At 42.0% G+C, this 126,412-nt stretch overlaps 3 protein-coding genes and 1 long non-coding RNA gene across 15 annotated transcripts; all 4 read right to left on the bottom strand.

The window, feature by feature from the left end:
• Positions 1–4,919: 4,919 nt before the first annotated feature.
• On the bottom strand, positions 4,920–70,652 carry LOC126404574 (uncharacterized). 12 transcript variants are annotated; one of them, XM_050067911.1, is made up of 38 exons: positions 69,835–70,652; positions 40,848–43,092; positions 38,822–38,883; positions 38,023–38,061; positions 37,182–37,376; positions 36,376–36,944; positions 34,575–34,819; positions 34,136–34,270; positions 32,650–32,748; positions 32,485–32,522; positions 31,548–32,157; positions 31,287–31,373; positions 31,026–31,199; positions 30,146–30,851; positions 28,472–28,597; positions 28,338–28,372; positions 27,825–27,977; positions 25,985–26,113; positions 25,417–25,455; positions 24,369–24,494; positions 24,136–24,262; positions 22,151–22,321; positions 21,972–22,006; positions 21,306–21,473; positions 21,054–21,188; positions 19,687–19,725; positions 16,818–16,958; positions 15,493–15,575; positions 15,291–15,314; positions 13,631–14,207; positions 13,192–13,254; positions 9,414–12,941; positions 9,184–9,292; positions 8,494–8,619; positions 7,995–8,318; positions 6,473–6,589; positions 6,212–6,333; positions 4,920–6,126 (listed from the first exon to the last, which is right to left on the bottom strand). In XM_050067911.1, exons 1-38 carry the CDS (start codon positions 69,975–69,977, stop codon positions 6,052–6,054), a joined length of 11,919 nt encoding a protein of 3,972 aa, XP_049923868.1. In that variant the 5' UTR covers positions 69,978–70,652; the 3' UTR covers positions 4,920–6,051. The 12 variants fall into 12 exon arrangements, with proteins under 12 accessions (XP_049923868.1, XP_049923863.1, XP_049923860.1 ...); XM_050067906.1 differs by having other exon boundaries at positions 31,287–31,460; positions 69,835–70,651; XM_050067903.1 differs by having other exon boundaries at positions 31,026–31,373; positions 31,461–32,157.
• On the bottom strand, positions 43,112–49,397 carry LOC126404599 (uncharacterized). Its single transcript, XR_007571499.1, has 3 exons — positions 49,320–49,397; positions 45,496–45,670; positions 43,112–43,251 (listed from the first exon to the last, which is right to left on the bottom strand). It is a non-coding gene; the product is annotated as an uncharacterized LOC126404599 (long non-coding RNA).
• A 5,217-nt stretch (positions 70,653–75,869) lies between the features above and the next one.
• LOC126404592 (type I phosphatidylinositol 4,5-bisphosphate 4-phosphatase-A-like) lies at positions 75,870–89,735 on the bottom strand. The gene is made up of 7 exons (XM_050067943.1): positions 89,446–89,735; positions 86,010–86,191; positions 85,453–85,559; positions 82,940–83,051; positions 82,767–82,819; positions 82,594–82,684; positions 75,870–80,609 (listed from the first exon to the last, which is right to left on the bottom strand). The coding sequence occupies exons 1-7, from the start codon at positions 89,546–89,548 to the stop codon at positions 80,466–80,468; spliced, it is 792 nt and encodes a 263-aa protein (XP_049923900.1). The 5' UTR covers positions 89,549–89,735; the 3' UTR covers positions 75,870–80,465.
• An 18,178-nt stretch (positions 89,736–107,913) lies between these two features.
• On the bottom strand, positions 107,914–125,368 carry zgc:77880 (zf-DHHC domain-containing protein). The gene is made up of 9 exons (XM_050067940.1): positions 125,221–125,368; positions 123,778–123,866; positions 121,810–121,883; positions 119,795–119,907; positions 119,608–119,669; positions 119,324–119,444; positions 119,113–119,185; positions 118,686–118,866; positions 107,914–118,577 (listed from the first exon to the last, which is right to left on the bottom strand). The coding sequence occupies exons 1-9, from the start codon at positions 125,343–125,345 to the stop codon at positions 118,486–118,488; spliced, it is 930 nt and encodes a 309-aa protein (XP_049923897.1). The 5' UTR covers positions 125,346–125,368; the 3' UTR covers positions 107,914–118,485.
• Between the last annotated feature and the right edge of the window lie 1,044 nt (positions 125,369–126,412).

Here is a 126,412-nt window from a genome sequence, read left to right as displayed (position 1 = left end):
AGTGTTAGATTTTGAGGTGGAGGGCATTAGCATACCTGGGCGGGGAGTTGTTGTTGTGAAGGATGAACACTGCGTACACCCACTCATTATAGGTATGAATGTTGTGACTGCCTGTTGGAATACCCTGTTCAAATGGCCCGGAGAGTCTGTTTCCTCCCCATCACAGTTGCAGAAGCAGAGAGTATGGCGGGAAGCCTTTGCAACCTGCCGACACGTTGAAGTCACTACGGCGGAGGATGGGTTGCTCGGATATGTGCGGCCAGCTTGCCAGAGCAACATAAGGGTCCCTCCAGAGAGCGAGGTAATAGTGTGGGGCCGGGCTCGGATGGGCCCACGAGGAGCAGACTACTGCGCCCTGGTGGAAGCACTACCAGATGCCAGTAATGTAGGCGTGGCCAGGACGTTAACAGTGGTAAGGAATGGCAGAGTCCCTGTGCGAATCTGTAACCCCCACCCCTACAGTCTGTCTATAGGTCGGTACGAGAAACTGGGGAAGCTGTACCACATAGATGAGACTGATGTGCATGGACCTCGTGACCTGAGCTTGTCCCTGGAGGAGGACGGAGCTGTTAAAGTGGCCTTGGTGGATGCAACCGTGAATCCTGGACAGAGGGAGCTCCCACAGGAGGTGAGCGATTTAACAAACAGACCAGATCTGTCTGAAAACCAACACGAGGAGTTGCGTGCCCTGCTGCTCAAGTGGGAAAAAGTTTTTGCCAAGCATGATGAGGACTTTGGCCGGACAGACGTTGTGCAGCACCAGATCCACACTGGCGATGCAGCGCCCATCAGGGAGAGGTATCGACCCCTTCCCCCCCGATGTATAAAGAGGTGAAGTCCCTGTTGTCAGGTATGCTTGAGAAAGGAGTGATTAGAGAGAGCTGTAGCCCTTGGGCTGCACCCATAGTCTTGGTAAAGAAAAAGGACGGTAGTTGGAGGTTCTGTGTTGATTACAGAAAATTGAATGCAGTGACCCATAAAGATGCCTTTCCCTTGCCTAGGATAGAAGAAACACTGACCAACTTGAACAGAGCAGAATGGTTTTCTACCCTTGACCTGGCCAGCGGCTACTGGCAGGTCGAAATGGACCCCCAGGACAGGGAGAAAACCGCTTTCACCACTCCACTTGGCCTGTTTGAGTTTGAATGCATGCCGTTTGGATTGTGTAATGCCCCAGCCACCTTCCAACGGCTCATGCAACAGTGTTTAAGTGGTCAGGTGGCAGAGTCGCTGCTGGTGTATTTGGACGACATCATAATCTACTCACCTGATTTCCCCTCTCACCTACAGCACCTGGACGAGGTGTTTCAAAGGCTGTGGCGGCATGGACTGAAGCTGCGGCTGGATAAGTGTAAGCTCCTGCAACGTGAGGTGAAGTTTTTGGGCCACGTGGTAGACCAGCGAGGGGTAGGACCTGACCCAGATAAAGTCTCCGCAGTGCAGGACTGGTCGATCCCCTCTACTGTGAAACAGGTGCGAGCCTTTTTAGGACTAGCTGGCTACTATAGACGTTTTGTAGCTGGGTTTGCAAAAATCGCACGTCCCCTGAATGCACTGTTGGCAGGCGCCCCNCCCTCTACTGTGAAACAGGTGCGAGCCTTTTTAGGACTAGCTGGCTACTACAGACGTTTGGTAGCTGGGTTCGCAAAAATCGCACGTCCCCTGAATGCACTGTTTGCAGGCGCCCCTACTGACAAACGGACAGAGACTCGGTCAGTACAGTGGTCCCAAGAGTGCCAAGCATCCTTCGACGCACCAAAGGCAGCACTCACACAGGCTCCTGTTTTAGCGTATGCTGACTACTCCCTCCCGTTTATTCTGTACACGGATGCCAGTAATCAGGGGCTGGGAGCAGTGTTAGCCCAAGTCCAAGGGGGGCAGGAACGTGTAATAGCCTATGCGAGCCGCGGCCTACATCCAACCGAATGGAATGACGCCAACTACAGCTCTTTCAAGTTAGAGCTTTTGGCGCTGAAGTGGGCGGTAACTGAAAAGTTCAAAGATTACCTGACTGGTGTGCAATTTATAGTATATACTGATAATAACCCTGTTGCTCATTTGCAGACAGCATGCCTTGGCGCAGTAGAACAGCGCCGGGTTGCTCAGCTCGCTTCCTTCAACTACAATGTCAAGTATCGTTCAGGTAAAAGCAATGTTAATGCGGATGCCTTGTCTAGGTTCCCAGTGGAGACCCCAGATGCTGAACCCACCGATGCAGAGGCTGCATTCTCAGCAGCTGTGGAATTAACCCTTAGGGGAGAGAGTGAGGAGTGGGCTGATGGAGAATGGGAGGCGGCTCAAGCCAGCGACCCCGATATCCAAGTGGTTAAGGGGTACGTGGACAGACGAGTAAAACCCTCAGGATCTGAACGACATGCTATGTCCCACAGTGCCCAGAAAATACTACAACAGTGGAAGAAGCTCCAGAGCAAGGGTAATTTACTGTGTCGGAGGGTGATTGACCCACGTTCTAATGAAGAATATTTCCAGATTGTGTGTCCCAGTTCTAGATGCCAAGAAGTCTGGAGAAAGACCCATGAGGCGGCTGCCCACGCTGGTGTGGACTGGACCTTGTCTCGGATCCGGCGAAGATTCTACTGGCCGGACCTGGAGGGGGAGGTACGTCGTTTCCACCAGGGTTGTGTCGCCTGCAGCCTGCAAAGGGAGAAGGTAGAGCCCAGGGCCCCAATAAACCCTATTACTGTGTCCTGTCCTCTGGAAGTAATAGGTTTAGATTTTCTGTCTCTCAGTCGGCCCACAGATACTTACCAAAACATCCTAGTTGCTACAGACCTGTTCACTCGTTTTGCCTGGGCCATTCCCACACGTGACCAGACAGCTCAGACAACAGTGAGAGCACCATGGACACATGTAATCCAGCCTTTTGGCTGTCCGGCTCGGTTTCACTCTGACTGTGGCCCTAACTTTGAGTTAGCCTTGATGAAGCAGCTCTGTGACACCTATGGTATAGCCAAAAGCCGCACAACACCATACCATCCAGCAGGGAATGGCAGTGCAGAGCGTTTTAACCAGACTTTGTTGAACATGCTTCGCTCACTGGAAACAGTTAAGCAGAACCGTTGGCCTGAGCACATTCCTGAGCTAGTACACGCTTATAACAACAAAACACATAGCTCAACAGGCTATGCTCCCTCTTTTCTTATGTTTGGCAGACACCTGCAGCTCCCTGTAGACATAGAACTAGGGGTGGGCCCCCAGCAATCTCGTCATGAGCTAGGTGGGTGAAAGATCACCAACAGAGACTTTCCTTAGCCTACAGTATAGCGAGGCAGAGGATGGATGAGACAGCTGCTCAGCATAAACAGCAGTATGACAAAAAGGCCAAAGCCGTGCCACTGCTACCAGGAGAGCAGGTGTGGGTACGGGAGAGAAACAGGCAAGGCAGAGGGAAATTATGTACATGGTGGAGCGCTAAGCCATATGTGATTTTGGTTATGTACATGGTGGAGCGCTAAGCCATATGTGATTTTGGACTAGGTGGGGGACACAGGGGTGGTGTACAGGGTACAACCAGAGAGAGGTGGCCGCGAGCAGACTGTACATAGGAATGCATTAAAGTTGTGTACAGCACCCCCTGCAGATGTTTTACCGCCATCCAGTGGACACAAAACGGACTCCCAGAGACTTGTAGAGACCCAAAGGTTGCCAGCACCATTGTTTTATGGGTTCCTACCTGCAGCCATGCCCATGCCTCCTCAGAATGGAGAGCTGGAAGCAGCACCACGACTCTCCGCTCGGCCTAATTTTGGCCATCCACCAGAAAGATACAGAGACTGAATTGATTTTTACGTTGCAGGGACTGTCAACGTCAAACAGTGGGGGGATGTCACATGTGTAAGGTCATCTTTTTATTGTGTGTATTTTAAACTCCCAGTGTTTTTAACTTAAGGTAGGTTAAGGTAGGAGGGATGGGGTGGATCAAACCATTTTTGAGACAAGGGGGGGTGCTGCTGTATTTTTGTTGTTAAAATATTACGTTGCAACCAAGTACTGTCTGGTTTTGACACTTTTCTAGCTTGTTAAAAAAGGACATACAGTAATAAAAAAAAAAAAAACTGGGATTCAGCACCCCCAAAAATGGGCTAGAAATGCCTATGTAGTCAGACACAGTTTATTCAGCCTGTGTAGTTGAGGGGACAGGTCAAACTGATATGATGCTGATTTACAGGAGAATTCATATAAATGGAGGTTNCACACCACTGACTTTATACTTTCACTTTCGCTGTTCCTCTCTGTTGGCACCTCCCCCCCTTTGACTCATGGGAAATTATTTATTGAGAGTAACACAGGAGACTTGCGACTCTGCTGAGAGTCGAGCTTTGGGACTAGGAGACTTGCGACTCTGCTGAGAGTCGAGCTTTGGGACTCAACAGTCTCTGTTATTAGGATTATTATTATTTTGGTGCATTAACATCAGAAATTAAAACAAGACAATTAAAANAAATTATTTATTGAGAGTAACACAGGAGACTTGCGACTCTGCTGAGAGTCGAGCTTTGGGACTCCTCAACAGTTTCTGTTATTAGGATTATTATTATTTTGGTGCATTAACATCAGAAATTAAAACAAGACAATTAAAAAGAAATGACGCAATGTTGCTTTGACTTTATTTCATCTCACATCTGTCAGCGCTACATCACAGGAATGATTCAGACTTTTGAAGCCTAATTTTTATGCGAGTAATATTCATACTGGTTTAAATAAACAGATTGTATTTCCCATCTTTGCTCAGCAACAGTTTTGTGTGAAAGGAATTAAAGGCCTGTCCCAAATATAGGCCTGTTGATGTCAGTGATCAAGTTTTACATTAACTGACTTCATGTGTACTTACATGTCAGGATGATGTAACGTTCTCACAACAACACAAATATTTTACGTAATAAACACATTTGTCAGGGTTTACTAGATATACAGTTTATTACAGAGTAAAAATATCATTTTACACCAGAAAGTTGCCAAAACTGGGAGCAGGTGCTGTTTCAGATACATTTTCGTCAGGACAGACAAATCTGAAACATCCCCGAAGCTCAGCTCTGTGATTTGTATTGACCGTGACCATTAAATAATTCACGTTTTCCAAAACTACAAACAACAAAACTGTCTTTACATTGTCTCTGAAAGACAAAATAATAATTCTTATCATTATTAATCTTTCTCACGTTTGTCAAACCAACACATTCACATCATTTTGTCGTCCAAGGTGCCCTGGGTGCGTTGGTTGTTGACGTTCTGGGACGGCGTGTCAAGTTCTGCCTGTTACATGCATTGTCTTCTTTCAAGATACACTTCTGTTTCACAAGAAATTTAACGTATACATACAGGCTCTTTCTTAAACTATAATGGCAACCGGTCACGTATCATGCCGACGTTAAAGGACGGCTTTTTTCGTCGGTTTGTGACGCCAGAAGTCACTGCCCGAGCACCAGATTTCGACGACTTACTATCTAACCGTGACAAGGATTTTCAGCTGCATGGTTACCGAAGCTGAAGTGGTTGTTTATCTGAGTTTTATACATTGTGCTCAGGATGAAATTCGAAGCTTCATTTATTCAACTTTAAAAACAAGTTAACAGGCTCACAGACAGTTCCTTCAAAAGGTGCTACATGTTGCATCCAAAATGTCAAAATGTTGACAGGTTTTAAACCCAATTCCAGAAAATCAGACAAATGTAAATGCCGTGTTCGCAAAAAAAAAATACTGTAGTAATTATGTATCGATGAGTAAAAGAGGTCATGTAGCATCGTTTAAAGTTCCAAACCTTCGAAAATGTAACCGTCACTGACTTTATGTTTCACTCAGCTCATGATTCCTGGTTTTTCTACAACTGTGCAACTGTTCACAGAGCAAGGCACCAAAAGTGTAGAGCTGGAGGGGGTTTAAAACCCACTGAGGCGATACATGCTAAAATATTTAGTAAGTACTGTGGTAGATAATGTACACATTTATATGAAAAAAATAATAAAATAAAATTATGATCCACATGGCATATTGTACACCCAGTACAGTTCCGCCAGTAGCTGAAGTCGCTATCAATCAGAAACGGAGCCTTGAGAACTTTGTGCGCAACTTCTTGATGTTTTCTGTTTCAGCTTCTGGTAATGTTTCTGGAAAACAACAAACAAACACAAACAGAGTAAGACCAAGTGTGTGTTTTAGTGTGGCTCCTTTTGTGTGTTTGTCTGTGTGTACCTGCAAGTTGTCGAAGTGTCTCTGGCTGCTGCAGTGGAGATCCTTGGCGGTGCTCTCGTTCAGGTAGAAAACAGAGCAGAGATTACAGAAGTACCCTGATTTGGGGACGACAAACTCCTGACCTGAAGGATGAGACAGTGACACGGGTGTGTGTGACAAAACATCCATCGTTGTCAAATAAAGTGGGAGTGAGTGTGTGTGTGTGTGTGTGTGTGTGTGTGTGTGTGTGTGTGTGTGTGTGTGTGTGTGTGTGTGTCTCACCGAGGGGATTGTTGGGTTTAAATACAGGCAGTTTGACGTCGGCAGCGACACATGGAGACTGAGAACGAGATCGCTTTGCTTCAGGTCCGACAGGCTCCTTCCTCCGTTTACTCACAGCTTAACAACAGAGGGGAAAATCTATGAATCACTTAAGCCCCGACAATCATACATTAATATTTGGAAAAAGATGTTTTCTATATGCGCGCTGCAATGTACATAGAACCAAAATGATTGACTGCTTGGTCAATCAACAGAAATTATTCATCTGCAACAACTTTGCTTCATTGTTTCGGCTCATATTTCGATCAGAAATGCCAAAAATTCACGTTCACCCACAGTCTGGTCCAGACCTAGAGTTTTAAGGCACAGTTTGGTTAATACCTCCTTTTTATAAAGGGGAATGGGGTGGGTGCACTTCAACAACTGTACAGAACACTGAGGTAGACTGACTTTTAAGCTAGAAAAGGCAAATTCTAAAAAAGCTGTGGTGTGAACGCTGATTTTTATTTTATTTTTTTCTTTTGTTTTTTAATTCTAACAAAACTTGAGTTGGAAAAAAGAGAATGGATTTAAAAAGTGTGAATGTGGCTGAAAAGTTGAATCATACCTATAATGTATGAAACTTGATAAAAACGCCTGAAGATATCCAAGCCCTGTGTGTGTGTGTGTGTGTGTGTTTACATTTCTTTTATTCAGTAAGGGACAGGCCAACCTGATGAACACTGAAATTTGTGTGTGTGGTGTCAAAATGTGAGCATGGCAGCAGGTTACACAGCTGGCACTGTCTTCTTCTCCTCCAGAGATTTCTGGTCTCAGTTAACATTGAATTCTTTGTAGCAGTTGCTCGTTGTTCCTGTCACTTTCAGGCTCACATGGTCAAATGTGTTAATCCATCTGCTTCAGCAGCTAGATTGTATGAATGAATGTATGTATGAATGAATGAATGAAGGCAATTTGACCTAAAATAATGTATGAAAAATGTATGAAAATTGTGGTAATGGGACCAAGTTAAAAAAAAAATTCTCAGGAGATTTTAGAGCAACCCTCTATGATGTGGTGTGATGTCACCAACTCGAGGTGTGAACTTTCTGTCCAATATACACACTGTTGTAATGTAAGCATTTCAGAACATTTTTACTGAGCCATAAAGAAAGTTGAATATTTTACGAATGGGATTTTTAGGGTGGCTACACATATCAAACACTTAGACCTAATGCTTTTGAAGACCTTTTCAAGATCAGGTTTTAACCAGATTTAAGACTGATTTTTGGACAAATAATCTTTTTGTTATTCAAGAATTGCAGGTAAGTATTACAGGTAGGTAGAGGTAGGCCAGTGAAGTGTTTCTGATAAACAAGCAAATTCAAGTATTTCCTCCATTTTTGAGAGAATTTTCAGAAAGATGAACATTCAGTGGTCCAAAATACCAGCTCAGTGGGAACGATATCCTCAAACTGAAGAATAGAATTTCACTGTTGGTGTGGAAATGGCTTTTGTCCATCATTCTTTCAGCTCTCTGTACCTTTTATGCCCGCCCTGCTCCATCCTTCTTTCTCCTCCTCTCCTTGCTCCACACATATCTCCAGTGTCTGGTTCTCAGGGTGCTCCGATGGCGACTCCTGCTCAGCAGAAGCAGCAGTGATGTCTGCTTGGCTTGCCGATTCCACCTTTGCCTCTGTCTTCTGGATCTCAGTCTGGCCGTCATTTGAAAACGTAGACGGATCTTTGTCCAGTGACGAGGAGCCATCGAGTGAAGTGGGAGGCAGTACATCAGTGTCAGCTGGTTCATTTTCTTCTTCTCTCTCGTCTTTTGCAGCCACCGTTTTCCCTCTGGTAGATTTTCTCACTGTGGTAAAAGTCAATGAATTGGTTGTGCAAACAAATGAAAGGGAAACTTGAAAATTATATTCTTAAATAACTACGTTTATGTAAAATTTTTCATTTTTGAGTCTGCAGAGATTAGATTTCGGGTAACAACATGACTGTATAAAAGAATGTGTATAAATGTGTGTTTGTGTTACCAGGGGTCTGTCTGGTTCTCTTCTTGGCTCGTCCTCTCGGTCTGGCTTTTACCATTTCCTTTTCCTCCTCTTCTTCCACCTCTCCCACTTCGTCCACCGTCACAAAGTTCATACTTTCCTCTAAAACTGGAGAGAAAGACGAGTATTAAGCCCCTCTGTAAAAGCACGGAGCCTCCATGTTAATCATGTTCACTTCAACTGATTCCAGCTGTTGGTTGTACTTTACAACACCCAAGTTAGCTGTTCGCTGCCTTCCAAAGTTAGTTAGCACAACTGAAAGCATAGCTTTTAAGGGTGAATATTCGCTACTGTGAAATACTTCAAGAAAATTCTCCAGTGGCTGTATTCGTGCGACAAACCCAAGGCAAAAAACTGCTTTGCATTCCTTGTGAACGCAGAAGAACTACAATCATTCCAAGTTATTTAAGTACGGAGACAACAAAAATGAGGGTACTTAGAACTAGTTTGTCAGAATGATGATGGAGTTCCTTTTGTCTGAAAATGCTGATGTCTTGCTGGGACAGTTAACGGCATCGAGCTGTTGTTTCTGATCATGTTTACTCCTGCTTTTTTCCCTGCGAGACTGCTGTGAAAAGGGTCCACTGGTTTGGACATAATGAAAATCAATAGTTCTGCTGTCGCTGTAATTCAAATATGCCTGTGCAAGTATTCTGACAGAATAACACATACCTGTGTCATCATCGTGTTTGCGTTTGGCAGATCTTGAGGTTTTCTCTGTTTGCTCTTCGTCTGGCTTCTCTTCCTCATCATCGCCAGCTTCATCTAAAGTCACTAAAGTCTAAAAAACAAACACAAAAGATCTCTAGCATCTTTTTAAATGTTCGTTTCACAGTGCTTTACCGCTTTTTTTACGCTTTTAAGAAAATTAAACTTGTTTGTGTTTAAGTCTTGACCTTTACCTCTGGGTTTAAGAAGTCCACTGATTCATCCTCCTGACTGGGTGGACAGGTCTCCAGCGTGCTTTGCTCCGGCTTCCCATCCTCCTCTTCTTCTATAAACTCATCCAGAGTGACGAGTGCCTGCAACTCTCCCTCTGTGATCTCCCCATCCCACTCTCGGCTCTCAGATGCTCTTTCCTCTCCGACCTCATCTGCTCCCACCTCATCCAGAGTCACCAGCTCCTTGGCATCCACCTCCACCGTCTCCTCCTTTCCCCTCCCCTTCTCCCTCTTCGTCCCTCCCCCGCCGCCTCCTCCTCCTCTGCTGCTGTTTGAACTCTTTCTTTCCCTGTCTTCTCTCTCTCTAGTCCTCCTCTCCTCTTTCTCCCTGGTCCTCCTGGATTCCCGCTCTTTGTTGAACTGCTTCTTTTTTGCAGCGGCCTGTCGCTTCCTCAGTTGTTCCTCCTCTGCTGCGTCATCAGGGTAATCCTCCTCCTCCTCACTCACTTCATCCAGGTTCACCAGAGTGCTCTTTGTGTTTTTCTCAGGTGATTTTTGTTTGTTCTCCTCTTCAAGTACGGTGGCATCACTGTGGAGTTTTGTTGTTAATTTGTCCATTTTTTGAATCTCTGTTTTGGGTGTATTTTCTTCATTCACCATAGAAGACATTTCTGCAGCAGATGGATCATCATTTGCCTCCTCTAAATTATCAATTATCTGATACAAAGTCTCCTCCTCGACAACCTCTTTTTCGGATGCTTCCACAACTATGGTACCACAAGTTGATGTGTCATCTTTTTCAACTGGTGCCTTCTCTTTTGTACAAGTTTCATCTTTTGTCTTGTCCTCTGTCGCAGTCAGCTCTTCTTGAGTTTGATCGTCTTCTAGGGAATCTATGATCTGATACACAGGCTCTTCCTCTTCCTCCTCATTTTTGGGTGATCCTGCAGGGGAGATACTTTTCTTTGTTTGCTGTTCATCGTTTTTGGAATCTCTCTCTTTTGACTGTTCTGTGAGGTGCTGATCGTCAACACTCTCGTCCTCCACAGAATCAAGAATCTGATATGTTGCCTCTTCTTCATCCGCCACTATTTCAGATGTGTCTTTGTCACTCTTCTTTAATGTTGTGCTACCTCTTTTAGTTATTTTAACATCTTTCTTTGGTCTTCCCCTTTGTCCTGTTCTTGTAGCAGGCCGATCATCGTTAACAACCTCTTCCTCCACAGTGTCGCATACCTTACAGGTAACATCCTCCTCACTTACCTCTCTTACAACACTGTCACTCTTCTTTGATGGTGTGCTCTCCTTTGGAGACATTTTCTCCTCCTTTTTTGGTGTTTCCCTGTTTCGCTCTCTGGCAGAGGTGTGCCTCCTTCTTGTTGGAGTGTCCTCATTTTTTGTTTTTTCATTTAAAGCATCTTTCTTAGCTGTTCTTTCCCTTTTTCCTCTGGTAGATCTTGCCGAGATAGTTGGTACATCACTGGGAGTTTCGTCCTCCACAGAGTCTAAAATCTCGTATGTAGCCTCCTCTGGTTTTTCAGGCACTTCTGTGAGAACCAATGCCATTTTATCCTGTTTCTTTCCTCTTGCACTCCTCCTTCTACCAGACAGTTCTGTGGTGGCAGTATCTTGAACCGGTTCATCTTCAACAGAATCTACTATCTGGTACATCATCTCCTCATTGATTTCTTTGTCTTTTTCAGAAACTCCTGCAGAGGTGTCCACTCTTGTCCGTGTGTCATATTTTTTGACTGTCCTGTCCTGTTTCTTTGGTGATTTCTCCTTCTCTTCACTTCTGGATGCTGTAGTTGTGGGGCTGCTTTTCTTTGATCGCCTATCATCTTTTATAGCTGTCACCTCCCTTCTTGTGTTTCTTTTCCCCTTGTTGTCAGGCTCCATCTTCATCTCTATAGTCGATGGCTGATCTTCCACAGAATCAATAACCTGATATGTGTCATCGTCTTCCTCCATGGGCCTCATGTCATTTTTAGATGTCTGGTCACTGGGAGTTTCAAGGTTTTGGTTGTCATCTTCTGTTCCGGTCTGATCATCAATTGAATCCAGTACCTCAAAGGTTTCTTGTTCAGTTACATCATTGTCAGTGTCTTTGAAAGTATCTTTGTTGTCAGAGTCTTGAAGAGGCTGGTCTTCATTTGGGATTCGGCTATCAGGATTTTCAACAGCTTTCAAGACTTTGCAGGACTCTGCTGAAAGCATTTTGCCTTTGACCTCTTCCTCTGTTCTCCTCTTTTCATCTCCCTTGTTCCTTTCAGACTGTTTACTACCTGTATCTAACACATGGAAATCATCTACATTATTTGCCTCTTGATCTTTACCTAACAAATCAGATTTGACATCTGCTGAAATCGCATCTTCCTCAGACAGTTGTTTTACTGTGGAACCACCATCTTGGACCAGGCGACTGTCCTCTTGACCTGTAGATGCTTGGTCTTCGGTGACACTATCTAGCACATGGAAAGAACTATCCATTTCCATTTCACTGGATTCCTGTGGGTGGGTTTTGCCTTCATCGTCAACACTGTCCAAGTCCTGAAAGCTTTCCTTGTGCAAAGCCTGGCCTCCCTCAGGTCCAGTTGGATGGGCTTCAGAGTTGACCTCTTGGTCCACATCATCCATCTGTTGATCTGTTTGATCATCAAGTGAATCAAGGATTTGATATTTCTCACCGTTGTCCTCCTCCACCTCTGTATGTTTGTTATTATCCTCCTCTTTCCCTTCCTCTTTGTTTTTCTGCTGGTCTTTCATTGGGATGGCATTAGAATCAATCTCCAGACTTTGAGCTTGGCTCAACTCTACCCCATGTCCCTGTAAAGGTGGATGCATCTCTGATGATGTTTCTGTTTTTGTCTCTGACTCAACAGTTTTTGCATCAAGGCTCTCTGCTGACACTTTGTGGTCAGACTTTGTTACTACGCTCTCTGTGTCTTTTACTTTTTCTTCAAGCAGCTCAGGATGTGTCTTCACTGATGCCTTGGCACTTGCTGCTGATGTTATCTTTTCCGTATCACATGCAGCTGAGGATGAGCGGGTACGACAACTGGAAGATGCAGTATTAGATGCTTCGGCTGGAGGTTTTGTCTTGCTTAGTTGTGTTTTCTGACGAGGGGAAGAAGAGGTTTCAGTAGACACTGAAGAAGAGGCTTTACTGACACTGGTAGAGGCCAAGGGTTTGGTAGGGGATTTAGTGGACACAGATGAGTCCTTGGGCTTTTTTGGTGACACAGAGCTTGAAGAGCTTGAACCTTTTGCTGAACTGGATGAGGAGGATGAGGAAGAAGCTGAGTTTTTAGAGTCTCTTGAAGACCTTGTTGAGGTCTGTTTGCCAGTGGACCACACATCTGAGCTGTGTCTCTCTCTTCTAGATCTGGAGGACTGCTTAGATGAGGAGGAGGTATGAGGTTCAGGGATTGCGTCTCCCACATCATCACCAACTTCATCAACAGTGACAAAGTCATCAATGTTGAAATTTTGCGTATCGAAAGGACAGGCGTCTGAAGAAACAATGTCATCTGTAAAATTGTCCTGAGCCTGGATGGAGAACAAAGAAGGAATCAATCATTGAAACATGCATCAGTTATCAAACAAGACCCATTTGTTTATGTATAAGATTGATAAATACCAAGAACTAGTGAAAAGGACTTGGGAGAATTGTAACAGGCAAAATTTGAAAAAATCAGATCAGGGGTGAAATGGCTCATCCGCTATGTATATGAAAGGTTTTACGAAGACACAGAGGAGGACAGGGAGGTTTATGAGAATAAATAAAACAGTTGTTTACCGTTCTTTGTGGTGTGTCTTCAACCGTTGCAGTTTTAGGCCTTATGTTGCATTTGCTGTGGCTCTAAAGAAAATATATATATAAAAAAAATATTAATGACATGACATGAAAGAAATGGCAAGACATTCATAAGCCAGGGTAGAGGAGCAAGGCATGGACATTCACAAATAAAGTTATTTTTTTTAAAAGTTTAAAGCAAAATTCAAAAACCTCGGGTATCAAAGTCACAATTTTGTTGGAAATCAATGTTTCCCCAATGTTAAATCTCCAAAAAGTCTATTCAGGATAACAATGTTGTATTTGCCGTTTGGTCTCATTCTGCATCACTGATTCTTTGAAAGAACAAAGATTTATATAGCAATTAAAAGACTGACAACAATTTGGCACTGAGAAAATATGCTATTGCCAAATGTAAATGATGTGCAAAGCCTGGCCTCACCATCTTGTCCTCACTCTGGGACCTGCTCTCCCGGCTGAGTTTGTGTTTGCGAACTGCTGCCACAAGGGCCAGGAAATTTTCTGTGCTAATCTTAGGAATTTCTGCAAAGTTTCCTTCAGAGATGACTGCTGTGGCTGATGGGGTCGTATTGGAAGCAGCTGAGACTGTGTTTCCGCTGCTGACTGCAGGGGTAGAGGTCGAATCAGCAGTAGAGACTGGAGTTGTTGGTGACTCCTCTTCCACCTTTACGTCTGCTTTTCCTACATCTTCATTTGCCTCAGGACCAACAGCGGAGTCCATGACGATCTCAGTTCCTGATTTTTCACCGTCCTCCTTCATTGCTACGTCACTTGCTGGGGTAACATTTGGTTCAGGTGTAATGGGCTCAGATACGATGGATCCAGCAGGGTCACTGGTTTGCAGAGCAGGTTGTGACCCATTATCCAACTGTTCAGAAGGAGGAGGCTGGGTTTCACATTTCACAGCTGGGGGCTTGGCTTTGACATCGATAGCATCTGGTTCAAAGTTTATCGTGATCTCACTAGAATCTTGTAGACGCTGTTTAAGGCTCTTCATACTAAAATTACAAATAAAAGGATTGTCAGTCACAGATAAAAGCAGGGTTGTTCTCACAAAATGGTCGACCTTAGTACTTAAGAAGATACAAAAAAACACAATGTTCAAGTTCTTATCAAGTGTCCCTGAATTATTTGTTCAGTCATCTCTTGCTTTGTGCTAAATGCTTTTTCTTTTTTCTTATAATCATTCTTTTCTCTTCCTGCAAGACATTTAGGTGCCACAACAATCAGGGCTTGACATTAGAAGCTACCCACCCACCAAATACCGGTAGAATTTGGCAGCGGCATGTAACACAGTCACTCATAATAGCCAATTTGGCAGGTGGCACATATATATTCTGCAAATAAGCATGCAGCCACACACAGATGCACGAAATGAGGAGTGCATTAGTGGGATGTGCCGATACCCCACCTCACAACCCACGGAATTTAAAGAATACGCCACCAATGCACTGGCGCCAGACACCACAAAATAACCCTGGAGGTCCTGTGTCCATGCCTCAACAGGTCAGAGCCAAGTCTATCTATCTATCTATCTATCTTATCATGGCTGCGTATTTGCTGACTGAAGTGTCATACATTTTTATGTAGTCTTGGCTTGGGCTTTTACAATGGTCATTTACATCTAAAAGGGTTAGAAATCTTGTTCTTCAAGTAACTTTCAGCAAACCATAGTCAACTTTGATCAAATAAAACATAATTTCCAAACAAAACAATTGTGGCTAGTGAAAATGCTGAGTGGCTGCTTTGGAAAACCACTAACTTCTGTAGCTGGAGAGTCAAAGTCAAGCCCTGCTAATTATTTTCATTATCAATTAATTTGCAGAACATTTCGCTAAATAAATAAATAAATAAATAAATAAATATGTATTTCGTAAATAAAACGTCAGAAAATAGTGTACTTAAGTCCTTGTTGGTAGTTTTTTTGTTGTCCAACCAAGAGTCCAAAAACCAAGAACCTATTGCACCCATGGGTCATAACAGTCATCAAATTCGTTGATCAGTGTCATGCACTGGCAAATAAAGCATGTTTTGTCTGTCTTTTAACCGGAAAGGAGTCAGTAACAAAGTGATATACTCACGATTCAAAACGGTGAACTTTACACCTGCAGAGAGAAAAGGGAGTTGGTCAGTTTTGGTCCTAGGATGGTGGACTAAAATATAAAAATACATGAACACATACACAGGCAACCTAAAGACTGTGTGGAGAAAAGACATACAATTCTACAAAACTAATTTGACCCTATTTCATACCCCTTTTATTTTAAAAGTACACATGCATACCAAACTCTGCCAGTCTTCAAAGAGTTGTTGTAGTTCTCCACCACCTTGGTTACATCACTGGAGTCAGCCATCTCAATGCATATCTGAGGTAAATTGACAGTCATGGACAAAGAGTAAAAAGACAGAGAGCAGGGAGAGATGATGGAAATGATGAGACCAAAGAGAGACAGGCTACAAGCCAAAATAATCCATTGCAAGAAAAGTTGCTGTAAACAGTTGTACTTAAAGGCCAGACAAGGTTAAACAAGTTGCTCAAGTATGACATAAAATTCTGGCAGAGCTTGTGAGTCTCCGAGCGTCCATGACACTGTAATTAGCAGTAGCAACACTATTTTGAGTAATGTTTTAAAAAGTGTTTTTGTAGAACATTGTGATGTCACGGTGATGATGACCTTTGACCTTTTGGATATGAAACATTAACCCTTCATCAATTTATCCTATCAGACATTTGTGTGAAGTTTTGTCATTAGCATGTGAATTCTCTTCAAGTTATGGCCCAAAACATGATTTGTGAGGTCACAGTGACTTTGACCTTTGCCCATCAAATTCTAATCAGTTCATTGTTGAGTCCAAGTGGACATTTGTGCCTTCTGGAGATATTGCTTCATGACAATGAGATGGATGCAAAGTCACAGTGACCTTGACCTTTGCCCACCAAAAATCTTATCATCATGGAGTCCAAATTAATGTTTGTGCCAAATTTGAAAAAAATCCCTCAAGGTGTGCTTGAGATATTGCATTCACAAGAATGAGACAGACAAGGTCACAGTGGTCTTGACCTTTGTCCTAAGAGCACCGAAATCTAGCCAATTCATCGTGTAGCCCAAGTGGACTTTTGGCGCCAAATCTGAAGAAATTCCCTCCAGGTTTTCTTGAGAAATCACGTTCACAAAAACAGGATGAACAGAAGTACATATGTACATATGGACAGGCGTACATAAGAAAAACCTGAAAACATAATTCCTATTTATCTCCTGCACGGATTCATAATAAGCCCCACTTTAAGTGTATAGATATAGAAATAAATAAATCTACTGACAACCTGCAACCACATACAAAAAAGTTATAACTAATGTTACTGTCTACGGAAGGAAAGAAAACATATTTACAACCTTTCTAAATTATAATGTAAGACTTTCTGAGGCCTGTTTTGGAGGGAATTTTAAATTCAAATTCAATACTTTTACAGACTTTTCAAGACCTGTAGATTCTGGAATTTCATTGTACTGAATGATGACAATAAAAAGCTCAAACTATTAAAAAAAAGACAACTTGACATGGCAGTTCTCTCAACACTGAAATGTAAAATGTTTGTGCTCTTGTACCCTGTTGGCGAGTGGCAGAAAGCCGACAAAGGTTGCGATGGAGGCCACCGCTTTCAAGACCGTCCTGATGACATCCAGAGCTGCCTCAGAAATCTCCACACACAGCAACTTCTCCTCCAGAGAATCGGGCTCTGGAACTCCCTGCAGAGCAAGAGATAGTTGGTGTTAGTTGGTGATCGTGTTATTTTTTGTTATTTATTTTTTCATATTGACAATATGCCAGTATTTGAGTGTTTTTGCTGTGACAGTAAAAATTATAGCCAATGAACCACTGTTGAATGTTCTAATTTTTCAAAATAAATGAAAAAAAAAAAAACAACCCCAAAACTATTATTTTCAGCAGTTCTTTTTTGTTTGTTTGCTCTGTCGTAACGAAAATGTACCAAATTTTGATGCCAAAACTGAGGAACATGCAGAACCATCAATTTTTTTCTGTTGCTGCACCCCAAATAAGACCCTTATCATCAGCCCCTGTCAAAACATACTTGCCACCTGGCACTACCAAGTTTTCTGCAGGAAACCCTGCATTACAAAACAATACAGCACTTATATCTCACTTGACACCTTGCAGCCTATGTTTTTCAGACCTGCCAACCTTGAAGAAAGGTTATGAGTACCACCTTACCAGACACTCGTGCGTGGTCATGAACATATGTGGACACGGCAGCACTTTTTTTTTTTTTTTTTTTTTACCATTAATGTCAATATGCACATGTGGCAAACAGAAGAAACGAGCGTACGTTTACATATTCATATCTATAGGCCTAAGCCCCACATACGTCCATAGACGCCCAATATTTGTTTTATGGCGCAGATCAAGGTCAATTTCATCAATCTGATGGTAGTATTGATCATCTGCTTAAAAAATACAGTAATATGTCCTGTTGTGACAAAAAGAAAGATTGCAAGTGGGATTCGGGGGGTTCTCCCCCGAGAAAATTTTGAAACATCACATGGCGAAATCCTATTTTCATGCAGTTTCAAGCCTCTTTCACACAGAGCACGATTTTCGCGGCGCCCACCGCGGGGTAGGGCGCAGAGCAAGCGGAGAGCAAGGCGCGCAAGACAGGAGTTGGGGGAGTACAGGCTCGTTCAGGAGCTACAGCTCCATGGTGACCGCTTCCGGGTCTATTTCAGACTCTTCTCTGCTACTGGACGCGCCGAGGTGTCGTCACAGCGCGTTGCGGTGAAATTAAAAAATGTTCAATTTGAGCGTAGGCTGGCGGGGCGCAGACGCCGCGGTATGCGCCCTCTCGCGCGCCGCTCAGCTCGGCGGCAGAGCGGTGCGCTCTTGCGCTGCGGTAGCACATACACAATGAATGGGTTCGTCGGCGGAGGTCTGCGCTTTGCGCGCTCTGTGTGAAAAGGGCTTCATACAGAAATAGATAATAGATCATAGACAAGTGCATTACATTAGCATTCCTCATCATGTTCTTGTGTAGTACAACACCTATTAGAACTACTCTCTTCTTATTGCCTTGTTTTTTTCTTATAGAAATTCAGCAGACTCATAAAACAAAAAGTCTTTTTCTCATAAGTGTGTTATAGTTATTCAGGCAGGGCACATGGTTTTATAACACAGTTGAATGTAAATTTGTCTGCAATTTGCTTACCTTGGTACAATTCTCACCAGCAATGTATGGACGACAGGCGACTTTGACACTATTTACTTCAGTGTTTGCCCTACCATTTTATTAGGGGGGCACCCCGCCCCGCCCCCCCTTGAAGGTCAAGTTAATTTTATTTAATTTTATTTTCTATATAGTGCCAGATCACAAAGAAGTCACTTAAGGTAACCTTTCCTATAGAACAGGTCTATACCTTGTCCTTTTATTAAACAAACTAAATAGCCTTATGTTATTTATCTTATTTACAGACCGCGTGTCATTTCTGTCTCTACATGGTCGCTCGTTTACAATCCTCCCCCGCTCTCTGTATCGCGCACGGCGGAGTTTGGCCCCGTTGGGCGCACACACACGTGCCCGCACACACACACACACACACACACACACACACACACACACACACACACACACACACTAGTGAACACACTAGAGGGCGTAAAAAAATAAATAAAAAAGGACTCGGCGGTGGAGTGAGATTTCTTAAACGGGCGTGAGAAGGTGATACCGTCTACCGGACTGAACACACGGTAACTCCGGTCTGAGCTGACGGTGAGGAGCTAATAAGAGCTAACTGCTAACAGACAGAAGCTAACTGCTATGAGACTGTAGTTAACTGCTTACAGACAGAAGCTCTCAAAGCTCTCAATTTTTGCATTTCTTACGTCATTTTACCTGTCAGCGTTGTTTGAATTGATAGTCATCACTGAGGACTACCCAGAGGTGTGGGCGAAGAGGGTTTATCTATCTTGACGGTGAGGGCGACAGTGCACTGTCTCTAACTGGATGGAACTGAATCAAGCGCATCTTTCTTAGTCAGCCGTGGATGGGAGGGCGGGGCAATATGCAGCAATCTGATTGGCCGAAATCTTTTCGTTCCGCCTACGCGCCTATATTCACCGGGTATCAACTTGAGTGACATCTTGCATAGACAAATACACTGAAACCGGCGAAATGCGCGATCGAGTGATATGCGTACTTTTAGAGCATCAAATCGTACCAGCGTACTTTGATGTCAAAATGCGTGCCTGGTACGCAAAATGCGTACAGGTTGGCAGGTCTGGTTTTTAAATAAGTTTCAAAGTGTATATGACAGTTGTTAAGGCATAAAACCTACAATCTGTTGATTTTTTTTTTTTAAATGACTCAAATTTTTGGTAAAATGAAAACTGAATTTAATCATGACCTGAAAATCAAAAATCGAATCGTAGATTTAGAGAGTCTCAACACCCCTGGTGATGACTTACAGCATTGCTCCACTTCATCAGAGTTGTGTACATCATCTCCTGGAAAAAAAATACAAGTCAAAGATTGTCACAGTCGTCAAAACACACTTTAAATTATATCTGCATTTTAAACATTTTGTATTTCACACCAACATTTTTTTCTCAAAATGGCTCAAAGTATTTGCATATGTTTGTATTTCTTTACTTGTCTGTAGAGATCTTCTCTAACAACAACACTAGTACATCTGTTTCATTCTGATTTCATTCTGAAATCTCTGCAGACAAAGGCAAATATTTGCAGTATACACTGTTAATAAACTGATGACAAATATGGTAAATGGACCTGCACTTCTATAGCGTCTTTCTCATCTTCCGACCGCTCAAAGCGCTTTTTACAGTATGAGTCACATTCACCCATTCACACACACTGATGGCTGGCCGAGGCTACCATACCCCTTTATTCCTTTCTACTTCTTAAAATTGATTTTTCTTTCAGATCCTGATCCTGACAGTGGGTGCGGTTACATGATGGCTTCTCATTCAGAATGAAATAAATCTGAATGAAATCATTCGGAATTAAAGTGTTTCCAGGTAGTTTACATGAGAAATATTCATTCCAAATGAGGGTTTACACGGGAGATCAGTTTAATCGCCTTTATTCGGGTCCGCACAAGGTTTGGGGCAGGGAAGGTTTCTGATTGGATAGGGGGCGGGGCGGATATTANATTCCAAATGAGGGTTTACACGGGAGATCAGTTTAATCGCCTTTATTCGGGTCCGCACAAGGTTTGGGGCAGGGAAGGTTTCTGATTGGATAGGGGGCGGGGCGGATATTACGTGTTTACGTTTACCGGAAGAAAACACTGTAGTCCTCGCTCCGGATAACAAGATGCTTGATGACACCGTTCTTAGTGCCTTTTTCGGGCTCGTTTTGCTTATATTCTTGAAGCAGCAGTACGACAGCAACCTTGTTCTGCTAATGCTTCATCTGTTGAGGAGGAGAAGGGAGGTAGAAGGTCGAAGGCGAATGGAAACCGGTGAGTGCAACAAGTCCAACTGCTCTATCTCAGCCTGTTGCTATGCGCGCTATATACATCATTGCACCAGAAGGGCAAGGAAACGAGCATGCGCAGAAAGACCGGCATGAACGTAAAGAGGAATGCGAGAAATTCTTTCATTCGGAATTAGAAACGAAATATTCCAGCCCCTTTCATCGGATTGAATTTTCAATCGCATTGGCCATTTTCATTCCGAATTAGGTGTTTACAAGATCACTTTTAATAGGAATGAACTTTCATTCCCAATGAAAAGGGAATTAAACTGTGCATGTAAACCCACTCAGTGTTAGAGCCCATAGGGTGCCCTGTAGTGTTTTTCAGTGTCCATACCTCACTGGATTCGGGTTTCATGTGTTCCAAGACGAAGTGAACACAGAGCTTGCAGCCTTTGACAGAAACTGGATTTGTGAGGTGATCTCGGACAAAATCGCAGCACGTAGTCCAATCAGAGAAAAACACAAAGGCCTGGAGGTGAAAACAGGAAAGAAAGGAAAGGAAAAAAACAACTTAATTCAAACAACACAGCTCTATTTAACTAACAGAATTTATGTTCTGTACCAGTCTGCAGTGTCTACTCCTTACCCTCCTCTGCAGCGGTAAGACCACCACGTTGTAGTACAGGGAGTGAAGGTTCTGTTTGGGGAAATACCGCCAGACCAGCTTGGCCACGTCTAAATGCTTGTAGTGGCCGATTCCCGGCAAACCGGTCAACATGATCGTAGGGCACATGGAACCGCGACCACTGGCCTTCTGGAAAACACGATCAAAGCCCAAAGTTTAATTCACGTGTTGACACTTATTCAACTTTATGGTGCATTTTGATGTCAGGTGACACTGGCTTTTCAGATGAGCAAAACATTTTGTAAGAACAAATAGGAACAAGAACTATGCGATTCTTAGGTAGATAATGACGGTTTTGTATTTCTCTGTAATGTAGCACAGTGTTAACAATGTTACTGATACTATTCTTTCTCACACCTTCAATTTACACCATTGTGTTGCCCCGCCCAAAATATATCATTTAGTGATTAAATTAATATCGTAAACATGTGGGCAACTAGTCGACTAATGGCCCTAAATGACGACTATTGGTCGACTAGGAAAATTCTTAGTCAAGGGCAGCCCTATAAATATGTATCTGACATACTAAAAGTGCGGTCTACAAAATTTGGCACACCTCATTTTTCCCAAACTACTGGATCCAAATACTGAAGGTCCCAGTTCAAAACTATAAAGTTGAAGTTTTACCTCAATGTCCTCCTGTCCTTCAGCTGTCAGGTGACCTTGGAGTTAAAAATGAACATATACAAGCACAGTTAATTTACTGAATATGTCAAAACGGTAAATTTGGCACTTTAATGTTACATATAATTTAGACCCAAATACTTTGTCATAACGATAATGTAGGAAGACACTGTCTGTCTAACCTGGGATGATGAACCAAGGAGACACAGTAGAGAACAGGAAGGGATGAGTTCTCAACATGACCCAAAATGGTCCAATGCTGGCCTGTGGAACGGCATTTTCTATCAGCGGGATAGTTGCCCCGGCAACAACGTCCTTGCTGTCTGGCAGAGCATTCTCAGGAAGTTTTGGTGCTGCACAAAAAAACAAACAAAACAAACAAAGAAAACTAAGTGTTACATTTGAATAGATTTCAAAAATGACAAAACAGCGGCGCGTAGTAGTTGTGTTTCTAATCGTTATTATTACTATTTTGTCATTTTTATTAATTTCTAAGTAATTCCCTGAAAAGCTTCTGATCTCTGGGTTTGTACAATTCAGGGAGTACGCTGCAGCTGCCAATGATGTCAGTTGTGGAGGAGTACATGACGGCTTAAGTCCAGTTTGCCGTGATGCTGTTAGACAGGCAGATATCAGCATCCGGACAAGACGAAAGTGGACAACAAGCGATCCACAGAGAGAGGTAACGGAGTGGCTTCAGCATGCTAAGCCCCGTTTCCACCAGACCCTTTCAGTATGATACCTTTGGAACCAACAGTAACCCTTCAGACATGGTACCTAGACCCTAGTGTTGCCACTGCAAACAGTACTCTTAAATGTGGGCAGGGCTGTTGTCACTCACTGCTCCGTCCAGCACTCACTGTATTTCCTCCTTTATTAGTCTGCACCTGGTTTATCGTCCACAGAACGAGGCTGAACAAAATAAAACAGGCTGCAGTGAGAGTCTCTCTACATGGGGTAATTAAAAATAGCAGCTTTGTGCATTTAGTCCTTCTCAGGCAAGCTCAGGGGTTTAGTGTTGCAGGAGCCCTTATGGACCGCGGGTTTTTGGTTTTGCAATTAATTTTGCATTGATGCTTTAAAGGCCAGTGTGTGTGTGTGTGTGTGTGTGTGTGTGCCCGTCCACAGGCCAAGTCAGCCTGCTGCACAAAAGCCCTCCCCGCGAGTTAATGTCCAATCACTGTTGTGGCTCCACCCACTCACTCCCTCACACTGTTGTAACTGGAGCCAGGGAAGGTGACGCTCACCTCACACAGAAAAGAAGTGGAAAAAACAAACAACAAAGAGCCATGGCAAGCGCAAGCAGAGGAGTTGAGAGACAGAAGTTTGAAGAAGCACTGGCTTCATACAAATCTCCGGTGTGGGATCAACAGCGCACGTTTACAATCCTCCTCTGCTCTCTGTATCACGCAAGGCGGAGTTCGGCGCACACGCACGCGAAACGGGGCTTTATTATCCTGGTCTAAACCTGGTCTAAATCAGAATGGCGCAGTATTTTCTTGCTATTTAAAGGGCACATTATTCAGATAGTAAGCTGCACCTACATACATGAGTTCATAATGAGTTACATACACACACAGGGACGAGCAAATGGGTTGCGGGTGGGAGAAATAATACATCATTAATGAGGAAAATATTCATTATATTCTCTAAAATGTGAACATAGCAGAGATCAGAGCAGAGCTGCAGAGCTGCTGTCAGACTCCCCATTAAGAGAGACGCTGTGAACTTTTAATAAAGAGGAGCAGCGTAATTTCATTATTTCAGAAGCTAAAAGTCTGGTTCCGTTTCCTCTGTCAAGTATATAACTAGAGTTTTTAGTTTTGCTGCTTAAATGTCCCACCATATTTCCTGCAGTGACGTCATTGCTCTTGCTGCATCACTCTCAGAAAACCACTCGCTGCTCCCATTTGCCAAACCCGCCATGTAAATAGCAGTGCGCCAGGTACAGGCACTCCAGGCTTAAAAAAGAAATGGAAGCTGACACTCAGATTGGTGGAATTCACAATGCACCTTACTCTGCGCCCAGATTATCCACCCTTTAACTAGAAAAAGTGGTTGGACAAACCCCAAATGCACCTGCGCCATGCACTTTATACCATGCTATAGATAGCTTAAATAGGACCCTTTATCCTATGTGTACATCTTTTTTTACACAGAGACTTACGTAGTGTTGTACAGGGTCTGTTTGGTATTTTCAGCCTGTAGACTTTGTGGCCAGGAGCTTGTTTCAGGAGACTGTACCAAACTCCGAGCCGATCAGCATCACCAATGGACTCAAATTCTATAAATACCTGGAACACACAAACACACACACACACACATAAATGACAGGTGATAACAGGAAGTCTTTTATTAAAGCCACTTAAAACAAAAGTACTTGTATGTGTTTTTTCATACCTTGTTGAGGAGAGGCAGGTAATTCTGGACAGAGCCGATTTTTTTCAAAGCTTCCCTGAGTTCCCTGCTCTCACTCCATGAAATGTTCTTGATGCAGATTGTTTTCGCTCCATCGTCAGCCACATGCTGCATCAACAACAGGAAGTGAACATCCAAACCAAAAAGTCAGAGGACAGAGGTGCACACACAGCATATCTATACAAAATCCATGTACTGAATGCAGTTCCTCAAAATAAAAGACAATATCTTAGAGTTTCATGTGCTCCCTCACTGTTCGACATCACTGCTGACCGTTTCCAGCTTTTGTCAAGTTAAATATATGAACGCAGGAAATAAGATGACCCCTAAAAGATGAACTGAGACAAAAGTAAGTGTTACGCCTTTGCAATGTATCTGAACCAGGTGTGCGATATAGCCCTCCAAAAGTCAAAACATGTGTATCCGCCTGGTGGCTGGCTGCACTACAGGTGCTAGTGATCAGGTAAGATGAATGTATGAATGGGCTGCACAATTGATCACATTTTAATCACGATTTTGGCTTCCCACGATTAAATGAACATGACCGGCTGTGATATTGATGTTTAAGATGTGTGCTCCTCTCATAGAAAACTCCACTGCATATCAAATGAGGCGCTTCCTAAACTAACAGCAAGCCTCCACTTTCAAAGAGCTGACATGCAACTGACGTGCACCCTGCAGACGGCTGAACAAAAATCGTCTGTCATTAACTATCGTCATCAGTTGTTCGAAGGTATTTTGGATTTGGAGAGAACAAATCACATGCAAAGACATGCGCCTCAAAGCAACACGACTAACTTGTTAAAACACCTGTACAACACCAAAGTCTGCAGTATGATGAATGCATAAAGGCTGAGAGTAGTTTCGATACTGAACCATTAGCATTAGTCGAGCTTGTCACCATACCATGCAAATAGATACAAAACTTTTTTTAAAGGCTTTTTTTCAAAGTTCAATTGAAATGGCTGCCGACAAAATTGAAAGAAGTTTATAAATAAGGAAGAATTAAGTGTGTGTATGTGTTACTTACTGAACCCATCAACTTCATCAGCGACCGATAAATCCCAAGCTGAAACAGAAACATCACAAATACCTGACGCAAATACACTCCAGACTCAGACTGTCTAAACATTTGTTAACATATCACTATAGATGTTTTGTTTCTGGGTTTTTATCATTTTTAATTTTCTAAAATCTAAATTAATCATCATTTATCTTAAATATTAAAATCTGGTGAAAATCACATTACAACAATAAATAGACACACAGATCAAACACTCTGTATTTTAACTATTTCTCTCCAAAAGTTCAGTCCAGTTTCCACGGCATATTTTTTATTTTACTGTCCTCATCGCCAGAGAACGTCTATTGCGTTAAAATACAGAGATCAGTGTCTTTTCGCAGCAAAAAAACAACAACATTTAACTACGGCAGTCGGACATACAACTCAGGTGAAAATCAGTTTCAATCAATCTGCTTCTTCTATCAAAAATACATTTTTCTGAGGAAAAATTAAAGTTGTCTATGTTTTGGGGTCTTGAAAATACTGGGCATCTATAAAAATCAGTCAATAAAAACAGTGATGTGTGCGTGCTTACCGGTGACATTGTGATACCGCCAGCTAGCACGTGGAAACCAATTTTAGACCCTTTGAAAGTAATGCCCTTCCTTACGGACACTCTCATGATCTCAAGCACATCCTCCACTTTCGGCATCATGACGAAGGCCTGAGAGGAAAACCAGAGACAAAAATGTATTACTACTCTTATGTACTTGTTCAAGGCACTTGGATCTTCCAGTGTAGTAAAAGTCAATCCAATGAGATTCATATAGGAACCACTAGTGTATACATGCAACCCCAATTCCAAAAAAGACGCTGTGTAAAATGTCAATAAAAACAGAATGCAATGATTTGCAAATGGTAAATGGACCTGCATTTGTATAGCACCTTTCTAGTCATCCGACCCCTCAAAGTGCTTCTTACACTACAAGTCACATTCACCCATTCACACACACATTCATACACTGGTGGCCGAGGCTATCATACATGGTGCCACCTGCTACTCAGTTTTAACACACTCACTGGATGGAACAGCTATGGGGAGCAATTTTGGGTTCAGTATCTTGCTCAAGGATACTTCGACATGCAGACTGGAGGAGCCGGGGATTGAACCGCTGATCTTTCGATTGGTGGACGACGTCTGAGCCACAGCCGTCATCTTATCTTTTAACACCCAGTAAGCGTTTGGGAAGTGAGGACACTATCTTCTGAAGTTTGAAAATGAAATTCTCTCCCATTCTCGCTTAATAACAGACCATAATTTTTTCCCTACACTATTTTACTACAAAGCCACGCTGTTGTAACACGTGCACCTTTCAGCATTTATAGAGCCTTCACAAATGTGTAAGTTACCCATAATGCCATGGGCACTAACACATCTCCATACCATCACAGATGCTGGCTTTGAGCTTTGAACTGGTAACAATCTGGACGGTCCGTTTCCTCTAAAGATCAGAGGACATGACGTCCATGATGGACTCGTCAGACCACAGCACACTTTTCCACTTTGTGTCAGCCCATCTCAAATGAGCTCAGACGCAGAGAAGTCAGCGTTGTTGATATCTGGCTCTCACTCTGCTTGGTAGAGTCTGAACTTGCATTTGTAGATGTGGCGACAAACTGTTCGCGACAGTGGTTTTCCAAAGTGTTTCCTTGCCCATGTAGTAATGTCCTTTCTACCAGTGGTTCCTGACTGGTCCAGCCACAGGGTCAAGATTTCTCCTTCGACACCAGTTCAAGGTCCACTCAGTTTAATATGCTCAATGTCATACTTGCGTTTGGCCATGTGGCCAAGCTAGTTTACTGTCTCTGTTAAGTGGCTATCTGTTATTTACTCCTTTAAGAGCAGGAAATGGCACTTCAAAATAAAAGCTCTGTACTGGAAATTCACTGTACTTCGAAGTTTAGTTTGTTTTTTTACAAACTTGACACACTTGTGGTCCATTCATAATGAACCCGCAACCCACTTTCAGACCATGACCCCTGCAACCCCTGTGTTGCAGGCATCAAATTCAGATTAACTTTATATTTAACAGAACAATAAAGTTTAACTGTGCTGTTTTTATTTACATTTTTCAAAGCATCCCAACTTTTTTGGAATTGCGGTTGTATATATAACAATAAGTATGCAACATCTCACGATAAATAATCTAGAGTTAGTTCAACTGCAAGTTCGAGTTAGGTGTGATGTCACAAATTAACTTACAAAATGTAAATGTTGCAAAGCTAGTCTTGAAAATAGAAAAAGAAAAAATGTTATTGTGCAACGTAAATACACAGACCATTCGTCTCGGGATCTGCTCAAAGACTAAAAAGCAACAGCACATACACAAGATTAACAAAACCAAACCAAAGCAGATTTATAATCTGGTACCTACCATAAGTGTCTGAGGAACAACATGGATCTTGTCATCTTCATATTGAAATCCAAATGGCATGAGCAGTTTGGCGAGGTCTTCCTCTGTGTAGCAGCCATCATGATACACCGGCAGGTCGGTTATGAGCAACTGCTTCTTATTAAGTGAATTAAACTGGGAAAATGAAGCAAAATAAATAGAGAAGAGAGAGAGGACAAAATGAGGGTCAGATTACAGATTAAGACAAGCGCACTTAAGCACACCCGCAACCCGGCCCTGGATAAGACAATAAAAATGGATGGCTGGACAACAGCATTTAGAGGAGGAGGGTGATACTATGCGAAACAAATCTAGTCTCAGGATATTTTAAGCAACAATATAGGCTACATTAATTATTTTACCTAAAGTGTGTCAGTGGGGTTGTTTATGGTGAATAAAGACAGTCTACAAAAACACTCCTCTCATCAAATTTATCACTTGAAAAATATGTGTGAATAAAACAGTACTTTATAAATCCAATTTGAGGAGACCTACTTTAGGTGAGAAGCAGATGTTCATCTTTAGGCACGCTGTGAAAGAGAGACAAAGAAAAATGTAAAACAAAATAAGGACAAAGGCAGTTATGACCACATGCAGACACTTGTGACAGAATTTCTTGGATTCCTTACGTATTTGGGATTGATGCAGGCGCTTTTCTACCATCTCCCCAATAGTCAGACAGGTATCTTCATTGTGTCTGGAGGCGTCCTTGGCTGATGTTGCATCCGCTCCTGTCTTCACTTCCGTCACAGGATCTTCAAAAAATCAAATTTAAGTCAGCTGAATGTCTGTGTTTTGCAAGATCATCATCATCTCCCCTCCCTCCTTCTGTTGGGTCCAGAGACAACTTCCGACACATCTCCTGAACTAAAAATAATTGAGACCAAGAGACACACTGGTTAACTAGCAATGCATGAAGGTATGAACACATAGTTGGTTTTGGCCTTTTCATGGGATGATTTGACAGTAATTAAATACTATAACAAAACAATATAAATATTAAAAGCCTTTTCACACGAGGATGAAATGAAAAAGAACAAAGTAAGAAATATCTGTTGACTATTACTTGGATGACTCCGTTTCCCCACAATCCTCTGTTTTTCACACCTATGTGTGAAACCCTTCTCAAGAGCCCCGTTTCCACCAAACACTTTCAATATGGTACCTTTGGAACCAACAGTAACCCTTCAGACATGGTACCTAGACCCTAGTGTTTCCACCACAGACAGTACCCTTAAATTTGAGCAGGGTTGTTGTCACTCACTACTCCGTCCAGCACTCACTGTATTTCCTCATTACCGGTGATACAGATGGAAGTCTGCACCTCGTTTATCGTCCATAGAACGAGGCTGCACGCCACCATTTTCATAACAAAATGATGGGATATTAAAAGATAACAGCTTTGTGCATTTAGTCCTTCTCAGGCAAGCTCAGGGGTTTAGTGTTGCTGTAGCCCACAGGAATGACAATCCACAATGCTTTTTTTTCTCCAAGAGAGGATTAGAATATATGCAGATCACAGAACCCAGACGAAAATAATATGCTTGAAGATCCACTCATTACTAACAGTGTATGTCATAAAAACTAAAATAATGGTCAGAGTTGTCACAGTGAAATTTAAGGTATGTTGACTGATTCACGTCGTCAACTCGTGAATTGAGTAACATTACAAGTTAACGTTCCACCTTCAAAGTTACCAGCAGTCGGCCCAGTGAATTCAGTTGTTTTTTTTCTCAGACTCCAGCTGCTGTGAGAGGCAGCAAAACATCCTTTCATCTTATAGTTACATTTTACTAATAAAACTCTCCACAGTATGAACAGTGGTTACGTGAGACCTGTCCTACCAAGAAAACATCCTTGACTTTGACAAGCACTGCATGCCTATGAAGCCAGTCTTCGATCACTATTGGTCACTGTGGCATGCAACCAACGACATCATGAGGCAAACAAAACCCCAGCTTCCACTGTTGGCCTCCCACTTTTTTATCCCTCCCTGGACTCTCCACAAAGGAGGTTAACTGCTGCAAGAGGACTTGACTGCCCCTCCTCCACTTGTGCCTCACCTCCCTGCTCCATGAAGCAGCAAGTACCAGCTGTCCTCTACCACTGTCTGCTCAAGGCGAAAAACTAATGTTTTGGATTCAGTGGATGGGCTACAATTTTTTAACTGACGTGCAATTAATTTTCACAAAACTTTTGCATTCAGTCTAAAAAGACCTTTATCCTTTAAACAGTTTCTACAAATACCACGCCACATTTTAATATATTTTGCTATCCAATCATCAAGAAGTTCTTCAACAAACCTTTTTCAATTGTCTTTGTCTCCACCCCTTGACATGCCGGCTTTGCCTCCACAGCGGCCTCAGTCGGACTTCCCACAGCCTGCTGTTCCAGATGTGAAGCCTCCATCTTGGTCCCTGGTCCTTGTGTAGAGGATTCTGGTTCTGACACGGTGCTTAGCTGGACATGTGGTAAAGCTTTGACAGAGGTGTCTGTTGTCTGGGTCTCAACTGTACTGTCTGGTGGTTGACTCTCACTGGATTTGTCTGCTGAATTTTCTGGTACAGCCTCAGTAGTTGTCAATTTTTCTCCATGGCCCTCAGTACAACTTCCATCTTCCATGGGCTCTGCCACTTCAACTCCCTTTTCCCTAATCTCCATTGGTTCAGTGTCTTCAGTGTCACTGGCTTTGCCAAGTTCTGCCTGAAGCTTAGGTTCAACAACTGTCATATTTGAATCTTCAACAACCTTGGCAGTGTCTTTCAGTACAGCTTCATGAACATTTATTTCAGATTCTTTAGGTTCAACAATTGTCATTTTTGCATTTCTAACAACCTTTGCGGTGCCTTTCTGCACAGCTTCTTGAAGCTTGGGTTCAGATTCTTTAGGTTCAACAACTGTCGTATTTGTATTTTTGGGAACCTTGGCTGTGTCTTTCGGCACAACTTCTTGAACTTTGGTTTCAGATTGTTTAGGTTCAACAACTGTCTTATTTGCATTTCCAACAACCTTGGCGGTATCTTTCTGCGCAGCTTCTTGAGGCTTGGTTTCAGACTCTTTAAGTTCAACAACCTTCACGTTTGCATTTTCAACAACCTTGGCTGTGTCTTTCGGCACAACTTCTTGAACTTTGGTTTCAGATTGTTCAGGTTCAACAACTGTCTTATTTGCATTTTCAACAACCATGGCGGTATCTTTCGGCGCAGCTTCTTGAGGCTCGGTTTCAGATCGTTTAGGTTCAACAACTGTCTTATTTGCATTTTCAACAACCATGGCGGTATCTTTCGGCGCAGCTTCTTGGGGCTCGGTTTCAGATCGTTTAGGTTCAACAACTGTCGTATTTGCATTTTCAACAACCTTCGCGGTATCTTTCGGCACAGCTTCTTGAGGCTCGGTTTCAGATCGTTTAGATTCAACAACTGTCGTATTTGCATTTTTAACAGCCTTGGCGGTATCTTTCGGCGCAGCTTCTTGAGGCTCGGTTTCAGATCGTTTAGATTCAACAACTGTCGTATTTGCATTTTTAACAGCCTTGGCGGTATCTTTCGGCGCAGCTTCTTGAGGCTCGGTTTCAGATCGTTTAGGTTCAACAACTGTCGTATTTGCATTTTTAACAACCTTGGCGGTATCTTTCGGCACAGCTTCTTGAGGCTTGGTTTCAGATCGTTTAGGTTCAACAACTGTCGTATTTGCATTTTTAGCAACCTTGGCGGTATCTTTCGGCGCAGCTTCTTGAGGCTTGGTTTCAGATCGTTTAGGTTCAACAACTGTCGTATTTGCATTTTTAACAACCTTGGCTGGGTCTTTCAGCGCAGCCTCTTGAATCCTGGGTTCAGATTCTTTAGGTTCAACAAGTGTCGTTTTTGTATTTTCAGGAACTGTGGCGGTGTCTTTTGGCACAGTTTCTTGAACCTTGGTTTCAGATTCTGTAGGCTTCGAGTTTTCTACATCAGACTGATTTTCTGTAGCTGTGGACTTGGCTCCTGAAGAACTTTTTTGCTTTACCATGGCCTTTTTCACATCTCCTTTTGCAGGCAACTTTCCTGTTTTTACCATTTTGTTAATCTGCTTGGTTGAGACACTTTTCGCTTTGGAAACCAAAACCTTTGCTTTGGTGGTAGTTTTTAGGCCTTTAACTGAGCCTTTAACTGCACTTTTCTGATTAGCATGTTTGCCTGTTGTACTTTTGTTGGCTTCAGAAGGTAAAGACGAAGGCTTTTTGGGCCCTGTAAGCGGAGGCGCACTAGGTGTAGGGAGAAGAGCCTTCCTTGTAGTAGTGGTTTGACGTGTGGAGACACTGGTTGTGGCAGGTTTTCTGTGAAGCAAAGTAAGTTTCATGGGTCAAGCAGAAAACAATAATAAGAAGGGAAATCAAGGTCATGGTTTTAATGTTTTCATATGTTCTTTGCAATAATATAGTTTGACTTTCCTTCACAGGTTAAATACAGAGGATAACTTCTATTCCATCCCCTGTGCACACAAACGTTCACTAATTTTTTTGTCATTAGGTAAATTCCCCAAAAGTAACAATTTTTTTTCCAGTGAGGACACAAATTTAGGCAGTGAATGATTATTTATTGTAATACATTGACAAAAACAGATCATCTCTGTTTAAAAGGGGTCTGTATGAAATATATCTTACTTCTGTGAAGGCTTCTTTTGTTCCTCAGAAACAGCATCCTGTGAACAAACAAATTGAGATTTGTTATGGATGAATCTGATAACTGACAGTGTAGCCACACTAAAGCAGACAAATGTAAATATGTATATTCCCCAGTAACAAATAAATAGAAAAAAAGAATAATACCTGCTCCTTGACAACAGTGATTGGCATTCCTTTCACATCGATGCTCTTCAAGCTCTTTAATTTCTTTGCGCTTTCCTCTTTCTCAAAATACACGAGTGCCTGGATATGTCAATACACAAAGGCACATTTGTGCATTACTACATCCATCAGGACCATCCACTCACTACATTCACACAAGAAACATTGACAGCTCACAACTACATTTACATTTATTTACTTAAGTTGTATTCCTTTAGCCAAGATCTTACAATAAACTATTAAAAAACAACACAGGACAATTATTTGTATCTTTCCAGTTCTGTTTTGGTAGATATACCTGTAACAAACAGCTTAGCAGTGGACTGGTGCTTGATGTTCAACCATAATAGTGCCTTCAGTAGTTGGAAAAGACTATTGACGCACCATGTTCTCAGTCAACAAAGACACATGTCTCAAGACCTGGATTTAGATTTGTGGGCCTGATGGTTACGAGGTTTAAATCTTGTTTTGTTAAAGAAATACTTTGGATATAAGCATCATATCAAACAGCAAAATAAAAGCAACAGATTTTAAAATGAAAACTAACAATTCATGTATTCAGGTAGAGCTGTCTCGGTACAGGAGTCACAGTCCGGTTCATGCAGCCCCATGCAGGATAAATGGTAGCTGTGCACCGTTAGCATTATTTGCTGAGGTCAGCACGGATGATTGGCATGTGAGTCACTTTTATAACCTGTTATGACCTACTGCCTTTTGAGAAAGTGTTTTTTTCTGTGTTTGTACAAAGCAATACAGAAGTTTTACAATATTTCTTATTTCTATGGACCATTTCATTGCTATTCTGTTGCTAGGACAACAACTTTGGTCCCTGTTTACTTGCTTCTACATTAACATACATTCAAACAGGAAATACAAAGGGAACCATTTAGAATGTTTATGTTGTCCAGTTTGAAACAGCCTATAATGAAAACAGTTTACCAAAGGTGACAGAGGGTTAATGCGGGATTTATACATCTGCGTCGAATCGATGCCAGAAATGTAACTTCATGTTGCGGCAATGCAGACCACCTGTTTTTTTTTGTAAGCTGAAACCATCGTCCTCAGTGGAAACGAAGCTTTTATTTACTTTAATTTCACAGATAAGAAACAATAAATTGTGAAGACAATAAAGCCTCCACAAAAATAGCATTTTAAGTCTTGTGTGTGACATATACACCATAGGGTCTGCCGCACAAGTATAAATCCCCCTTAAATGCTACCTCATTTACACTCTTGCACTACTGTCTTTTCAATATAAATGATAAGAGGTTTATCCGTATGCATTTGGGGGTTTTTCTGCTGTGCTGAACCAGCACCGCGACTTTTGAACCAGGGTATGAACCAAACCGTGACTTCTGTGTATCATTATACCCTAAGCTAATGGCACTGTATTGTCTTTGTTATGAGAAGGTAAAGCGTTTGCACATATGTCTGGTTATTCAAAACACATCGCTCTATTGCCACATACCTCCTGTTTTTTCCGATACAGTACAACTGACTTGGTTTTTCCGAATTGCTCCACAGCAGCTATCACGTCACCATGAGAGACCGAATTATATAACTGACGTAGCTTCACCAGGGTTGAAGGCAAAGATTTAGCAGACTGAGCAAAGAAAGAGAAACAGTGTTCGTCATCATACATGTTTAAAAACGGTTAGAAAGAGGAAAATGCTTTTGTGTTTAAAGTGTACAATCTAGCCTTTATGTCATCTGTCAAAAGGGTTTTTTGCTTCATATGTTGCAATAAAGTACAATTTTCTGTTAATGTCTTTGATGTTGTTTGGATAAGATTTCAATGAAAGGAATGAGTTAGAGACATGAGAGGGGAAGGAGAAAGATACTGTTTTCCAGATGATAGGCTGTTTGTTGCCAAATTTCCCAGGAAATTTACATACACACAAACCAACCTTAAACTTTGAGGAAGAACTTGCCTCGCTCTTCGGCAGGCTGGACTTTGCTTTAGAGGGCTTTTTAGTCAACTCCTTCTTCTTTGCTGTAGAGGAGGAGGATGAGGAACAGGCAGCAGAAGATGAGGAGGGCTTCCCTCTTGTGGAGGTGGATGACGATGACGATGACTTCATCTTGGCTAGCCCAGCTAGTAAGGTTTTAACCACGGCCTCCAGGTCAGACTCTTTTGACAGAGACTGGACAGCTTGAGGGACACAGACAAAGAGAGTGTCAGACAAAGCTGCATTTGCTGGTTGCAAACTCTTGTACTGAGGTTCTATTGTAAGAGGAATTAAATATCATATTAAAGTCAAGTGATCACAGATTTCGTGCTTGTTACTTCATACGTTGATGGGGAATGTTTTCTACTTAGCTTACTAGTCAACATCAGCCTCTGTACCCATGGACAGCGCAGTTAAAATGACATGCAATATACATACTTGGGTAGCACTGCATTGTCCTAATAATCAGGCAAAAAGTAAATAAAGTAAAGCTGCAAGCTGCAATGACAGGCCCTCGCATCCTCAGGCACTTCAAGAGTACTGGCAGGATGGAGGTCGATGTGGCTGTGAGTTCCTGTGAAACACGGACACTGTGCCCAGAGGTTATATGGTATTTGGCGCTGGGACCTACCTTTTGCAAATTTTGTATTACTTCCTATGTGCACTAGGTGGTGGTAGAAAACATAAGACTAATAATACGTCACGTTGCTGTACATCATGTGTAAACCACACCATGTAAATTTCATGTACATTAGACGACCTTTGTCACATAAGGCTGACTTCCTTTTGTCAGTAGGTCACGCTATGACTATGACTCAATGCAGGTGTGTAAATGTCTTCAGGCAAGGACTCCTTTCCAGGATACAAAATTTGGAGCAGACTGGACAATGTAAAGTCAAGTTAAAACAGCTTCCTGTGTCATGGCGTAATATGCAAATTACCAGCCTCACCACAGGCACATCATTTCATGAAAATATAGAAGCTTCCCAATTTGGGATCGTGGAGGTCTTGAGGTAGATGTCAGAGGGCTATACCACCCAAATCTGGAACTCACTGGATAAACGCTCTACAAGGAGTTTGAGAAAGAGTTTGCTTGAAGTACATGAGAAATGCACAAAATTCTAAATGGCCGACATCCAGGTGGGTGGAGGTAATAAGACCAATGACAAATGTGTGTAATGAGAGCAAAGTGTGTACCAAATTTCGTAATCAGAGCAACTTTGTCCCAACTAAGGCCTTCCACACCTCAGGGGGTGCTGTGGAGCGCACTAAACATGCATGTATTCAATCACTGTATTTTCTCACTATGTTCACAGGTTTTTGATGTGCCTGACAAGTTTTGTGTATTTGAGTATGCCAACGTCATTAAAACTGAAGTCAAACTCTAAAAGAAATTGGGGAGCGCTCTAGGTTCAACGTGCCTTGCCCAAGCCCAACCACACCTTCCAACATGGGTATAAAGTTAAGTATATATTATATATAAAACCAAAAGAAATGGGGCGTTGGTAGCATAGTGGGTAGCGCCGGCGCCCCATGTACAGAGGCACTGCCTTGCTGCAGCGGTTGCAGGTTCGAGTCCCGCCTGCAACCCTTTGCTTCCCCGCTCTCTCTCTCTCTCTGTCTCCCCATTTCACACACTGTCCTATCCATTAAAGGCAAAAAGCCCACAAAAATAGTCTTTAAAAAAAGAAATAACAGTTTATAGTAGCGGCACGCACTTGCACATAGCGCTTCTATGGACACAAATCATTTTTCAAACCTGATGTTTCTAGTAGTTTCTTAGCCAGCCTCTCTGCACTGCTTGACTTCTTCTGTTGAGGGGATCGTCTCTGATCACTCCGTCTTGGCGGTGATCTTCTCTGATCACTCCTCTTTGGTAGAGGTTGTCTCTCATCAGTCCTTCTTGGTGGTGAACCTCTTTTGTTACTCCTCCATGGTGGTGATCGTCTGTCATCAGTCCTCCTTGCTGGTGACTGCCACTCATCACCCCTCATTAATGGAGATCTTGTCTCATCACTCTTCCTTGGTGGCGATCTTCTCTGATCACTCCTCCTTGGTGGCGATCGTCTCTCATTACTCCTCCATGGTGGTGATCGCCACTCATCACTCCTCCTTGATGGTGATCGTGATTCATTACTCTTCCTTGGAGATGATCCTCTCTCATGGCTCCTCTTTGGAGATGGTCGTCTATCGCCTCTCTTCCTTGATGAGGATAGTTTCTCGTCTCTCCACCTTGGCGACAATCCTCTCTCAGGGCTCCTGGAACGTGACCAAGAGTGGGAGGAGGAAGGATGGTCATACCGTGGGGAACGAGAACGAGACCGAGACCTGGTGAAAATACAGATGAAACCCTATGTTAATCTATGAAATAATGCTTAACTTTTCAAAGCAAATCTATATTCCTCAAGGGGCAACTGGCAAATTCTAAGAGGCTAGCACACCGGCGTTGATGCAGGTATTTCAAATGTTCTGCAGGAACACACTTGCTAATTTCACAATCTGGTGGTGAGAATCTTCTCTGTTCATCCATGTAATTGCTCATGTAAAAATGTATGTGTCACAGACCTGCGAGTGTATCTGGAGCTGAGTGGCGAATGTGATCGACTACTGCGGCTCTCCCTTCTACCCTCTGGCCCACAGTGGCGACGGGGGCTGGGCGAGTGGGAACAGGAGCGGATTCCATGCCTGACTTTCTGGTGATGATGCTGGGAAGTCTTTACAGAGGTTGAGGGCAAGGGCTTGGCATCTTTGCCTGCAGCACTGAAGAGAGCAACAGACAAGAAAAGTGTAATGAATGATAACCAGGACATCATGCCAAAATCAGCAGGGTACTGGTTAACTACAGAGCATGGTTGCAACCGGGTTGAACACGAAAGCCTGAAAGCCACTATACCAATGAATTTGGGCGCATCGAATCAAGCCAAATTTCTGACTTATCAGTTGTTGTTTGGGGTGCAGTTTAAGGGGGGGTCATGATGCCTGACTGATCACCTTAATGATCAATGATCTTGCTCTTGGACAAGCAAATGGATTTCTGGCATGTCAGAAATGTTCCAGTCAGATTTCCCACGTGGCTGCAGTCAAAAAATTTGTTATAAACTGTAGCACACTTTTTAAATATCATTAGAATAATATTTTAATCTTCAATCTGTTGCTATATAAAACTGAACCTTGGTGCAGGACAGACAGACCAAAGTCTGAATCTTCCAGATATCTGTGGTTCCATAATCATCTGTTTTTCTTCTTACTTTTGATGATAATAGAATTGCACAGCGTAACAATGTGTTTATTTCATTAAGGACGCAACCCACTTTATTGGAGTTGTCTGGATGTGCAATTATTCATTGTGGCCATAAAGAAAGACCAAAAAAAATTGCACAGCGTCTTCCAAGCCTTTTAAATTTACCTTGGCTTGAGTGCTATCTCACCATCCCACTCTGGATATCTGTGGAAAAAGAACAATTCAAACAAACTTATTAAAACAGTAAAAAGGCTACATTCTGAAATCAAAAGCCACAGTGAGGCAGGCGGTCATGAAGCAGTTGTACTTGGGTGATGTTTCTGTAGTCACATCTTAAGTTATCGCGGATTTGTACAAGTTCTGAAGACTATAACAACAGAACCAGAAGGGGTACCTTGGAAAACCAATTATGAACCCTGACAGAGGTTCCACTCGCCTAGGATTCAAGAAAGACCCTTCAATAGGGCTGCAACTAACGATTATTTTCATTGTCAACTACTCTGTCGATTATTTCTTCGATTAGTCGACTAATCATTTTATCGAAAAATGTGTTAAAATGTTGAAAAATGTCGGTCTCTCTCTCCCAAACCCCAAAATTATGTCATCTCATGGCTTGTTTTGTATTCACGCCAAAGGGTTTTAGTTCACCGTCATGGGAGAATGTGTAAAGCTGCCAATATTTGAACGTATGACGCTGCAGTAAGAGTATTTTGGGGTACTTTATAGTACTTTTCTATGGAAAAAATGACTCAAACCGATTAGTCGACTACTAAAATAGTCACCGATTATTTTAATAGTTGATTAGTTATAGGGTAGTCGACTAATCGTTGCAGCCCTAATACAGTAATTTGGCACTTTCCTTGGTGGGAATTTCCCGAAAATGTTTTGGAAAAAAAAAAAGGAAATGATTTTAATAAAAAAAAATCTAACAAGATCTTTGAAGGGAAAAGATAAAAAGACTGACTGTGTTCGGAGGACTCTGCAGCTCTCAAGGTGAAGGCTGGTGTTCTGGTGGGAGAGCCAATCCTAGTAGTCAGAACAACAAACACAGCATTTAGATAGGCCGCATTATTATTACAACTGTTTCAACTACAACAGCTTCAATATCTCAACTGTCATTTTTGTGATCATCTGACAACAGATATTTTATTCAACATCACAGCACAGTTGAAGAAACAGTTCCTGAGAACTCTTGTCCTTTTCTTCAAACGGTTTGTTCATCTTTATTGGTCTGTTGAGTCTGCCAAGTCCAAGTGTCCAACTCCATTTCTCTGCTCTTGTGTATGAGTCAGTTTGTGTTGACAAGTGTTAATATCGAAAGGTCAAACCTTAAAATTTTTTTAAAAATTCCAATTATTTTTAATCTTCATCCAACAGTGGTCAACCAAATAACGGGAACAACCGTGAGCCCAAGTGAGGAGCTGACACATTAGCCAACAGTAGGCTAAATAAAAATTTCAAAGTGTTTGAATCATGGCTTCGATAAAAGTCAAAGAGTAGTGAGAAATACATGTGAAAACAGTATCATGTGGACAAAATTATTCAGGACATAAAATCCTTCTAATTTTGACAACTCTTGCCTTAAACTTGAATTCAAGGGCAACAGTTCTTAATCATGAAATACAACAAATACAGGAGTGCCAACAACAAACAACCACAGTGAAGATTTCTTCATGAGTTCATGGTATTGAAATGTCTCTTGTTCTTCGGTCTTGAGTGACATCAGAAAGTTTCCTGAGGTTTATTGAGGGTCATCTCAGAAGAGGCCACTATCAGGATGGATCAGGACAAAAAACCTCAAGTGGGGACATCTGGAGTCGGCGGGAAGATGTGGAAACTGGAGAGAGGAGTCGTCTGATTTGTCCGTTATTTAATTTAGCCAAAACATAAAATGCAGTGTCCCCAAGGCCAATGATCAAAAAAATAAAAAATCTTGATGATTTGTAAAGTATGATACTAGTGACTTTTGGTTTATGATATTTGTGGTGGTAATTGGAATTCCTCTGTGGGTCACAAAAATGCTTAAAAATACAATAAAAAGGGAGTTTGGCTCCATAATAACAGCAAGCACAACAAAAAAAACAACAAATATCTACTGTTATATATGAAATGAATTAAGGTAGCAAACGGTGTCACTGACAGCTCCAACAGTAAGAAAAAGATACAAATCTTATATTCAATGGCAACTGTTCAAAAAATTCAAACTGAATAAAAAATACAAATAAAAAAACAAAAGAGAAAACAGGGAAACAGCCATCTTCAATCACCCTTTGATGCACAGTTCTTCAGATTAGCAGTTTCTTCCTCATCAAGTCTTCTAAGTCCTTGGTTCATTTTCAACAATTGTCTCAGAAGTTGGTGAAATCTCACCATTTTACATTAAATCAGGCAACACTCATTAGTCACTGTAAATCAGGCAATGGCCATTACATACCAATGACTCTGATCTTCATGCATCTAAACTAGACAATGATGCTCTAACAATAGTCTTGAATCAATCCAATGAAATGAAAAACAGACATTGTAACCCTAAATTATGAATAACAATAAATAGTAAGATGTGACTGACATCTTTAAAGCAATTTTGGAGCAAAATATTTACTTAGTATTAACATTTCGTCAGTTGTTCATCTGTTAACATTAAAAAACCCTCCCGCAGTTTGAAATCCAAGATGTTTTTTTGCAAAATGGTACACAGGGTGTATGTGGTGGCAGGCTTATCACTACATTTCATAGTTATTACTCATCACTTCAAATTCAAACAATATTTTACATAACCCTTTCAAGTAGGCTTGAAGGTATCACCCTTAAAAGATTTTTTTCCAAAATCAAACCCTTCAGTACTTCTCCAAAAATAAAAAATAAAAAATAAAAATTTAGATTGGCATTTCACCATGAAAAAAAAAACAAAAAAACACATTATAGATTCTGAAATAAACAACCCAAAATTTACTTATAGGAGGGAAAACAGAGGGCAGACTTCCACTCACCTTCATACGAGTACATTCTCTGTTACACAAAGAGCAGGTGTGTGGAAAGATTTTTGGCGTGGTTGCCGCATAGTCATGCATCATGGCTGCCGTTGGAAGACCCTTGGTCACAGCCATCTTTGCCGGAGGCTGCCATTTTGAAGGCGGCTGCGTCTGAGGAATGATGTTCATTAGGCTTGGGATTGGCTGTGGCAGAGCTGGAGGGCCAACGATGGGGCGGGGACCACCAGGGACAAACACTGGACGTTGCATGGCATCTGTGATGTTTGGGGTGCGAGAGGCAGGGGGAACAGATTTTGCAGCAGAAATAACTGGAGGCCACACAGCTTGTCCCGCCTGCGATACTGGCTGCTTTGGTGTCTGCTGCTTCTGGTGCTGCTGCATCGGCTGCTTCTGCAACTGCTGCTGAGTCTGCTGCTTTTTCATCTGCTCAGCAACTGTTGACCCTTGTCCTTGAGTTTTACTCAGATCCTTAGTGCCTCTGGCGTTATTACTGTTGATGAGCACAAGGCCAGGTCGGCAGGGATGCACACCATGGTACAGAGTGGAGAGTGGCTGGGTTTTCGATGTTGATTGACGATCATCCTCTGGTTCTTTTAAAGGAGCAGGTTTGGGGACTTCAGACTTGAGAACTCTGATGTCTGTGTCTTTCTTTGGCAGAGAGAAAGAGCTGAGGATTGTTTGGGAAGTCTGGTTTGGTTGGCTCTGCAATCGTTTGGTCTGATCATTGCTTGGTGGAGCCACAGAGCTCAGTATTGAACCGTATGAAGAGCTGAGACTGGAAACAGAACTCGCCTGGTCACGTGAAGAACTAAAGGCACTGCTTTTCACCTCTGTTGTATGTTTTTGGGGTGCTTCTCGATTGTGTCTGCTGCCATCATAAGTGTTCATTAGCAACATACTTTCATTCCCACCGCTGTTAGCTCTGCTGCTACTGGTCCTTCCAATCTCATCCCCAACCCCTCCAGTATATTTGCCAGTATGTCCATAGTCAATCACTTTACTGGGCTGGAGAATAGCCGATGAAATTTCCTCCTGGCGCAGCAATGCCCCTCCAGAACTACTCAAACTGTGACTTTCAATTCCTCTCAGACTTCCAGTGGGTTGGGGTTCAGGTTTTGACTGAACTGCAGCTGTAGCTTTCTTGGTCTTCTCAACGCGGATTTGCCGCAAGATGTACGGCAGGTTAGCAGGAGTGATCTGGTCTTCAGGAAAGGAGATGAGATGTTGCAAGTCCTCTTTTTCAAGTCCAAAGTGCAGAAGGATGTTCGAAGCTGATTCAGAGGTGTACTTGGGTCGACTTGACTCTGCGGGCGCAGCAGGTTTGTCTGGCACTGGACAGTCAAAATCACCTAACCCTGGAATGGACTGCATATCATGTTTTCTTTCACCGAAGACATTCAACCTACCATCACCACCACCAGCATAGTTGGATGAAGCAGATGATGAATAAAATTCAGAGGGGTCATCAGCAGTGGGCCTTTTGTAGTTTGATGACCACTCCGAAGAGCTACGGCCACTTTCAAAGCCCGACTGTCTATGTCCTAGAGAGGAAGAGGTTGAGGACATTGGGTAGGCGGTCATCCCTGTGCTGGTAAAGCGAGCTCCCTCGTCTATGGGCTGATGCATCGGTTTGCCAAGAAGCCTCACCTCCTCTCTCGCTCTGCTAATATGCATGTCTATAGACCTCTCTAGGTTTTTGTCTATTGTGGCCCTTCTCTGTTCAGGCCTGTAGTTCATTGACTGAGGCAGCAGCAATGGGAGTGTCCCCCCGGAGTTGGCGGGAGTCGCAGAAGCTCCAGAAGAGCTGACGCTGGGCCCAGCTCCAGGGCCAGAGGATGCCCTTTGAGGGTCCCTTGCTACCTGTATACTGGAGAGTCCATACTGTCCCTGGGTGGAACTTTGGTTCCCAGAGGCATAGGGGTTATACAGGGGATGGGACATGGTATTAACAATCTTCAGAAGATTAAGAAGATTGATGGCCGCAGCAGTTGGGGAGGGGGCTGTTGTTGGTATGTACGGAGCAGGTGTGTTGGCGTTGGCTGTCAAAGTCGTGGCTCGGTTGCCAACAGTGAGAGCACTGTTTATCTGTGTCAGCGCTAGCTGGGCCTTAAGTTGAGCCAGCCGCAAGGAGGCAGCCTGCTGTCCAATCAGGAGCGATCTACCTGGTAGCCCTCCAAGTAGGGGGCTTGTTAGGGGCCCTGAAGCAGTAGAGGGGGCACAACGCTCCGATAGCAATGCAAAGCTGAAAAGTTAAAAAACAAAGCAAGGGATTATTGAATGGGACTGGACTTCAGCTTCTTGGATGGGTAAAATCCATCATCTGGAAGATCTCGTCCTGTGTTGTCCAATCTGGTGCTGTCAGATACACATTCATTTCATCTATTTCACTTCCAGGTCTTCACTAGCAAGAAAGAACAAAGAAGGAAAAGGCAACAAGGCATGGATAACAAGAGAAAACAAGGTCACTGCTGTTAACAAGAAACATACAGAACTGACACAATCTCATTTATTTCTTTTCCATGCTCATCTCAGGTGAAAACGGTTGACACTGGCACCAGCAGACAGACGAAGCACACACAAAACGGCAATTTTCATTTCAGAATGTCACACCAGATCATACTGAAAGATTCAGATGAGCGTGAAAGACACTGTGCTGAATGTTGGTAGTAAAGGCCAGTCTAAGTAGGATTCAACTTCCAGAGCGACTCTGAATCTCAATTATTTGGGTAAGAGGTTAGGTAATGTCACAAAATGGAATCATGCAGATTGTATCACCATCAGGGTTTGCACTATTTACAATACATTGGCCTTAAAATGATCAATGGCAATTTTAAAAAAAGAAATTGTTTTGCAATATCTTAAACTGCAGATGCAGGAGAAAGTCCAAAACTTCTTTACAACTTAAAAAGGTCCAAGAATCACAGAAAAAAAACTTGAAAATGAATATCCGCACTCTGCATTCCCAAACTTTCCAGGGACTTCTACTCCCGCCCCTCCACTTACACAGAGAAACCAATTTCTTGCAGTTTTTTTCATTCAGAATTTCGATCACAGAGCACAATGTCTATTAGGTAACAAAACTGAGGTCACTGTCTGGCACAACTGGTGCAAAGCAGCAACTCTCCGACAGTGCAGAATCGTAAAAACTTTGTGTTCTTGCACTGTTGTTTCATAAGCCCATTTCACACATGCACTGCAAACCTGAAATTATCTAGACCAGTGGTTCCCAACCATTCCAGCCACAGGGTCCAGATTTCTCCTTAGTCATTAGTTCAAGGTCCACACAGTTCAATACATTCAGCGTCATACTTGCGTGTGGTCATGTCATCGAGCTAGTCTGCTGTCTCTATCAAACACCTGTTGGTTAGTCAGTCACTCTACGGCAGGAAACTGCCCTTAAAAACAAAAGCTCTGAACCAGAAATTCATTGTACAAAAAAATTAATATTAGATTTTTACAAACTTGACACTTTGCAAGTCACTTGTGGTCCATTCAGAACCATCCTGCAACCAGCTTTTGGACTAAGACCCACCAGTTGGGAATCACTGATCTAGACTATCTACTCAGAGGAGCTGAATGTGCCCGAATCAGTTGGATTGGACATTAAACTGTCTGATTGAGCCCATGTGTCAACAGTGCAGGCGCTTGTCCAAAGAATTCACAGCGAGTAAGTGGGCATGTTGATGACGCTTCTTTTCAGAAACCGCAAGATTACAAACATCTAAGAGTGAAGAAGAAGGGTCACTTAACAAGGATGGCAAAGAAATTGTCTAACTAGAGAAATGACAAGATTCGGGAACTAAAGGCAAATGTCGAAATCGTCAGCCCAATTCAAGGAACAGCAAGAAACTCTGTTGTTTGTGATCAAATTACAAAATGGCCACGGGACTTCGGTGTGATCCCCGTCACGTCCTGCCTCCTGCAAATGCTACCCAGGCGTCACCCCATGCCTAAACCAGAGTATTTCCAGTGATAAGGCTTCTGACACAGACAGTCTCCTATTGTGTGCTACAAGTGTGAAAGGGAATCTCTGGACAATGCCCGGACCTGATTCTCTCAACACTGTCCAGAGTTCTTATGAAAATGAAAACTGCTACTGACAACTTTTTAACTCTGAACCAACTCTGACAGCAACACGTTGATAGTCACTGTTAGAACAAACTAGATTCAGGCAACATTTAGACTGTCTTTGACTGTGGCTGAAAAAATGCAGCTGGTGATGCAGTGGGTGTGCTAATAACGCAAGACTGTCCTGCAAAAAAAACAAGTGGATTCTGGCTCAACAATTGCCAGACCACGTTTACAACATGCAGCAAAGGGCAGCCGTACCTATCAAATATGTTCAAATGCACTCTGATGAGGAGAAACTGCAGGAGCTGATATTTTGGTAGTTGAAGAAGACCGCAGGAGATTGGATTACACACAATAGTAAAGGCTCAATCAAGAAGATTCACAGATGAACATACAAAGTGTAACACAGTGTATGTCGTCCAGAGATTCAGAGGGTGTACTTGTCTAAACTTTGTATTTAACCGAAAAAGTTTTCTCTGGAGAATCACTACATGTTCCCAGAATGGACCTGCGATCCGTTCCAATCTGTACATTAAGTTTCTATTGGTGACTTAAAACAACCGAGTATGCTTACCTTGCTTGCTCTTAATCAGTAGTCCTCAACTGGTGTAGCCATGGGGTCCAGATTTCTCCTTAGCCATTAGTTCAAGGTCCCACAGTTTAATACATGCAGCGTCATACTTGCTTTTGGCCATGTCGCTGAGCTTGTTTGCTGTCTCTGTCAAGTAGCTGTCGGTTAGTCACGCACTCTACAGCAGGAAAAAAAAATACTATACTAAAATTAAGTTGTTGTTTTTTTTTTTTACAAACTTGACACATTCACAAGTCACTTGTGGGCCATTCAGAATGGGCCCATGACCCACTTCTGGACCCTGGCCCACCAGTTGGGAACCACTGCTCTAAATCACCTTGCCTGTCTTACCTGCCATGCACAACGCATATCTAGGAAGAGACAGTAAGTCTGCTGAATCTGGAGCACAGGGCAACCTTTCTTTCTCTGACCATGTTGTTCTCATAACAGAGCAAGCTTGGACACGGTCTTCACATCCTCAGCGGAGAACATGCCCAAGCTGCCCATCTATGCGGATGGTGTTTCCTATAATTTTTTTTTTTTTTTTTAAAGTCAAGATCAGGAACTATCATCAAGATATTTTATTATTTCACTACAAAAACCTAAATAAGGTTATGAAAGATTGCCAGGGAGCATAAAGTGTTTGGTGAGCTAATAAAATATCTTGATGATAATTCCTGATCTTGACTTCATGAATCAGCCATTCCTTGTCCAATGTGGTGCTTTCAAAGTGAGCAACAGGAAGTACAAATACATCAGCCAACAAAGTTCAACTCGCAACACCAGCACTTGCAGCGTGTCGCATGCAGTTTTTCAGGACACCTCTCATGTCAGCTTCAAATCCAAAATGTTTTCTCACCACGTCTCCTCGTTACCCCAAAACACATGAACTTTGTAATTAACAAATACATTGAGCGCTGCTCAGTCCCTCCCATCTCCTGAAAAATGATCTCCATCATGTTGCCAACACCGGCCTTGGCTCACAGCTGGTCAACCACTAGTGGCTACATTAGTCCGGTAATAGACATACCATTACGTTGATCATGTTGTCAAATTGCTAATTAATTAATGCAATGCATGTTGGATTTCGCGCCATGATGCTGTCAGAACAGGTTGCCATTTAATGCTACTTTATAATTTGCCGGAAATGTTATAGCAACTAATGTCGGATAAGCCCGTTTGTATAAAATCAAAACGGTTTACACTTGTGCGCCGGACCAGGGCAGCAACACTAGAAATTGGCCAGACTGTACTGAGCACATGGACCCCACATACAAATGTTGGCTGGGTACTGTTATTACGTAACATAAAATGTTGAAATATCACATACATCCAATGATACAACTTCATGTCACTAAAAACCTCCCAACTTTAACCAGCAAGACAAAAAAAAAAAACCTCCTTTGAGGTGTACGTTAAGTGTAGCCTTCTTTTTTCAGACACTTACGACAATGTTTAAGACATTTATTCTGATACACTCTGAACGTTAATGACTTAACTGACCAGAGTAAATTAATATCATTGATGTCAGGTTTGAAGTTCTAAATCAGTGATACTCAACTTGCGGCCCACAGGCCAAATTTGGATAGGGTGCCAGGTGACACTCCCAACCATTTTCTAAACTACATGAAAATAAACTAATTAAATCACAGTGGAAATTGTTTTTGTACTTTTAGTTAAGTGTCAGAGTGCATAAAAAACATCAAAATAGAGCTTGTTTATCAAAGCAATGCCAGTGGAGGATCCCCCGCATATCCGACAGAGGTCCTAGAAAAGTACCTGATGTCTTCAAATCCTAGAAACTTCCCTGGCTCACTCAATAGAGCTCAAAAGGGCATGTGACTTCGCAATGCATTGTGTGTAACCAACGCCATTTTTACAGGCAAATTGTTTTGTTTACATTGCATTGTGCCGGGAGAGAGACATGAAGCGAGAGATTTAAATGGACCGGGCAAAGGAAAAGTGTGTCGGATGGTACCAAGACAAGCTGGACCCTGTTCCAAAGGCTCGGTACCTGGACCTGTACCGGTAACTGGACTCGGGATTTAAAAGCCCTGCCGCCGTTGACTGAAGCTGAGCTTGTCCTCTATCTCATCAACGGTATAAGCTATTATACCGGCGACAAATTTAGGAATGCCAAATCTTTAAGGGCTCATGGGCATGCAAACTTTGGGTGGGTGCAGGACCTCCGAATTTTACGCCTTAAAGAGAAGACCGTCATCATTTCAGAGGTATGTAAACTTTACAAGCCTCACTGTGTCCCACCTCCGTGTGGTGCTGCCTGTTTGCTTGCTCAGGTTTTGACTAACATATCTTGGTGTCTGCTGGACCAATTTATTTCAAACAAAAAATATTTTGAAGCCTGAAATCCACTCTGCATTTATGTGGTAAATATGTATGGGCTTCTCGGTTATTTATTTCAGAATTAGGGCATTTTCCCTTCCCATAAATCTCTAACTCTCCATTGTCATACATGGGTGGGCACAACATGGAGTTTATCTTTATTTTTAACGTTCACTTCTTAACCACAATTTAGGACAAGTTTACTCCTGTGGAGACAACTGAGAAACGACGTTTTTAGTGATATCAAGATGTGTACTTTTTTTTTTCTTTTTTTAAAAACGGGATTAAAAGTACTGACTGCACAGCTGTGTTAGATTTGTCCCTAGTTCTATTTCAGTTTTTGCTATCAAAATATATCACATTATATAGCCCATCGATCTTCTTCCCGTAGCGATTGTGAGAACGGTTGTGGCAGTTAATGACACAGCAAGTCTGCACCATTTTCAAACGATACAGTTACTTTTAAAATGCTAAACCAACAACAACAGAACACAAGCGTAGTGTCGTGAAATGTAAACAACTTTCCAATTGCCCGCAAAGCCCACAATGCATCACGGTTTTTCCACTTCCGCTAAGTCACCCTTTTGAGCCCTATAGACCTCTGAACAATTTGTCCCCCTCACTTCTGAAATGATGGCTATGCCCCTGGTTGTGAGAGCATGTGAAGGCATTTGGAGAGCTTACTTGCATAGTCTAAAAATATATCATGAAATGCTCTTTAGACTACAATAAAACACAAAATATATTATTATTCCCAAAATAATATTTTAGTTAGATCTTAATCAAAAAAAAAATTTTTTTTGTTTTAAATCCAAAATGGGTCTTGTGTCTATAAAGTAATAGGCTATATGCCACCTAGGGAAGTCCTAATTTCTGGCTATAACTAGTTCAGTCACTCTGAGCTGGATGCAGGTTCACTTGTGAAGGCCCTGCAAGTCAAGGTGGCTTTGATTGAAAGTAGGTATTGACCATCTCCAGAATGCTACCCCTAAACCCAGCAGAATGCAGGAAACCACATCTAAAATCCGTTAGGATACGGAGGATCAGGATCGCATCCACCAAATCAGTTGACAAACAAAAATTTTAAGTGTCGGCCTAAATAACGAACTTGTGGTCGCCCCCGCTGAATCTCACTCCAAGGTTTTTCTAAAAGTTGACAGCCCTGTGGTCTAATGGTGGAGTAGCTAACATGCTACCTGAGTCCACGCGTTACCGATACTTAAGTTAGCTCTGTGCAGGTTTTACGGTAACAGGCAAAACGGGCAAAACTGTCCAAATGTTGTCAAACGGCTGCTTTTCTCGTCCACCGTTAAACACCAGCTGAAATAGCTAAACTAGCCTGACGTACTACTGCTAGCAAGCAAGCGCTAACGGTCGTCTTCGGGAGGGCCCGGTATACAAACACAGTTTCCGGTTGACAAACATAAAGAGTCGCAGTTTAAGCACGCAGTTTTCCGCGTAACAACGGGTTTTTGTTTGCATACCTGCCGTTATTAGTGTGAATCTCGCATCTGTGGTGTGTTCAGAGTCATCTTCGGGCTGTTAGCAGGCAGGAAAGCTAGCTACTGTAACCTTAACTTCCGGTTATGGTTGCCGGCCTTCAAAATAAAAGCCTGAACCTTTGAGGACGAGCTTAGATTGAGGTTACAGTCTGCTGTCATCCAGTAAAGTCATGTAAATAAGTAACACTGCTTTGTTATAGTATTCAAATATTTTATTTTTTATTTTATTTTTTTTTGGGGGGGGGGTACCTGTACTTTACAAGAGTTCTTATGTTTCTGTCAATTTTAATATTTACAAAAAAAGTACATTTTCACTCCAATACATTTCCCTGAAGCAATTTTTTTTTAACTGAACTTTTGGAGGACGTACGAAAGCATAAACATACAACATCTGTACAAATACAGAGCAAAACTAATAGTCAACCTTGGTGAAGACTAGGAAAAATAAATACACAAAATAAAATAGACCAGGGGAAGATGAATAAATAGGAATCATATTTGAAAAAAAAAAAAAAAAGTTATTAATTCAAAACACCAGGCATACAAAATGTGACAACCTGGAGCAAAAACACTGAAATCCAAACCAAGAACCATAACAGTAACACTAAGTACAGTAACCACAATATTAATGATTCACAACCAGCGCAGGCCGGCACGGCAATGCAGTGGTTAGCATTGTGGCCTAAATTGTGGTAGGAACATTTTTAATTCCACGATTATTTGAGATTAATTGATCACAAAAGCAATTGATAATTGTAGTTGTTTTTGACCATTTTTTTTAGTGATGTAGTATTTCACTGTTGTGCATTTGGGTACTTTTACTTTGAAGAAACGCACCGGAATTGCTGTTCCCGTAAATAATTTTGTGATGTCAGGTCATATGAAGTAGGTTTGTATTTATGAGAATATGTTGGGCTTAAAAAGGTAATTTAATTTGATTTGAAAAACCTTCACGGGGAACCTATTTGTCACCGTTCACACGTGGGAATTCTAAGTGTGTGACACATCACATTATATTATTTATTATTATATTATATTTTTTTATTTATTTATTATTTCTGTTTAAATGGATGCGTTACTGGTGCTTTGATGTAATTTTAAAAACTTTAAAACAATTTCTTGAATAATTTTGTTGTTTATTATTCAATATTAGTAAATAAAGACAAACATTTATGTTATTATTGTGCGCAGATATAAATACAGGTATGCCTTGAGAAAACCACTGCTGTATCGTACGGATGTTTGCTTTTTGTTAAGTGACTGAATGCACGTTACTGGCCTGTTCATTTAGCACTCTGTTTCATTTTTTTCCCAATGACTCTTTTGTTGTCATTATTTTTCCACACAGTGGCGCTATTCTCACAGAAATCCCTTAAATGCATTTCATGTAGGGCCCACAATGGCAACATAAGTTACAGACAGACAACATAGAGCAAAAATGTACAGCTCTAAAACAAGCAGTATAAAAAACTCAATAAGATTACTACAAAGAAAAGCCAAAAAGTATGTTAATATAACTTAATATAAACTTTATCTGTTTGAACTTAGGGCAGCAATGTGAGGCAGTGGTTAGCATTGTAGCCTCACAGCATGAGCATTACTGGTTTGAACTCAGGGTAAAGGAGCTCCTCTGCGCAGAGTTTGCACGTTGCGTGTCAGCGTAGGTTTTCTCCAGGACTTCTGCTTTCCTCCCAGTCACCTGCAGGTTAATTGGTGACTCTAAATTGTCCATAGGTGTGAATGGTTGTCTGTCTCTATGTGTCAGCCCTGTGATAGTCTGGTGACCTGTCCGGGGTGTACCCCGCCTCTCGCCAAATGTCAGCTGGGATAGGCTCCAGCCCCCCCACGACCCCCAACAGGATAAGCGGTTATGGAAAAGGAATGAGTTTGAACATTTGTACTGTATTAAATTAAATACAGGTTTACTTACATTTCAAACAGCGTCACAACTTTTTTGGAATTAAGGTTTTACACATATTTCATTTACTAATTTCATTTATTTTTAAATTATGGGCTGCCATGTGTTATTTTAACTTTAGTACACAGTGCACTGGTGTACTTGTGTCTGATTCTACTGATTCTGAATTCATCTCTGACGGAGGTACATGAGCTCTAAAAAAAGGCGATAAAGCCTCCCTCTGCAATTAAAAACATGAATCAGCGAGGATTTCGTTGAGCCAACCAAAACACTTCCGGATTCCCCAGTTGGATTTAGCGACACACCACCAGACACATCCCGTACTCTGAGCCAGCGTGTGAGCCCTAAGTCTTTGATAATAAACAGCTATTGACTTTACAGACTGTTGAATCAACAGTTTATCAAAAGGTGATGATGAATATTTTCATTAAAGGATCATTCTCTGTTGGGGATTGCAGCAAATTAATAATATATCCCTTTTATCCCCTCCCCAGGACCACAGGGCTTAACACCTGACCGCAACACAACAGCTGACTGGCAGCTCTCCGGCCGTGTGTGTGTGTGCAAGAGTGTGTCTGGGAGGGGAGGTTGAGCCAAAAGACGTTTATTTTCGGCTGTCATCGCTACCCTGACGGAGGCCTGGTCTCATGGCGGTGACCTCAGGGGGGAACACACACACACACAGGTTTAGACATAAAAATGGATTTGTTACAAATTTGGTTTGAGTGTGAATTTGATTTAATTTACCACACACACACACTCACTCACACACACACACACACACACACACACACACACACACACACACTACATACCTCCAAAGTTGTCCAGTATAATGTCATGTTCTTTGACCTTTTTCGACAAGTACACATGAAACGTATTATTAGTAAGTAATTATAAGTGACGTAGGTGCGGACGCTTCCAGTCGCCTCTCTGTCAGCTCCGCTAAATTTGTGCTAAATTTATGCTAAATTTATGCTCTCTGTGTCTATTTTGCAAGTCATGGTGGTGCTTTTTCTGGTTGTCATTGGACGGTGGTGGCGTGTGGCTGCGAGTCACTCATCAGGACAAGGAAATCAACTCACCAGTCTGTAAACTGTCCTGCTGCTGACTTCCAGCTAACTGCTAGCTAGCCAGGTCGAGGTTTTCAAATGTAAACACAACTGGCAACCTCCGAGGCCAAAATCTGCAGTTCCTCTAATGGCCACTTGAGGCTGGCTTCAAAGCAGAGTAAACCGTATATTTTGGCATATTAATTTCAGTACAACACGACATTTTAATATTCTGGTGGCATGGCTTTGTAGCTTACACTTTGTAAACCCATTTGGGCGTCATGGCGAGTAGGACGCAGGAGAGGTCAGCTAAAGTCGCAGTGCAAAGTTTAACTAGCCCTGCACTCAAGCAGACGCTAATGTCTAAAGCTAGTGCTAGCCTCCACCACCCCGACGCAGACCCTCCTTCACCTACAGAGCAACCTCTTCTTCAGCTCATTAAGGCGGAGATGGTAACCTCTCATCAACTACTGGGCAACATAATCAACCAAGAAATAAAGATGTTTACATCCTGGTACAAAAATCTGTGTTGGTCTCTAGCTAATTTCAACTGTCATGACAACTGTACAGGGGATGAATTTTTTAATAACTCACCCGTTTACATTTTACTAAGGCCCAAATTAAGCATATTTAAGGGTGGGGCGGCTTGACTGACAGGCTGTCTGCGAGGTGTCGCTACCGGTTGCTGCAGTCTGTGAGTCAGATCCACCCCTCGTTCCTCCACAGCTCCAACCTCTCGTCCAAATATGGTCACTTCCGGCTCCAACAAACCAAGATGGTGACGGCTGACATGCTGAACTTGAGACTTCAAAACAGCACTCCACAAACCAGTGTGTGACGTCATGGTAGCTACATCCATTACTTCTATTTCTATGGTGTAAACATCAGTAAACATCAAGGAAAGATAGAAATGAATGAGCACCAGCTGAATTAGCATGCTGCTAGCATCGCACAGGTGTTGGAAATAAGCAGCTTCGAACAGGATATCAGGAACTGTAAAATTCTTTGATTTCGGGCCGGGCAATATGGACTAAAATTCATATCTCGGTTTTTACAGGCTGACTGGTGATACATGACATCCATCTCAGGATTTTCTACGAAATGGGCTACATTTTTTCAGTTGCAAGTCAAAGCCACATTTGAGATGTCACAAGCACTTTTATAAAAACAGACTGTGATCAAAATAAAATGCAAAGACAGGGATTTTATTCCCCTGTTTGAAAATATGCAGCTGTACGACAATTATACCTCCAAAACACTAGTCGGCAGCAGGATATCTGTGAAGTGCTGTAAAGTTTAGTTGATTCAAAACACACATTAAACATGGCTTAATAGACACAATTTCAAACACAAGTACACAAATCAGCTTCACTATTACTCGCAGCATTCACAGACAAACACTTGTCTTTATTTGGACACATTTTCCCCACAAATACAACATGCTAACGTTATTAGCACAAGTCTATGGCATTTTACATTGTATAAATTAGCCTAGCAGCTAGCAGACTTTTCCTCTACTCATATGAAACCGGGGACAATGGCAACAATTAACAAAGGTAACGGTACAAAATTCGGCTCCATTACAACTCACAGGGTTCACCGACAAAACAACTTTTCATTTTCCAAGCAAATACAACATGCTAACGTTATTAGCACAAGCCTGTGGCATTTTACATTGTATAAATTAGCCTAGCGACTAGCAGAGATTTCCTCTGCTCATAAATCACACATAAGACTTAAAATGCTATTTTTGTGGAGGCTTTATTGTCTTCACAATTTATTGTTTCTTATCTGTGAAATTAAAGTAAATAAAAGTTTTGTTTCCACTGAGGGAAATAGTTTCAGCTTACAGAAATAGACAGGAGGTCTGCGTCGCTGTGACATGTAGTTACATTTCTGGGGAGGTGCACGTCAGGCTATGGCTCTAAAAAGTGCTACTGGAGAACTTGTGTGAGTGGGCGGAGCTGTGCGGAGAGTGTCAGAGAGGATAGATGCACACTGGTGTGGGTTATGTAACTCAACTTGACCCTATATCGATATGAAGGGTGTTGTCTAAATTTATATCTTGCTTGAAAATATATCAATATATCACACATAGTCGTTACATCACCCAGCCTTACTTTGATTCAACAAAACTTGGCTAAATCCTGGACAGCACCATTCAGCCAGGAGGCTCTTTATCTAAATATGCCAATATGCCAGAGCAGACCTGCCGAGAGAAGGAGAGGACATGTGCTTTACAGTGAATAAGGACTGGTGACAATGTGAATGTGAGGTGCTGTCCTGTTCCTGCGGTGGATCACTGCTATAAGCTGTTCAGAGGTGGCTGCAGAGCAGTGCTGCACGTATTGCAGGAGTTGAATGAATGTCGACATGATGCAGCTCTGCTGGTGACTCTGGGCCTATTCTCTTATGTCGATGACCGCAAGTCAGGTCTCAAGTCTTCGGCCCCCAACTGATTGACAAGCAGCTGATTGATGAAAAAGAGTCAGCTGATAGATCACATGATTCCTTTCTATGCAACCAATTGGCAAATCTCATTCAGAGCACCCTATTTAAACTGCCCTGGCCTGCGTAGGTGCATGGAAGGGCATAGAGGTGTGTTCTCTTCACCTTAGGCTTTCCATATAGGCGCATGGAAGGGCGGAGACATGTTCTCTTTCCACCTTAGACTTTCCATACATGCTACAGTATGCATGGACCGTAGCAGCAGCAGCTTTTAAAACGCTTTACTTTTTGAGGGAACACTTGAGCAGGCAAGTGGTTGCCGGTGTAGTTGTCGGTGTGGTTACCGTGTGACAGTGTGAAACCAGCTTCACATTGCAGCAGTGACACCCAGGATGTTTAGCTGTGATGCTAATGATGAACAATGTTTATCCATATCTCTCTCTCACACACACACACACACACACACACACACACACACACACACACACACACACACACACACAGATGTCCATGTCCCCACATGAATGTGCAACATCTACCTCCCCCGCCCAATAACACAAGGTCAGATCCTCTCTAATGATCTCAACAATTCAGCCTGGAGGTAACCTGACCCCAGATCAGTGACGAAAGACAGCGGCTGCTGCCAACGCTGACAGAGAATGTGAAATCTCAAATTAGTATCTGTCTTCAACCACGGGATCTTTCCAGAAAAAAACATGGATCCTATTTCCTCGACTCTGCAAAACTGAGAAACCGGGCAGAGAAGATTACCTAGGAATGTTTTACCCTCCCAACATGACGAGATGCTGCTGAGCAAGGCACTCGGCCTGCAGCCGACTAAGCGCACCACAATGGTTGTACTGGGCAGTTTACAGGAATAGTCACAGGACATGCTTTCATTCAAAATGTTGATTTTTCATAAATTTTAGAGAATATTTCAGGTCTTTTTGTGCCCACAGACGTGAACCTTATGAATGCCATGTGATAATCTGTCATACTACATTTTTTGTCTGGCCTGGTCTCAATCCCAGAGTGCTTTCAGATTTATATATCATTGAGGACTGGATCATTGGCCTTGGAGAATGTCTGTGCTCTAGAGCAGACGGATGTCCAACAAGTGGTATGAAGCTAAAAAATGTATAGACAATGTACAACAATGTATAGTGTAGTGTAAAAGTCAAAACCCTCACCCTCATCAGGTGCTAAGACCACACATGTTTATGTGTAAACTTCTACAAAAACCTAATACTGCATTTATACATATATGCAATATAACTGTGTGAACTCTTAGTGACATCTCAGTTGTGAACTCTTATTGACTCATATATGCAATGTAACTGTGTGAACTCTTAGTGACATCTCAGTTGTGAACTCTTATTGACTCATATGACTTATCACGCGCTGTGTAATGATATAATGCATCAACTTACACTTACATGATGTTGTGAACTTACAATGACACTCATACAAGTTACCACGTGTTGTGTGAAAGAAGAGAGAACACTCACTTGATTGTACTGCCTAATGCATTTAAGAATTATATTACACTCACTTGATTGTATGACCTAATGCACTTAAGAGTTATATTATACAAGAAAGATCACACACACACTCAAATGATTGTATTACGGAAGCACGAGGGACTGTAGCATGAGAGTCCCCAGAGATCACATGTTTTTAAAAAATAGAGTGAGAGCGAGTCCGGAAATACTGGTGGCAGATTCCAGTTTGAGCCAGAACATAGGCAAAGTCTGCCACCAGTAGAAACGGATCGAAATGGGAAGGACTACAGAAATGGGTGGAGATCTCTTCGACCTCCACCAGCATATAAGCCAGAGAACCGAAAGCAGAAGTCAGTCGTCCTCCGGAGGTTGACTCATGAGTTTGTCTGTGTTGTTGCCTGTAAACACAATAAACTCGATTGCATCAGATTCTGCCTCTCTCCAGTGCCTTTTTAAGTACCTGCCAGCCGAACCTAAGATACTGAATTGACAACAGAAGACTTTTTAGAAGAAACAAGGAGGACAGGATCGGGAGCCGCCAGGCCCATTTCCAGGCACCGATTTGTGTCACTTCAATAGACTCATACAAAAGTAATCCCTCTTATTCATCCGATATGACCCACTAGAAGTTCATGGCAGTGTGTTAATCTGCAGAGACTCTGCCCTATGACTGTTTGTCTTTTTTTCTAGTAAGAGCCCATAAACAGCCGTTCGCGGGCTGCAACCTTTGAGCAGTGCTGTGTAGCCACCAACCAGTAACAGTGTGCAAGTGAAGTCAGGACTTAACCAAAAAGGTAGCGACCAGGTTAGCAGCAAAGAAATTGCGGACAAAGCTCGTACCAAGACGAGAGTAAATCTGAGGCTGGCTTTTACTTTTGCTGGTGAGCACTTAAAGAGGGAATGAAGATGAGGAGCAAGTTGGACAAGTAGGTGCCTGCAATTAGCTTAGTTAGCTTGCTAAAGTATTGCCTTAAGCAGGATTTAAACTTTTGCATAAACGTGTTTAGTATAAGACAGTTGTTTTGTCGGTGAACCTTGTGAGCTGTAATTAAGCCGAATTTTTCAACGTTACCTTTGTTAAATGTTGCTGTTGTCCCTGGCTTCATATGAGGAAAAGTCTGCTAGCTGCTAGGCTAATTTATACAATGTAAAATGCCATAGGCTTGTGCTAATAACGTCAGCATATTGTATTTGTGGGGAAAATGTGTCCAGATAAAGACAAGTGTTTGTCTGTGAATGCTGCGAGTTATAGTGAAGCTGATTTGTGTACTTGTGTTTGAAACTGTCTCTATTAAGCCATGTTTTATGTGTGTTTAATGTGTGTTTAATGTGTGTTTTGAATCAACTAAACTTTACAGCACTAAACAGAAACCTCTGCTGCCGACTAGTGTTTTGGAGGTGTAACTGCAGAGTGACACAGACACACCACCGCACAAGTATAGATGCTCACAACAGTGTAGGCCACATGCGTAGGCTACGGTGTAGGCTCTGCGTGTGTGTACAACAAGCAGTGTAGGGAAGAGGGGCCAAGTTTACGACAGTAATCGACACTTACTGTGTGGAATATGCGTGTTTCATTAATTAATGATTTAGAATTTTCACTTGTGAGAGGACATATATTCTGTATCCCATGTTGCTCCTGAGTATCACAACTATACTCTACGAATGTGTGCTAGTTTGACCTTATATGTGCTTGTTTCCTGTTTGGAGATTTTTAAAATGATCTATTGACACTTTGCAGATGTTATTATGTGCTGTTGGACACCTTAAAACCCTAATTATCACTCCTTTTAGCTGCCCACCCTCACCCAACATGTCGTTTCAGGCCTCACAGCTTCCAGATAATGCAGTTATGGCAGTCCCTGTGTTGTCTGTGACACGCCCAGCGACAGACAGATGGGTTTAAATCATCATGTACAGGGGGCAGGGAGTACACACCGTAACACACACCGGGCAAACCCTGCTGCTGCACATGGCAGGTCATAAATCTCTCAGCAGCGATGGCGGTTTAATATGTTTTGATATTTCTGACAGACGATTTGAAGGAGGAGACGAGGAGAGGGGAGGGAGGAGGACGAGGGGACGAATCTGGTTAGAAGTCTTAAAGGAAATTTTAGTGTCTGTTTTATTATGAAATTTTCATGAATCTTTAAAGTTATTAATATTGTTGCATAAGCTTCTCTTTGCATGTTATTTTGATTCACTTAAATATAAAAAATAAACTCAAAAACAGTGGTGGAGTGCACTTGTACTTTACTTGAGTATTTCCCTTTTCTGTTAATTTGTATCCCATCCCATCTCTCACAGGTACATATTGCACTTTTTACTGCACTATATTTCCTGTTCCCACACATTTAAAAAAATCAAAACTTTTCCATGACCTTAAAAGGACTTGCTTGCATTTCTTGAAGACATTTTGCCTCTCATCCAATAAGTTTCTTAAGAACTCTCAGAACTGAAGAAGCTTCTTGGATGAGAGGCGAAACATCTTCAAGAAACTCAAGCAAGTCCATATGTGTATTCCTGAGAGTTGAAAAATCTTAGCTTCAGCAACCACTTTGCACTGCAATAGCCAATCAGTTTTGAGATCCTCCGCTGACGTATGACCCCGAGGACGTACCTGCGGAAGTTCATTGATTGATTGAGAGATTTCTTGCGCGTTTAACACGAGTCAACACAAAACATTCTATCGTTCAAATTCTTGCGAGTCTCTCAAATCCAACAACTAGAGTGCTACAGCCAAAGATTTATAATAATACCTAGATAGATGGTACCAAGATGCCAAGATGGCGCCTATTCATTCCAATGGAGTTGCTCGCTTGGCACGTACACTGGAAAGAGTTTTTAGCTTTCAGCTAGTGCATGAAATCTCTCAATCACTTCTGCCGGTACATCCTCGGTGTCATATATCAGCAGAGGATCTCAATGCTGATTGGCTATCACAGCGCGAATTGGTTGCCAATGTTAGACCGTAGGAATAACATGCATGAATTTTGAAAATGGGCGTAGCTCCCCTTTAAAAGACGATGAGGATTTAAAGGTGCTAACCCAGACAAAACTAAAATGTTTGATTCAACATCTGTGTTTCTGTGTGTCATTGAAGTTGTGCACACGTTTACACACTGTTTATGCTTCTGTGTGTGTGTGTGTGTGTGTGTGTGTGTGTGGGCATACTGTGAGAGCTGCTGCCATCCTCTGAGGAGCAGTTATCAGATGGTCTAATAAGACCTGATGAAAATAAATCACTGCAAGCTCAAACAGAGAGTTGCACTCACTCAGCACCACAAGGCCCGGACATCTGTTTGTGTGTGTGTGTGTGTGTGTGTGTGTGTGTGTGTGTGTGTGTGTGTGTGTGTGTGTTTTAATGACATACTCACACACACACACACACACACACACACACACACACACACACACACACACACACACACACAGTCTTGACAGAAGGAAATAGTTTATTTGTCCTTGGACTGTGTGCTCGGAGATGTAATGAGATATTTATAGTGGTGACATCGACATATAATTTTATGTTTCAGTGTGCTGCAGTAGGTGCATGTGATGTGTTGGTGATAAATACTGAACATTTATTAGTTTACATAAAGTCTTTTAGGACAAGTTACAATTAAAGTGTTCAGTCTTGTAAAAACTTGACACGGTCTGCCTTCTCGGATTTATTTGTTTTTTAATGTTCAACAATGTAAACACTTCAGATACTGATTTTTTTAACATATACTATGCAGAATTTTCCTTAAAAAACAAAGTATGTGTTCGGGATGTTTCTGGGCGTGTACCCCCACAGCGCTCAGGTGAGGTCTGTTCTTTATAAAAAGGTGATCAACAGATGTCCAACCATAAGCAGTAGACATCCGAAAGACACAGTGCTGAAAAAACACTAATAAAGAGAGGTGAAACATCAAATGAAACTGAATGTGGGGTTAGTTTCGACGTATACTCATACAATGGTTCGCATGACATCCTATGAAATTGCGCCCCACAAATGACGTTACGTACTTAACGTTACGTTACATACTTATAGACACAAAGTTAGGGAGGATAGGTTTGGGCAAGCACAGAAACATTTTGACGATGTACCTGGTCTCCTGGGGAAAGTCCTGTGTTTTGTGACCCATCCAACGCCCCAACCTGCCTCCTTAAAGGGGCTGCTTGCGACCACTTCCATCTTTAGGCCCCGATCAAACAGAAAGTGTTTTAGCAACTGAAGGCGGTTTTTGTAATTGTTTTAAACAAAAATTGCTTGTGTGTTTTGCGTTGCAACGCACCTTACATTTCTACGCTCTAGGCGCCTCACGTTTTTGCTGGAGCACTCCTTACCAAACATTAACCACAGCATTAGTGAAACATAAAGTTTAAACATATCTGCTATATAATGATGTGCAAAGGGAACGTAGCCCATCTGTGGCTTGCAAAAATGTACAATGCCAAAATTTTTTACTGCCGACTGGGTTGAGAAATCTTAATTTGTAAAGAAACTTAAGCTGTCAGATAAATATAGTGCAGTAAACTGTACATTATTTCTCTCTGAAATGCAAGTACGAGAAAGGATTAAGGGTAGTGGTTTGGGGGGCGCAAGAGGATACGACTGTTTTAGAGGCAATACGTAGCCTGTGCTCCGAGATAGTATCCATGAAAGTGGAATTGTGTACTACTACAGTGTCCCAGATGTTTTGGGCGGAAATTAATTCTCCCAGAGAGGAGTTTCGCCTTGCAATCACCATGCTCTAGATAACGAATGAAACACACAGAAAGAAGATCATAGACCTTGAGTTAGTGGCTACTAACATCTCAGACCTGACTACAACACTGGAGACGGAGTTTAAACGGCTGTTGGAGGAGTTGAAAGACTCAAGTCAAGTACAAGTATCTCAAATTTGCAAGGATGGGGGATATTTGATACTAAAAGTAGATTTTCACCAGAGCATTTGATCAATTACCAGGATCGCCACACCACACACACACAGGGTACGTGACTACATGCAATTACCCGACCATCAGTCTAAAACGCCTCATGTAAAATCTTAGAAACATTTTCTCTCCGACCTCACAAGGAGCTCAGATGAGATGGACAGCTGGCAGTGACAGTGATACTGCATCGTGTAGCACGGCGTGAATATGTGACTGGATCTAGTTCCAATTACATCATCACGCCTCAGCTTCATTTACAGCTGAGGAGAGTTTTCATCACCACCGAGGTATTCTGTCTCAGACACACAATATAATCCACACTGTATCAACTGATATGGGGAGTGAGCGTCAGGACTTTCACTATTTTAGGAGACTAAAAATATATACGCATACCGTCAAAAGGTTTTCATCTCCTGCCATAAAAACTTGATTGGATCCAGTCAGGTGTCTCAGAGGACTAAATTTCTGAATGGCTTTTAGGTTGTAAACGGTCTGTGGACCTGAAACAGAGACAGTACGTTTCAGCATTGAAATAAAATTTGGCATTAAGAAAGGAAACGTTGACGCTGGAATTTAAACACAGGCATTAAAAATTATTTTATTATTCTACCTAAACTTTATCTTTTTCTCTTGCCTCTATCTTCTCCTTTTTTTCTCACACATACACACAATTTAGAAATCATGTCACTGGCTTGCAGCTTCGTACGATGACGTCCTGTCCACAGTCGTCACACTTAATAACCCGATTCTGAGGCTGGACTCGCTGCTTGACCCAGAAACTCTTTTCACAACTGGATGAGCTAATGGAGTCAAACACAAAGTGACCTGATCGTCAGGAGAGCGCTCGGCTCAAACGCACAACACCAACGGCTCACAAGTGTGTGATTTAGTACAACTCTGTACTGAAGTGACTTTATTTCCAAAACACCATACATGTAAGCTGATGTCTTAGTTTCTCCTTTTAAACTAAACTGAGATTATATAATCTACATTTAAACGCATGAAACTCTTTCAAAGGGGATTTTCCTTCAAAGCAGCTCTCAGTATCTTAGTTACCAAATCAGACCCATCATACTCAAGACTTTGGATATGGAGGAGGGAAAGTGGTCAACAAATGAACTTAATCTTTCATTCGAGAGGGAGCTAGTCTGGATTGCAGACCCTGTGGCCACATAAACGTTGGCATTGTACATTTCTGCAAACCATCGATATGTTACATTAATAAGTTATTATGTAGTGGATACTTTAGAATTTTATGTTTTAACAATGCTGTGGTTAACCACTTGCCTATGGTTATGAAAAGGTCATGTTTTGGCTTAAAATACCCAGTTTAGGGGGCACAATCCCCACTGGAAACTAGAGCTTAGATCAGGCCCAAAAAATCATCCAGCCCGACCCCACCTGAGCCTGTGCATGTTCTGTCCAAGCCCGGCCAGGCCCGTCCCTTTAACTGTAATTACGAGCCTGAGCCCAGTTTAAACCCAACATTTTTTTAAAGGATACGAACGTGGGCATTGAAGGCTGACTCTTGTCTTTCTTTCCATGGCAAGCCTTCGTCATGTGCCTCTTAAGTGTCGAGGCCCCCATCTTTTTGCTGTCATATACCAGCATCGCGCTGCACTTGGTACACTCGACAAAGCCGAGACACATGCTGTCACCATCAACAACTCACATGTGCGCAGCCAGTACCCAAATCTAGAAAGATTTAGGGTCTGGCCATGAGTAATGCAAATGGCCCAACTCGAGGGGCAGCACCAAGCATGCCTTTGAAAATATCACTGCACGCAATTGGATAACACTCTGACCAATCAGAACAATACACGGTGTGATGTATCCAGAGCGCTACGAGCGGAGCTAACTGGTAGATTAGACTCTTGCCATAACCGGTCGGCAAAACAGCAAAAACGTCCTTCTTGCAAAGGAAAGACTCGAGCGCCGTCTTCTGTTCCTCTTTTAGAAAAAAAGCCAAGTCTAACTCGTTCATTGTAGCGGCCAAAGCCGTTTCAAACAACTGGTGTTCATCCGTAGCCATCTTGCAATGTTTACTGACTGATTCCAGACTTCGTCATCGCAGCGCTGTCGTCATCTGTTTAGCTCGCCTCTGGCCCGCCTATATCAGATACACCGATGTGATTGGTGCAGCTCGGCTCCAACGGCATGGGTAATGAGCATCATTACTGATTGCCAGAGTGACTCGCAAATTCAAATTGTGCTCTTGCGAGAACTCTGGATTTCCAGGGTAGGTTGGGTTCGGGCTCGGGCAGAGAATCTAAGCTCTACTGGAAACACAGCAATGTCTCAGTTAAAAACAATCACTTTTAACGGCACAATTCTGGCGCTTTTCGTGGCTAAATGCCCAGTGAAAAACTATAACGGGTCTCTAAAAAACACCCATGTTTGGTGGTTAAAAAGCTGCTGGAAACCCAGAACAACCAACTAAAGAACAACCAGTTTTGTTCTTGTTGGGAAAAAAATGATGTTTTTCACTAGGGCTGCACAATTAGTCGAAATATTATCAAAATTCCAATCAGGCCAAGTGTAATATCCAAATCACAGGAGCTTCAAGCTTTATTTTTTTAAGGTAAAATGTGTTATAAATGACACTCTGTTGTGGTACGGAGAGGCCCCAGCCTATAAAGCATCAAAAGCAGCCAAAATCACATCATCACCATTTCTGGATTTTGGTCAGTGAAAATAAAATAGAAAAAAAACATTCCCACTAAAATTGCAGTTCATTTCACAATACCTTTTTTTCCTTTGGTGTAGGCCTACTTTTGACAAAAACATTTCTGTGTATCACCTGGAATGCTAAACTTAAGACAGTGGAAGCAATGGAACCAGTTATAATTAGCGAGACCGGAGGAAGATTTCGTGGAACGTGGTGTTAAAGTGTTAACGGTCAACAGGTGGGGGAGAACACAGTGAGCGGAGAACAGGACACTGACAAAACAAGGCAGGACTGTGTGTGTTAAAGACAAAGAGCGATGAAGAAATCACAAGCAAAAATAAGAAGAGGAGAGAGGGGGAAACAAAACCGAGGGAAAGCAGCAGCTGCACTTTCTAACACACACACAGACGCACACACATACATACACATACACACAGTGTCGATCACACCTGTCACGTTGTAAAAACAGAGACCCTCTAAAATTTACGAGGTGTTTGGTCATATGGTGAGTGTGTGTACTGTCAGCTAAATGAGTGTGTGACTTTGTTGTGGAGGTCAGAGTGTTTTTGAACTGAAAGGGCTTCCACGGTGTTTTCCAAAATCTGACCTAACACTGGCATCCACTACTAGTGATTAAGACCGTAACATTTAAAGCTGCTCTGCTCAAAAACTATGTATGATATTACTGTGTAATAGAGGTACACCGAGACGCCATTATCTGTATTCGTATCTGTGTCTGTTTTCAGATCGAAGGCTGAAGTGGCCGTGGTTTATACTGGAAGTCACATTAAATCGAACAAAGGTATTTTCTGACCTAATATTCATTACATCTATCTAACTACCTACATACCTATTTATCTATCTATCTTTCTATCTATCCATCCATACTTAGTTTTATGAACTGTCAGACACACCACCACCCCTTTAACTGCGGGACATTTAATCAGAAACTGAAAAAATGTTTTATAAACCTAAAGATTCTGTTTTGCATTGTAAACAGAAACTACTTTTTTTATGAAGGCAATTAACACAGACTACAACTAAAAACTACTGGTTTTAAGCTTCATTTTGTGGTGTAGGTTTGCGGGGGTTTGAATGAAATCCAGCTGCCACTCCAGGCTTTTGTCTCGCGCCATGGGACGACTCACCTACGGGTCCTAGGCAGGTTTGGTAAAGCTTAATAGAAAATATCAAAAATTCGGGCGGGTCAGAAAGTGACAAAGCAGCATTCCGAATGATCAATAATTAACAAAAACACTGTGTGCAATAGTCCACCTTCCACTGTCAACTCTACAGTAGAGTTCGCCTCAAACCTTAGTGATAAATGTGCTTAAGTTTGTTACTTCACTTTTCATAGTTAGTTTTGTACATATTGTTAATACCAGACGTTTTTGTATAGTGTTTAGTGATCATTTTAATAACAAGGTTAGCAAGTCAGCTCGCCGAACTACTGAAATGACGAAAAGAGCCATCCAGTTTAAAGTGTAAAAAAAAAAAGCCACAGTAATGTAACTGAAAATCAGGCTGCAATTTGTAATGTTAAGTAACGTTAAGTAATGTCAAGTAACATCAAGTAATTAAGTAATGTTAAGTAAGGGATGAAAAGCACTGTGATCCCTAAAGTGGGATTTATTGGCGTTGAATTGACCTTGTACTTGCTGTGTAGACTCTGCGTAGATTTGACGTGCACCTCCCCGGAAATGTAACTACACGTCGCAGTGACGCAGACCTCCTGTTTATTTTTGTAAGCCACAAAACAAATTTCCCCCCAGTGGAAGGAAGCATTTATCATATTTTATTTGACTTACATGAATCAATAAATTGTGAAGACAATAAAGCCGCCACAAAATGGCATTTTGGTCCTGTGTGGGATTTATTTTGGCTTCATATGAGTAGAGAAAAACTCTGCTATCTGCTAGGCTACTTTATAAAACGTAAAATGTCATAGGCTTGTGCTAATAACGTTAGCGTGTTGTATTTGTTTGGAAAACGTGTTTAGTATAAGACAGTTGTTTTCTCAGTGAACCTTGTGAGTTTTGATGGAGCTGAATTTTGTACCGTTACCTTTGTTAAATGTTGCTGTTGTCCCTGGTTTCATATGAGCAGAGGAAAACTCCGCTAGCCACATGGCTAATTTATACAATGTAAAATGCCATGAGCTTGTGCTAATAACGTTAGCATGTTATGTTTGTTTGGAAAACATGTTTAGTATAAGACAGTTGTTTTTTCTGTGAATGTTGTGAGTTGTAATTGAGCTGAATTTTGCAACGTTACCTTTGTTAAATGTTGCTGTTGTCTGGCTTCATATGAGTAGAGGAAAAGTCTGCTAGCTGCTAGGCTAATCTATACAATGTAAAATGCCATAGGCTTGTGCTAATAACGTTAGCATGTTATATTTGGGGGGAAAATGTGTCCAGATAAAGACAAGTGTTTGTCTGTGAATGCTGCGAGTTATAGTGAAGCTGATTTATGTATTTGTGTTTGAAACTGTCTATTAAGCCATGTTTAATGTGTGTTTAATGTGTGTTTTGAATCAACTAAACTTTACAACACTTCACAGAAACCCCAACATCATCTAGCATTTGGTGGTGTAACAGCAGCGCTACACAGACACACCAGGCACCACACAAGTAGAAATGCTCACAACGGCATAGGCCTTGCCGACACACAACTATAAATCCGCCTTAAGGTTGGGGGTGAATGTAATGTTACTGTAGAGTTAACAGGGTGACAGCTAGTAAACCGATGTGAAGCTTGTAAAACCGATATACGTCACACTACTTTGTGTAAGTAGAGGACTTGTTGGCTAACAAGCTGTTTGCTAGCTTCTTGGATTCAAAATGATTTCAACCTTTGCCACCAATGTGTGTCAGGAAGACAGAGAGGTGATGGCCAGAGATCGAAATGAAATGCTCAAATATAGACGACAGGACGTCACATGAATATCAATCTTGATGAGAAATATAAACACCCCAAAACCCTGTCTGTGTCTGTGTGTGTATAAATCAGACTTTATATGATTTGTGCTACAAGCATCAGATGACAGAGCCGCGATAAAACCCGAAAATAGAGACAAGGAGGACACAGAGGTAAATCAGATTTACTCTCTCACACTCCTAAATCCAGCCGTCTAAATCCACAGCAACAGAGAGCTCAGAGCAAAGCCTTGCTTCAGACCAAAGCTATTTCACACCATAAAAACATCTCTCCATGACACACACACGCACAATTACTCTTTTCTTCTCTCCACCTTTAGATTATTTCCTAAATCTTGCCCCATCACTCTCTCCATTATTTTTCACATCTCTTCTACTTCAGCTCACACAACGCTCACACACAGTGTTTACTTCCCTTTACACCATCATCCCATCAAAACCCAGCCAAGGCCCATAATGGCCTCCAGGCATGAGATGGTAACACACACACATATACACTAACACACACACACACAGTAATAAACACCTCCAGGGTCTCGGCTGTCCAAGGAAAAACTTTTTTTTTTTTTGAATGAATGAATGAATAGTTAAAACTCAAAGAAATAATCACTGTTAGCTGTTTTTCTAAGAGTTTAAAAAAACACGACTCCTTTTCTTTAAAAGTAACGGGACATGACCTGTAGTGGAACACACTGATGTCAGTTCTCTGAACACTGAACAGTGCTGAAAAATTACAACGACTGTGTGACTTTAAGGTTAATGTGTTTAATGCAAAAACAACACAAAATCTTATCGCTGTCATAAATGCTAGTCATTAGTCGCGTTTCCATTACAGTTTCCGCAAAATAAATGCGATATCTAAAGTTTCGACAAAGTACAATTGCGACTTCCAGGTGTTTACATTAAAAGGTGTTTTGCGTAGGAGCCGTAATTCTCATAAAATTTCGTCCCGCGAGACTCCACTTTGTTTGCAGAAGTAAGATGGACATTCCAAATCTCTTGCGAGCTGGAACAATCATCTCAGTTGCCACTGCTGATGTTGCAGTAGTCTACGATCAAAGACGAAGACAGCGAGTGGTATTCCAAAGGCAAAGTTCTTATGTGTGTCAGCGACCACGGATAAAGGATTTCTGGGAGAGGATCGTCAACAAGGAATTCACAGAGGACTTGAATGTCCAGTGGCGTATATTTGCGAAAAAAGTGTTTCCATTACACTTTTGCGATATACTTATATATTGCCACGTCTGAAAAACCACCTTATGAGAGCGTAAAAACTCTTCCTCGATATTTGAGAGTTTTCTCGAAATGTAGGTGTTTCCATTACCAGTTTTTTATTGAGATATTTAGGTTTTGCGCATTTCTAGGGTTAATGGAAACGCACTTACTGTTGCAATTCGTCGGTCTGTCCAATGATCGAAAACAGTCACTGGGTCTGTCAGGCTGGAGAAATTTTCACAGTAATGTGACCGAAAATATTTAAGACCCAGCGAATCTGAATTAAGAAAACTTAATTTAAGACATTTTAGGACTTTATAAGGACCCTATATATATAGATAGATATAGACACCCTGGTATAAGTATAAAAAATAGCAGAAAATGGAAATACTCAAGTAAAGTACAAGTACCCTAAAATTGTATTTCTGTACTTGAGTAAATGTACTTAGTTACTTTCCTCCACTGCAGGTAACTAAGAGGCTTAAGCCTCTGCAGAGTGGGTCAGAGACTTCGGCACTTTAGCAGGCAGCAAATGAATGAATAAATGAATGGATGGATGGATGGATGAATGGATGGATGCATGGGTGATCTAAAATGAATGAAATCAAAAGATGCAGAGAACCAGTTGAAGGTAAAAGACCAGAAGTGGAAAAAGTCATCGCAAGAATTTAAAGTTGTTCGGTTTTTCAATTTTCAGTGGTTTTGTTGGTGGTGGCAACATTAACTTGCTAACTTACCATTAGCATTAGACGAATCGACTAGCTACTATAGCTGACATTATGTGGTAAATTCAAGGTTAACCCGGAGCTGATATCATAACGTAACGGGTATAGTAATAATCAGCAGTTTCTCCCATTCAAAATGAGACCAGACTCTTCTATGGACATCAGTTTTTGAGCCACGACGAAGGCTAACCAACAGATGGTAAGGCTTGTTGTCTTTAGCTGAGACGATTTCCAAAAAACTTGCGGCCCCTTCCGGCCAGTTAGGAGTAGTGAGGAGTCAGCAGTTAACGACAGTATACAACAGGTTCTTCAACATCTGTGAATCACCACAACCACAAGCATACAGTCAGCATACAGTCAGCATACAGTCATAAATGCTCACACAAAATATTAGGCTGATTGGTCCAGTAGTTTGTGAGATTAGCTGCAGACAGACAGATACACACACTGACATACGCAAAACACACGACAAAACATAAGATCCCCGACAGGCTTATGCTTGGTCGAGAGAACTACAGATTTCTCTGGGTTTGAACATTACTGGAAACATTTCAATAATGTTTGTACACAACTCAACAACATTTCCAACATTTTCTACCTTTAAAGCTAAATCTTTAAAAACGCTTCCTGTTTCGTGGTGCAAAAAGCTTAATCTGGGCAACATGTGTGTTTGTGTTGGTACTTCGTGCCCAGACAGTATGTGTGATATGCAGCGCTGAGGAAAACTTTAAAAGCCTTGGTCTTAGACAGATGAGGCAACCACACATACATCAGTAACACTCATAGACACAGTTGTCTTCTTGTTTTAGCTATAGGGTCAGCAGGACCAGCCAGGGTTAATACCAGAGGACTATTTCACACTTGCTAATTGCTCCATAGGCACACATGGCCACACGAGAATGTGGTCACTTCAAACTCACTGTGGACGAAAGACTTTAGCAACAGTTATCAGGTTTACATGACTGAGACAGACGTTCCCTGCCAATCCCATTGTCTTATGTTGTTATTTAAATCCATTTCATTGCTTTTGTGTTATCTTTTCAACAACAGGGAACATTTAAGCTAGCTAGTTTCTTAAAGTAATAAAGATAATAAAATATTTGTCCTCACCGGCGTGGAGGGTTGATGACGTTGCTGCTGTTTGAGACGTGGTCAGTTTTCCATGTGCTGCTGTTGATCTTTGACGTTTTTGGGTGACCTGCGTCCGCTGAGCCCTGTTGCCGAGACCCCTGGGCCTTCTTTTCTTCCAGCATGGCCAAAAATACACATACAAATACAGGCAAACGCAGACATATAAACAATACACGCTTTCATAAGGTCTTTAATCACACACACACAGACACACGTCTACTTTTGAGTCAGTCTGATGTCTTTCCTCTGGAAGCGTGTTACACCTCCAAATCCAAAGAGAAATCCCCAAAATTGTGTTTCAATTCTTTCCACGTTTACAAAGAAATAACAAGTTATATCCAAAAGTAATTCCAGAAGAATTCCTCCCGCATTAATGGAAAATTAAGGATCCACTCTCACACAGTGTTTGCAATAGATGATTATCAACCAATTTTAGTACAGGATAAAAAGTTAAAAACAAACACATAGTAAAGTCCGCGAATCTTCCCAGCTCCAAAAAAAAGCAAAGTCCTCCGGTATTCCCGTATTTCGGAATTTTAACCCAGGTGTTCCGGAACTCAAGTGTTGTGGATTTCTGAGGGCTTAAAGCCATTAGTGGCTCAGTGGGATTTGAGCAGCGAGAGACTGGAGGGTGAATCAAGGGAAGTGCTGCGCAGCACTACACGTGTCCCTCTGAGCCGGCAGCAGGAGACGGACAGAGACAGAGAGAGACAGGAAAAGAGAGCAGCAAGCGGGAGCGTCTTGAAGGCAAGAGAGATAGAGAGAGGGCTCTACTGATAAAAGGAGGGTCGGTCACAAACTCTCCCTTATCACTAAGTTTTAGTTATTTGTCTAAAATACACGTGTCAGCACAAGGAAGTCACTTTGTTCAACACTCCAGCTATTAGTGGCATTCTGATGGTAATGAAAGGGAGCATATCTGTGTCTCCAGGGTCCTTAATATCCTCTAAATATGACTCATTAAGGAGACGTCTCAAAGGGTTTAATGTTCTTAGCAGTGTTTTTTTTCCCTAGGTCAAACGTTCAGTGTTTCCTTGGGTTAATCTGTTGACATCTCCCACCTACAGTTTATAGCCGGATGATGTTTTTACTTCTTGAAACCTACGCCCTCAAATTTATAGGTAAGACAGTTTTCTTGACTTTAGACAGAGACTACGTTTACACGCACTCTAATATTCCATTACTACTCCGAATATGACAATATTCTGAATTTGACGTGAGTGATGTAAACTGCATATTCTGTTTGGATATTCCAAATTAGGCCTTTTGTGAATTAAGTATTTTCTGATTTAGACATGTGAGATCCAGATCCAGAACATGCCAGCCCACATTACTACACACATTTACTGAAGACACGTACTACTATACATTATAAAACATAATAAAAGACTTGGATATTAACACCTTTTCAAGGAGGTGGATGAAAGAATTTAAGAGTGATGGTGCTCTTAAGCAGCCTTCAGACCAAAGATCCCCCTTGCAACGACTTGCAACTTGCAAATACATGTACCTATTTGCAACTAAATGGCCTTGCAATGTCTTGCAACAGTACAGTTCACACTGAGGCACTGAGCTGAGACTGCCATTTGCGACATCACGTAAACTGCTGTCATTTCGACAGCAACGGTTACGTTATGACGTAACATAAACAGCACAACAAACCCCAGATAGCAACAACCTACTGCATCCCAGTTGCTCCACGATATAACTTCTGGCATTGTGTAGTACAGTAGCTCTTTAAACTGGTGTTATCCAAACAGGGTAGTGCCTCCAAAACATTTTTGAGCTCATCTTCTCTCTCCTCTGTCCAAAAGTCCGCCATGTTTACTACTGTGTGTGCAACAGCCACAGCGTGCGCTCATACATACTGTCCACGTGGGTACCCAGCTGTACACTAAAAAAACCATGAGCTTGCCGCTGATTGGTTACAAGGTTCGAGATGGCCTGCGATGCATTGTCCGTGATTGAACAGGTTGAATCTCTTGCAACTGCATGAGCCGACCTGAGCTGATATGCAACTCAGACCACTGCAACTTTTATCTGCAATGTCCTAAAACCGTTTCGTTGCGTCTGGAACCTTTGGTGTGAACTGGCCTTTAGGCTGCAACAATGAGACGAGACAAGTGTACAAATAGTTAAAAGCTTACTTATTTACAAAATAATAATAAATAATGGAACAAGCGTGAAAGTCAGTAATCATGTCTGCATGTATGGGTGTGTGGAAATGTCTGTAGAGAAAGCAAAAGAACAGCAGCTGCGTCGTGAGGGAAGAGAGGACTTCTGTTGGAAGGTGATGAGCTTTTATATCATGAAGCACACCAGGCTCCTGGGGTAAATGACGACCTTCTGCATTGACCTGCATCCTGAAACCATAAGAACTACCGGGAAAACAGGCACGCCTAGTGGAGTAGAGGGATCGTCACAGTAGCATTTCATCATTTGCCTCCAGGAAGTGCACCAGGCTTTGAAGCCAGTTGTTGTAGAGGCCAAACAGTGGAACTATGTCTGTCACCTAGGGCCCACAAAGACTTTTTCCCATGGACCGAAAGAGCCGTCTGTAAATCAGAGGATAAACCCTCTGTGAAATGAGTGATTTCACTATCAGGATTTGATCCATCTGATGCGATGACTTTTGAAAAGTCTGGTAGAGCATCACAAGTTTATGCTCTTTCAAGTTAGCAGAGCGCTAAATCAGTAGTAGCTGGCTCGGCCGGTAGAAGTCTCTCGCTTCCCTGCTCTATGGGCCACTCAGCCCAGAAGCAGTGCCGATCATCCAAGAGATTTTAAACATGAGCGCTGAATTTTTTTGGCTTCATGCACCATTGAGCAACTTTCTGCCTAAAACACTGTTTCCAGTTCTCTTTATACATCCATGTTTGATGCCTGCAGCACATGGCAGACACATAGTACAGACAAACAAAGACATGAGGGTGAGGAGTTGTATGGATCCAGGACGCAAATAAAAAAAGCTGCTTTCATGGAGTAAATGTGTGTTGAAGGGGGTAAACACGACAGTGACGTATGCTACTACATGAGTAAGAAAAGGCAGACACTTAATAAGACACAACAGGAACAAGCTTTGTTGATTCCAAGGTCTTATGAGGAACAAAATCGATCGTATATTGTCAATGTCCTAAAAAGCAGTGTGAAATGTAGTCAGTGGGTGCTGTTGGTGTCCTCCCACCTGCCTGGGTGAATGGTGACCTCTGGTGGTTCTCAGTGGTAAGTACGAAAAAGGAAAAGTCTAGTGTGCAAACTTGTACATATAATAAAAATATGAATTGCTGCCATTGAATCGAAGGTAGAGGGTCCCATGTGGTTAAGAAGAAGTCCGGACCCCATGGCTGGACCAGTTGGGAACCACTGGTTTAGTTCAGGTTGTTTCAGCCTTTCGGCAAGTAAGTTTTACTGCTTCCAAGTATTTCATAATTTAATAATTATTTGACAAGACGTCTAGAGGTTTTGGACGAGTCAGAATAAGTTAGATCTTTTTATTTTTAGTAGTACTTTAATAGCAAATTCATGCAGGAGGGTTTTAGTCATCAGGGGGCACAAACAGGACCAAAGTTAACTGAGAAGGTCCACTGTGAACTCAGAGGTAAAAACGTTTAATTTCAGTATTGGTGGTCCTTTTTTTTCTTGGTAATATTTTAATACGTGCCCTTAATAGAGATGGCAGGCAATTTAATTACGGATCATATTAGAAAACACTTGCGTTGATCATGATGAATTTCAATTGTCCAAATAATCAGGAACATCTTCACAAGTGGCTTGAATAAGCTGTCATGCTTGCTAACACACAGATCTGTTTTAAATTTGTGTTTTATTTTGAAATGCCACAAAGGGACGTTTAAGCCTGTCATCATGACAGAAGACGGTTTCAAAGATTGTTGGATTGTTCTCTGCGATGCAATAAAAATATCTGTATTTTTAACCAAATGTAAGGTTAAAGTGATTCCAGTGTGTTTTGGTGCCATTTAAGAGTTTAGTGATTATCAGGATAATGTCTTGAATTCAAATTATTTTAGCCAGGATAACTGTGACATGATTTTTTTACATTGTTCTAGTCCTAGTCCTAAGCAGGGCTCAACTTTTTAAAAGTGGTTGCCAAGCGGTCAACTACTTAGCAGGCATCAGCTTCTGGTTGCCGAAACAGAAAATATGGTTGTCATATTTAGCTACCTTAGGTTCTGAGTAATGCGACGCAGTTTTACCTTAGCTTAACAATGAAAATGTGACATAAAAGAATATTTTAAAGTTTTACTGCAGTAATGAACAAAAACCTTTGTAGTTGTGTTTATCTTATTGTAATATTTAATCTACACTGCTCAAAAAATTAAGGGAACACTTAAATCACACATCAGATCAAGTTATATTCAAGTTGAAAATCTTTACTGATGTACACTTTATAATTTGTTGAGAACAAAATGACGCAACAACGGTCAGTGGAAACCAAACTCATCAACCCGCTGAGGGCTGGATTCAAAATCACACCGAAAATCAAAGTAAAAATTGAAATCAAAGGCTGATCTAACTTGCGTGAATTCTATCACGGCAATGCCTGCAAGTATGCACTCCCAACAACGTCTGAGCATGCTCCTGATGAGTCGGCGGATGGTGTCCTGGATCAGGCCATCAGTGAGCTCCTGGACAGTCTGTGGTATCGATACATAACATCCCATAGGTGCTCAATTGGATTTAGGTCAGGGGAACGAGAGAGCCAGTCAATGGCATCAATGCCTTTATCATCCAGGAATCCACGGCTCGCTGCACCAGCGGAAGGTCTGACAATCGCTCTGATGATTTTATCCTGGTACCTAACAGCAGTCAGGGTACTGTTGGCTATGACATGGAGGTCTGTGTGACCCTCCAAGAAAATGCCTCCCCAGTCCATCACTGACCCACTACAAAACTGGCCATTCTGGATGATGTCACAGGCAGCGTTCACCATGGCGTCTCCGGGCTCTTTCACGCCAGTTGTGGTGTTCTCTGGTGAATGTCATTCCAGCTGTACGGTGCTGGGCTGTGAGCACAGGTCCCACTAGAGGACGTAGGGCCCTCATGCCACCCTCATGGAGCCTGTTTCTGACAGTGTGGTCAGAAACATGCACACCAGTAGCCTGCTGGAGGTCATTTTGTAGGACTCTGGCAGTGCTCCTCCTGTTCCTCCTCACACAAAGGATATGATACCGGCAGATAGCGGTCCTGCTGCTGGGTTGATGCCCTTTTACGGCCCTGTCCAGCACTCCTCGTGTGACGGCCGGTCTCCTGGTGTCTCCTCCATGCACCAAGCAAACCCTCTTACCATGTATGGATGTGCCATCCTGGAGGAGCTGGACTACCTGTGCAACCTGATTGGGCTACAGGTACCACCTCATGCTACCAGTAGAGACAAGGACACTAGCAGAAGACAACACTAGAGAAGAATCAGTCAAGAAGGATAAGGAGAGAGCAATTTTACTTTTGTCTCTCCATTACACCTGTTGTCACTTTGATTTGCAACAAAGCAGCTGAAACTGATTCACAATCACTGGTGCTTCCTAAATGGACAGATTGATATCCCTTAAGTTTAACTGACTTAATTTGAATTTTTGAGCAGTGTATTTGTTCAGGTTCATCTGGTTCTTTGTCAATTTAATCAGTTTATGCATTTGTTTGCGATGCTGTCAAACATGTAAATTAGCTTTGCCATTGTTTTAAAAAAGACTTGTGTTGCGTCGCAATCCGAAAATATAAAGAATGCAACAAATCTTACATTTATTTATTTTGGGGTGCACATTTTGCAGTTTGCTGTCCTAATTTTTATATATATATTAAAAGTGAATGCACCTGATGCCAATCCAAGGCCAAGAATTGGTTGCCAGTTTTTCAAAATGGCTGCCAATAGCAAACCGGTAACCGTTACTGTCAACCCCAGCTAAACACTAAATATTAAGTGATGAATTGACAATAATCCCCAACGCCTGTGGTACATAAACCTATAACAGAAAATAAGAGTCATTTGAGTCGGAGGAGCTCGTTAAAAGTATTACTTTGTTTCACAATATACAAAAAAAAAATCAATCCACCAGAATAATATTGACAGAAACATTACAGTAGTAGTACATCAGTACAACATAGTACAACATGGTACTTACATTAATCAGCCACAAGGGGGAAGCAACAGCTCTGATAATTCTGTACAGTCCAAAGAAATCAACATCCCACTGAACATATTTACACATTGAGGGCACGGTCACACATGAGCGAAGTTATCATCAGGGAATATATGGAGTGCTCCAGGAGTGCGGAAATGAGTTCGCACTTTTGCACTTTTTATTGTCTAACATTTGCTTTTTACTTTAATTTAGGCTTCAAAAATCATATAAATTGTCTTTATTTGTTAAGATTATCTTGTTGAGCAAAAGTTTCATTGATTTTTGTTCACCACAGAGCTTATTTTCTGCAATAATCCAAAATCCGATAGAAAAATCCCACAGCCTTTATAACGAGGTAACCAGGGCAAAGCTAACCTCTGCGTCAGCCTACAGATTAACTTCATCCCTGGAGGACGTTTTTCGCCACCCGTTCACTTCCACTCAATGTGAGCAGAGGGGCAAATGAAACATGTTTTCGTTGATACAGCAAATTCACGTTAAAGCTGGGCAATATCATAGCGAGATATCAGACTACATATCGTCTTAGATTTTGGATATTGTTGTATCGAGATACGGCATGAATTATGTTTTTTCCTTCTCTTTAAAGGCTGAAATATAATTAAGTGATGTAAATTTATCAACTTCCCAGACTTTTTTATTTGTATTAATGCTCACCTTAACCCACTAAGTCGGTATATCCACATTATTGATGATCATTAATCAAATGAAATGTGTTAAAATATCTGAAAAGAAAAAAAAATAATAGTCATCCCTTCAACTCTGTCACATCAGAGAGCGCATTTGGTCCTAGCATTAATGAAGTCCAGATACAGCCTAAAATATCGTGACAACATATTGCCCAGCCCTAATTTACGTCTTCGCATTGGGTGGAGTTCAACTTTGGTGAACTTTGACAAGCGAAGTTGCAGCCTCCTCCAATAGCAAAATGGAGGACGTGATTATTGTTGCCATGTTTAACCTGCGGATACTGTCTGACACTGACCATGAAAAATACGAACTGCCTCACGTGAGAGACGCTGCCTGGCTCACAGTGTGTCGTGAGACAGGCGTGGAACGTAAGAAAATGGGAGGTGTACCACTAACATTATATTTTGCGATGTTTAGTAGCAGGCTAGCTTTTCTATGCGCCACGAGTATCGCGTCGCGTGTGACCGTGCCCGAACAGGGAAAGGTTTTCCTGGTGTGTCAGCTAACTTCAGTTTGATTCAAATAAGACGGATGTGAATTAAGAAGAGAGGAGATAAATAAATAAATCATTTCCCATGTGTGTGCTTCAAGTGATTTCCATCAGTGACTTCAACAAGTGAAACTGCAGTTTCATAGTTTTAGTTCAGAAGATTTTAGCAGAACATGAGGTGTTTATTGCTGAAGTTTGACATGTTGTGACATTAACTTTCAGTCCAGTTTAGAGGATCAGCTCACGGCATGTTATCATCATGTCAGCCCAGAACTGTGAGGTCCTCCGATGTGAACCATTCTCAAACATGATAAACAAGTCATTTCAATCAAATGCCCCAAAATCCCTGTGAGATGATCTAAGCGCAGATATTTTACAAGACTGACTTTGAAAAAATGTAAAAAAAGATCATGCCATTTACTCTGAATAATGCCTGCGTATTGATTCACATGTACATCCTTTATTAATTGCATTTCCCTCTTTATATTATACATTATCTTGTTATGAAATGAACTCTGCCCCAAAACAAAACTTGTGTGGTTCCTTGTATCAACTGGATTTAACTGATATGAGCACTTTGACTTGTGTGATGTTTTATGTTTGTATGTATTTTACCAGAAAAATTGACAGGTGATTTTGGTTTGTTCCTGCTCAAATTTAAATACAAATGCTGAAAGTAATAGTTTGATATTTTGGGAAACACACTTACTTTCTTTCTTGCCCAGAGTTAACTGAGAAGATTGTTATGTCTTCCGTCTGTGTGTTAAATATGAAGCTAAAGCCAGCAGCCGGTTAGCTTAGCTTAGCATAAGGACTAGAGACAGGGGGAAACAGCGAGCCTGGCTCTGTACAAAGGTCATAAAAACACTTGGACAAGAAATAATCCCACACATGTAAAAACCACAACTTGCTGTTTTTATACTTTACATTTAAAATAGGGCTGCAAATAATGATTATTTTCTAGAGCTGCCCTTTGGAGGTCTGAGATTCAAATCGTCAGATGGAGTCAAGCAGTCGTTGTTTCTACGTGTGCTGTGTACTTCTAGGGATGTTTTGGTCCCCAGATTTTGTTGCGGACTGAGCGCTCCCGACTTCCACGCCATCTTCTCTCTTCTGCTTGGAAGTGGTGAATTTATAGCTCACATGTGCCTAATACGACACAGTATTTGGCTTTTGTTTGATATCTAGTGTCGGCAAAAAAAAGTTACGCATTTCTGACCCAACGTTAGCTTGTTACTCTATTGCATGAATGCCGCTGTCACACTGCTGAGCCAGATTCAACTTTAAAACTTTATATGGTGTGTGTGTGTGTGTGTGTGGGGGGGGGGAGACAAATCTGATTTGAGCCATGTAATTCTGGGTACAGCCTTATTATTTCCATCATCGATTTATCTGCCAATTACTCTCATGATTAATCGACTTATCGTTTAGTGTGTAAATTTTTTTTGCCCGAACAGTCCAAAACTCAGACTTTTCATTCACTAACATAAATGACAAAGAAAAGTCAATAAATCGACTGATTGTTGCAGCTCTATTTTAACAAACAAGATATGATGTGTTTGACAGTGAGCTGTTTCTCCCTGTTTTATGCTAAGCTGAGTGGCTGCTGGCTGTAGCTGCATATTAGCCGTACATACGTGAGAGTGGTATCAGCTCTCTGCAATGAAACAAACTATTTCATGTTCTCGTCCTTAACATCTTGACAGCCGTGATGTGGGATTTAGTCACACGTTACTTCAGTTTAGAAGAAAACTTTCCAGCTGGACCCAGGAAAGAATAACAGAATAACAAAAATAAAATAGCAAATATAAGCGCGTTGTGTTTCTTCCCTTCAACCTGCTCAGTGTGATTGCTGCAGAATTAATTGTTGTTTTTCATCACATTTGGTGTCATAACATAACTTAAAGGGATAGTTTTTTGAGGTACTTATCCATAATCAGGAGATGGTGGTCGGCACGCCGCCAGTTTGGAGAAGCAGGCAGGAGTCCCGGTATAGAAGCTAAGCGATGTGCTGCTGTGGACGGGCGTCACGGCAAAAGATATTTTAGCCACCTTAAAATAATGTATATCATTTTGAGTGTACACTATATATAGCCTATTTTCAGCAGTTTACTTTGCTGCCAGACTCCATCGACAAAAACAGTAAATTTACTTGCAGACAACAGGAGCAGCTGGTCCACCACTGCCTCTGTGGTTTGATCTTTTTGTGATATTCTGTGACTTTGCTGAATCTGAACTTACTCTTTTTGATGCCGAAGTCACACAATAACACAAACAAACTGACTGATGGAGGCAGCGGTAGACCGGCAACCCCACGTGTTCCGCAAGGTAAAATTACTGTTTTTGTCAGTGGGGTCTGGCGGCTTTGAAGAGAGAGATATAACGGCTTCAGTTCTTCAGAAATCACTGAGGTAAAGCGGTGAAAATACTTAAACTGATGTTGATTCTTATAGGTGGCTAAAATATTGTTTTGCTTCTGTGGAGTTACTCCAGTCTGCTTCTCCAAAATAGGGGTGCGCTGACTGACAACTGCAAGTAATACACTGACTATGGATAAGTGCCTTATACAACCTCACTTCAAAAAATCGGAACTATCCCTTTAACGTCTACCTAAAACACCTCCTTCACCTCATGTATGTCTCCATCTACCTATACAAACCAGAGCTTGACTTATAAACAGTTAACCTCAACCTCTTTACTCTTCTTGTTTACTATGATTTCATTTCCTTCTGATTTTGGGGCACAAAAACTACAGCCCGTTTAAATAATATTGTTGTGAACATAACAGCTACTGGCAGCTCCAGTTGAGTAACAGCAGCACCAGGCTTTGAAACGACACATTAGTCCAACATCGAAGAAAACTACAGGGTCAAAAACAAATATTTTCAAGAGGTTTTTTCCTGCTCTCTCTTGTCCGGCTCATCCGCCTGTCCGTGTTTACCTCAAGCTCTTTATGTCTCCAACCGCTCTACAGACAACCATCCCTAATTTCAGAAAACTCTACATGTTGTAAGTATTATAAAGATTTTTTCCAGCTCATATTTTGGGTAATTCAACCTGGCATGAATGTGGAATTTGATTTTAAATATCGTACATGAATCTTTCCCTCTCTTTCTTCCGTCTCCTCACACCTCTCCTGTATCTGTATCTCTGTACCTATCATGATTTTAGAAATGTGGTTCACTGACAACATGTTGACTCTTCTCCTCCCTCTCCTAATCCACTAGCCCTCACACCTTCCTTTTCTTTCTCTCACCCTCTCTGTCTCTGTCTCTTTACGTGATGTTGGATATAGGGTCGCTGATTTTCAGACACCTCCAGTAGATGGTTCTTGCCATGGTGAACAAAGCGAGCAGGATCAGCAGCACCCACGAAACGTAGATCCCTTTGGAGTTCTGGGCGGGCCTCCACGTGCCAACCTGAAAACAGAAAGTTTTATTACACAAAGTTATAAGGGAAAGTAAAATGACTGCCTCGTGGCTGTATGCCTCCGTGCACCACTCATGTTACCACTTACAGTTTACATCCATGTCTGTGAAAACATGCTTCATACACGTCTTCACCCGGCAGCACAGATCTATACACTCAGGACAGTTTCAAGATGGACACCCATGATTACAGTCCCCAACTCTGACCAAATGTCTCCCCTTCTGTTCCTGAGATATGATGCTGAGGCCAGAAAAGTGTTTTGGCACAACATACATTAATATGCTAATTTTGTCATAATTAGCATATTAATTCTTGAGTTATGGCCAAAAACATGTTCTGTGAGGTCACACTGACTTTGACCTTTGAACTTCAACCACTTAAGTCTAATCAGTTCATTCTTGAGTCCAAGTTCATGTTTTTGCTAAATCTGAGGAAGCTCCGTGAAGGCCTTATTGAGATATTGTGTACAGGAGAATGAGACTGACGCAAGGTCACGGTAACCTTGATCATCAAAATCTTATCGGTTCATCGTTGAGTCCAAGTGAATGTTTGTGCCAAATTTAAAGAAATGTACTTAAGTTGTTCTTGAGATATTGCCTTCATAAGAAGGGGGTGGATGCAAGGTCACAGTGACCTTGACCTTGGACCACCAAAATCTAATCAGTTTTGTTGAGTCCAAGTTGACGTGTATGCCAAACCTTTACAAAATTCCGTTGTGCTCCCCTTAAGATATCCCTTTCACAAGAATGAGATAAACAGGGTCACAGTGATGTTGACCTTTGATCACAAAATTCTAATGAGTTCATTCTTAAGTCCAAGTGGATGTTTTTTGCCAAATTTGAGGGAAATGCCACAAGGCCTTCTTGAGAGATTGCGTTTACAACAATGAGACTGATGTAAGGTCACAGTGACCTTGACCATCAAAATCAAATCACTTGATCCTAGAGTCCAAGAGTCGTTTGAGCCAGATTTGAAGAAATGTCCTTAAGCTGTTCCTGAAATATCACCTTCATGAGAATGCGATGGCCACAAGGTCATAGTGACCTTGACCTTTGACCACCAAAAGCAAATCAGTTTATAGTTGAGTCCAACTTACGGTTTGTGCCAAACTTTTAAAATAATCCCTTGAAGTTCTTCTTGATGTATCATGTTCACAAGATTGAGGTAGACAAGGTCACAGTGACCTTGACCCATGACCCATTGATTCCAAGGGGACATTTGTGCCAAATTTGAGATATCGCCTTCACAACAATGAGACGGAGGCAAGGGTACAGTGACCTTGACCTTTGACCACCAAATTCTAATCAGGTCATTCTTGAGTCCACGTGGATATTTTTGCCAAATTTGAAGAAAAATGCTTCAAGCTCTTCTGTAAGAGATTGCGTTTAAAAGAATGAGACAGACGCAAGGTCACAGTGACCTTGACCATCCATCATTGTTGAGTCCAAGTGATCAGTTGTACCAAATTTGAAGAAATTTCCTTAAGGTGTACCTTGGGATATTGCCTCCACGAGAATGAGGTGGATGCAAGGTTACAGTGATCTTAAAACACATTTTGAGAGGTCAATGTAGTCTTGACCTTTAACCTGAGAACACCAAATGCTAATCAGTTTATTCTTGAGTCCAAGGGGATGTTTGTGCCAAATTCGAAGAAATTCCCTAAAGCTTTTCTTGAGATATCGCATTGACAAGAATGAGACGGATGGAAGGTCACAATGACCTTGACCTTTGACAACTAAATTCTAATCAGTTCATTGCTGAGTTCAAGGAGATGTTTGTGCCAAATTTAAAGGCATTCCCTCTTTTTGAGATATCGTGTTGATAAGAATGGGACTGACAGATAACCTGAAAATATTATGGCTCTGGCCAAGGCTATCACCGGCGTCAAGGCATAAAAAAATGCTTTTCTTTCTAAACTGTCTTCTCTCACACACACACACACACACACGCGCACACACACACACACACACACACCATGAGTCCTGCAGTGGAGGCGACGAGCACAATGAACAGCAGGAAGCACAGCAGGCTCCTCCTCCTGGGGTACCGCCGACCAATAGAAGAGCTGCAAACAAAAGCAGGGAAATATATTTTAAACAGTCAAAACAGAAGAACTGTTTGTTGGAGGGAGATGTTGGGGCTCTTACACTTTTCGGCAGTGAGGACATCGGGCCAAGGTCCGGTCTGAAAACTCTGTCCACTGGAGGAGAAACAGGAAGTGGAGCGTCAGTGAATAATTCTGAAGATGACTGATTAAAAATAAAATAATAAAGAAGTGAAACTTGCACCGTCATCTGTGTGTGTTTGTGTGTGTGAGTACCAGGAATGTGTTGGAGCAGTGTCCGCAGATGATCCTGATGCCGACGGGCTGATGCTGCGGTTCAGGACTTTCCCTGCCAATGTGAACTGGTCCCAGGTTGATGATGCGTTTACTGACAGAGAAAAAAATAATAAATGAATAAACTAATAAATAAACATGTGTCACATGTGTGTTTTTGTTTGTTTTAATGTTAATCTACTCAGCTGTTTGCACCGGCTCCATCCAGGCTCTCTGATTCTGTATAATGTGTTCGTTCTCTTAATGTGTAAATAATTTTGAAAAGTGGTATATGAATAAAGTTTTCCTTAAAGTTTTTTTATCGTCTCTCATCGCTGCACAAACTGTGGCTGCTCCTTTGCTGCTCAAAGCTTTGAAATGACATGTGACGCTGCCGGGACGTTTGTGGTCTACACACGAGGCCACACTTTAATGTCACAAAAAGACAACCCTGACCACTTCCTCTTAAACTGTGTGGGATATAAGAGAAGTGTAAGAAAAGTCAATGGACTTTTATATTTACTGGATCCTGACATGATTTTTTGTTTTCTTGCTGCTTGTGTTACAACATACATTTGAGTATCTGGGCGTATTTTATGTCAGCCACGGTGAAAGGTGTTGCTCATAATAACAAAACCACAGAGTCATTACACAGCTGTACTGTAGTTCCACGCAGCTCTACTGAGCATTTTAGTGTCATTCAGCTGATTGTTTTGGTTTTCCAGCGTCATTTTCAACAGCAGGCGACTCTTTTCCGCAAAAAAAGCTCTGGTAGGATGCTCCAGAAGCTCACCAGGTAGAGTCAAGCAGCAACTTCTGGGGCTGAAAGATGAAGCCAACATGAAAGTGCCAAAATACTGCAGTTCCACTAATGGCCACTTGAGGCTGGCTCCAGAAGCGAGTCAATCCCCATAGACCACCATGTTAAAATGTTCAATTTTACAGCAGAAATAAACATGTTTACAGCCTGGTACAAAAAACAGTTTTGATCTCTATAGCTACTTTCAATATTCACGCCAGCTGTACAGAGGATGAATTTTTAAATTACTCAACCATTTACATTTTACTAAGGCTTAAAGTAACGCATAATTCAGGGCATGGCTGCTTTGAGTGGCAGGCTGTCTGCCCTCGGCAGGGGTGTGCCTTATCACCTCGATCACGCCTGTTGACATATTGACGTCATACTGTTACCCACGGCAACAACAAGCATGGCTGAAAGTGAAATTATTACAGACTCTGCAGTGGTTGCAAAAAGAGGAAGAGCTTCAGTAGTGTGGAATAAACTGTGGCATCCTGAATGTTTTATAACAGCCCCGGACTTCTCAGACTCTTTTAGTGACTTACTGCTCAGAGGGAACTCATTCAGTGGCTCCTCTGGCAGCAGCACAGCGTCTCTCCCTCTCCTCTCTCGCTGTGCGCACACGGGAGTCGGTGTTGTCAAGTGATTTTGTCATAAACCTTTGGTAATGTAAACCTACGTCACACTTGTGGCTCGACAAAAAACTGTGTGATGATTAGAGGAGAAATGGCAGAGCATAAAGGTCCAGGTGGAAAAAAAACAGCTCAATCATTTAGGATTTTACTAAAAGAAGGAAATCACCTGTTGATTTATATATATAGATCCCAGGGGACATTTTTCTATGGGTAGTGTGTATACCATTAAATCCTTCCCACAGCGGCCTCGGGCCCTTTGCAGCATGTCATCCCCTCTCTTCCTCTCTCTCTCTCTCTCTCTCTCTCTCTCTCTCTTTCCCACAACTCTAAATGAACAACAATGTTGCTCCGTGTAAATAAACAACTTTTCAACGAGTTCACCATGAAAACTTTTAACGGAAATAATATATTTGTGGGTGTACAGCTTGTTTCCGCTGCCCCCAGGTGGGCAAAAAGGCAATATTAGGGTTTAAATTACGCATTATCTGCTTATCGCAGGGGCAGCAGGCCAAGCAAAGCACCCCAGACATCCCTCTCCGCAGCAACGCTTTCCAGCTCCTCCTGGGGGCGTTCCCAGGCCAGATGAGATATGTAATACCTCCAGAGTGTTCTGGGTCTGCCCCAGGGCCTCCTACCAGTGGGATGTGCCGTGAAAGTGGACCAGGGTTCGTTTAACGCGGACCAAATAGCACCAGTGTGAATGCGCCCTAAGACACGGAAAAAATCTAACGTTGGGGTGTCAGATTTGTTTTTGAACACACGACTGAATTTGTCACTTTCAAACCAGCGACCATTGACAAAAGACAGTGATTTTTGCTTCATGTGGATGACAGCTCTCCTCTGTTGTGACTCCAGCGAGATTAAGGCTGATATGATGTCTAAAACCATTTTCTACTATTGAAGGAATTCCTGAAAATCTGAATGATCTCAAAACAACAACAGCTCCTCAGCATTATCTCATCCATGACTGTATTTTGCTGAATGGCAGTTGGATGAATGATCTGTGCTGCACAGATGGTGTGGGTACAAGCCAGAGCTGAGAGGAGTGGAAAATAATCCCACACTGTTTTTCTGCGTCTCACCAGTACGGTCGTGGACAGGCGATCCTCTGCGACGTGACTTTGCAGATCAGAAGACAGTTGCACGGACAGCGGACGTACTTCTTTCCAACAGGGGCATTCTTTATCGGCTACAGAGAGAAGGATGGAGACACAGACAGGAGAAGGAAATATCAGACGCCTCACTTTGTTGAGTTTGAGTTTGGTGAGGCTGATGTTTTATGGGTTCTGACTGCAGTCGTTCTCAAACTTCAGACGCATTCTGATGTGTGTAAACATGCTAAAATGCTAACACATCTCCAAACTAGTATCAATTCCATTATTTGGCTTCTAACATTTGATAAAAATGCAGCATATTTCTGAGAAAACTGAAAAACAAACAAGGCATCAAATAAAAACTGTGCGCATAAATGTATCAACATTAAATACTAAAAATCTCAAAGCTACAGCGTAATGCAGAAATACAGCAATCGAAGGTACACAGGCAGACAGGTGGTTTTATGATGGGGAGCCCTGTGAGGGAGCTGTGAACAGTCCAAAGTCCTACAACACCACCCCGCAGACGACTCTGTGTGACTCACCGTCGCTTCGTTGCAGATGCTGCACTTCACCACATGCTGGTGTGTCTTGCCCTCCACAGATATGGCGCTCTGACAGACCCGGCAGCTGATGACCGGAGCGCTGCTGCTGTCCGGGCTGCCCTGCGGCGAGTAGGGCGGCGGAGGCTCACCTGGTGCCACTGAGCTGGGGAACGGCGCCAAACCTGGAGAAGCAGGACGAAACAATATAGTTAGTTTACTGTCAGTATGATAGCGGAGGGTCAGTAAACACCAAAACAATACTTCTTGTACATGTTTTCTCTTCAAGCCTCCTTTCCTTTTCACAGCTACGCTAGCGCCGTGGCTCTAAGGATGACAATGACCAACAATCCACAAAACTGAAAACGTTCCCGTCAGCCTCAGCCGTACGAAGGGCCGTGGGTCAAAGTTGGGCCGTCGGTGAGCATCTGTCACCCGAGTCGGTTTGGTAGATGGCAAGCAGCCGAGAGAAAGACGATGAGGATGTTATTTACTCTGGAATAAATCAGCAGTGTGGAAATATTGTGGATTTCGTAGAGCACATGACGCATGTAAACAATGCTGTTACGTGATAAGCAATGATATAACGTTGCCTGCCTGGACGGCATCTAACTTCGGTCTCACTACAGTAACATTAGCTGCTCTGTTTCAATCACGTTGGGCTGGGTTTTCTGCAGTGAGCTGCATCAACAGAAAGGCAAACCACCTCCACAAACATCACAAACAGTAAATGCACTGTTATGAGATGAAACAATAACCTCAGGGACACAGAGCGGGGGTGTGTCTTCACATTATATTGAGGAGTATTGTTCCAACTGGATCGCACAACAGGATGAATTTTGTGGGTACCTGACCGCACATCTGACGGCAGCTTTCTGTATTTGAGAGCTTTAGATACTCTGAATATCAAGACACACAGTGAGTGGTACACAAACACAAAGTCAGTTTTAGAGCTGTAATAACGGACACAATGATTCGAACTGGTTGTTCCTCTGTGTACTCACAGTGAGTCATGTATCGGTCAGCAAATACTGTATATTAACTGTATGGGTTAATGAGACATTATCAGTGAGTGGCACACCCAAAAGCTAAACTTCAACATGAGTGATACAGGAAGAGAAGGAACAGGAAGTGTGAAAAAGAAGTAAGTTCACAGGTCATAAGACACAGGACACAGGAGAGGGATTAAGAGCAGGACACACAGTCTGGATACAACTTAAGAACTTAAAACTGTTTCAGGGCTGATTATTTTCAGTATTGATTCATCTGTCACTTATTTCCTGGATGAAATGAAAAATCTTTTAGTCCAAAAAATGTCAGGAAACAGTGAGTTGTTGTTGTTTTGGTTTGATAAATAACTTAAAGAAGAATTGATTATGAAAACTGTTGTCCAGTTATGCTCTGTTGATCAACTAATCGACACACTGATTTTTTTTTTTTAACGTGGAACTGCTTAATTCAGTGTTTTTACCAGTTTAAATCACCAGGTCTGTTTGTTCTGGAGATGAAGAGACCTCTACGGAAAATGTGACTCCTGGTATAAACCTCCTGAACGTCTGAATCTTTAGCCCCTTTTACACTGCCAGATTTTCGGCGAATGTTGGGCCATTTTGCAGGCAAGTTTTGAGCATTTAGACACACAGAGCTGGATTGGCGAGTTGATCCGAGGTGCTCAATTTTCCACCGCGTATTGGCGGAACCCTTTTAGTTTAAACAGACCGAGACATGTGCAACCCACTGGCGGTGGATAAACAGGAAACTAGTGATAGCAGGAATTAGTGAGCAGCTAGTAGCAAGAGGGAAACGCAAACCTGACAGACACTGTAAAGATGAGCAACTGGGGAGACAAGGAATTGCGCGCCCTCCTTGCCCTCGCAAACGAAGAGGCCATTAACCGTCAGATGACAGGAACGGTGAAGGACGGGCCGACTTATGAGGGAATCGCTGAAGGACTGACCAGCCGCGGCTTCCCTCCCACATCACTGTTTACGTCACACGCTGAGCTACACGTTTTGTTTCTTGCTCACGCCCCCCATTGCCCCGAAAAAGGCGCATTCTGTATAAACAAAAGTAGGTAGGCGGCATTTCACTGCACTCCCTGATTTTGTTTTTATACTGCCAATGCTGAAAGAAGACTGATTGGGCGTTCCTGCAAATTTGCACAATTCCTATCTACAAAGGGCTTCAGATTATGAGAGAAAAAGTTGACGACAGATTAGCAGGTGCTACATTAACAGCCCGTGACCGACATGCCAAACTTGATTTCTTACTTTGTGTGAGATATAGAAAAGCAGTTGCATTTTTAATTAACTTCTGAAATTTGTGATTTTAATGTTGTTCATATGACGCTGACATTTATGAAAATTAAAAGCCTCCCGAACGTCTGGACTTTTAGTCATCAGGGACAAAAGGTGAGCATAGAGTAGCAGGTGCTAGGATTGCAGCCCGTCTCTGACACGCCATGCAGCGTCAGAAAACATTGATTTTTAACATGAAACTGATTTACTCAGTGTTAAAATCACCTGGTCTGTTTGTTTTAGAGAGGAAGAGACCTGTGTGGATAATTCAGCGCCTGGTAAAAACCTCCTGAACAAAAAACACTAAAGGAATTCTAACTAGGAGGGAAAAGTCCCCCTAAAGTCCCGGATAGACTGTACAATTTTGGGCTGTCCCAGACGAAAGATGACCAACATGACAGAAACGTGGTGCTATCTTTAGTCGTGGCACTTGCACTTTACCTGAGCATCATTCTTCTACTCCTCTACATTGGTCTGACAGCTCAGATTACAGATTTTCACACCCTTCCTGTCAAGTGAAGACTATCTCCAGAGTTGCTGATTTAATTTGGTAAGCTTGAGGAGGGAGTGCTTCATTTACAGCGACTGCAAGCATGATAATCCTGTCAGATGATGCATAGCTGTAGACTGAATGAGCACAACCTGAAACATCCACAGCAGTAAACTCATACACATTTAAACAGCTGTAATATTAACCCAAAAGCATCAGATATATGAGGAGAACACTGACAGGGAACATTTACAGCACTGCGAGTACATCTTGCTAACGCTGCTTAAATACTAGAGTGAGGTTTCACTTGTAGTGGAGTATTTTCAGTGTAACTTAGTAGTACTTTAAACCGCTGTGTTGTGTGTATTCAGGATCACTGTCACTACACTGTGGTAACATAAAAACGTTGCTAAACTTTATTAGCAACACCTGAAGTGGTTTCATGTTGATTAAATCTTTCTGTGTGTTACTGTAACTTCATTATTTTAAAGCTAACGTTAGCCAGACTGCTACCTAGCTAGCTAGCAAACTAAAGCTAGCTAACATTTGAAGTTTATTGACATTCTCCGACTTAAATGCGAAATAAAACCGCAAATTTCGCTGTTAGTAAAACCAATCAATATGTCTGCTGACAGACAAACTGCTGACTTACTCTGTGGTTTTGGCGGATATCCATGCAGGCTGCCCCCGGGAGAGTAGCCGTTGGTCCCGTCGTGCTGCTCGGATAGCAGCGGCGACCGTTCCCCGTCCGCCATCGCTCCCACCGGATCCCGGCCTCAAGAAGAGCCTCTGCCTCGGCGGGGGAAACCCTCTGACCCCCGGTAGAGAGTTTCTTGAAGAGCCGCTGAGGAGATTTCGACCCCGGAGCTTGTCAGTTGGGGGGTCTCGACATCCACATGACACTGCTAGAACCCAGGAGGAAACAAAAACATCTGTCACATGACTGGGATCTGAGTCACGGCTGTGATTGACAGCGCGCTAGGCCAATCAGCGAGCGCGGTTCGGATGGGCGGGTTCAACGGCGTTTGACAGTCACGGCCGCGTTCCAATACTGATATACAGCATCCTTTACTGGGTCTGTAAAACCTTTTCAACAGGGTCTTACAGCTTCCTTTGCTCTAATCTGCAGCAGCTCTTCGTGACTGTAATATTTACCGTAATATTCTTTTGTTTGAATCCGTTTTTCCTAATTTGCTTGTTAGATTCTGCTCAGTGTTTTGTGCTATAAATAAGATGTTTTTGGAAATAGCTTTTTTCCTTATAGCCTCAGTGTGTAAAAATGGTGAGTAACAGTGACATCAGCGGTCAAATTCTTGAGTTTATCGAGTTTTTCAGGAGTATCTAGTGACGAGGTGAATATTTATTTAGGAATCTAAACCATGTTACGATATGTTATAGCTTACCAGTGAGATATAGGTTATCTGTGAGATAAATATTAGGAGTGTTTTATTTCTAATTGTTTTGGTAACACGAGCAAACATTAGCACCGTAATGCTAAAATAACACGTTTTATGTGATAGTCACGGCACAGTGCGGTAAATATAGGTTGGTACGATTAAAATATATGCGTTTCCAGAGTGTTCTTCCACAGGACACAGGGAGATGAGGAAGAGGGAGAGGAAGGGGGCGAGGGCCAGGAACGGCCAGGCAAAGAGGTGTGTCTCGGCTACCCAGAGGGAAGAGGAGGAGGAGAGGGCGGCAGCCTTCGCGGCAGCGCGAGAGGAATCAACAGAATAGGCTGTAGGCTAGGCTAACCATTTAGCTGTAGCTCTGGGATAACGTTAGCCAAGGCTAGGATAACGTTAGCATGTAAACGTAGCCATCACTCGAACTTAGACGAGAGGGAAAAGTAGTTGCAAACATGAAGCCAAAATGATTTTAAAATATCAGATTGAATTACCTGTCTAGCAGAAAGCAGGCAACCTCCACATCCCTTATGAAATCCTTCTCCTTCAGGAGTTCTTTCCACCTGGAATAAGCAACGCCGATATTCACTAGTGTTTTGTCCCATCCTCGCTTATCTGATCTTTTGCTTTTATTTGGTGGCGTGGTTTCCCTCTTACGGGGCAAAACATGTGTGTGGTCCTCCATTTAAAGTGCGACAGAATCATTAAAGTACAAAGCAGGTTCACGCAGAAGCGCCCCGGATTGAGCTTCACCTTAACTGTCTCCAGTGACGGCAAGTTCTAGGTAAACGCAAAAGGCGAAGCGCGTATGTCCCTTTCGGCCACTGTATTCAAATATGGCAACGCAGGAGGGCAGCCTCCAGCAGACCACGCCCTGCCTGTGTATATATAAAGAAATCATTCTAAGCCTATGAGAAAGCTTCCATTTGTATGTGAATTGCATTATACTTTAGTAAATGTATATTTATGAAAGCAATAGTTGATATTTGCTAATAAACAACCACGTAAACTACACATTGTAACTTTAACTTTTCACTTTTGGGGGGTTTGGGGACCTCAGAATTGCACCTCTGCTTTTCGCAAATGATGTGGTTCTGTTGGCTTCATCACACCGTGACCTCCAGCATGCACTGGGTGGTTTGCAGCCAAGTGTGAAGCAATTGCGATGAGAGTCAGCACCTCCAAGTCTGAGGCCATGGTTCTCTGCTGGAAACCGGTGGATTGCCCTCTCTGGGTTGTGGGAGAGTTACTGCCTCAAGCGGGATAGTTTAAGTAACTCGAGGTCTTGTTCACATGTGAGGGTAGAATGGAGCGTGAGATGGATCTGCGGTTTGGTGCGGCTTCTGCAGTGATGCAGGCACTGTGCCGGACCGTCGTGGTGAAGAGGGAGCTGAGCCAGAAGGCGAAGCTTTCAATTTACTGGTCCATCTACATCCCAACCCTCACCTATGGTCATGAATTCTGGGTAGTGACCGAAAGATTGAGATCACAGATACAAGCAGCCGAAATTAGTTTTTTCCTTGAGGTCGCTGGGCTCAGCCTTAGAGATAGGGTGAAGAGTTCGGACATCTGGAGGGAGCTCGGAGTAGAGCCACTGCTCCTTCATGTCAAAAGGGGTCAGTTGAGGTGGTTCGGGCATCTGACCAGGATCCTCCTGGGCCCCTCCCGTTAGAGGTGTTCCGGGTACGTCCCACTGGTAAGAGTCCCCGGGGCAGACCCAGAACATGCTGGAGGGATTACATATCTCATCTGGCCTGGGAACAACTTGGGGTCCCCCAGGACGAGCTGGAAAGCGTAGCTGGGGAGAGGGACGTCTTTGCTCGACCTGCTACCCCCACAACCCGGCCCCGGATAAACTGATGAAAATGGATGGATGGACGCTTTTCACTCTTTGAAATTTGTTTACACAATGAACATTGTACTTATGCCATCTAAGGTAGTAAACAAGGTTAGTTTATGATGACTGTCCTACTAAAGAAAAACAAATAGATATTTACAGTACACCCTTTGTATTATACAGAACCCCAAAAGTCCAGACAATTTTATCATTTATCTTTATTCACAATCACGTGTGCTTCCTAAATGGACACATTGATATCCCTGAAGTTTAACTGACTTGGTGTTATACTGTGATGATAAAGCGCTCCCTCAATTTTTTTGAGCAGTGTATAAAATGAGAAACCAAAGTGGCTTATATGAGTGTGCAATTTGTTAGCACCCGTATTTTTCGACCAGCCTATATACTTCTGCAGTAGTCCCATATTTCAGTTATGGCTTTTGGTTTTGGTGTGCCCCCCCAAAATTTTCAGTGGCCCCATCTGGCCACCCCTATGAAAAACTAAAGGGGGAACCACTGGATCTGAAGACATCCTTCCCCTGCACTGAAACTGGATTTTCTGGATCATATTTCTTGTTTTCCACACCCTTCCACATTTTCTTTCAACACAGTGCCACATTCTGTTTGAACACCCACTATAAACTGGATGGTTCAGTTATTTCTGAGACAGTGATAGTTTTCATGCAGCACAAATGATTGATTGCTCATTGTTTGCTCACAAATCCCAAAGAAAATTCATCAGATAATGCTGCACTACCCCATCAAATACAGTGTCCAGTGACTGCGTGGTGTCAGCATGCACTCTAAACATTTCACTCCCTCTTTCTTTGATGCATATCATGCAAAAAGTTGTTGATTTGTTTCAAATGATCAAGGAAGACACGATTCATACCTTCTGTTTAATCTGCACTGACACACTGATGAAGACAACTCAGCCATAAATTAATTCTGATCATAATCTTGGAACCATTACACAAACAATTTCCTCATACCAGACCATTTCCTGGTCTATTGTTTGATTTCAAACAAAATGATCTTCCGTGTGGAAAACAGCCAAATAGAAAAGGGTTAGAGAGAGTGAAGGGCTGTTGGTATTTATTCACAGTCTTTGTGTGGAGAGACGAACACATTCACCATGTTGCTCTGTCTGCTGCTGCTGCTCGTCTGCAGCGCCCAGGCGAGTCATTTTTATGGGACAGTGATGACCTACTACCCAAACAACATGAACTCACCTGGATCTTTCACGGTATGTACAGTTTCCTTCTACTTCAGTTGATTCACCTGTTGTGAAATTTGGCATTACAGAGGTGAAATAAATTTACATGATTAAGTTAATGAATGATTAATAGCATTAATCGGATGTGTCTGTAACTTAAATCCTAAGAATAATACCACAAAGAGAATTATCTGGATATTTTGGAAAACACCATATAATAAAGAGTTTAACGCTTTTCCCTTCAGAAGTACCTTTCCATGAAGTTCTTGTTGTAGCCGTATGGAATCTTAACCACGTGATAATAATCCTGTTATAAACGTCTTCAGAGAAGCATGTTTTCTAAAGTTAACATCCAAATAAACATTTTTTTTTTTTTATGGATGTTATCATTAAAGCCATAACACCTGTTCACTGTGATACTGCAGGTGGTCCTTCGCTATAAACTGGCCTTCCACACTTGCACAGAGAGTGACCAGTGGGACTGCTTCAGTGGGGACTGTGGGACTGAGAATACTGTCCTGAATGATGTCATGGACAACAATCCAGACTGGTGTCAGAGAGAGGGAATCATGACTCGGACGGTTTCCACTAATGCTCTGTTTCAGCTGCGGTGAGTGCACGGTGACAATGCAAACTAGAATTACCGCCTTGTGGTTTTATGCCTCCGCGAACCAGTGTCTGTGACTGTCCAGACTCATATGAAGCCATGACAGTTGACTATGCTTTAAACATGGATGTTGCTGCAAAGGAGCTTCAAATTCTAAGACGTGAATGCTTCGCACACATCTTCAACCTGGCAGCGCGGAAGATCTATACAATCAGCAAGGTTTTAAAACGGGCACCCAGGATTAGTGTCACCAATTCAGTATCTGACCAAATCCCCAAACCCTTCTGTTCCTAGGATATGATGTTGAATAACGGCCAGAGAAGTGTTATTTGCAGAACATTATGATGTCACAGTGAAGTCAACATTTTACTTTTTAAGATACAGAATGTCATTACTTTTGCGTCAAATTTGTCATAATAAGCATATGAATTCTTGAGCTTGGGCCAAAAACACGTTTTGTGAGGTCAATGTGGTCTTGACCTTTGACTTTAGATGGCCAAAATCTAATTAGTTTATTCTTGAGTCAAATTTTAAGAAATTTCCTCAAGGCGTTCTTAAGATATTGTGTTGACGAGAACGAGACAAATGAGTTGACAGTGACCTCGAACTTTAACCTTTGACCACCAGAATCCAATTAGTTCATCGCTGAGTCCAAGTGGACATTTGTGCCAGATTTGAAGAAATTCCCTCAAGGTGTTCTGGAGATATCATGTTCACTTGAATGAGACGGAGCAAAGGTCACAGTGACCTTGACCTTAGAGCACCCATTTCTAATCAGTATATTCTTGAGTCTAAGGGTTCTTTCACACCTGCCCTGTTTGGTTCAGTTCAATCGAGCATAAGTGTGTTTGCCCCCTAAGTGCGGTTCGTTTGGGCAGGTGTGAACACAGCAATCACACTCAGGTGTGCACCAAAACAACCAGACCCAGACCTTCTTGAAGAGGTGGTCTCGGTCCGGTTACAAACGAACTCTGGTGCGGTTCGTTTGTGGTGAGAACGTGTTCCGACCTGGATGTGAACCAACTGCAGTCACATGACACATTGTTTGGGTTAAACATGAGCATGTTACAGTCCTGGAGGATTATTAATGTGCACCTCCTCCTGTACTGCCTTAATATGCACATTCAGCACATCCAATGCATCAAAACATTGTTTTCTAGTTGGAGCCGCGCCTCGTTTTCAAACTGTATGGTTTGACTAAAATGAACAATGACAGCAATATAGTCCACGATGAGCAGCGCTAAAATCAACCTGCGTAGTTGTCCCTCCATTGTGACATTAGAAAGTGTCACATTTATCTTGCAAGTGTACTCTTCTTCAACGTTTGCTTTACTCCCAAAATACAATCAGTTCAGTGTTGAGTCCAAGTGGATGTTTGTGCCATAGAATTTCCTCAAGGCATTCCTTGGGTATCACGTTGACGAGAATGGGACAGATGGACGGACATAACACATAACACTTCCGGCCATGGCTATCACCCGCGCAGAGACATAAGTTACAAAATATTTCACTGAGTGCCAAAAATGTCATTTTCAAATTTTCACCAAAGGGTGAAAAAAGCAAAACCTCCTTAATCACCAACAAGCAAGTAATGAATTGATTTAAATTAATCCCTGCATACATAGGCTAGTCTGGTAGCTTCATCCAAAATGATTTAATAACACACTCTATATTAGGAGTTCATATCATACAAGTTAATTGTGCACACATGCAATACCTTGATTCACTCAGGTCCTGTGCAGCGCTGTAAAAATGGACTCTCTCATGATCTTTGAAGGTTGGAAGGTGGTAACTGGATCAATAACATCAGAAATAACATTAGCAATTGGAGAGCTGTGACTCTGGTGGACTTGAGGATCCGGTCAGACATCGACCAAGCCAACACGCCCCCCCAGACTACCATAATACCAGTTGTGAGGTAAGCTTCCTCACTGTTTGCTTCTTTTGTTAGTAATTATACACCTCATGTATTTCAACTACTTTGAGTTACACCACATTAAAAAAAAAAAATCAGACTCAGTGTGAATTTTATTTATTTTCTTTGTTTCCCGAAATTTTAACTTGTTTTGCTCAGAAAAAAAAAACCTTCTTTGTAGGAAAACACCTTTAAAGGGGAATTCTGCTGATTTGTGTTCAGGTTCAAGAAGCACTAGGCTTCCTGGTGCAAACATTGAGGAACAAATGAGTCAGGTTACATGCAGTGTCCGATTCCACAGAATGACAGTCACTAGACTGACATCTGATAATTAACAGATACCTTTGTCTAGACATAACTGATCCAGCAGCAGCAGCGAGGTTGGCTGTCTGGTTCTTGCCTTACATGGAAATGAATGCACAATGTCAGTTTCTCTCCATCAGAGTTCCTTCAAACTGTGAGAGAGATTTCAATCTGTTGGCGTTTGACCCTGACGGAGACAGTGTTGAATGCAGATATGGAACCACAGATTCAGAATGTAACCCCTGCACACCGCCATCTGTTCTCAGCCTCTCTTCTTCAGTGAGTGGTCAGAGTCCAAACACGCTGATGTGGATTAAAAGAGCAAAGAAATGAAAACTTACACTGACAAACAAGACATAGAAGACAATGAATGATGATTTTGTTACCTGACAGAAAACACTTTGCTTATTTTGTCCTCTTGCAGTCCTGCACTCTGTCATTCAGCTCCACTGACAGCACCAATGAAGGTCCATACGCTGTACAGTTGGTCATGGAGGACTTTCCCAGGGAGATTATCGCTCTGACTCGCTCTGATGGGGTGCAGACCATCATAACGTCCAGCTTCGCTATGAGCAAACTACCTGTCCAGTTTGTTTTAAGGGGTAAGATTTCTTATTTTGGCAGCCTGAACTTAGAGCCACAAGTTTCTATTAGAGGTAGAGCTAGATAACAAGAAAAATAATCTTATACAGACCCTTTTAGGGCCGACTCTCCACCACAGGGCTGCAGGCTACATAGGAGTCTTAAAATGTCGTCTTGTTGTGTTATTTGGAGCCAAAATAGAAGGAGTCATGGCTAAGAATTTTATCACATACCAGCCGCCACTGCCCGTCAACAAAAACAAAGACAATTATGGTTAAATGTGGTAAATGCTGACATGTGCAGCGCACACTTCATATCGGGTTAGGGAAAAAGTATTTCCTGTTGTAGGGATGAATAAGGTTATGTGTATTAAGGGTTATCATGTCCACCTCATCAGAAACTGGGGAGGGATTAAGAGGGATATTGGATTTCTCTGCAACGCTAACTTTTTAGCACATTAGCTAACGTTAGCTTCAATAGCAAAACAAACTGGAGGAAACCGTTCAAGTGTCGTCCTCCTTTGTAAGATTGGCTTCCTGTGACATCATCCATCCACTGAGTGAGAGCATACGGGTCGGCCAGTCTGGTCCCGTTGAGTGAGTGTTTACTTTTTCAAGTAACACTCATTACGTCACGTCCTGGAGAGTGAGTGACCTGACATGGTGTGTTCATAAATTCAGTCTGACGCTCTACACTAAAATGAGAGCCCTGTTGGTCGAAGAAACGGAGCGTTATATATTTCTATATTTGAAATAATGAACGGTTAAGTTAATCGCACATTTGCTCCGCTCGGCGCTCCACTGCTCCGTCTCCCCAGACAGAGTGCAGAGAGTGCGTTCTGTCACTCTGAGACTGCGGTGCTCTGGATAACCAAACGGCACATTAAGACAGCACTCCAAATTTCCGAATGGTCCAGTTTGTGTCAGAGTGTGTTCCTACATTCTGAGTATTTCGGAATGCACCACTCACGTCATCTTCCTCTATTGTCTAAAACAAGCCAACAGAACTTGCTAGCTAGTGCTAGCTAATGTCTGTGGAGAATAGTTTTGCCTCCAGCTAAGCCCCGCCCACCAAAAAACATCAGTCTGTTTACAGTAAAAGGGTCGATACCCGCCCACCAAAAAACATCAGTCTGTTTACAGTAAAAGGGTCGATAGGCTTACGCTTAGTTCTGACCTAAAAATTTTGTTCGGACAAGAGCAGTCCATGACTGCTAATATAGAGTAGGCTATTGACTGGATCACCATGTCACGTTAACAACACCAGTCACTTCCGGGTTGTTTTTTTTTATGGCGGAGATATGTGAAATCAGCAAACTTGTTCATTTCTGTTGTCATTTTCAGCTGTAACTGTAACGTATAAAGATAGCTGGAGGAAAAGCTCATGTCAATACTGTATGCTGCGGACACAATTTTGGTGGTAGCAAAAATGTGTTGAGGTTAACGCCTGACCCTATGGAGTGGTGCAGGAACGAGTCCTAAAACGTTTTTACGTGTCTTAAAAAGGCATTTGCTAAGAGGCTAAATGAGATTGTATCAGGCTGAACACGGCTTTACAGCCTTATTGTGGTGGCAACAATAAGTCACATGACTGTATCGTACTTCATAGCCTAACATTAGCTTTTTACTTTCGACAATTTCATTTACGCTTCAAAAACCAAAAAAAAGTGGCAGCAGTGGAGTCTATTGCTAACATTAAGCTAAATCCAAAACTCCAGCTCTGAGAGCAGCTAGCAAGTTTGTTTCAGTAGATATAGTAGATTTCAAGATATTTTACCGGATAAGTGAAACTCTTGACCCACTGGTGGCACTAGAGGGAAAAGTCACAGGGTCATTAAAGACATAGAATTCCTTCTCATTTCATGGCAATCAAACGGCTGATGAGATATTCTAGTTTGGACCAAAGTGGTGGACCCACTGATGGATGGACAAACTGACCAGCGTTGCCATCTTTAGAAAACTTTTAGCTTTTCTTCTCATTTCAGTGGACCCTGCGGTGCCATCCTGCACAGAGGGACTCTATCTACCCAGGTTCCTGTCTCCGACCCCGGCCAACAGAGCTCAGCTGTTCACCCCTGCCAGTCAGGCTCTGGAAATCAGCATCAATGCAGAGGCAAATAACTCCATGTAAGTTTAAAGTACAACAAATTTAAAGACCTTAGATGTCAAAATACCACAGGTTAATGGTGCAGAACTTACTCTGGTAGATTTTTACTCACATTAGGACATTAGTCAAATATACAGATGGTCTTCATTTGCCAAGGTTTTAAGGTGCACGATGAATCTGCTTTGTTGTTTGGCCACTGGCCATGTTTACACCTGGTATTAACGTGCATCTTTTGTGATCTGATCGCATGTGTACAACAACCAAATGCATTGTGATCCAATCACTCAAAGCACTTGCCAAGGTGCACTAGGACACATTTGACCACATATATTTAGTTGTGTAAACAAATGTTAAAATTAGTTGGACAAAGTGTCACCAGCCATAATTTTGCCTTAAGGAAGGAGACGTATTGAATCCTGCCAACAACGTTATCTGTAGCTGTACCAATACAACTGCGAAGGTGACTAGCGTACATTCTAGCGAGCAGCTTGCGATATCATAGATGTAATAACATTGCGTGGGGCTGTTTGACCTTCTAGCATAAGTGACGTTGATAGTGATGAAATCCAAACATAAGTGGTCAGCTGGAGACGCAGGATAGACACAGGTGTGAACACTTATGTATCTCGACTGTCCACTTGGGTTCAGATCACCGAAACGTGGTAATCCCAGGTATAAACAGGCTCACTGATGCATGAGACAAGTTTGACAAGTGTAACAGAACCAGCTGTTAGGGCCAAAGTCACAATGACAATTTTATTAGCTGGAGATAAAGCTGCCTCTCCCCCACAGGGCTGTAGGCTACATAGGAGTCTTAACCAGCCGCCACTGCCCGTCAACAAAAACAAAGACAACTATGGTTAAATGTGATAAGACCAAAGGACTGGACGGAGGCCATCATCAAAAATGCTCACATGTGCAGCGCACACTTCATATCAGGTTAGGGAAAAAGTATTTCCTGTTGTAGGGATGAATAACGTTACGTGTATTAAGGGTTATCATGTTCACCTCATCAGAAACTGGGGAGGGATTAAGAGGAATATTGGATTTCTCTGCAACACTAACTTTTTAACACATTAGCTAACGTTAGCTTTGATAGCAAAACAAACTGGAGGAAACAGTATAGGTGTTGTCCTCCTTTGTAAGCTTGGCTTCCTGCGACATCATCCATCCACTGAGTGAGAGCATACGGGTCGGCCAGTCTGGTCCTGTTGGTCAGTGTTTACTTATTCAAGTAACACTCGCCGTACCAGAGAGTGAGTGACCTGACATGGTGCGTTCATAAATTCAGTCTGACGCTCTACACTAAAATGAGAGCCCTGCTGGTTGAAGAAACGGAGTGTTACATTTCTATATGAATTAACAAACAGTTAAGTTTATCACACATTTGCTCCACTCTGCGCTCTGCTGCTCCGTCTCCACAGACAGAGTGCCGAGAGTGCGGTGCTCTGGATAATCGAATGGTACAATCCAACAGTGCTAGGAATCTGTGAACGGTCCAGTTTGTGTCAGAGTAGGCTTTGGCAGTCAGAATGAGTATTTCTGAATGCACCACTTGCATCATCTTCCTCCATTGTCTAAAACAAGCCAACAGAACTTGCTAGCTAGCGCTAGCTAATGTCTGTGGAAAACTGTTTTGCCTCCAGCTAAGCCCCGCCCTCCAAAAACGTCATACTGTTTTAAGTAGTTAGTTTGCACTGTCAGAAGTAGTTTAGCTTAGATTTCTGAAGAATAATACTGGTTGGACAAACAAAAAAACAAAAAACAATCAGCAGCCCATGTGACTCATCAGAAATCAGCCAGCCATAGTGGCTGCTATGAAGGAAACACCTGTAAAAAGAAAGATGAGTCAGATGCCAGGTGGGAATTTCGATACATTCATGTTGTCACGGAAAACAGTTTTGCTTCATCTGTGGGTGGGGTAGTTTTGGAAATGCTCCTGTAACTTGCCAAACCTTTTCTCCCTCTGCCTCTTCAAGGATTTCTAAGCTGCTGTTCAGCGGGCCGCACAACATGATCAGTAATTCATTAGGAGCAGGACAATACACCTTAAGATGGACGCCGTCTGAGGCAGAGGATGGAGAGAGCCACCCTGTCTGTTTTATCGTCCAAGCAGAATTGAAGTCAGTCATGAACATTACTCTATAATAACATGCAAGGAGGAAATGTAGAAGTACCAGAAATTAAAAACCATGACGTGTTGGCTAAGGTTTATCAGTCACTTAAGCTTACATCAAGATATATTACTGTACCTATTCAATATAGGTGAAAGAAAGATGTTTCGGCAAGAACACGTTTCTAAAATTTCCTTAAAGAGAATGGCAAATGTTATCACTCATCATTTGCTTTAATTTTTTACTTTTTCCTTAACCTCCTGAGACCCTGTGTCCTCATACAAGGACATCATATTTGCGGTTAATTGGACCTTATACTTCATTCTACTTAACATAGTCCTGTTGTCCTCCTTTGTGGATACTTTTTTCTGCCATAGTGCTAGTAAGAGCACAATACCCCCCTAAGACCCAAACTTTAGTTTGCAATGCCTTTTTATTGTCTCCTGAAAAAACAAAGTATAAAAAAACCCACAAGTAGTGATTATAGTGGGCAGTGACTTCCTCCAGGCTGTAGAACATTTACCTAAAAGGTGAACTGTTCCTTTAAAATGGCTCAGGGTTTAAACAAGACTGTCTGTCTTGAGATACCTTAAATAATTTATGACATTATTTTGTAAATGAGCTGCCAAACTGATTTATCTCCACAGTTCAGACAAATATGACTCAGAGCTCCGATGCATCATAGTGAGTGTTGGAAACGGTGAGTTGAACCCTCCCTTGTTTTTAGATGTTTTAAATTCCATTTCTGATTTCCTGGGTTGATAAAGTTCCCTTGTATTCTATTTTTTACTTTCCACTTCTGTTTATAGATTCATCAGTAACCACAACCAGTCAGCCAACAACTACAGCAGTAGCTACAACAAACATCACCACACCACAACCTACAACCACAGCTCCCCCAACAACTACAACAAACATCACCACACCACAACCTACAACCACAGCTCCCCCAACAACTACCCTACCAACTACAACAACCATCACCACACCACAACCTACAACCACAGCTCCCCCAACAACTACCACACAATCTACAACCACAGCTCTCCTAACAACTACAACAGCAAGTCCACCATCAGTTACCACACCTGATGTTTCTAACACAAGTGAGTACGACAAATGGTGATGTCTTACACCATGTCATCGTCTCTAAATGGACAAATACAAAGCTAAATGAGGGAGCTATGTAGTGGCGTAGTTGGGGTTGTAGGCAGGTATACGGGTCATACCCACCTCCTTTTCTGGTCGTAAGCAACAAACCCACCCACCAGCCCAAAAGCCATTGGAATATAACAAGTGTACACCTACTTCCTCCTCAGTACCCTACCCATCTACCTTGTAGTACACCTGCCTCATCAACTACCACTACACCACTGGATCTATGTGTGAACAACAGCTTTTGAGTGTCCTGAAAATGGAAGATTTTGTCTTAGCGACTCTGTGCTGTAGTTTACTCATCCCTGCATTGGCCTGCATTGTAAGATTTGCTCTCTGTGCTTCTAGATGTTGTAGCTCTGAGAATGAGGCTTTCCTCTTCCATTCCATTGTCTGAGGACTTCATCAGGAGCACCATCATACAACAGGTCAGCCTTTTCTTATCTAATCAGAAATCAAAGCATGTCAAAGCATCAGATAACTACACCTATTGGAGCTAGTTCAAGGTTTGATTATTTGTTGGTGGCAGTCTGTTCTCACAAACTGTTAGTATGTTTTCCTACAAAATGAAATGTACCCAAAGCCATATCCGTACATATTCCACATACAGTATTTTGAAAGGCTGCTAACACCTGACCAATGCACTGACGTGAGTAAACAAGGAAGCAGTTCTGAGTGGTCTCGCAAGGAGGAAGGTAGCTGTGGTGGATGGGTCACAAAAACCCGGACTTTCCCTTTGACTTACATGTTCGGAACCGTTTGTACCTATGTAAACTTGGAGTGAACTACAGCCCCATTTCTGCCTGTTCGTGAGGCTCTAATTGTAAGATATCATATGAAATGTTGCGCATGCATTTTTTGTAGGAAATCATACTAGTCTCGCCACCAGACAATCAGAGATCTCCGCCTTCTGATAGTCTGGGGACACTCCTTTCTAAAGTGTGCTTAACACACCAGAGAAAATGGCCGGCAACAAAGCAACGCCTCTTGCATTTTTGAAAAGGACATGTCCTCCCGGAAATGTGCGCTCCCCCTTTTCTCGTCCAAGCTTGAAAATGGATGCTGAGAGATTTATTTACGAGAGAGTTCAGCGAGCCACCGAAGGACCGCCCTGCGGATTTACTATTGGTTCTGCAACGTAGGGAGTTTTTTTAAACTCTGAAATTGTATCCGCCCATCTAAACACAAAATCAGGGAGAAAGACATCTGTCTTTAGTTAAGCAAAGCGTCTAAAGACTGACTTGTGAGTCTAAAATCATACAAACCATTCTATGAGAATACAATGGTCGGTGCTGCTGTAGAATTTGTAATGAATACATTAATAAGAAGCGCAGACCTCTGCCAAGGTCAGTTAATCTTTGATGACATACAAATTAGCAATCACAAAGACTATATATGTCTGGATGTGGTTCCAAAACCATTATGTTGTGTTTACACCAAATGCAATGTGAATTTTAGCCAAAGACATGCCCCGCCCCCTGCTTCTAAGTGGTTTACCCTGACATTGTTACCCTAACCCTCACCAATCTCACTCCTCTTGCCTAAACCTAGCCAACCAGACCAACGAAGGCAACAAGTACTAATCAGAGGCTGAGTAGGGCAGGACCTATACATGCACAAAGTGGAGAGATGTCAGAGTGAGGGGGCTGCCTTGGTCAGGCGCCCCGAGCGGTTGGGGGCAGGCAGTGCCCAGGAGGTGAACTGGCACCTCTCCAGCTACCAGTCCAGGCTCCATATTTGGTCCGGATGGAGACTCAAACAGGCGACCCTCCGGTTCCCAACCCAGGTCCCTATGGACTGAGCTACTGCCGCCCCCTTTACCATGGTGGTAAAAAGAATTGGCACCTTGGAAGTTCCGATGATATGTTTGGGAGAGTGTGTAGTTTTGGAGCAACGGGCCTTTGGGATGTTTGTTTTCTGGATAACAGGCTGTCGGACAAATGGGACATTTTTCGGACCATTGGGGTTTTGGGATAATGAGCTGGCGTAACAATTGGCAGCCCCCACGCAGACGACACCCTTCCACCAACTTTTATGAAAATCAGATTAGTTGTTTTTTCTGCTAACAATCAAACATACCAAACTGAAAACTCCCTGGCACGCAACAAGGTTAGCTGCGAACGTGTGGTTATTGAGTCAGTTTCAAGTATTATGAGCCAGCAAAAACTTCTGATGATTCAGAAGTATGATACAACATATCAGTGTTCCCACAGAGCCATCATATCTGATGCATGTTATGATCTTATCTCAGCAACACTTTGTTTTTCCTCTTCAGATAAAAGATGAACTGGTGAGACAAGGGCTGCCATCTGACACGACTGTCAACCTCGTGAGTAGCACGCAAGTGTAATTTACGACCACGGCGACCCCTGATGATTCAGCGTCAACATTTATTGACCCCTGGAGAGAAACGTTGTCAACAGTTGCCTGTCATATTCAGAACAGCAAGTTCAGCAAACAGCTTTTCAAAAATATGTTTTCCTTGATTCTCAAAAAGATGAATACTTGTAAGATGAATTTCATTGATCCTTTTGTGGAGAGAGAACATAACACGAATATGTAAATGTATGTATTCCAGATTGGACATTCTTGATTAGTTATAATAACTTTATTTATATAGCATCTTTAAAAACAGAGTTTACAAAGTGCTTTGACTGTCTATTTATAATAAAGCCATCTGCAAAAACAAACTTTAGTAGAATTAAGTGATGTGATTGGGTCAGCACCTCAACGAAAATATCAAAACAAATTTTTTCTTCCAGTTTTGTTCATTGGGTTTTAAAGAGGTTTTCAATATAGTATCACTTGAATATAAACGTACACTACACAGAAAAAAAATACTGGGTCAGTTTATTAACCCAGTTTCAGGGTATGTGGGCTTTGGGTCTGTCTCTTGGGTTTTTTTCTGATGAGGAATGAATAACGACCCAAATATTGGTTCATATAGCTGACCTGTTGACCGAGCACATATGTGACTGGGTAATTTTTCCCGCCGTTACTACGCCCCTACTTCAGCTGGACTGTGGAGGAGTGAGAAGAACTGTGTGCCGAAGGTACAGTTATTATTATATTTGCATTATTTAGCGATTAAAATCAACGTTTGAATTGCTTTAATATGGTTAACGTTTGACTTTATAGACGTGTTTAGCAGTAAATTGCCACTAAATTAACCAAACTCTGTGATCTTAGTTACTGTGTAACAGTATAACTTAACTTAAATTCACAAAAATATGTACTGTACATTGCCTTTATATAGACACATACATACTATATAAAGCTATAATAAACTTGTCCATAAACTTCAATATATTTAAAGTAGAGAAATAAAAAATAAAGCAAACCAGATAAATGTGTGTACAAATAAAACAAAAAAGTGTACACAACAGCAGCTAGGTAACCCCTCACATGGCAACACAACACTTTTTTTGTCTTTAGGAGTATAAATGCTTCCCTCTTCAGTGGAAATGTCTTAATGTCTTAAATTAGGAAAAAAAATAATTGATTTCAAATGGCATAATGTATGCATGTCCACAAGTTTCTTGTTCCACACCAATGAATTTCTGCACCTAAATACTGTACTGTTCCTTTAAATGACATCACGAAGAGAGAATGACATCACATAAGAGTTTGTAGGAGTCAAATTCAAAGACTTCTGAGTTTTGGTTTTCCTTGAAAACATTTTATGGTACATTTTTCTTTAAAAAACGACTTTGTCAAACATAATATATCCACACTGTCAAGAAAAAACACAGGCAACAGCAAAAGAAGCGTCCTTCAAACGCTGCAGCCTCTGAAATGAGACACAGCTAATATCACATTTTCCTAATTTAATGATAAAGTTAAAAATGTCTCTAAAAACATTTTTACTTAAAAGTGTTTTGCACTGTGGTTTGAAACTTTATTGTCATGTTACATTTATTGAGCATCATCTTATTTATTAAACTCATCATGTATGATTAAAGGGTTTACAGTCATCAAACAGTGGCGACTTGGGTTTGTCTCAACCTTCCATCTGCAGACTGATCACACTAACAACACTTTCAGTCTCATACTGAGACGCAGTTCATTTCATTTCCACTGGGTGTCCTCACCTTGCAGGCTCACGAGACCAAAAAGGACTCCTGCACACTGTCTCACTTGCAATATATAATTTCTTTGCGACGTTTCGGTAATAGACCTTTATCAGGCAAAAAAAAAAGGCTCACAAGACAGCCATTACATCTGTTAAAAAGCGTGTCATACCTAACCACACCTCTTAACTAAGGTAAAAGTTTCTGTCTCTTCCTTGCTCAGAGTTGCTCTGAGAACTTTCCTCAACACTCCTAAGCTGGGACTCCTTCCTAAAACTTTTAGGCTGAGTTAGGAGCTCTCTGAGAGTGTCCTTAGTGTTTGTGAATACGGGCCCAGATCCTTAAAGCTCTTTGTAAAGAACTGGTCCATCTGCTTTAACCTGTTAATGGTTTTTGATACAAGAGCCGGCACAACGGTGTCTACAGTAGTGATGTAATGTCTGATAGTGGAGCTCCGAGCCTTGTTTCAGTGGCAGTTTGGATGCAGTGATATTAAGCCGTCTTTTAACCTGAAACCTTTAACCTTTTTTTTGACGTTCATGGTGATTTGGGAGGCTATAGAAGATTAAAGTGGTTCTGCTGTACTAAGAATTAGAGCTAGGAAAATATTAGTCGTTGGTTCATTAAATCTAATAATCAGACCTGCAATCAGTCATGTTCAGTATTTGTTGATTCAACCTCATGGTCATTTTGGAGGCTGCGGTTTGTACTGCTTTTGAATTGTATTTTGTTGCACTATGAGCTGTTTTCTGACATTAAGTCTACAGGAACACCTGACACAGAATAACTGCACTGACATTAAACACTAATGTGTGTCATGTATGCATTGCTGTTAATTAAAAAGTAAGATGTCAAATAAATATATCAAAATGTACATTTTCAGTTATGATGGTTGGTATGTTTATTTTCTAGAATAATTCTAAGGCACTGTGAAAAAGACTAGTGGCACCAAAACTGTAGCGACGCAGCGCTGCATTTCCAGTAGTAGTTGTGCAACGAAAGTGGGGTATTTTTAGCAACACTTTGCTGCATTTCCAGGAGAGATTGTGCAACCAAAACAAGTGTGTTTTTAGCAACACATTGCTGCATTTCTGGTGGAGATTGTGCAACCAACGCTTTGTTGCATTTTCAGCTGCATTTGTGCAACCAAAACAGGGTATTTTCTAGCGACACATCGCTGCATTTCCAGGAGAGATTGTGCAACCAAAATAGGATGTTTTTTGCAACACTTTGCTGCATTTCCAGAGGTGGTTGCGCAACCAAAACTGGGTGTTGTTTAGCAACACATAGCCGCATTTCCAGCGGTGGTTGTGAGACCAAAACTGGGTGTTTTTTAGCAACACATTGCTGCATTTTCAGCAGAGATTGTGCAACCAAAACGGGGTCATTTTTTTGCAACACATAGCTGAATTTCCAGTAGTGGTTGTGCCACCAAAACCTTACCGTAAGTGTTTTTTGTGTGTAAAGATAACCATACATTAACCACAACATTGCTGAAACTTAAAGCTTTGATATATATCAGCTACATAATAAAATAAAAATGTTACATGTCCATGATTTGCAAAAGTCAATGTCGGATGCCAACATTTATTCTGGCGACTAGATTGCATCCAACAGCGACATCTTACCAACTTTAGTCTGTGGCCAAGGGGTAGATTAAAAAATAAATCAAAACATTAAAAAATAAATAAAATATATAAAAAATATACATCATAATACTGAAGCTCTCGAATTGCCATTTCATCTGGATTTTTAAGAGGTAATTTAAACTCACAAAACCCTTGAAAAAGATGAGAGGAGCCAGTGAAGTTTAAAAGACATCTGTTTTACTTCCAGTTGAACCAGCAGAGCAGCATGTCATTAGGAATAATACACAGGTCACGGTTTTCAAGATAGTAACAATAAATAAAACATCAGTCGGTTGTAAACTTGTTCATCATGAAGCCACATGATATTAAACTCTTTGTTGGTTTTGTTCGCAGGGCGTGAAACTAACTTTTTTTGGGCCAACCAGCCAACAAATAGAGTTTTACCAGCTGAAGGCTAAGTCCAGGCAAAACAATCCTTTACTGACCTGAGATAAACTTTCTCTACGTTTTACTGGTTTAAAATTTAAAACAGTATTTCAGAAGGTTGTATTTTACGTCTTTGGTTGATGTTTGTTTGATTAGCAAACAGCTTTTCAAAATTATGATAAAACGGCTTTGCAACAATTACAAGCCACTGTAGGTCAAGGGGAAAGCATTGATGCACTGTCTGTTGTTCTGCCATAGAAGTCAATAAAGTTCCAGGTTTTTGAATTGCCAAGCAGGCCAGCTGATCTGACTGATAAATGTTTGGCTGGTGGCTGAGTGTTAATTTCAGGCCCTCTTTGTTTGTACACACATTCCTTCCCGCTGTCAAGTAAAACAGCAAAAATAGGGTGCGCTTGTTTTGTTTCCTCCGACAGCTGGCAAGTGTGAGTGGGATTTTAAATGATGGAACCAGTGGTACGGAGGCGCCAAAGTGGATGAGCCAAAACAAGCGCACCCTGTTGAGCAACACTGATACAAAAGAAACAAACAAAAAAACAGATCAACTGCATTTTTCAACAGAGTCAAACAAGCAAGCCAGTACCCTGATAGTTAACACACACCTGGACAAAAAACAGTTTGAAATGTTTTTAGGGTGTTGGACAAAGGTGAGGTGTGCTTGATTTAAGAGTGACTGTGGGACTGTAAATTACTAACATTTTACAGAAAAGGCAAGAGAAGCACATTTTGATGTTAAATTCAAAGAGAAATTAAGACTTGACCTCGTGCACCTCACAAAAACATTTCAAACCTTTGTTTTACCCAGATCGCCATAGAAAACAAACATAAAAAGTTTCAGTAACTTTCCCTTCATGAGAATTGCACATCATCGAGATATAAAATACGGACCTTCCTATGTACAGCTAACGGAAACCAAACCTGGGCGAGGACGCACTGTAAATGCCCAGACACACCAAACCGACCGCGGGCGACAAGAGCCCCCTGCTACGTCATCTCATGTCGCTGTCTCAGCAAAAAAAAGTTGCACATGGACACACCAAACTGACGGCCAACAAGCACGTGTTTTGCACCTATGTGAGAGGACATGCCCCTCCATACCAGAAGATGGCAGCCTTCTGTAATCGTCATTCAAAAAGGGAAACCGGAAGAACGTCTTGACGCTAGTTAGCCAGTTAGCACGTTAATAACATTATCAAGGGTTGAAAGAACGAAGAATATTTACCGTGCGCCAGTGAACAATGACAAACCATCATGAAATGTTCCTGCCAAAGAACTCAATGGCTTAACAAAAATAATCTTACCTTCTGTAACAAGTACATTTTGACCTCACTCCCGTTTGACTTTAGCTTTTTGTTTACATTTGTCACTTGCCACTCTGCCAATCAGAGTAATTTCATTTGCCGGCTGGCTCTACTTTCACCACGCCGATCCGACATGCTGAATCAGCGGATAAAAGGCCAACTAGCGCCCATGAGGGCCAACGGTGCGTGACAAGCGTGGCAGACGCTCACCAACAGCCCAACTTTGACGACGTCCGACTGTCAGCTTGGTGTGTCAGGGCGTTAAGTGATACCTGCCCGTCGAGAGGTGTTGGAGAGCGGTTACCAGTGGCTACGAGAAACATTCAGGAAAATTTTGCACCCCCTCCTGCAGTCAAACACTACAAACACCAACAGAAATAAGGCATCTTTTAGCTTGGAGGGCGGCTGCTTTGTCGCCATGATGGGGTTTGAAAACATGCGTTCACACCCTGAGCTAACGAAACAAAATCACTTGGAAACAGATGATAAACTACGTCACTGGTAGTCTCAGATTAACAAAGTAAAAGATAAGGGATCTGCACTTCCTGGCATCACTGCCAATGTGATTTTGGTTCTCTGAAAGGTGCTAATGGACGAAGAAGTTGAGCCAAACAAAGCCTCTCAGTTCTCTATTGCTTTTGTTTGAAGGATGAAAGGAAACTGTTAGAATGGTAGCATCCATTGTTTTTTTTGTCGTTTTCCAACTTGTTATCGCTGAGCTTGAGCTGAATAGGAAATCGGGGAGAACTTCAATCTATAATTCGTAATTTTAAGAAACACACCTCTTTACTTTTTTGCCAAGGGTTAGATGAGAAGATGCATACCACAGCTAGAGCCAGGGGAATGGTTAGCTTAGCTTAGCACAAAGACTGGAAACTAGCCTAGCTTTGTCCAAAGGTGACAAAACCCATCTAAAGCTCATTAATTAACATGTTATATCTTATTTGTTTAATCCGTACAGAGTCTTATGGGGTCTAACCTCCCGTTTCCAGTCTTTATGCTAAGCTAAGCTAACTGGCTGCTGGTTGTAGCTTCTGTGGTATCAATCTTCTTATCTAACTCTCAGCAAGAAAGCAAATAAGTCGGTCCAGACACTAGAAGAAAATGGTGGCACTGCAGGATTCTGCAAACTAGGGGTGCACGACATTGGATTTTTTGCAGATATCCAATATGCTGAACAACTTTTTGGTTGATAACCGACACCGATCCACTTTTTTCCCCGCCTAAATTTAGTGAAGTAATAAATGATGTAGTCTATGAGCAGACCTTGTTACTACGGGGTGGACGGGATGGTAGACGGCATGATGCCTTGGCAAGACGCCTGCCAAGCTGCAGACCACTGTTCAAGACCAACAAACAACCAAAACGGTTGGTTTTTAGTGAGTCATTGCTGCGTCTTCCAGCAGCTTTGAGGCCAACAAACATGTGTGTTTTTTCACGACCCGTCTCTGCTGGGATAGTGCCAAGACAATCGGTTGTTTTAAACCAAGACACCGCTGCATTTCCAGCCAGGATAGTGCCATGAAAGGGGCTGTTTATTATCAAGGCTAATTAAAAACTGTACTGAAGCCCCACTGGTCATATAACCCTAAATCATACATATGTTGAATTTTTGTATTTAGTAAACCCATCAAACAAAGCAATGAAAATACATGTTTGGTCTGATCACTGTACAAAAAACCCTGTAACACAGCACCACCAGGGCCTGATGTACAAAACACAACAGCACGCTTGCAGTGTGAACGCAGCCTTACAAACCCTTTGTAAACGCCGCACGCCTCTCATAACCACCGCTAACGTCTCTCCAAGGTTGCTAGTTTGATAAAGAGTCAGGACATTTCAGTAACTTGAATTTCTTGAAACATGTGATCGTATAATAAAAAAGGCAGCTCACTCCGGGTGATTTAAAGTCACATAATTCAAGAAAGAGGGCTTTTCAGAGGAAACATCCTCTCCCAACTGGCAGTTCTCGTTCTGTAACACGTGAAGATCGTTTGTCAATACTCTGTTAAAACGGAGGGTTCATTAAATCCACTGAAGCACGTCATAATGTTCAGCCCAGGTCAAACACAGGATAACTATATATACACATACATAAAAACACGTGTAGGGGTGAAGTTGCCTTTGCCTCTTTTCAATTTATATCCAGACCATGAAAAACCACCTCAGTGTGAGTGTTTCACGATCATACATGATAAAATACGAGCAGTTTTCCATGTGAAGACGTAACTGTAACAACACTGGCAAAACCTAAAAACTGGCCGTTGCCATTCCAAAATATTAGCACCAGATCTTTTGACTGAAGTTTGAGGGCAAATCAAGGATTTAAATGCCATTTTTGCAACGTCTTTTAATGCCAAAGAAGACAATTCTAGTTTTCCATTTCTAAAGGATGGCGTACACTTGAAAATAAGGCTGCAACCAACAATTATTCCATTAGAGTATAGTGTATTGAGTATAGTACAAAAACTGTATAAAAGAAGTGGACACAGCCACTGTGCTGTCACCCACTGGGTTGTCGACTTCCGTTCTGAAGCCTCGAGTTCAGCATTTTGGCAGTCGTGATCTTGTTTTTTGGAGCCAGAAGTGACTATATTTGGACAAGAGGGCGGAGCTGTGGAGGATATGCATTGCTACAATTCGCAACTGTCAATCACAAGGTAGCCACGCCCCAAAGCACACCCTGCTTTATTGTCTATTTTACTCTAAATGGACTTGAAACCAGCGACTGAGACCATAAACTCATTAGAAAAATGTTTACTGAGGTAACACAACCCCAAATCCAAAACAAGTTGCGGCGCTGCGTAATGCTGATAAACAGAATGCAATGAATCGCGAATCCTTTTTGACCTGTACCAAACTTTGTTTTTTGTAATATACACTCATTCTGAATTTGATGCCTGCAACACGTTCCAAAAGAGTTGGGTCAGGTGCATGTTTACCGCTGTGTGACATCACCTATCCTTTTCACAACACTCAGTAAGTGTTTGGGAAGTGAGGACATTAGCTGTTTAAGTTTTTAAAGTTATTTTTTTTCCCCATTCTTGCTTGATATACGACTGAAGTTGCGAAACAGTCCGGGGTTTCCCGGGTCAGTCTAGTACCTGCACTCTTTTACAACGAAGCCACGCTGTTGTAACACGTGCAGAATGTGTATCATTGTCTTGCTGGAATAAGCAGGGACGTCATCTGGATGGCAGCATATGTTGCTCCAAAACATGTACCTTCAGCATTCATGGAGCCTTCACAGATGTGAAGTTTGCCCATGATGCCATGGGTAAACTTCACATCTCCATACCATCACAGATGCTGGCTTTGAGCTTTGAGCTGGTAACAATCTGGACGGTCCGTTTCCTCTAAAGCTCAGAGGACATGACGTCCATGATGGACTCGTCAGACCACAGCACACTTTTCCACTTTGTGTCAGTCCATCTCAGATGAGCTCAGATGCAGAGAAGTCAGCGTTGTTGATATCTGGCTCTCACTCTGCTTGGTAGAGTCTGAACTTGCATTTGTAGATGTGGCGACAAACTGTTACCGACAGTGGTTTTCCAAAGTGTTTCCTAGCCCATGTAGTAATGTCCTTTCTACCAGTGGTCCAGATTTCTCCTTAGTCATTAGTTCAAGGTCCACATAGTTAAATACATTCTTAAAAGTAGCATCATACTTGCATTTGGCCATGTCTTTGAGCTAGTTTGCTGTCTCTGTCAAGTAGCTGTCCATTAGTCACTTGCTCTACAGCAGGAAATTGCACTTCAAAAGAAAACCTCTGTGCTGGAAATTCACTGTACTTAAAAATAAGCGTGTTTTTCACAAGCTTGACACGTTTGTGAGTCACTTGCGTTCCATTCAGAATGGATCCGCGACCCACTTTTGGATCATGACCCACCAGTTGGGAAACACTGCTTTATGCAATCATGTTGGTTTTCAGAGAGTGCAGCCTGAGGGGTTAAAGGTCACAGGCATTCAATATTGCCCCTTACGTGCAGATATCTGCGGATTCTGTGGATCGTTTGAAGATATTAGAAGATGGTGAAATCCATCAATTCTTGCAACTGTGCATTGAGAAATACTCTTAAACTTTGGGACTACTTGCCCGCACATTTTATCAGGAAGTGGTGAACATCACGTCACCCTTGCTTGTACGCCTTCTGAGGTTGTCCCTTTCATACCCAATCATCTTGTCTTTGGACTGTATTCAGTTGCATATAGGTTGAAAAGGATTTGCCAATCAGTGCATCACAATTATTACACAATCAGGGTTTTAAATCAAGTGAGAAACAGGGTCATGTTCTTGTAGACTTCTACATGATATGGCTTCTTTTTGCAGCAGTGGAGTCGCCCCCTGCTGGTCATTAGAAAGAATGCAGGTTTAAGGCACTTCTGCACCGGCTTCGCTTCTCGGACCTGGACGCCACTATGTCTGCTTCTTTTACACAGTCAATAGTTTAGTTTCATATATGAGGAAGAAAAACATAAAATCTCCACATCCGAGAAGCTGAAGATGTGTCGTCTCTCTGCTTAAAGAGCGACAAACGAGATGAAGAAGTGTGGGTAGAAGTAGCTGTGGGTTACCTTCAGTCTATTTAGTCTCACCCCTTCACACTTCATCGTTGTTCGTACAACAGCAGCAAATCAACACGGAAAGGCAACTTCACCCGTCACATAAAAATACACAGTTATTGGTAGAGTTAACTCCACGGAATAGTTAGAAACAATAAATAAGTTAAGAACGTCCCTTCACTGAGATTTAGCAGAATACTGAGTGTACTCTGAGTGTGTGTGTGTGTGTGTGTGTGTCGGGGTGATTTGATGGGGAACGAATGACACAAAATATTACTTTCATCTCTGACATTACAAATATAATGACTTAAAAGGGTAGCATGACAGTAAACAATGCTTGTGTCTTTTTCTTCCCAGCATTCCCCCTTTTAAAATCTCAAATCACACCCTGTGTGCGTGTATGTGTGTGTGTTGTGGTAGTAGTAGTAGTGTAAATCTGTAACCGTAACACAGTTTAGTGAGTTAGCACGTCAAACTTTTTTGTACTTCAAAAAAAACAAACACAGGAATGAGGAAAAAACCAACATAAAAATGGAATCTCTTTGTGAACATTCTCAGTTTCCTGTTTGCTTACGAACCCCCGAGGCATCACATACACACATCTTAGTGGTTTCTGTTATACCTGCTTGATGGTATTAACTCACGGGTGTGATGGAGGACAGGTAGATAGAAATAAAATATTAGTGGATAATATAAGTGTTCAAAAACGTGAGTTGTTTATGGTATACTTGATATTTTCAGCTCAATAAATAATAGAAAATACACTGATCTGTGGTGTCTTTTGTTGTTTGTAGAAAGGGGAGAACCCATTACTATACTAATATGTGGCCAAAGGTATGTGGACGTTTGGTTTAGGGCCTTTTATGCCCTATTTATAGATCTGCCCCCGACTAAGAATTGGCCTAGTCGCCCAATAGTCGTCATTTAGGGCCATTAGTCGACTAGTTGCCTGCATGTTTAAGATATTAATGTAATGATTAAATGATATATTTTGGTGGTTTGAGTTGGAGGTGTGAGAAAGAATAGTATCAGTAACATTGTTAACACTGTGCTACATTACAGAGAAATACAAAACCGTACTAATGAACCTTCATTAATATAGGCCTATATTTTATCTACAAGTGCACGTCACACACTGAGCGAGCCGCCTGTTAATGACGCTGTGGGCTAATGGGCATGTAGCTACTTCCATGTTTCAGATGATACGTCATGTTTGTAGTCGACCAATGAAGATGAGTTTACATATCACCTTGGGTTCGTCCTTCACCTTCTCAAAATGATCCCACACTTTAGATTTCCTGCCCGGCATGTTATTAACTAGCCTGTGGAATAACCGCAGGTACCAGCCCTGGAAATTAACCTGACTCCTGTCTGACTGCTGAGCGTGGACACTTCCTGTGTCTGTCCTTTCAAATTAAAGTCCCACATGGTCATATAGGTTTTGATTTATTCTGACTCCTAATAGAGTTTCACGTTTGTTTATTTTTGTTTTTTCTGCGAAAAGCGACAAATGAAATCTTGCCGACAAACGACCGTTCTGATTGACTAACGTTTGGTCGACTATTCGGGGGCAGCCCTACTTATTTCAACTGCATGGTGCAACACGACTCGACCCACTTGGAACGATCCTTTTTTTGGGTTCCATCTGCAAATAGACAGTACCTGGTATATTTTTGGTACCACCTCGGTCAAAGTTCCAAGTGAGCTGATGTGATGGAAGGTGAAGTTTAAACACCGCAGTTTCACGCACAATCCCTATGACGATTGGCTAAGATTCACCTGAAGAAAATGTTGGCAGTGTTACATTTGTATGTTTCATATGTATCTTGCCAATGATTGTAAAATGTCATAGCGTATGAGCTGACTTAGTCATCTGAAGGTGGAGGGCGGATGGTATGTCACCAAGGCGAGATGCTTGTCAAGCTGCACACCGCTGTTCGACCACAACAAATGCGGTCATGATTTAGGGAGTCATTGCTGTGTTTCCAGCAGGTTTTTAGGCACAAAACGTGGGTGTTTCATAGCTTTGGTTTTTACTGAGACGTCGCTGCTTTTCAAACCAGGATAGTGTCCTAGTGAAACGAGGTATCTCAAACTAAACATGATCTTTTTCCTAACCATAACCATGTGGTTAACATATGAGCTACATAGCAACATACAAATGCAACGTATCCATGGTTCGCAAAAACGTACAATGCCAACATTTTTTCTGGTGACTGAGTCGTGTCCCACCTACGCTGAGGAGTACTGCTAACAGATGAAAACAAATGAGAAAAGTACCTTGTGCCAAAAGTGAGTCGAGTCAAGCGGAACCCTGCAGCGGAAATTCGTTGAAAGTTACAATGAAGGGACGACACAACAGTGTGCCTCCAACTTTGGAGCAACAGTTTGGGGAAGACCAAACGAATGTCGCCACAAACAATGTCAGCATAAATAAAGAGTTTTCCCAGTTTAGTGAGGAAGAACTTGACTGGGTGCTGTGAAGAGCGCTGACTTTAACCCCATCCATTTGGGATGAACTTGGATGAGCCGGATCTTATCGCCCAACTCACTGTTGGATAGGGGTGGGGGGAAAAAAAATTGATTTTTAGATGCATCGAGATTCTGTCTTGAACGATGCGAGCATCAATGCGGAAAACTCGTAATTGATTTTAATTTTATTTTTATATTTATTTTTCAAATTACTGTAACTTCTCGACCATCCACGCTATCGACGTAATTCCAACGGATTCTGAAAGCTGAGAAGCGGATATACGATTATGGTAGTGATGTCATTACCTGTGGAGGAGGGGAGGGAATTGGAGGAGAGTGACAGCTGACGAGGAGAGTGCAAGTTGGAGTGATTTAGCAGTGATTTAGTCGAGTTTGGGTGGCGTTTTCTTTGTAAATAATATTTAGTGTTGTAAATAATAGTATTTGTGGTTTTTTGAGAGCTTTTGAGTTTTTTTATGCCGTGTTTTTGAGTGTTTTTTGTCGTGTTTTCACCATAGTTCGTAGCTTTGCCATCGTTTGTCTTTTTTGCAATAGTTCGTGTTTTTACAGTCCACAGATAGTTATAGTCAGTTATAGTTTTGTAAATACTGGAGGAGAAATGTCGAGGAGGTCGACGAGGGACAGGAGAGTCCCGTTGAGATGTGTGGATGAGGAGGATGGACCAGAGTAGACTGGTGGAGTGTATCATCTCAACCACAGTAAGTAACATAGTTTGTATGCACTGGATATGTATTCCCAGCTTTATTACAATAATGTTTTTCAATATCTAGGGTAACTTTTCTTATTGGCTTGTTTTAGAATCGAGAATCGTTTTAGAATCGAGAATCATTGCCCTCAGAATCGGAATTGAATCGAATCGTGAGGTGCCTAGAGATTCCCACCCCTACTGTTGGACCTCAGTGAATGAGAGCAAATCCCTGCAGCACGTTCCCAAAACTGGGGGTAAGCCTGAAAAGTAGTTTTGGGATGAAACTGCTGTCAAAAGGTGTCCACATACTTTTGGCCATATATTTAAAGTTAAAATCCAACCTGTTTTGAACCTGCGTAAAAGTATAATGCAGTTGGGAAAACATCAGATATTGGTACCAGTTTTAAAATTCCACATCAGTGCACAATCCAGTATCGATTTAAAGCTGCGGGAAAATGAATTTGATTCTATATAAAAGAAAACATAAAACTTTTAAAACATAAAAGGTAAAACCTACCTGACCTCCTTTAGAGGTTTTTTGTTCGAGAAGTTGATGCTTGTTTGCGTCAGAGAAATAATAAATACAGCTCCCTTAAAAACACCGTAATCAAAAGATGGCACTAGGGTTAGACTGACATGTAGGTCGATGCTGATTAAAGTCGTAGAAACCCTCTTTAGGTCTGATTCTCGTGTTTATGCAGAAATATTTTTGCATAATGTGTTTCATTATAAGCATCTTAGAGTTTCCACTGGACTGTTTTGGTGTCTCGTGATGGCCTGAATGTTATTTCAGAGGCTTTTGGTTCAAACAGGAAGTGCATCCTGGGGGCCCTGAATGTCTGAAATTACTGGCCGTGAAAATCGTTAAATTTCATTGAGGGTAATACATCCAATACCAGCAGCTTTGGGTTGAAAAAAAAATGCGTATAAACCCACATCAGTCAAACCCCAGTGTTCACAGAGGGCCAACTCTTCCACAAAACAATGCCAACAACACTGGCAGATCGGGACAAAACGGGGACTGTCGGAGCTCCACTGTCACGACAGGAAGGAAATTCATGAGTCTGAGGCTGAACACGTTTAGGTCCTGGGGGATTAAGTCACACACACTTCACACATTCATTCATTCATCTAATACACACACACACACACGCAGTCTTTTTCCCCCCTTCATCCTCCTTCCTCTTCAGCACTCAGGTCCAAAGATAAAGATAAGACATCGTAGTTAGGCAGAAAATTCACACTCACTCTCACACACACGCAAAACCTTTCCTTGCCCTCTGTCGCCCTCACAGCTCAGCGGTCAGACGTCGTAGTCGGGCAGGGCGGAGTACGTGATGCCGCCGACTGACGGAGGGCTGGAGTGAAGAGGAAGGAACCAGCAGAAGACCGAACCTGGAGAGAGAGCACAGTGCCGAAATGATCCAAACACACGACGAGCGCTCTGATAAGAACAGTCGTTGGCGGTGTATTTCAAACCGTGGACGACAAACACAAACCCACCTCTTCCGAAAACCTCCCGCAGCAGAGCCAGCTTTGGCTTGCGGGTGTGTGTGGGGTGGTGAGGCAGCTGAGAGGAGGCGGAGGAGGAGGAAGAGGATGAAGATGAAGAGCCACGGTCCTTGATCATCAGCCTGTTCCTCATCTGCTCGATGGGAGTCTCGTCTGTGATTATGGAGACCAACTGGAGGGAGACACAGAGAGGGAAGAAAGTGCGTTATTACATTTCAGGACACTGGATTCACGACTTTTTGAGGCCTAATATAATAAAGTTTTTCAACCTGGACCCTATTTTCCCATTATTAACACTGTTCAACAAATGTAGTGAAGTAAAAAGTGCAATATTTCCCTTTGAGGTGTGGAGAAGTATAAAGCTGCATGAGATTAAAATACTCAAGTTAAGTACAAGTTTATGTGTGTGTGTGTGTACCTGATCGTAGAAGATGACCATGACAAACACGCCAAACAACACCGACTCCACCAGGAGGATGATGTAGTGAGCGCTATGAGAGAGAGGAAGAAACAGAAACAGCAGGCTGACTGATCAGAATCGACACACAACTACTCACAGACTGTTTCACACTGAAACACCAGAGTTCAGTTTCAAAGACCACCCTGTTTTCACTCCGCAGAGGACTCACACTATCAGGTGCTTGCTGGGCGTCTCCTCCCCTTCCTTCTCTGCATCACCTTCTCGCTCGTTCCTTATCCGCCACACCCAGGCCGACACCACCAACACCATGGAGTACAAACTGGCCATGCCTGCACTCACACATACACAGTACACCATTACAACATCAGTGGCACCACCTGCAGGTGTAGTTGTGGTAGCAGCAGTGTTGGAAGACGTATTTAGATCCTTTACTGAAGTAAAAACACGAATACCAAACTCCACTGCAAGCTGTGGTACAGTGTTTGTACTCACCGGTGTAAAAGAGAAACTGGATAAAATACTTCTGGTTCAGCTCTCCGACACAGTTGTTGATCCTAAAATACACAAATCAGGACGTGGGTGAGAAGAAGATGACTGAAGAAAGAAGAGGAAGAGACAAAGTGTGAGAGATGAAAAGTGGAAGTTACGAAACAAAGAGGATCGGCGTGCGATGTCTCACCAGGGACAGTGATGGTCCATGCGGCGTATACACCTCTGACAGACACGGCAGTGATGCGCTCTGGGAGGTCTGTAGGTTTCGCAGCGACTGCACACCGTCCAGCCTTCGCAGCCCTGAAAACAGACGGACAGTTTGATGGATACTCAAACACAAATAATCCAGTTTCAGCTGGAGTGTTTGTTTTTCTCGCATGCCTCCACGGTGAACAGAGAATCCAAAAATGGAGAAAATTCTTGATGAACTGTAGCCATAGGGGGCCACATTTAACAAGAGCAAAACTAGATCAAAACATCTGTTTACAGACTCTCGCACAATTCCAGCTGTATAATCCAAGTTTATACTTTATATTTATACTTCTGCATCGAATCAACGTCGTACCTATCTCTGCATCGAAGCAGAGCCTACGCCGTATCCTACATCATAGCCTGATGTGCACCTCCAGACAATAAAGGCTCCACAAAAATAGCATTTTAAGTCTTGTGTGTGATTTATCCTGGCTTCATATGAGCAGAGGAAAACTCTGCTAGTCGCTAGGCTATTTATACAATGTAAAATGCCATAGGCTTGTGCTAATAACGTTAGCATGTTGTATTTGTGGGGAAAATGTGTCCAGATAAAGACAAGTGTTTGTCTGTGAATTCTGCGAGTTATAGTGAAGCTGATTTGTGTACTTGTGTTTGAAACTGTGTCTATTAGGCCATGTTTAATGTGTGTTTAATGTGTGTTTAGAATCAACTTAACTTTACAGCACTTCACAGAATCCCCAAGTATAAATGCTCACAGCGGCGTAGGGCATGTGCGTAGGCTACGGCGTAGGCTCTGCTTAGAGCTGATGCACAAGTATAAATCTGCCTTTATCTATCCAGTCGTATGCTTACTTCCCAGACAGACAGGCTGGCTTTGAAGAGAGCCTCGCTAAGTTTTACTTGTACTTCAGTTCCCTGTCAGAAAGGGCTGTCTGTTTGAGAAGGACTGAGCATACGACTTGAATTATATTGCTTTTCTTGTTGTTGGAGGTGGACCCCTATGACTTTCCTCCATATCTGGATTCACCAAGAAGGTATGCAAGAAACACAAAGCTTTCATCACCAATGAAAAGTAGCATGGCTAGTATAGATTACACTGTGTTTTATGGAATTAACAATTACATTTTTTGTTGAACTTTAAAATTAATATAAGAAAATAAATCTCACAATCTTACGTAACCCCTGCAGAACTCCCAAGGTGCCCCTAGAAGTACCTGTACCCCCATTGGAGAAACACTGCCTTAAATGGTTAATCAATTATTAAAGTTTTTGTTGAATTATTTTCTGTTCATCCACTGATTCTTTTAGCACAACACTGGCTTAAAAGATCTAAAAATGTACCTTGTAGATGCAATTTTACCACACCTGTCTACCAACATTATGAACCCAGAACAACAGAAGAAGGTCTGATCCCAGCACCCACAGACGTTAGAGATTCACGCTGTTTTTTTCTGGTCAGCCAGTACCCAAAAAGCTAAGTCAAGAATCACACACATTCAGAGTTTCCTGTTTTCAGTCGAGCTACAGATTCATACGTCATCCCCATCACTGTAACACCATCAAGACAACTCTTCACAGGCGTCTGCCATTAAGCTCATGAGTGCATAATAACAAGCCCAAAAGCAGACATAAGTACAGCTGTTAAGATGTAAATACGGAGTCACCACCAGATAAATATATAGCTGTTAATAATAGACTTATAATCAGAGAGGAGCTCTCTGTTATTAGCCTTTAGCTCTCTGTTGAGTTCATGACAAAAATATTTCCAAGGTGGAAAGATTCACTTTATCTCTTAGCTGGAAACGGCTGACGTAGCTCTGTGCTATCCAACAGACACAGAACTACATGATACGACTTTCTGGAACAATTTAAAGCTACTTCAAACGTTTTTGAACGATTCGTATTTGACTCTGCAGTAAAATGACAGCCTAAAGTTTGTGTAACTAGTAAGATTAGAAGGATTAGGAGAATTTTAACCATGCGACTCACCCTCTCATTCATCCGAGACGACTGGGAGCGAAGGTCTGAGAAGTCTATGGCTGTCTCAGGGAGAGGCACCATACCTGGACAACACATAAACAAACATTAAATACAAAGGGCAAATAAAGTGTCTTTTCTTTTCCTGACTGTTTCTCCCATTTCCTGCAATGGCCCTGAGAACTCAACACACTGCAACTTCAGAAAACACCTTCACCAATTTGACTACACAGAGCTGCAAATAAGAGAAAACACAACCAAAGGCAGACATGCTGCAAGTAGCATCACACGCCAACAGACACCGTTTCGAGGGGACGCTGAAAAGTGATGCGCATGGCAGTTATTTTCTCTAACTGCTGCTCAAAGTCAAGGAAGGATGCTTCAACCGCTGCATTTCAAGGATGTGCTGTCATCGAAGCCCGCTTAAGGACTGTTCCGATGTCTTGGATCCTTAAGTGCTGCATCGTAGGCAACTGGACTTGCTTGAGTATCTTGAACATGGTTCAACTCTCATCCAAGAGGCTTCTCCACGTTTTAGATGAGAGTTGAAACGTCTTCAAGATACTCAAGCAAGTCAAGTTGTCCATCCATTTTTATCCGCTTATCCCAGGCCGGGTTGTGGGGGTAGCAGTCCGAGCAAAGCACCCTAGACGTCCCTCTCCCCAGCAACACTCTCCAATGAAGAACAGTTCACTTAGACACACTAATAAAGCAGAAGGGATCTGCTATTTCTGGAGCTGTACCCACAACCCTTCCCTTTTCAGCTCCGGTTGGTGATGTACGTTCCCCTCATGATTGGTGGAGGCTGCGCATCGATCGGCCACCATGATAACCAAGTTCTGCTGTTAACAATAGTTTGTAAAACCTTCTATGGACGCAGACTAATGGGCCAAACTGATTAACTGACCATACTCTAGCCCGTCCGTCTATCCCTCATTTTCAGCCACTTATCCAAAGCCGGGACACGGGGGCAGCAGGCTAAGCAAAGCACCCCAGATGTCCCTCTCCCCAACAAAAGCTTTCAAGCTCCTCCTGGGGGACACCAAGGCGTTCCAAGGCCGGACGATATATGTTATCCCTGCACCATGTTCTACCCCGGGGCCTCCTACCAGTAGGACGTGTCTGGAATGCCTCCAACAAGAGGTGCCCAGGAGGATCCTGATCAGATGCCCGAACCACCTCAACTGACCCTTTAGATCCAAAGGAGCAGCGGCTCTACTCCGACCTCCCTCTGGGTGTCCGAGCTTCTCCCCCTATCTCTAAGGCTGAGCCCAGACACCCCATGGAGGAAACTCATTTCGGCCACTTGTATCCGGGATTTCATTCTTTCAGTCACTACCCAGAGCTCATGACCATAGGTGAGGGTTGGGACGTCGATGGACCAGTAAATTGGAAGCTTTGCTTTCTGGCTCAGTTTCCTCTTCACCACGATGGTCCAGCACAGCGCCTGCATCACAGCAGACGCTGCATCAAACTGCTGATCCATCTCACGCTCCATTCTACCCTCACTCATGAACAGGGCTACAAGATATTTGAACTCGTTCGCTTGGCCTTGCAGCTAGCTTGCTTGATAATTCCTCCACGCTGTCATGGCCCCCTGGTTACAGAAAATGCTACAGCGCCTATTCATTTCAAAAGAGCAACAGCCAATGGGGAAACACCCTTGTCATCACTCACTCAGTGACAAACAAATCTGTCTCATTTATAGGGTTGGCCAATTCTCCCGCTGTTTTTGAAATTGTATGGCGGAAACTTTCCAGTGAAACACACCTGCACACTCTCTGGACTGTTCTATCATGATTGAGGTGGGAAGGAGTCTTTACTTTGAGAAGCACCATCTATTTGCACGTGTTTGCAGTGTGCTGAGCTCTCAGGGCCACCGTACATTTCCTTCTTGCCTCATGAGCCTGAACAGTGAACACACACACACACACACACACACACACACACACACACACACACACCCTCACAGTTACTGACCGGGGTCTGAGAAGACAGCTTTGGAGTGGCAGGCCAGCAGCAGCAGCAGAATCAGGTTGAACACTGATCCATGCAGAGTACACCAAACACTGAGGGTTAGAGAAGGAGACTCAATGCACCAAACAAACACCATTTGTCATTTCATTAACTCTTTTGTTATGTGTAGGGCTGCGATTAATCGATTAACCTGCCAACTATTTTCCAAAATAATCGTTAGATCTACAAAATGCCAGAAAGACACAAATTAAAGAAGCTGTTTTGTCCAGTTTTCGATAATACGAAAAAAGGAAAAACAGGTTCTCGAATTGGAAAAGCATTTTTTTGTCATTCTTGGTCAGGAAAGTTATGAAAATGATCAATAGATTATTAAAATTGTTTTGAAATAAACAAACATATAGCTAACTCGAGTGGGAAAAACGTAGAGTGAAACTTTCACAGCAGTCAGATTAATCACGTTTGTAGTTTGATATGGCAACGAATTTGACTGATTTTAGCGACAGTAACAAGCTTAGACCCTGTTAATTAGGCAATACTCGTTTGAGGACACTGGGACTTTATTATCGTTGACAATATTTAGTTTTTTATACTTATCGGATCCTACTGATCTCAAATAACTAGGAGAAATTAAAAACGCATACCAACCAAAATTCAGGTCTCAGGAGGTTAAATGCTCTGAACAATAAAATACATCGTCTTTGAAGCGTCTTTGTTATTTCCATATCACGACATAAAGCTCATGAACGCACCAAAGTCGGGAAATTGGACTATCCGAGGCGCACCTGAACGCTACTTTAGTGTGACGTTTACAAATTAATGTAGCAAGTGGAGTTTTAAGCACAATATTTAGGCTACTTCTTAATTGTAATGAAGGATAATGGTAAAGACGCATAAAATAAAAATATATAAGTGAAGAACAAACACCACAAAATTGTACTTGAGTACTCTACACCTCGAGTAAATGTACTTAGTTACATCCCAGCACTGTTTTTTTGGCCTGAGACTGTGTCACTGTCAACTAGAGCTACAGGCTAAATTAATAGAAATACAAAAAGTGTTATTTAACGTAAGGAATTAAGACAGTGAACTATAAATGTGATGTAAAGTCAGTAAATCCCTGTATTCTTAAACGCATCCGTGACAAACAACTGAAACCTCCTGTCACGTTACAGCTGACTGTTTCGGGTCCCAGCTAGTAAACAAACGGAAACACACATGTAATCTGGTGTCACCTCAATAAAAACCCGTCAGAAACACGCACCTGGATTTAAATAAATACGTGTTAGTGTGATAAAAACAAGTTTGGTTAGGATTCAGCAGAGGCAGAGAGACAGAGAGGAAGCTGTCAGACCTGTCTGCTGTCATATGAATGGAGACAGCGCAGAGGAGCAGACGCCATGTCGGTTTTTTATGGGGTTAAACGACATTAAAACACAAAGTACCGACCTGTCCGAGTAGGCGGGGATGAGGACATACTGTATGACCACGTAGTCCGCGTAAAACACGCTGAAATAAGTTAAAATCAGACAGATAACGCCGCAGGGGTCTCGCCTACAGCGCAGAGACGCCATCTTCTGCCGGGCTCCGCCCCCCTGTCCCCCGCCTCATGCTGCCTTCCCGGACCGTGGGAAATCACAGGCATTTCTTAAAGGGCCAGTTCACTCATTTTAAAAAATGGCGCACGCCATCCAAGCATATTGCAAATTATATTTTCATGCTCTAATATCTATATCTATATGTATGTTTTTGTGTCTAACTATGTATATTGCTTGAAAATATAACAATTATATCTTGGAAATATGTTACTTTTCCTTTTTAATTCTTCCTTATTGCTGCTTTTATATAGGTAGCAATATTTTCCATTCATCGTTTTTATTGTTTATACATTTTTATTTGAATATTTTAAATATTCTTAAGTATTAGAGAATTTTATTCTATAATCAAAGTTTGGTACTTACGCTATAATTTAAATTTAACTGTCATATTGAACACATTTTACAGATTTTTTTGTATATAATATGTACATTTATATATAGACACAGTTATGTACATACCGCCTATTTAACTGTACATGTTTCTCTCGAATATAATTTCCCTTTTCTGTTTATTTCTTCTTTAAAAGTTCTGCTTTTATTTGGGTTGTTCTATTTTCTATTTATCTATTTTACTGTTTATATTCTATTCTCATTTAAAATTTTCATATTCTATGACGAAAGTGTTCTTTTCTGTACTATGTTTTCTTTTTAGTCATTTTACGGTGATATTACACGTATTTAGATATTTTTGTATGTGAATATATGTATGTTTATATGTACATATGTAATCATATATGTCTCTTGTAAATAAAATTTAGGTTTGCTTTTATTTATAAAAAAAAATTGCCTATTTTTTTGATTATGTACTATTCTTATATACATTTTATTAATAGCTGTATGTATATCTATATTTACATTTTCTGTGTGTATAGCGTGGAGGAGGCTACAGCAACAACAACAATTCTTGGTCTAAGCCTGTATTTTGCCACAACAATAATAAAATCATTGAGTCCGTATTTCGTCCAACAAACCCAAAAAATTCAATTTTCAGATTTTTTTTTTTTCAAATTTTCAAATTGGAGAAGCAATATGTTGTCACTTTT

The sequence above is a fragment of the Epinephelus moara genome, chromosome 17 (genome assembly GCF_006386435.1).
Source record: "Epinephelus moara isolate mb chromosome 17, YSFRI_EMoa_1.0, whole genome shotgun sequence".
Classification (NCBI taxonomy): domain Eukaryota; kingdom Metazoa; phylum Chordata; class Actinopteri; order Perciformes; family Serranidae; genus Epinephelus; species Epinephelus moara.
This window is presented reverse-complemented; position numbering and strand designations above follow the sequence as displayed.

Coding starts and splice junctions, on each gene's coding strand:
- LOC126404574 (XM_050067903.1), bottom strand. CDS start 69,977: ATGCTGGAAGAAAAGAAGGCCCAGGGGTCTCGGCAACAGGGCTCAGCG. Junction 24,263..24,368: donor ACCTGCCTCTCCTCAACAAG/GTATGAAAAAAC, acceptor TGTGTGTTCCAG/GTATTTATAGAATTTGAGTC. Junction 14,208..15,290: donor AAAGTTCACCGTTTTGAATC/GTGAGTATATCA, acceptor TTGTAATTTTAG/TATGAAGAGCCTTAAACAGC.
- LOC126404592 (XM_050067943.1), bottom strand. CDS start 89,548: ATGGCGGACGGGGAACGGTCGCCGCTGCTATCCGAGCAGCACGACGGG. Junction 85,560..86,009: donor GCATCTGCAACGAAGCGACG/GTGAGTCACACA, acceptor TTCTCTCTGTAG/CCGATAAAGAATGCCCCTGT. Junction 82,685..82,766: donor TGTCCTCACTGCCGAAAAGT/GTAAGAGCCCCA, acceptor TTTTGTTTGCAG/CTCTTCTATTGGTCGGCGGT.
- zgc:77880 (XM_050067940.1), bottom strand. CDS start 125,345: ATGGCGTCTCTGCGCTGTAGGCGAGACCCCTGCGGCGTTATCTGTCTG. Junction 121,884..123,777: donor AGCTGTCTTCTCAGACCCCG/GTCAGTAACTGT, acceptor TGTGTTGTCCAG/GTATGGTGCCTCTCCCTGAG. Junction 119,186..119,323: donor CCCAGCAAGCACCTGATAGT/GTGAGTCCTCTG, acceptor TCTCTCTCATAG/CGCTCACTACATCATCCTCC.